The sequence below is a fragment of the Carettochelys insculpta genome, chromosome 1, assembly GCF_033958435.1.
Source record: "Carettochelys insculpta isolate YL-2023 chromosome 1, ASM3395843v1, whole genome shotgun sequence".
Lineage (NCBI taxonomy): Eukaryota > Metazoa > Chordata > Testudines > Carettochelyidae > Carettochelys > Carettochelys insculpta.
In genome coordinates this window covers 111,227,392-111,371,570 of record NC_134137.1, presented here as the reverse complement: position 1 = coordinate 111,371,570, position 144,179 = coordinate 111,227,392, and the positions used below count along the sequence as shown (strand labels likewise).

Below are 144,179 nucleotides of genomic sequence, written 5' to 3'. Positions count from 1 at the left end.
AGTTTTAGAAAATGTGAGCTATGAGGAAAGGTTAAAAAAACTGGCTCGGTTAATCTTGAAAAAATTAGATCAAAGAAGGAGGAATTGAACACTGTCCTCAAATATGCTAAAATCTGTTATACAGAAAGCTGTGATCAGTTGTTCTCCATGTCCACTGAAGATAAGAAATAATAAGCTTAATATGGAGCAAGAGAGTTAAGGTTAGGCAGTAGGAAAACTTTCTTACTCTATGGGCTTGTCTACACTACCACCTTCCTTCGAAGGAAGGATGGTAATTAGGGTGTTAGGAGTTTACTAATGAAGTGCTGCCATGCAAACACAGCACTTCTTTAAGTAAATTCTGCCACCGCCCCCACCGCCCCCGCAGCAACTTCGAAGTTTTAAACTTTGAAGTACAGACTCATGTCTAGCTGCGGCTCACCCACCAGTACTTCGAAGTCCCCGGGCAACTTCAAAGTCCCCTTACTCCTCAAAATTTTGAGGAGTAAGGGAGGAGTAAAGGGACTTTGAAGTTGCCCCAGCACTTCGAAGTACTTGCGGGTGAGCTGTGGCTAGACAAGTGCCGGTACTTTGAAGTTTAAAACTTCAAAATTGCCTCGGGGAGGAATTTGCTTAATGAAGTGCTGCGTATGCATGACAGCACCGCATTAGTAAACTTCCAACACCAATTACCATCCTTCCTTTGAAGGAAGGTGGTAGTGTAGACAAGCCCTAAGGGTAGTAAAGATCAGGAATAAGCTTCCAAAGGAGGCTGTGGAATCCACATCACTGGAGAGCAAGTTAGTCAGACACCTCCCAGAGATGTTTTAGATTTATTTGGGCTTCAGCATAGGGGGCAGGACTTCATAACTTCTGAATCTCTCTTCCAATCCTACATTTCTGTGATTACTCCACACAGACAGTCGGGCCAGGTTCATTCAGTCCTGGTGCTATGTCACTGACTTTATTAAAGTAACACCGTGGAGGGTTTGGGCCTCTTTTTTGCCATCTGTACCTGATTACATTACACATCTCTTATTTTACTCTTAAGTCACCATTGCCCAAGACCAGTTGAAAATCTGGGTGACACAGGATTACATACAGATGAGTGGAACTTTATTTTGTCTGTTGTTAAATTGAATTTGCTTTCTCTCACTGTTTCCTAGAGATATTGCCAGCTTTGATGTCAAGCTGTACTTCACTTAATAATATACATAATCATAATTTTAAATTAATTCCAGCCACATCATGCAATTATTTTCCTTTAAAAAATTAGAGCCTAGCTATACTGCAAGTTAAGAATTGCAAACAAGTAACTAAATGAAGGAAGAAATGTATATTGAGAAATTATTTTTAAAAAATTTCTTTATTTTAAGAAATTATTTTAAAAAATATAGGCATCTATATTAAGACAGAGAAAAAATATGCATTCCCATTTCATCATTACTACCATCAACGTTATAAGACTATTGTGAAAAATATGTAATAGATAAGTTTTAAATTACTTATATACTCAGAAATCTAAAAAATACTTAATGAGGCATTTTGTTTATGACATGAACACTAAATAGATATTTTACAAATCTTTTTTAATTCATTTTTAGGTTATAGCATTGCAGCTTTTAAATGCGGCTGGCATAATCCATGAAGGAAACACAAAATTAGTTTTACAATAAAAATCCATATGCTTCTTCTTGGCAGAAAGGCTATTGAGAAACTGGATTTTAAACCCCAGTATACAAACTATTTTAAGTGTTAAAATGGAGAAATTTGAAGTTGTGCTCTGTTTTGGCTCAGCTGAATCAATGCTGAAAGTTTGAAAACGAGAAGAACGTGTTTTTGGATACCAAATTGACTATAACAGCTTTTTGTCAAAACACATTGAATGATAAGAGTTTATAGGGATGAAGAAAAATACACTTGATGGAATGCCCTTTTTAAAAAGTAAACAGAAAAATATTCACAATCCCTTTTTAAGACATACAAAATAGAAATAAATATCATAAAAATAACACTGTATTTTTGAAAAATACAACCATTTAAGGGAACCATACACATTTTACTTTTATTTCCCAAAACAAACCCCTTAATTGAGTTAAGGGCCTGAGCAATGCTAAGTACATCTGCTACAGCATAAATTACACTCACATGCAGAGCTGCAACCAGACTCTGCATCCTTTAACTTGAAAATCACAGGCTTCTATTGCTGGTAAATGCTCCCTGATCTTTTTAAACCAGTCACATCCCTCAAACACTGATAGATTCAAATACATTACAGTAGGACTGCATCTGAATGAAGATTGAACGAACTTCTGTACCCAGAGGACATGAACTTTCAAAGTGCTCAGCTAGGCATTAAATTTACTTAAAAATATAAACTGATAGAAGCAAAAACTGTGGCCATGTTGTTTGATAAATTTCATACTGGAGTAAATTGTACATGCATATGGCTAAGTAACAAACCCTTGAAAAACCTGTAATACAATGAATAGTGATGCTATAATAAACAGTATAATTCTAATTTAGAAAGGAGAAAAGTATATCGCCACTGGCTTGGTATCTATTGAGTCTATATTCCTACTTGAATCCATTTTGGGTTATATGGTATGCTATTATGACCCTGCATGTTTCACAGAAGAAGAGGTCTTAGAAAGTAATGCACATTTAATTGTACCCAATGATAGCTTCTTTTCTTCATCCTGGTGTTTAACCACGATCAGGACAATGAACGGTAATACCATACAGCCAGATCACACCTGGCCTAGAACCACATGAAGAAGGTCATCTCTGGAAGCTCATCTCCCCCTTCAGAAATGGTGGCTGCCCCAACAACACCACCCTGCTGCCCTGAGGTTCTCAATCAGGGATTCATGCCTGAGGACAAAATAGGACAAAAAAGACTGGGCTGGGGTGAGGTGTATGAATGTCTGTCAATCAAAGCCTCATGGAAAATAAAGGAAAAATTTAATTCAACTTAAGTTCTCCCCTCTATGCTATGAATTTCTTCATTTGTTCTATGAGCAGCTGCTACAGAATGAAATCCTGGTAACACGTTTTCAGTGGCACCGTTCTCCGGGGGAACAGAATTGAGGGAAGGGTTCCAGATGATGTGTGGACAAACAGATCTCTGCTCAAATGTCCCATTTTTTATGGATCCTACATGATCCACCACTCCTGAAAGCCTAATTCCCTGCTCCTTCAGGGGTCAGGCTGGTGGAGAGAAACACTTCTGAGGCGTGATGTTACTGGGTTTTAAGATGAATGGGGAAAACGTGGTTGCAACTACCACCCTAGAATTGCACCAAATCTCATGCTCAGTGGGCCAAATGAGGTGTATATTGAAAGGTGGTGACTCGCTGAATGTGTTTATACTGCTCATATGTTTGTATCATTTTTATTTGAGTGGTTATAAGTACTGGATCTGTACTTGTATTCGAAATTTTAGTTTCTGGGAGACCACAATAGGAGGTGTGGCAACCTGTTATGAAAGGGTTCCTACTCAAGTGAAGCCATACTTTGCAAACAAAGGGCCTTATCAGATTCCAATCAACAGCTGATGAATTTGTCTTTAACCCAGCAGAGAGACAAAGGCAGATTGCCTAGAAAGGATATGGACAGGTGACCTGCCAATGGAATAGGTTCCATCTCGGAGGTGCTTCCACCCAGGGAGGAACAATGGAACTCCCTCCATATGGCCAAGGTTATAAAGAGGTCCCTGAGGTTTGGCCATCTTTGTCTTGCTTCCAGCTCATTATCTATGGAGCATGTTTGCCATGAACTGAGCCTGGAAGGACTCCTAACAGAGGGGTTACGGCAGTAACTGATGACAGACAGCATCTACACATAAAAGCAGTTTGAAAGAGTGAGCCACTCTGTCAACAGAGAGCAGCCATGCTGCCCTGCCCTCTGTCAAGGAAGGAACAGCTGATCAGAAGCTCTGCAAACATGGCTGCCTGGGAACTGGAACTGGGAACTCTGTTGACAGAACTGTCTACACAGGCACTCTGTCAACAAAACACTGTTGACAGAGGCCTTATACCAGACTGGGGAGAGGTATAACACTGCTGGCTGAACACCTGAGTTTTGTAGACAAGCTCTAAACAGATCACTTTAGCTGTGTAGATGCTTGGCAAGTTTCGTCAAGAAAAGCCCAGTGTTGTCAACAGAGGCTGCCCGTGTATATGGAGCCACAATGTATTCTAGAGACTTTTAGATAGGAGCCTGCTCCACCTCTGCAGCAAGCCTGCATGAAGAACTTTGTGACTGATACATGTAAATTAATTACTTTACAATTTTACTTTGAAACTTTTCTGTCTTTTTATTAATAAACCTTTCCATTTTACACTCCAAAGGACTGGCACAGCATACTCTTTTGGGTCAGATCTGAGGTATACACTGACCTGGAATTTGGCTGGTCCTTTAAGACGACAAGAATCTGTTTTGATTTGGTGAGATTGGTTTTAACAGCCTCCCATCTGTGTAAGGAGGGATACTGGTTGTGGCACAAGGGAACCTGAATTGCCCGAGGAAATTGCTTGTGTGACTTCTTGCTGCACAGTGTGGCAAGAGAAGTGCTGTGTATGACTAGTTTGGTGCCTTGTAGTGAAAGACACACAGTCTTGGGCTGTACATAACCCTGTTTTAAGTAATTTGCCCTGATTTGGCCCTCTCAGCTGTGATCAGAAAATCCTAGAACAATTACAGTCCTGAAAGACTGAATTTCCCTCCCACCAGGCACTTCCAATGAGATTTTATTATGGAGTTTTGGCAATCAGCATCTTAAATATACCAGGGTGTAGCAAATATATTATTATAATGTTATTATGAATAAAACAATTAAATATGAATAAAACAACTGACATAAAGAATCCTGTCACGAGATTTACCCAGCCCAACTTTTTGGCACAGAACATCCACAGAGGATCTTCAGAAGAACCATAAAAACATTCACTGAGGACATTGATGACTGTGAATACATAGATTAATAACACAGAGAGTATACACAGCTAATTTTGCTACCTATGGCCTTAGTCCAACACCCATGAATAAAAATTAGTAGTGTCAGTCCCAATACTATGCAGATAATGAGTTGGGTCCCTGAAAAGTAATGGGATTGCTTTAAAATCCTGTTTGAATAAAAAAAATAGGGGAAGTTGTTATTTGCCCACTGGGCTTTGAGTACTTAGGGTTCATATTTTCACATTTTTTTCTGCAATCATGAAGACTAGAAATTTGCTTTAAAAAAATCTGAGCACTTCATTTAATCACAGGATTCCGGGAGCTGAGGGTTTAATGAAAACAGCAAATATTGCAAGCCTTGCAATAAAATTGCAAGAGTTGGCCGCATTCACTTAGACTTCAGTGAAGATTTGCTAGACCCTATGTATAGTGTGTCCTCTGTTTATTAGTTATTTTAGTATAAATTCTCATCTTGCTGTTGAACATTATGGGCTAAATACTGTTCTTAAACATGGAGATTCAAATCTAGGTGAAAGCAGAGCCCCAAAGGCTTTTTCTGAGAGCATGCAATTCAAGGATACACTCCCTTATTTCTCCAAGGACTCTCTGCCTTATATAGATTTATATGTGTTAGATATACTTGATCATGAGAAACATAATTAATTTTACACTAGTATTACCACCCCAAATAAGCCTGGTTATCTCACAGTTTATAGCTGTAATTTAATTGTATCAGATATGCTGAATCGTTAGGTTGTAGAATACCTAACGTGCGTGTTTAAAATGAGCTCTCACACCACCCTCTCTTCCCCCACAATGGGTCACAGGTATCATTTTTATTGCACATTTTAATAAAAATCCTTTAAAGAATCTTTTGCTTATCATTGTAAATATCATTATACAAAAAGATGATAAACATTGCAAGTTTATATTTTCCATCTGTAATATCCAGCATCGTGACAACATACAGCTGCAAAAATCAGTTTCAGAATCTTAATATTAAATTATACAATCAACTCAATGCTTTATGACGAGTGGAGGAACAGCACTAGCAAGCTAGGAAGGGGAAGTATGGAGGCGGAGCAAAAAGGGGTGTGGGGAAGAGACAAGAGCGCAAAGGAAAAGAAGGAGAGCTGGAGCATCAAGCCCTGGAAAGTTTTCTAATCAAACGTTTCTAACAATAGAGTCCAGATTTGTATTTTGATCCCTGCATCAGAAATCAACCCTTTCTTCCAGCTGCTAAGTCAGAGAGGGCAGAATACAACTGTTCTATTCTGACCCCTGTTTGACTTTTCAGGATATTTTCAGTAGGAGCTACCAGAAAAGTATAGGCCATTTTGGCCAATAGGTTTCATTTCTCATGCCCAACACAAAAGCCACTCTCTGTGGTAATTCTGACTTGTAGCCTGGCAACCAAACAATCAAACTGAAAGGATGTCTAGAGAGGTGCTTTGCATACCTCTCTCACTTGGTTGATGGTGGGCTCCATTCCAAGTCCTAAAATGTGACTATAACTTCCGATAAGGTGTTTTATGGGTCAGTCCTAAGGGCAGCAATCATCAACAGGAGCCTTTCCATGGCGGGTTCCAACAGCCTCAATTCTTACCTGTCACTGGTGGTGCCCCCTTGTACTATTTACAGTAACCAGAAACCCTACTTTAGCTTGCTATATGGTTTCAACTACCCCACACCCAGAACTTACCCATATGATTAGCCTGATGCCTCATACATATTCTTTTCTAATGTTTCCCTCATAGATAAATTAATAACCAAAGAATACTTTATTTACAAAGAGAAATTTAGAGGAAAGTATATGGAAAGGGGAAGACTGAGTTAGAGTTACTACATCAGTAACACCATAGAAACCCAAAAGTAACACAACCTTCAGAGTGGATGTACCTGTATTCATGAGTTCTGTTTATTCCACGCTAGCGGGCCTTCAAATGCAGAGGATCTGGGGACAGGTGGGGACAGGTGCTGAAGGTACTTGCGTGTGGCGAGGTGATGAAGGCACAGGAGACCAAGCACCCTGTGGCAGCCACAGCTATTACTCTTAGAGGAAAATGGCCCTGAGACTCTCACCCAGAGTATTTCAGAAAACTCCCTTTGGGCAAAATAGGTAATGTCAAAACAGGGGCAGAGTGTAAGGGGATCCCCACACACCCTCAGTCACGGCTTTGCTAAAACAGTTTGATAATCCTACAAATGGAATTTAATACATGAGCATAATGATAGTATAGTCCTAGATAAGCTTGTTCTAGTGATAGTGTTGTCAGAGGAGAAGCTAAAGAGTGTGAGGGACCAGGAAGCCGCATTTGTGGCTCCCAGCCCAGTTCCTGATGATAGTTGTTTTCTCTACCTGAGAGGGAAGGGAATATTTTAGTGCACATAACCAGGTCACCATCTCTAAAACAGCAACGAAGGGTCCTGTGGCACCTTATAGACTAACAGAAAAGGTGCCACAGGACCCTTCATTGCTGTTACAAATCTAGACTAACACGGCTACCCCTTCGATACTTGACATCTCTAAAACAGTCTCTCATAGCATAAGGTGGCCTGCAGTACCACGCTACCTGTTCCCTCCTGGATCTTCCAGTACCTTTCCCCTGACCAAAACAGCTTGAGCAAGATTCCTCTTCTCACTTAAACTTACTTTTAATTTAAACACAGTTGCCAGTGGCTCTCCAGGCCCAAAACAAAACCTCCAGAACAAGTTCTTCTTCCAAGGCATATCTGCAGCAGTGGAGTTCCCAACCTCCCTCTAGAGCTTGGAAGCCTGCCATACCACCTCTCATTGCTGAAGTTTCCACTGGTCTCACACAGTATGTCTACACTGCAAGAATAGACAGCCTGATGGCTCTCAGGCTGTGGGACTATAAAATTGTTGTGTAGTAATTTGGGTTCATGCTAGGACTCAGGCTCTAGATCCAGCCCAAGCACAATTGTGTCCCTTCATTTTTATAGCCCTGTAGCCTGAGCCAGCAAGGCCAAGTCGGCTGACATGTGTCAGTGATGAGTTATATTACTGTGTAGAGATACCCTCAGGAGCTCCAGCAAGAGCCTTCTTTGTCCTTGCCACTCTCATGCAGCTCCTCTCTTTATGAGGGAATTGGCAGCTAATATAATCCCTTCTTCCTCCTAAGCATGTCGTGGTTGGGACCCCAAGGTTCCTTGCTGCAGGAGTTGAAGTTTTTCCCAGAATCTTATCCAGGGACTACTTCCTCTTCCCCAGCATCTGTTCCAGAACTCCTGGGGTTTGGCTAGCCCCAGTCCTCATTGCCTTTTAAAGGGGATAGACCACCCTGTTACAGTGCACAGTGCAGCACGCCTTATACATTGAAAACTCTCACTGGCTTTAGTGTGGGCAAAGAATGCAGGACCAAGCCTTTTTTTCTTTCTTTCTTTTTTTAACTTTGTCTCATAGACCTAAGACTGACCTGACTCATAAACGAAGCTGCATAGCCATCATAAATGAAATGTCTTCAAGGCCGTGTCTACACTAACCAAAAACTTCGACATGGCCATGCAAATGGCCATGTCGAAGTTTACTAATGAAGTGCTGAAATACATATTCAGTGCCTCATTAGAATGCTAGCAACCGCAGCACTTCGAAATTGACACAGCTCGCAGCCGCGCAGCTTGTCCAAATGGGGCTCCTTTTCGAAAGGACCCCGGCTACTTTGAGCCGCGTCTACACATGCACGCTACTTCGAAGTAGCGGCACTAACTTCGAAATAGCGCCCATCATGGCTACACGTGTTGGGCGCTATTTCGATGTTAACATCGCCATTAGGCAGCAAGATGTCGAAGCCACTAACCCCATGAGGGGATGGGAATAGCGCCCTACTTCGAAGTTGAACGTCGAAGTAGGGCACGTGTAGACGATCCGCGTCCCGCAACATCGAAATAGCGGGGTCCGCCATGGTGGCCATCAGCTGAGGGGTTGAGAGACGCTCTCTCTTCAGCCCCTCCGGGGCTCTATGGTCACCATGTGCAGCAGCCCTTAGCCCAGGGCTTCTGGCTGCTGCTGCTGCAGCTGGGGATCCATGCTGCATGCACAGGGTCTGCAACAAGTTGTCGGCTCTGTGGATCTTGTGTTGTTTAGTGCAACTGTGTCTGGGAGGGGCCCTTTAAGGGAGCAGCTTGCTGTTGAGTCCACCCTGTGATCCTGTCTGCAGCTGTGCCTGGCACCCTTATTTCGATGTGTGCTACTTTGGCGTGTAGACGTTCCCTTGCAGCGCCTATTTCGATGTGGTGCTGCGCAACGTCGATGTTGAATGTCGACGTTGCCAGCCCTGGAGGACGTGTAGACGTTATTAATCGAAATAGCCTATTTCGATGTCGCTACATCAAAATAAGCTACTTCGATGTAGGCTTCACGTGTAGATGTAGCTTTGAAGTCCCCTTATTCCCATCTGCTCATAGGAATAAGGAGACTTTGAAGTAGCCAGGGTCCTTTCGGAAAGGAGCCGCGTGGTGGCGAGCTGCATCAATTTCAAAGTGCCGCGGCCACCCGCATGCTAATGAGGCATTGAATATGTATTTCAGCGCTTCATTAGTAAACTTCGAAATGGCCATTTGCATGAACATTTCAAAGTTTTTGGCTAGTGTAGACGTAGCCCAAATGTTTTCTGTCTCACTGGAATGTATCCTCAATTTGCACAGCCAATAAAATATAGACTTTACAGAGTGTTACTATCTTTGAGAGATAGATCGATAGATAGATGGATAGATAGAGTTTTTGATAAACAAGCTAATGGCTGTTAGCAGAAAATGAAAGGGTGTGCTGTGCTGGCAATCAGGACTCTTCTCCCAAAGGCAGAGGAGGAGAACCCATGCACCTCCCAAGGCTGTGAGGACTGCAGCCTCCACTCCTGGGATGAAATGAAAAGTTGTGGTGGTTGGTGACTCCTTTCTTAGGGGGGTTGCAGAAATTCATCTGCAGGCCTGAGGTGGCATCTGGAGAGGTGCTACCTGCCAGTAGTCCAGATTTGAGACATTACAGAAGTATTGTTGAGACCTCCATTCAGACCTCTGACTTCTATCCATGTGGATATTAGTGATTCAGTGAAGCATGACCCTGAGCAGATCAGACTACATGGGGCTGTGGAAATAAGGGTGAAGGAGTTTGGGGCAGGGTAGGTGTTGTCTTGACTGAGCCTTCTAATCAAGGGTAAATGTCTAAGCAGAGACATACATATCTTGGATGTGAACTCACTACTGCAATGATGGGGGCACCAGCTGGTCTTCAGCATCTTTGGTCCAGGGATCCAATTTGGAGAAGGAGGACTGCAGAGATGAGATGGGGTTCTCCTGTCCAGGCAGGATACAGATTGGCTACCCTAGTTAAGCAGACTTTAAAGTAGGTTCAAGCCCCAAACGCTCACCCCTCTGCCAGACGAACACTGGACTGACCCAGCTTTGTCCCCCAGCTGCTCAGAGGAGCACCATGGCAGTCACACAGTGCCATCCATTCCCTAGGCCCAACCTGCCTGCTTTGGGGAAAGCTGCAGCAGCATCTCTTGATTGGAAGACACTTTTTATATGCCCTGTGCAACTTCTGGGGCCCAGTAACCCCATCCCATAACCTTCATGGTGCAAATCAAAAGTGCCTTTGAATCAAGTGACACTCTTCAGCACAGATAGTATGGCAGAGACCACGGCCCCCAGCCCTTCCATCCCCTGTCCCCATCATCCCGTCGCCTCCCATCAGTGGGCCTGGGGGGAATCTCTGTCTCAGAAGGTTTTTTGCGAATAAATTACACAAACATCTGCCGGGGGTGATCTAGATAACACTTAGTCCTGACTCAGAACATGGGACTGGACTAGGTATCATGCTGAGGTCCTTTTCAGTCTTGCATTTCTGTAATGGTATTAAACGCACCATCAATTGTACCAATCCTTAAAATATAAGCAGGAAAAACTCATTTTTGATTCCCTTTAGATTTTAGGCCCTAAATTTTGAGGAAGAGGAAGGATGGCTCAGTGGTTAGCACACTGACCTGGAACTGGGGAAACAAAGTTCAGTTCTCTTTTCCCTTGAAAAGAAAATCCCACAGAGATGTTGTGTACGTAACCACTCTAAGGCTTCCCATCAGGGACTCAAAATTGATATTACCTTTTATGACTTTAATGAAAAATAGAACACTGAGATGAAACTCAGATAGGGCGTTTGTGCCATATCGTTTTATTAAAGAAACCTATCATTGCAACTCAACAGTTGAAAACAGATTTTTCTTATCAGATAAACTATGCTGATAAAAGGACTAAGTTCAGAGAAAGGTACACACTTTGAATGATCAAAGGGGCAGACAGCCTTCAGTAAACTGTAAAGAAGTGCAAGGAAATGGCTTAGTGTTCCCTGTTCGAGCTATACCCTGCCGTACCTGGAAAGATGTTCTAATTTTCATTCCGATGAACAATTATTTCAGTCAAGTTTTCTGTTTTGAAGCAGAATGGGGATTATCTTAGCAGCAGACCAGGACAGAGGGCCCATGTTTTCAGTCCATCATTAGCCTGATACTGCTAGATCACTGCTACAATTAATTAGCATGTGGGTTGGTGGGCAGGGCAACCATCTGTTTAATTTTTCCTGGGACAGTCCCTTATTTAAGTTGTCTCACAGCCTTCCCGACTTTTTGAAGAAAATAGGCAAATTGTTCCATATTTTGCAGGGCTCCTGTTGCCTGGCAACCAGTGTCTCGAGGTGGCAGCCCCTGCTACCAGGAAGATACTCTGCCAGGTGGCTGCCCCCTTCCCTGGCACCCCACGGAAGCAGTCCCCACTGCTGGTGAGCTCTGCCATGGAGTGGCCTCTTAATTCCCTGGGGCCCCCCTGCTGGGAGGTTGTGGAGCCCCCATCCTCCACTCTTCCTCATCAGGAGTCTGCAGATGTGGCCAAGTTTCCCATAAGGTTTGTTTACAGCCACCAGTCCTGGCTGTCAGTGTTCTTCAGGTACCTGCTCTGAAAGCACTGCAGAAGCAAAGGTAGAAATCTCATGACCCTCAAATACACACACACACACACACACTCTCTCTCTATCTCACTTGACTCCCTTTTGGGTCAGATCCCCATGGTTATAACACCATGAAATTTCATATGTAAACAGTTTTTAAACCTTCTGGCCATTACAGTCATCAAAATGGACCCTGCATTTGGTCAGGCACTGGTTATGCAGGATATCACCCTAGACAATCACAATAGTTCCTTCTGGCCTTAAATACTTGGAAATCTATGCATTTAAACCCACTTACTATCCCATCACTTACAAATCTTTTGTCTAATATTGTTAGTACAGCTACTATTATACCACATTTACCATCATAGTAAAATATAGTAGTTTGTCTCAGACACGCTATTAACAACATACACCAAGCCATAATTCTAAAATTAGTAGGATTGTGTGAAATATTTACAGTCAAATGTGAAAACCCCAGCATTTGCCCTGAGATGCCATTGAGGCAGGACTACTAACGTCAGCGACAGATCTTTGCCCAGCTGGCTTCTAAATCCAGAAGACCCCATTGCACTCCAACACACATGATTTGAGAGGCGGGCAAAAGACACATTACACGCCATAGCCCAACAGGTGAAAGCTATTACTGCTTAATGATTGTTCTTTGGAGACAGGGAAAATTGCATCAGAAAGATGTGAACCAATGGTTTGGTTTAAAGCTAGACTTTCCTTAGTTTAATATTTAGCTGTAAACAACATAGACACAGACCACACCTGTTATTCTTCTTAGTGCTCTTGTCACACTGTTTTGAATTCCACTAAATGTTCTATATTTACTGCTGCAATAAAAACCCCACCTCACTGAAAGTCTTATATTCAGTAATGATTTACTGGGCAAGCACACTCCAAGCAGGGCGAGTCTTGGCCTTCACTGCAATAAGTGGAGATGCCACAGAGCATTTGTTTATGGGAGCACTGGGAGAAAAGTCATTTCGCTGCTTTGTAGCACATTCTCCTCCAAACCCCTGTCGCACTAAGGCTTCCAGAGCTTTTATTCACCTGGCATCCATAGAGTGACTAGCATTTTAGCAACAGCAGATAAACCAAAAGATGAGACTTCCACTGCCTTCAGTAGAAGCAGGGACCAGGATCTTGTGCAGACCGTGTTAAAAAAAAAAGTCCAGTGCTTTCAGAAACACCTCCCTACATTTCAGACCAAAGACATACCATTTAAAATTTCAATTATTCTCTTCCAGCTGATGAACCCCCAACTTACAGCAAAAAAATGTTCATTAGTAGGGTCTAACTGTCTGATCTTGCACTTTGTACTATTGAATTTCATCCCATTTCTGTCACTGCAGTTTTCCTATTCTCCTCTCTATTGGCAATGCCTACCACCTTTGTAACATCAGCACATTTCATTAACACACTTTTACTTCTGTGCCAAGGTTTTTTATGAAAGTATTGACTAGATCCCAAGACAGGTCCCAAGCCTGATCCTTGAGGATCCACTAGGAACTTCCTTCCAATCCCATAATTCACCGTTCAACACCATCTGTTCCCCTGTTCCTTATCCACCTTACAGTATTTGTACTGATCCCCTTCTCTAATTTAGCTAATAGCTTCCCATGTGGTATCATATAAAATGCATTACAGAAGTCTGAATATATTAGATCTGTTGCACTTCTACTGCCTAAAATATCAGCTCTCTCTCTAAGAAGGAAATCCAATTAATCTGACTTTGCTTTATTAAACCCGTGTTGCATTACATCCTGTTTATTTCCACGAATTTAATTATTTTTCCTTCGCAATTCATTCTAAAACCTTGCACATAAATAGATTATACATCATGTTGACTGATGTCTCACTACCTGCCTTGATTGCATCCATGGGGATGTTGTCTAGACCAGGTGCTTTTCCATTTTTCAGATGAGCAACGTCTTTTCTGATTTCTTCTTTTGTAGGTCTTGTGGTTAAATTGCAGAGGTGTATTTGCAGGTGGTAACTCAGGAGGTTCCATGTGGTCAGGGCAGTTCAGTAGCTCTTCAAAGTGTCCCTTCTGTCTACTGAGCTGCTCACTTGGGTTTGTTAGCACAAGCCCCTCCTTATTCCGTACAGGTTGATCCACCGCATGCTGTGACCCAGCTAGCTTCCACGTGATGTCATAGAACTCTTTCAAGTTTCTCTGTTCTGCAGCATGTTCCACTTGTTGTGCAAGGTTTTTCACGAAGTTCTTCTTGTCCCGTTTTACAGCCTTTTTAACTTTTTTGTTGGCTTCTGAATACAGTCTCTCAGCTTCCATATTGGTTGCTCTTGTTTTGCTGTTGTTGATGGTTACTTTTCTGTCCTTTCCTTCCTTCACTTTCTCAGAGTTTCTGCTGTGATCCATTCTTTGTGACACCTTGTCCTTTTTCCCAATGTTTTACCACAAGTCTCTTTCCAGGCTGTTTTGGTGTGTTCACAAATTTGTTTCATGGCAACGTCTTTTGGGATGAGGTTTGTCAGAAGTGCATGTCTGTTGGACAGCTCCACTTGGAAACCGGTTCTTGTCTCTATATCTTTGAGCTGCTCCATGTTGTGTTCTGTGTACAACAAGCTAACCAAGGATCAAATGCATTAATGTTTCAAATCCACCACAGAATACTTCTTAGACAGTGACCATAGACACATTTTCAAAATCTGCTCAACACCATGTGAAGGATGTTGCAAAAACGAGTAACCACTGAAAATTTCAGTAGCTACTCAATTACTTGTCGATGGGGGAGGTGGCTCCAGAAAACAGATTCCCCTCTCTGCCAGCTTGTTGGAGCCATGGACCAGCACTCAAAACACATCCCAGCTCCAATAGGCTCCCTCCCCTTACCACAGTAGGGAGTGGCGGGCGGGCTCCTTGCCAGCTTGTTCAGGCCAGGTAGCAGCATTTCAGCTACCTCTCATCACGAACAGGGTCCTGTGGGGTTGACATTTCCCCTCACAGTGGCTCTGCAAAGAGCCACCACCAGGGAAGGGGGAATTGATGAAGCCCACATCAGCCAAGGCTCAGGCAGCCTTGCTACTTGAACCCAGCTGTGTGGAGTCATCAATTCCTCCCCTCCCACCCCCATGGTGGCTCCACAGAGCCATAGTGAGAGGAAATAGATGAAATTTCATGACATACTTGGACGGTTTTCATGTAATACCAGTGTCCTGGCACACTGGTTGAAAATCATTGGCCAAGTGACACTACTCTCCTGCCCACTCACTCCCAAATAGGAGGCAAAATCAGGAGCATAAAGATTAAGGACCAAAGATTGGAAGCCTGTGGGACACTCCAGGAGACCAACTGTTGCTGACATTCTAAATAGCTTATTATTCTGTAAGTATCCATTTGCAAGAAATGGGCAGAAATGATTAGCAACTGAGCTCTTGTCCTCTTATCAATACAGTGGCTACTGTATTTTAACACATAACACTGTAGACATTCCTTGGAACTCCAGAATGAGTCACATACTGTGTTTCCCAAAGGTCAGCCTCTAGCTTATTAAATACATTCAACCTTGTCTTATTAGCAACATCACACATAGCACCAACATTTCATTCATTTCCATTTCTGTAAAATTGAACTCTTCACTTCTAAGTTGCTCTCATTACCTGTCAACAGCCGTCTTATCTGTTATCGTTAGCATTTTTACAGAGGTATAGCGCTCATACTTCATACATGTTTGATGATTTGTGCATATCCCATTAGCAAGGCAAAATCTCCCAAAATAAATATTTTGGATCTTTAGATGAAATAAGGTCGACGACCATACTTGCTCAGTTTGATTACCTCTTCCCAGAATCCATTTATAATTCCAGCTTCTTCTCTCAGTAGAGCTGGGCCCAACATTGCTAGTGATTTTTTTCTGTTTATGGCCAATGATTTTCCTCCTTTTTGTTCATTCTTTATAATTATTCACTGAGCTGTTTGTACTCGCAAATTACTGATTATCCATGAATGTAGGTATATAGATCTGTTTGGGGTAGATTATCTAAATTGCATGGTACTGCTCCTGACTGGAAATCTGAAGTATTTTGAAAAGGTGAGTATCAGAGAGGCAGCTAAGTTAGTCTGCCTCTTCAAAAACAACAAGAAGTCCTGTGGCACCTTATAAACTAACAGATATTTTGGAGCATAAGCCTTCCGGGGCAAAGACCCACTTCGTCAGATGCACATCTGACAAAGCAGGTCTTTTCCCATGAAAGTTTATGCTCCAAAATATCTGTTAGTCTATAAGGTGTCAAAGGAGTTTTTGAAAAGATACTTGTTTCTTAGCTCTAAGTTTGTAGCAGACACCCTAACCACCCCGCACAGACCAGGCACTAAAAGGTGGCAGAAAGCCACAGCGTATAATGAGTTATAACACGATCTGGCTGTAGTTCCAGATTTCACTCAACCAAGTATGTGCTATTGTAACCAAGGGCAGATGTTGGTCCATTTTCATCACCATCATTCCAACATCTTTCGTTTGTTCTGATGTCCAATGGATTCCAATATGCTTTTGTACTTTGGTGACCTAAGTGCTAACTTCTCTAGGTCAAGTCAGAAAATAGTCTGACCTGAAATGATCTGTATTCATTGTCTCTAGAATTAGGCCAAAAACAAAACCAGTAAACTGTAATCTGATCCAACCTGTTTGGGTCTACCAGGACGTCTCACAAATTTGGGTGAATAATTTTGATCAAAAAATTGAAAAAAAATTAAAAATGCAAGCTGGTTCATTACTGTATTCTTGAAATTAAATGTGTCAACTTTTCATTTTGAAACTTTGTTTCTTTAGAAATTTAGCTTTTATTTACAAAAGGGGGAACACACTCAAAAAATGACGTGAAACAAAATGCCCCCCAAATGTTGTTTGGGGAGGTGAACAAAATGTTCCATTTGACCCAAAATGATTTCTCCTTGTTTTTTCCCATTTCACTGTGCAAAACTAGAAACAAAAATGTAGTTTGGATTTGAACATATTTTAGATTTTTCCCTTATTACAGCAAGAGCTCAGAAGGTAATTTCTATAAAACCTTTATTAGGCTATAATTTTAATACGTAATAATAAAATCATTTTACCGATCCCTGTTTCCACTCGCATTTTTCGTTAACCTCTCTCATTGCACAAGTGTTTGAACTCCTATATAGTTAAAAAAATTACAGTCCACATTTACAAAAAAGCACACACCCAGAGAGAACTTCCTGTGTACAGGCCTGTCTTTGCATGTGTTTTGCAGTATCTGGTACAATAAGGTTATGAACTTGAATGGAGCCTGAGGGTGATATGAATATTTAATTATATTAACAGAGAGAGTATGTAGGGATTTTTCTTCTTTTCAGTTATGGCCAGTAGTTTATTGTGAGTGGACAAGCAAAATATATTATTATATGTAATGATTGCTGTAGAACCGATCCTATCTTAAGTCTGGAGTTTCCATAACAGTGGTCAGATTTTTTTTCTGTAACTGATGCATAATTGTACTAATTTAACTTAATGAGCTGTTCAGAAGTAACGTCTTCCGAAGAATTCCTAAATAGTTTCCAGATGTGAAAGCAGCATTCCAGCATATGCTATCGGGGCAATACAGAGTGATACCCTGGTATTTGTTGAATTCAAACACTGAAGATATTTTACATCAAACAGTGACAATCAATCGGTATGTAGAGAGCCATATGGTTTATATCGCTTGAATGAGGTGTTGAAATGGAGCGGGGTTTTCCTTTTAATTGGCTATGAGCAGGATTCACATGAGGGCCGGGCAAGTAATTTAGGCACATAAAACTCTGAGTACCATTCTTAATATGAGCCTCACTTGATATTTACTGTCTATTAAAATCAGGCCATGGCCAAAACAGTGGGCGTAAGCATAATTCAGATCTCAGGGTGCCACATTTTTACACTGCTGCCTAAAAACTACATGTGAGCCCCTTAGGTGATCCATACATTATCCAGCAATCCTTGTTTTCAGATGTTATAGCTGTGGGGGAGGGGGGAAATGTGCAACTCAGAGGACAGTCTTTTTTTGTTGATTTCTTATTTTTCACCAAGCTGTTTCTAGGGTTTCTGTGTAAGGGTGAAAGTGACTGAAGTGTTGACATGAGGCCTGGGAGAAGTGCTAGAAATAACACCCCTGTCTCTTCAGACTCAGAGATAACCCTGCCAGTAAACTGCAACACCAAGGCTATGATACATCCAAAGCCTGGGACTGGCGGGTAAGAATTGATTTCTTGGGAAGGAGACAAAAAAGGCTCAGCAGGCTCTAAGAACTTATGGAAACTGATATCTTCCACAGAAGAGTATGGTGGGAGATCAAAGCCCCTCATCTCTGGAAATTCCTGTGTATAGATAGTGTAGCTCAATGGTTTCAGCCTTCTAACATTATTAAAATATTTTAACCTAAGTTAGTTGTTCCCATCTTACGGTAAGGCCCACGTGGGAAGTGCTTGCTGACTTCTGCTGAATAAACAGTTGTCAGCTGCCCTTTGATTACCTAGCAGAAAGGACTTTAGTTGACGTTCATCCATTTTATTGATAAACAGTTAAAACAAAAGCATGCTAGAAGATTTGCCTTCAGAAGCTATTCCTTCCATGTAGCATCTCAACTTTACTGCCTCTCCTGGTAACTTGATGGGGAGCAGGGCTGGGAAAATGACTCTGGTTACTTATGTATTTCAGTTTTTAGCCATGCTTGCCAAGTGCTTGATGGAGATATGTGTGTGTGTGTGTGTGTGTGTGTGTGTGTGTGTGTTGCTACATAGAACTTCAGTGAACTAAGCAGTACTTTCATGGCACACCATTTTGTGTGTGAAGGCTATGCTGGCCTAGCTTATTTATACTGGACATTCACAGTATACTAATAAGTACATGAAAGAGCTTCTACACACTACAAAAGAGGTTCTCAAACTGTGGTCTACAGACCACCTGTGGGCCACAAGCTCCATTCAGGTGGTCTGCAAATAGTTGCCTCCATGGGGCATGCCTGGCTGGCTGCACATGATAGAATGAAGGAATGGGGCAGAGGCATGGCTCTACTAATTAGGTGCCTGCATCCTAGAGCAGGTGCACATGTGACATATGGTAGTGCCCTTGGGGGGGCAGTGAGGTGAGCTGGGGAAATAGGAGGTAGATGGGGGAAGTAGCATGACAACAGGGAAATGGGAGGAATTTGGGATATACAGAGCTGCAACAGCCAGAAAAAGAAGGGGCTTTCCCCAGCTCCAGGGCTGCAAGCACCAGGGAGTGATGGCCCTCCATCCAAGCCTCAGCTCTGGGGCTGTTGAGGTGGGGGAGAGAGGGAGAGTCCCCCCACCCTTCCCAGCCCGGCTTGTGGGTGCTCCAGCTAGCGGAGAGAGTACACATCCACCTAATTAGAAAGGTCAGACTACTGCTAGTAAAATATGTGTTGCGTGTGTAATCCCCAAAGATACTGAGACCACATGCTAGGGAGCGTGAAGGCTCTGCTCTGCAGACTGTATGTTAAATATTAATTGTTGGAAGCTAATTGAAAACCATGTGCCACAGTAAATGCTGAAAAAAAGGAATACATAAAATCTGAAACAATGAAATGGGATGTTAAGAGCTCAGTATTTGCATATAGAAAGTTCAAGGATTCTGAAACCACTATTTATCAGTGTAGTTTGATTTCAAAAAGAATTTGTTCTTAACAATAAAGGGGAACCTTTCCACACACTTTTCTACAAATTTTAGTCCTGATGATCTACTGCCTTGCACCACGCATAGTTATTTGTCAAAAAGCACAATCAGGCATAGGATATGGTGATAAAGCTTTAAATATTCCGTCGCGGAGAAGCTTTACATCAGTATGAGCAGGAGGCAGGGCATGGGTGATCGTAGAAAGTCACAGACCCTCGCTAAATCTGACAGTGGTGCAAAGAACAAGCTGACAGCTGAGAACAGAGAAGATTAGGCAGAAGAACTGATAAGGCCTCCACCACAAAAATCACATGTAACTGCTATTAAACAGTTCATAGAACTTTAGTTTCTCATTGTACAAATATTGTAGTTGATGTATTATTGTGCAGTCATTTTTCTTAAAGTCCAAACTTCTCTCATGGTTTATTATTATTTTTGCGGGCCTCACTGGGGGTTGCTGCTACCCATAGTCTTCTACGTTCTTTTTCTGAGCTTGCAAACAAATGTGCAGTCTTTGAGAAGACAAGCTGCACTTCAGTTAGCTTTGGATTATGCAAAGTTCAGCGTAACGCCAGCTTCTGAGAAGCTGCATGAGCAGCCGGAGAGCTTTACTCTGGGAACCAGATGCTGGTGTTGGGCTGAGAGTCTCAGTAGAAGAGATGGACCCATATGCTATTTGTGACCACTTCTTGAACTGGCAGATGTATTTAAATAAAGCAAGTAAATAAAAGACTCATAATATACTCAGACTCATGTCGCTGATTCTTCCTGAATAGTGTAGCTAACATGCAAGCTCCCTGACATTTACTGACACTAAGGAAATGGGTAAATATCTCAGAACGAGATACTAGTAGGGCTTGTTTGCACTACTACCCTCCTTTGAAGGCAGGAAGGTGATTAGGGTGCTGGAAGTTTACTAATGAAGTGCTGTGGTGCATATGCAGTACTTCATTAAGCAAATTTCCCCCTCTGGCAACTTTGAAGTTTTAAACTTAGAAGAACCGGCTCGCGTCTAGCCGCAGCTCACCGGACAGTACTTCAAAGTGCCGAGACAACTTCAAAGTCCCTTTACTCCTCAAAATTTTCAAGGCTAAGAGAAAGAAAAAAAATGAAATCCAAAGAATCTAATTAATGGATGAAAGATTTACTTTACAAAATAAAAATTCCCTTCATGATGGCAAAATTTCTGCAGCACACTTAAAACCCCTCTCTGGCACGCCAGCATGCTGTGGCACACAGTTTGGGAAGCACTAGTTATGCCCCGTATTTCCTCTTTCTACCAGATCTGCGGGCCTCTGTTTCTCCGTCTCTCTGAACCCCTAGTTAGCCAGTTCCTGCCATAGGAGCATGTTGCCAGAAACTGTTGCCAGGTGAACACTTTGTTTTGTTGCTGGCTAACCTATATAACATGAGTGGTCTGGTGAGCCAATGCGGAGAAACTCATGTGTCTTTCAAAACAAAAAGCAGTCAAGTAGCACTTTAAAGACTAGCAAAATAATTAATTAGGTGAGCTTTCATGGGACAGACCCACTTCTTCAGACCATAGCCAGACCAGAACAGACGCAATATTTAAGGCACAGAGAACCAAAAACAGTAATCAAGGAGGAATTTGTTACCTGAAAGACACACATACAAGAGTGTTTTGGGATCCAGAAGTTCTCACTTGCATTTATCCATTAAAAATTAGTCGCACTTGGAAAATGTTATCTCCGTGTAAAACCTATTTGCAGCTGCAGCATCATGGTACAAAGCCTTTGAAATAGAATCTATTGGCCTACTTTTTCAAAAGTGACTCGCTCTTTGGAATATCGCATTGCTTAAGGGCTCAACAGGAGGTACCTGAGAAGCTGAGCACTTCTGAAAATCAGGCCTCTGTGAAATGCCTCAGGTTTGGCATCAAAAACAGAAAACCCTCCGATCTCTGACCACTTAAAAAAAATGTAGGCCCTGGAGTCTAGCGGTTGCTCTTCAGATGCACAAACTGTGGCAAATATTTTTGTGTAACTTGGGAAAATCATGTATGAACGTGGCATGAAGTGTTCACGACCAAACCCCTCTCAGTATAAACACCATTACTCGGGGCAAGGCAGGGTGGGGGGAGACAGGAGGGGCTTAAGATTTACATGCTTAATTTACCTTATAGGGGAGTGCCTGATGGTTTCATGCTCCCTTTGAAGCGTGTGATAAGCTCCTACAGGCTACCCATCCCTTGTCCCAAATGAGGGAATTTGCAGGACAAAGAAAGGTCTCCCTTCTCTCCCAGCCCCTTCCTGCTGGTGCTCCCTGCAGGTGGCTCCATGCCTTCACTTGTCCCCCGGCCTCTGCCCCCTCCAGCTCAAGCCCCCACCTCCTCTTTACCTCTAGCCCGGCCTGTGCTGGCCCCAATCCTAGACACAGCTGGGCTGCTGTCTGCAGCCGAGCTCACGGTCCCAGCCCTGGCCGGGCTGCCAGTGCTCCCTGGCCAATGGGTGCTGAACCATTTTGTTGCCAGACCAGAGAATGCCGGTTTTGGGAGGTGGAACCCAGAGCTGCATCCTGCAACATAGCCGAGCCTTATAAGATTGGCCACATGCCAGGGTATTGGAACATTTGCTATAGTGCGGAGTGCTGAGAGCCATTGAATGCATCTGATGAAGTGAGTCTGTGCTCACGAAAGCTCATGCTCAAAACCTTTCTGTTAGTCTATAAGGTGTCACAGGACCCTTCGTTGCTGTTATTGAATGAAACAGTAAACCCCTGTCTAAAATGGACCCCGCTTCGAATCAGGGGATACTATAGCACTCCACACACACCCAGCTCCAGCACCTATGCCATCTGCAACACAAAGCAGGTCTTTGCCCACAGAAGCTTGTGCTCCAAAATATCTGTTAGTCTATAAGGTGCCACGGGACTGCTCGTAATCAAAACAAAACTGCTCAAGCAGATCACAGCAGCATGTGTTTATACTAAGAGTGTAGCAGTTAACATCATGGAAGACACATTAACGCATGTTCTAAAATGAATGAGAAAGTGTTTACCGAATGAAAAGACAGCTGGCTTGCCTTTCCTAAGCAATGATCACAACCAGAACCATGAGCAGCACAGCAATAGGTTTATATTTAAGTCAAAATTTTCAGGCTTGGGTGCTTGAAAAGAAAGAGCATATTAAGCATATAAAGAAATAACCGATTTTCATTGAAGTTAAGCATACACTGTTCCCACAGTCTTTATTGAGGAACGGGGGTTGCTGGGCATATGTCAGAGGATGAAGTTCAGACAATCAATACTTCTAAAATCAGGCCACTTCTGTTTTGAAGCTTAAATATGCATTTAGGAGCCTAACATTAGACATTGTGGTTTGACAATGAAACTGTAGAACTATAATTCATAAATGCTGAACTTTCTTATTTCATGCTGCCAGCATTGTCCTTACAGCCTCACCTGTAAGTCATGGTCCTCACAATAGGCAGACTTCAAATCATTTGAGACAGGGCTTCATTCTTCCTCTCAGCATATACTGTGACACTGTATATAAGGGCTGCTGCTGGTAATAGACTAGACCAGAGTTATTCAAGGCGAGGGGTGCACCCCCTTGGGGCAGGTGTGAAATTTTGTAAGGGAAGCGCAGCACAATCACTTCACCAATCATGGAGACAGAATAGATCTTGTGCCTTTTGCACACGTCACCTGCTTGCTTAAAGGGGTGGCTGGAAGCATTACTGGCAGCAGCAGCAGTGGCTTCTCTAACCCCTCCCCTGGTGTTAAGCCGGGGGCATGTCAGTGCTGCTGCCTCTTCCTCCCTACTTCCCCCACGGCTTTCAGCTGTTGTGGCCGAGCTGGCAAGGGATGTTTCATCTGCACTTTACTGCCCAGCCCCTGCCCATAATCTGTGCCCCTGACTGTGCAGCTCACAACCAGGAAAACTCCACTCCCTGGCCAGCCCGTCTGCTCCAGGCTCCCCCTCACTTAGTGCCAGGGTCCCGCTGGCTGCGAGAGCAGCCTGGTTCTCCCATGCTGAGCTGGGCACTGACTGGGCTGTAGGAGGGGCTGGCATGTATCTTGCCATAGAGCTTCTGTCCTGCCACCAGCTGCCTGCAGCCTGTGAACTGTGGGCTTGACTGGGTCTGTCAGCTTCAGGCCCCTTGTGTCCCAAGCAGTGTAGCCAGGACTCCTCAGCAGGAGCTGTAACAAAAGCAGCAGGCGGCCTCATCATCCAATGGTCATTTTCTCAGGCAAAATTTTCTCTGCAACCTGCAAGAGTGAAACTGACTTTCATTAGCAAAAGGGCATTGACCCACCAATGATTCGGCACTGGGGCTCGAAGAGGAAGCCCTGGCAAACTGCTGGTCTTCTCCTCTCTGCCTGGAACAGGGGTGTGCAAAGTGGGGTGGTGTGCCCCATTGGGGGCATGAAATTTCATAGGGGGCAGTGCAATTGCCCTTCCCCACAGCCTCCGCTGGCTCCACCCTCCCAGGCCCTCCACAACCTCCAAGTGAGACCGGGGAGGCTCTAAATGCAGGGACAAAAAAGGGGCCCTGATGTAAAAAGTTTGCTCACCCCTGGACTAGACTAACCCTTCTTCCCATCGTCCCATGATGTGACAGTGTTAGAAGAACACTATCTTCCATCTCATGGCAGGGATCACTAGCCTTTTGCTACTGTTACAACTTCCATTTTATTTTCATTCATTTATTCTTGGAAAATAAAATGCAAATTAAGCCTAATATCAAGTGAAGACGACAGCTGGAAAGTAATACAGCCATTGCACCAATTATTAAAATATAGCAATAGAGAACTGAGGTCCAAGAAGGCAAGCTGAATACCCTGGTCTCAGGATATTAGAGTAACAAGACATGAGCTCTGCATAGCTCAAAAGCTTGTTTCTTTCCACCAACAGAAGCTGGCTCAATAAAAGGCATTACCTCACCTGCCTCATTCAGTTTTCTTGTCAGAGTATTTATTCTGGTCTAGTTTCTTGCTCTCCTGCTCTTTTGTAACATCTTCTGGGTTAATTGTCTTTGGCCCAAGAAGCTTTTAAGATGTCAGCACTGGGATTTTTATCTTTCTCCCCTTGAGTCTCCAAACTAGTCATCCTAATGAATCATTGTGAAGTGTGCAACGACATTCTAACAATGCTAAATATAGGTCCTTTGAAACTGCCAGAACTTTTTTTCTTTTTTAACCAAGTTCTTTGCTCTTTGTACTGATTTTTCTGCTAGTCCACTTAGCTGTTCATATTATAGCCTTGATGTGCTGGAAATGATATATCAGAAAGAATTGCCAATGAGTCGCTGGTGAATTGTTAGCCCTTATCCATTATTAACTCACTGGGAAGCCAAAGTCATAGCAAATTGCAATTTACAATGTATGATTACACTGGTGCTTAATATGTTGTATAATGGCTCATTTGAAAAGAAATTGGAGTTGTGCTCTGCAGATGAGGGCTTATCTACCTAGTGGGTATTACTGCACACTAAGGCTATGTCTACACTAGCACAAATCTTCAAAATGGCCATGCAAATGTAATATGAATGAGGAGTATGGGCACTGGTCCACACTAACTCCATATGGAATGAATGCAGCAAATTTCCCAGTGAATTACATATTAACTGGCCAGTTAGAATGCTTTAATACTTATGCCATTTGTAAGCTGGTTGTTTAATGCACATAAACAGAAGTTGGGTCGTGTCTACACTAGCACAAATCTTTGCAATGGCCATGCAAATGCCCATTTCGAAGATTACTAATGAGGTGCTGAAATGCATATTCAGAGCCTCATTAGCATGCCGCCGGCCACTGCTCTTTGAAACTGCCACGTTTCATTGCCGCAGATAGGAATAAGGGGATTTCGAAGTTCCCGGGGTCCTTTCAAAAAGGACCACACAGCAGCAAAATGCATCAATTTCAAAGAGCCGCAGTCAGTAGCATGCTAATGAAGCGCTAAGTATGCATTTCAGTGCCTCATTAGTAATCTTCAGAATGGGCATTTGCATGGCCATTGTGAAGATTTGTGCTAGTGTAGACATGGCCCAACTTCTGTTTATGTGCATTAAACAACCAGCTTACAAATGACATACGTATTGAAGCATTCTAACTGGCCAGGTCATATGTAATCCACTAGGAAATCTGCTACTTTTATTCCATATGGAGTTAGTGTGGACAAGTGCCCATACTCCTCATTCATATTAGATTGGAAGCTATCCAATTTCTATCCTATGTTCCTTGAATGATGTTAGGAGTGATGTGCATGAGACACCCAACCAGAATTCTACATACTTCATATATACTATGTCCTGGTAATGTAGACACAGTGTTTTGTACTCAGGCAAGAAATAGTTGACCAGGCACACACATCTGTTAGTCTATAAGGTGCCACAAGACTTCTTGTTCTCGAAGCTACAGACTGACATGGCTACCTCTCTGATACAGGCATACACTGTTATTGTGGACTAATGCATACCATATGAGACACAGTAATTCCCTGTGAATTAATTCTCCTCCATAGACAAGCCATAATTCAAAGAGATTCTCTGCAGTTCTCGACCAAAAGCAATCAGAATTTTAATGTGGTTGCACTGGGATGGCTTTTTGTTTTGTTTTGGGGTTGTTGGTATTTTTTGCATTCTGTTTCACATATTAACCAAAGATTTCTTATTTGCATGCATTGTCTTTGATTACCATATTCATACTTGCCCAGATTAGGACATTTTGGACTCTTTTTAGACCTTTAAATACTCAAATGGACTTTGTGGATTACACTTAACATTTCAGATTTTATGTTCTATGCTTTGATGACAAGATACCCTTTCTACAATTTTATCTCAATAGCCACAATATGTATGTAGTCTTGGAGGTACCTGTGCTTTTTCGTTGTTGGTGGCCATCGGTCTGGAATTATTCTCTCAGGTTTCTGTTGAGTTTCTGTCTGTCTTGTTTTATGTGTCTCATTAGATCGAGTCTTTCAATTATTTTCCAGAAATGAGTATTACTGGAATCATGTTTACATCAAACTTCACTTCTGGAAGCTCCTGATTTTCACAATGTATAGGTACTTTAGCAATAGTATCATCTCTACCAGAAGCATTTTACCTGGCTTGCATTTCACATTTAATGAACTGATCATTTGCTGAAGTCTAGACAGGCTTTTGTAATGGTTTCTATAACATGGCTTCCCACAGTTTATGGTCTCATCAACTTTTGCTATCAAAAACAGAGTGGTTTTCAACCTGAGTGTAGTTACAGACCAGGCAGTTTAACTTTGTTACTTGAAAGGGTACTGGAACAAATTATTTAATAATCAGTTTGCAAGAATCTGCAGAATGGGTTTTTAAGTAATAGCCAGCATAGATTTTTCAAGACCAATCATATCAAGCCAACTTAATTTCCTTCACTAGCAGAGTCTTGTGGGTCAAGCATACCCCGTCCCCTTTCACGGCAGGTTCAGTGTCGTTATGTCCCCATGGATGAGACTGTATGGTCATCCCTTATCTTGGGAGAGCATGACCTAGGGACAAAAGTCCTTATGGCTGCCCTCTCCTTCAGGGTTGCATACGCAATGGCCAGAGTCAATAAGGCTGCCTTTGCATCAGGCCTGTATGGCCTAAGGGCCCAGGTCAATACAGCTGTCTGGCTGTTAGAGGCCAGTTGCATTATGACTGCCTTCTTCAGCAGGGCTGTGTGGACTAGTGGGTAGACAGAGGTGTGGGTGTGTGGTGGCCAGATGGGGAGCCACGCCCTCCCTGCGGCACCAAGTCCCAGCCCTGGCAGTGGCAAGTTCACTCACATCTGGGTCACACTGTGGGAAACATTCTGACACTGGTCAGCACAATGACTAATCTCCATGAGCTACCTCCTACCTTCTCCCTGGTGCAGTGGTCCTGAGGTCAAGATCTTTGGGCTTCTTGACCTGTGCAGGTCTCAGCAGCTCCATCACTCAATGGGCATCCAGAGGAGCTTGAGCATTTACCTGGATCTCAGCATCTCCAGCTTCCACCACATGAGACGTCAGCATTTCCTGGCCTAGAGTATGTAGCGTGCATCCTCCCTTCTCAGCGGTCAGCCCTGAACAATCTTTGCTGCTCCATTTTATACTTAGTCTCCAGCTGGACCGTGCCCAGCAGGGCCAAGGGGACATGGCCTCTTGGCCCACAGGGTGGAGTTAACCCTTGCAGTATAACCCATCACACAAAGATATTGACCTACTGGATGGCAGTAAGCTGGAGACATGATATGTGTTGATTTTAGTAAGGCTTTTGATGCATGCCTACATCATATTCTCCTAAGGAGATAAAGTAATGGGTCTCAATGAAATTACTATAAGTTGAGTGAAAAATGGGTTGAAAGACCATACCCAGAGAGTCATTATCAGGAGGATGTACATAAGGGCAGACAACTGACGTGAGAATTCTAGGGAAAGCAGTGGCCATGTGCTCCTGCCCCACCTGCTCCCCACCCCTGCTGGGCCCTTTCCAGGACCTCTCCCCTGCCCCTGCTTTGCCTCAACCCACCTCTTCGATAAGGAGTTCCATTCCACTTCCTGTGTATGAGGGGCAGCCTTCCCCCTCACCCAGCCCTGGAGTGGTAGGGCTTAGGAGTAGCAGGAGCTAGGAAGCTCACACTGCTTTCAGGCTGCCCCACTCTGGGGAGACACCCACAGTCATGGGAAGCCATGCAGTGAATGTGGAGGACGTGATGCTGTGGCCTCCTACGTGATGTGGGTATGCCCCCCGTGTGCACCTCTCCCAAGTTGGCTATGCATAATGTTGTCATGCGGAGGATTGTTCTCAGACTGGTAGCAGTCACTATTCTTTTAATAACTTAGATAATGAACTGAAGAGTATGTTTATAAAATTTCTGGATGACACTAACCTGGAAGGAGTTGCAACCACTTTGAGGATAGGATTAAAATTCAAAATGACCTTGACAAATTGAAAAATTAGTCTGTAACCAACAAGATTGAATTAAATAAAGACACATGCAAGTAATATACAAAGGAAGGAAAAATCAAATGCACAACTACAGTCTGGCCTACACTGAGAAAGAAAGTCAAATTTAAGGATCTATGGCCGACTTTAAAAACTCTCTTTCTACATCCCAGCACTCACAGTAAGTCGATTCTAAGCAGCTGTAATGCCGACTTCTGTACCGCTGACTTCGCCACGAAGCTACTTGAAAAATCGAATTTGCAATGTTGAGCTAAAACAGTGTAGATTAACAAGGGTTAAAACCCATTTAATTAGCCCCAGAAACTGCTTGGACAAAAGGTTGAAGCTCTGAGACAGGCACTTGTGGATTTTCATCACGAGATTTTTGGGGAGACCTGACTTATACCTGCTTCCATGGTAAGACACCTTATCATGCTAAGCCACCAGTAAGTGATCTGGAATCATGTCCACACAGAGCATTCTTGCAAATTTTCCATTATGGTAGTGGGATAGAATGAGCAATCTTTCCTTATCCCTTTTCCTCAGTGTAATCAGGCTGATGTTTCATCTGACCACCTAGAACGCATGGGAAGTTTCATTGGTTACTAATGATTTTTTGCCTGGTATCCTACCCAAGGAGGAGCAAACTCATACATTTCCTGATGCAGCCACTTTAAAAACCCACAGCAGGCATGAGATCACACACATCAGCCCCCGCCCCTTCCTTCAGGGCAGGCAGGCAATCGGACCCTCCCCCAGTTCATGTGCGTGCCCCCAGTGACTTTTAATTAGTTTTTTTAATTTGTAGAGCAGCTGCTTTGGAATTTAAAATCCAGGCACTGCTATAAGCAGCATATACTAGCTCCCCCTTGGTACAGAATCCCTGGGACAAGCCAAGCAATCCCTACATGCCATGCCACTCCTACCCCTCTCCCTACACACCCTGCCTTGGCATTGCTTTAAGAAAGATTTTTTTCCTGTGAACTGAGGATAACTTACCATAGTGTTGACTGTAAGCCCTTTTGGGGAAGCGTTCAAAGTGTTCTGCCTGGAATCATGCATTCTTCTGTCTTAAAAGTAAAGAGCGTGACCTTGCAGTTGCAATATGTTCTTCCACAGAGACAGGCAGCCATTATTTCTGTCACAATGGTCGTTTTTCCAAGTAGAGAGAAAAATGTTGTTATTGCTAATGAATATTTCTAAATTTGTTTTACCAGCAAATGACCCTGGAGAATGACCAAGAGCGCACGTTCAGCAGATAGCCGAGTACATGTGATGTGGAGCAAGAAGCGCAGGAATGATTTGTTGGAGAACAATATACAAGCAGTTGCAAAGGAAAAAACTGAAATTTGTGATTGGAGGAAGCAAATGATGGAGGCACAAGAATGAATGCATGAGTCACTCATGTCATTTATGGGCAAGCAGACAGAATTAATGAACTTGGTGGTAGAGAAATCACAATTGGACAGATCTATTATGAGAAGGAAGACAGAATTAATTACCTTGCTGATAGAGTCAGCAGTCCATACACGACCTCCCCGCCACCCCGCAACAAATGCCCCATTACATGGCTTTCTACCCAACCACATTACCTTCCATTTTTAAAGGCACAGCATCCCCAGGCTGCTCCAGGCACCGCCAAGACACACCACCCTTACCCAGTTTGTTCTCCTCCCCTAAATGGGGCCCTGCATCCCCCAGCCACCATCAGTTTAGACCTTTTTCAAGCCAGTCAGCCCAGTCCCCTGCTCCTGGCTCAGGATCCCCTATCCAATTAATGCCCCACCTTCCATACCTCATCCCTCCACACACTAGGCACCCTCCTCTCATCGTGGATGCAGAGCAAGGGGAGGAAGGCCATAGAGAGCCCTGCTTCATAGCCCAAAAACATCAACACCCACCACAAGGCTAACCTTTGACTAACCATGACTTTATTATCCCTTTTTTTCCTATAGCCCCCACTGTTCCATTAGTGCCCCCTAAATAAAAATAATAAAAACATTATACTTTGGAAAAAGGATTTCATTTAGCAGTTAAAATGCGTTGGAATTGGGTGGGTGCTGATGGTTGTCTCATGGTTTATGGAAGGTTTCATAAAGGGCAAGGAAATGGCATGGTTGAGGGGTGCCAGTTAATGCCCTTAATGCTCATTCACAAACATGGTTTTCAAGGAATCCCTGGTTTGCAGTGCTTCTTTCTGGGCTTTTCTGCTTTCCCTTGGGACCAGCTGCTGCTAAGTTCTTGACAGGACCTCTGCCTCTCCTCCTCACTATGCAGGCGTGAAACTTTCCCCCCTCCCCTCACAAATGTTTTGAAAAATACAGCAGACCACAATGACCATGATGGTGTTCACTTCATTGAGGTCTAAATGGGTCAGAAGGCACCAAAAACTTGCTTTTAAGTGGCCAAAGGGACATTCTACCACCATTTGGCACCTGCTCAGTCTGTAGTTAAAGAGCTCCTTACTGGAGTTCAGGGTGCCTGTGTAGGGCTTCATGAGCAAAGGGAACAAGGGGTAAGCAGGATCACCCAAAATCACTATGGGCATTTCCACACACTCAATATTAATTTTCTGGTCTGCTAAGAAAGTATGACTCTGGAGCCTTCTAAACAGAAGAGAGTTCCTTAAGATTAGTGCATCGTACACCCTTCCCAACCACCCCATGTTGATATTGGTGAAAGGACCTTTGTGATCCACCACTGCCTGCAACACCACAGAGAAGTACCCCTTGTGGTTAATGTACTCCAAGGCCTGGTGGCCCGGTGCTAGGATGGTGATGTGTGTTCCATCTATCCCCCCCCACCTCCAGTTAGGAAACCCCATGGCAGCAAATCCATCCTTTATCTCCTTCGCGTTCCCCAAATCACTGTCTTCTGCAAGAGACGCATGTTGATCATCTTGGCTACCTGTATGACGATTGCCCCTACCATAGATTTGCCTAGTCCAAACTGATTGCCCACTAAATGGTAGCTGTCTGGCATTGCAAATTTCCAAAGAGCAGTTGCCACTCTCTTCTCAACTGTCAAAGCAGGTCTCAGTCTAGCACTGCTGTGCTTCAGTTCCTTGAAAGTGGCCTTATGCATGTGGAAGTTTTGCAGCTACTGTTGGTCCTCCTACGATGGCAAAACAATGTGATCCCACCAGCCCGTACTGATTTTGCAGCTCCAGAACCTCTGCTCCATGCTGTACAGTGACTATAGTGCTGTCAGAAACAGTACTGTTCTTCTCTCCAGAGATTCATGTCTCTGAATGGCCCTGGCAATAATAATCTTATTCTTCATGGGCATTACATCAAGAAGATACTGCTTTGCAGCATGCAATCTGAGCACAAAACACTGCATCAAACTTTGAAATGTATTGGAATCCACATTTGTGTCTGTAATGGTGGCTGGCAGTCAAGATGAAAAGCACACAAAATGCACTTTTCTTCCAGGCAGAAAGGGGAGGTGAGGAACATGCATTCTGAGATGGTGACAGCAGAAACCCAGAAACACCTGTGGCACCTTTTTTTCTGTAAGATGCTGGCACAAAATTCCAAAATGCAACAAGGGTGAGAACTGCGGGATAGGTACCCAGAATACATTGCTTCCACAGTCAGACTCAGGTACCTTTGTGGGGATACAATAAATTAACTTTTTTAGCTGGTCAGGACATTCAACCTTAGCTTTATAAAATCTTGTGTTAAAAATTCAGCTTTGACAAATTTGACTTTATTTCCAAGTGTACACATACCCTACAAAAGAGGGAAAAATTGGCTTGGCAGTGGTACAGTGGATCACAAATTGAATTTCAGAACAAAATGTGATGCAACTGCAAAAAAACTAATATCATACAAATACATACCTCACAGAACTGGAAGGAACTGTCCTTGAGAGGTCATTGAGTTCAGTCCCCTGTCCTCTTAGCAGGATCAAGCACCGTCCCTGACAGATTATTATTTTTTTTATTTTAAATGTTAACTGCCCCAGCCCCTATAAAGGCCCCCTCCACAACTGAATTCACAACCCTGAGTTTACAATGTCAATGCTCTAACCACTGAGCAATCCCTCCCCCAAAACTGGGATGTATTAGCAGGACAGTTGTATGTAAGAAATGGAGATAATTGTTCCATTCTACTCAGCTCAGTTAGGGCATTAGATGGAGTACTGTGTCTAATTGTGAGCACCACACTTTAGGAAAGATGTGAACGGATGGAGAGGGCTCATAGGCGAGCAGAAAACAATGACTAAAGTTTTAGGAAGCTTGACCTATGGTAAAAGGTGCAGACATTTAATCTTCAGAGAAAAAGACTGAATGGGACCCGATAATCATCTTCAAACACGTCAAGGATGTTTTAAAGAAGACTGTGATTGGTTATTCTTCAGGTCCATTAAAGAATGGGAGAAGAAGCAAATGGCTTAAGCTGCAGTAAGAAAGATTTAGTTTAGATTTACAAAAATTTTCTGACTATAAATGTAGAAAAGGAAAAGGCTTCACAGGGAGGTTGTGGAATCCCATCACTGGAAGTGTTTCAGAACAGGTTGGTCAAACACCTGTTGAGATGATCTAGGTATATTTGGTCATACATCAAAGCATGGGTAGGGTGCCCTATTTCCCTATGCTGGATACAGAACACCTGGTAAAATCATTCATATTCAAGCAAGTTTATTGTCAATCAATCGTACAAACATTCACACTTGTATCTAGTTGACTGCACCCCTGTTAGAAAAAAATACTGCGAAGCTGGATTGTTTTTTATTTACCTTCTTATCTTTAAGGCATTCAGGTTCAGAGAAGAGGGAGGTACACATACGCTTGTACACTTCTCTCTGTGCAGGGGAGCGGGTGACTGACCCAGCCCTTACTTCCTGGTGTCTCTGCCCTCCACACCTGGCTGGACTCCTTGGAAGTACCCACTTATCCCTATACCTGGCACAGCATCTTCCTGATTTCTGCCAGGGTTCTCAGGGGAACGTGGTCAGCAGCAGCGTTTCAGCACCGTGCAAGAGGGATGGGACAGAAGCTGCTTCCAGCTGCAGAGGAGGGTGTGAGACTGGGACAAGATGATCCGCTAGTGCTCATCTCATCCCCATCCCTTTCAAAAGGCAGCTAGTATCTCCTGGCTGCTACTGGTCACCAATGTCATAGAATCATCGAATCATAGAACACTAGGACTGGAAGGGACCTCAGGATGCCATCGAGTCCAGCCCCCTACCCCAATGGCAGGACCAAGTACTGTCTAAACCATCCCCGACAGACATCTATCTAACCTGTTCTTAAATATCTCCAGTGATGGAGATTCCGCAACCTCCCTTGGCAATTTATTCCACTGTTTGACCAACCTGACAGTTAGGAACTTTTTCCTAATGTCCAACCTAAACCTCCCCTGCTGCAGCTTAAGCCCATTGCCTCTCGTTCTATCCTCAGAGGCCAAAAAGAACAAGTTTTCTCCCTCCTCCGTATGACACCCTTTTAGATACCTAAAAACCGCTATCATGTCCCCACCTCAGTCTTCTCTTTTCCAAACTAAACAAGCCCAATTCTTTCAGCCTTTCTTCATAGGTCACATTCTCTAGACTTTTAATCATTCTTGTCACTCTTTTCTGGACCTTCTCTAATTTCTCCACATAACCCAGCTCCTGTCCCGTGGATACTGTGCATGCAGGAAAGGATTAAGCCCACAGGAAGCATGGTGCACGAAGGCTCAGGCAACCTGACTGCAGGGGTTTCAGTCAACACAGCCAGAGAGGTGGCTCAGCAGAAGGCCTCCTGCAGGACAGAGGAGGGCACCCTTGGGGAGGGATGGAGCAGGGCCCAAGACTGGAGGTGCGGACAGATGAAGAAAGTGCTAAACCTCTGCTCTGGAGGCTGCTGTGGAGCGTGTAGGTTCAGGGTGTGGCCAGACTGGAAATTGATCTCTCCCACTACTCGAGCAGGGAGGCCTCCCTGTGCCAGCGCTCTGCAGGGCTTTGGCACACACCAGGCTTGGATATTCCTGACCAGCGCCTCAGGCCAGATGGTCTTAGGCTTTCCCGGGGCACTGGCCCAGCCAGAGGCTGAAGAGGAAGGGAGGAGCCAGCTGGCCAGGCTGTTGGTGAGCTCACTACTCTGACCAGGGGCTGGTTCTCTGCCCCACACCTGGAACAGAATAAGCCGCCCGGGGAGAGAGAGGGTAGCAGCAGGATGGAGTTTGAAGGGACAAAGCAAGGAGAGAAGGAAGCACCTAAAGGGCTGATGGGTGTGCAGCAAAGGTGACCACTAACTGGCTGCTGCCTGGCACCTGCCTGCTCTCACCAACCACCGCAGCGCTTGTCAGCTAGAAACAAGAGGGTCCTGCTAGCCAAGACTGGCACACAGAAGGGGCCGTGCTGACAGATCAGGAGGGGCATCAGTTCAACTTAATAAATTTAGAGAGGAAAACATCAATCTCATTCTGAACGTAATATTACAAAACTACATCATTTTTGCTTCCTCTATACAACATATGGCATTAATATTGGAACGAATTTTCACTGCTCTTACCAAGGATGTCATGCAAAGGTAACTATTGCATGAGCACATCACAGCAATGTACCCTAGAATATATACAGTGAATTCATCAACCCTTATCTAAAGCCCAACAGAGTGTAAAGTTCAAGACAATCACCGATGACCATGAGCATTCACGTCATGTAATAAAACTCTCATACAGCTACTGTTTATTGGTATTTAGAAGCTTGTTATGAGAACTGCTCAAGGTTTAAGTACTTAGGTATATCGCAGGAAATGTCTTTGACTGTATTTGAACTTTTAAGAGCATATCAGCCTATACCAATAGCATGACACCGATAGGCAATTTTTTTAAATAAACCGAACTTATGTTTAGCTTCACCGATGAGTAGTGTGTTTGATTTGCAGCATTATCAAATATACAAATAACACACATGCTCAGCCCAAAAAAAATTTAAAATAGCTTAGAAACAGGAGATGTAATTAAATGCAAGTTGGCAAAGTGGAAGATTTAAAAGTTAAATTTATAAGAAGCTCAGTGAGGCTCCATGTTAAGTTCAGTGTTGTTTAAAATATTCATCAATGATCTGGGAGATGGATGAGCAGTGAGGTTGCATATTCTACCAATGACACCAAAGCTGTCCAGGTTAGTCAAGACCAACGATGGCTATGACTAACTTCACAGAGACCTAAGTGACTTACGTGAATCAGAAACACCATGGCAAATTAAGTTTGGTGTTGATGCAAATGCATATGGGAGAGAAAAAAAGCGCATCGCATTGCAGAAAAGGTTAGCTGTATCAGTGTAGGAAAGGGTTTGGGTGTCAGTGTGGTCAGTTCAATTAAGTGGTCTGCTTAATGTACAGTTGCTGTCAGAAAAGCTAACGAGATGTTAGATGCTAAAGGACTAAGATAAGAATAATTTGGTCATTATAATGCCATTATCAAAATCATCCGTTCTGCAGCTTCATCTGAAATGCCATGTGCAGTAATAACCACTCCCTGCTCTGAAAGGACATTGCAGCATTAGAGGTTGTTCAGGAAAAGGATACCAGTTATAATTACAAGCACAACTCTGATAGATGGTAAACAATACCAGTTTTTGCAATCAGAAGGAGGTGAATAAGAAGTGAAAAAATAAGAGTAGGTAAAACAATGCCTGCTGTTGAGAAGGTAGAGCAGCAACTTTGTTCTCCCTCTCTCAAAGCAGAAATGAGGGGAAATTCAGAGAAAATGGAAGGTGGCAAATTCAAAACTAATAAAAGGCAATTTTTTAACACAGCACACAAACTCATTGTTAAGGCTAACAGGGCATCATGAGTCATAGAAGAGCATGAACAGGAATATCTAGTTAATGTGAATAAAATTTTCAGAACAGACATTAAATCTCATTATTCAGCATTTAAGAGCTCTAACTATTGGGACTTGTGTACACATGAAAAAAAATCAGAATTTGTTTTTGGCATAAATTTTTCAGAATAACAAATTCAAAATAATTGCATCCACATGGCTGACTTTAACCAACTTCCCTTTAGTCAGGGCATCCATGACACTGAGGCTTTTTTTTTTTCCATATGCATAGTATTCTGGGATTCCAAGGCACATTACTCCTCTGCAAGGTTCTCTGCATTCGGGGATTTGTCTCATGGGATACCTACCAGAAGACTCTGGAATTCTGGGATTTAGCGTTAAATGAGAAAATTTCCATCCGTCTCTCTTGGCATCCCATGACTCTTCTGGGGTGTGTGAGCAAGTGTTGTTTTCAAACTGCCACTGTGAGAGTGGTTCCTGTGCAGAAGTTCATCCACTGATATTTGCTGAACCAATTTAGGTAGAGAAAAGGAAGGAAATAGAGCAGTCACCTGTGGATGAACTTTTCCAGGAGCGGCTTTTCGTTGTGGTGCCATTTCTGATCTCAGGAAACTAGTGCCAACTAGTGGGATAGGTCAGTGATGCAGACCTGAGAGGATTAGAAGGTTGGCAGAATTTCAGGCTGAAGAAGTTCACTTTCTTAGGCCATATCTTCATTACCTGGACGATTGACCCTGGTGCAGACACATGAGTTCCACCTATCGGGGGGTCAGCAGTCAACCCCCGCACTCCTCGCTAGCTCCTTCCTTAGTGAGGACAGCCAAGAAAGTCAATTGCAGATGAGTCAATTCTAGCTATACAGTGACATAGCTAGAATTGTGTATTTGCAGTCAATTTACCTGCCTAGTGTAGACCACGCCTTAACGATTTGTGTGAACCTGAGCAGAGAGCCGCAGCAGCAGAACACCAACACAACAGTTCCCTTCAGCACTGAAAAACTCATAACCATCACTGTCTGGACACTTACTACCCCAACTGGTACCAGTCACTGAAAATCATAAAATCACAGGGCTGGAAGGTACCTCAACAGGTCATCAAGAGTAGCCCCCTACTTCAAGCAGGATCAAACTCAACTAAGTTATCCCATCCATGACGATGTCAAGCCAGGACTTAAAAACCTCTAGGGATGGAGATTCCACCACCACTCTAGGAAATGCGTTCCAGTGCTTCACCACCCTCCTAGTGAAGTAGTTTTTCCTAATATCCAACCTACTCCTCTCCCGTAATTTCAGACCATTACTGCTTGTTCTGTTGCCTCTCACCAGTGAGAACAGCTTCTCTCCATCCTGTTTAGAGCTCCCCTTCAGGACCTTGAAGGCTGCTATGAAATCACCCCTCAGTCTTCTCTTCTGCAAACTAAACAAGCCCAAATCCCTGAGCCTCTCCTCACGAGTCATGTGCTCCAGCCCCTTAAAAATTTTGTTGCCCCTCCACTGAACATGCTGCAGTACATCCACAGCCTTTCTATACTGGGGACCCAAAACTGGACACAATACTCCAGATCTGCCCTCACCAGTGCCGAATACAGAGGAAAAACAACTTCTCTAGATCTGTTCAAAATGCTCCTCCTAATGCAGCCAAATATGCCATTGGCCTTTTTGGCTACAAGGGAGCACTGTTTACTCATATCCAGCCTTTCATCCACCATAACCCCCAGCTCCCTTTCTGCCGTACCGTTGCTTAGCCAGTCGGTCCCCAGCCTATAACAATGCATGGGATTCTTCCGTTCCAAGTGCAGGACTTTACAACTTCTTCTTAAACCACATCAGATTTTTTTGGCCCAATCCTCCAATCTATCCCGGTCACTCTAGATCCTATGTCTACCCTCCGACATATCTACCTCTCCCCCTAGCTTGGTGTTATCTGCAAACTTGATGAGGGTGCAATCCAGTCCCTCATCCAGATCATTAATAAAGATGTTGAACAACACCAGCCCTGGAACAGAGCCTGTGATGCTGAAGCTTGTCCTTTCTTTTCTCTGAAGCTTGTCTGAGACAAGTCACCAAATGGCAAATAAATGTCTTATTCAAAAAGGCAATGGGCAGATCAGTGAGGTGTATCGCAATACCCTCCCCCTCCAGGACTATTATGCACCTGGCCTTATCAACAGGATCCACCACCACCTGGACAGATTTCTTTTAGATCTAACCTGCCCTCCAACTTTGAAGGCTCCCCTCAAGGGCTGGGTTCATAACCACAGGTTTAGAAGGCCAATGCACTCACCACTGAGCTGAGAGACTGCTTAAAGCTGACTGAGTGCCTTTTAATCTCTCTGCCTTTTTAAAAGCCTCGCAATGGGAACTAGACATCATAAAATGCTACAGTCGATAAATGCTCAGGGTATTACTCAAACTGTGAAGAAAAGTGCTTTTATATTGAGTTTTAGTTTCTTTTCCTGTATCTGCCCTTTCGATAAATGTGCCTGCATTATGATGCCGTAATTATTGGGGTTGCTCAGGGCTGGAGTACACCAGCCTCCAAAGAGGCCAGTAGTATGTTAGATGTACTGTGACTTGGAGGCAAGCGACACAAGTGATTCAGCGCCTAGACATGGGAGGTACTAGCCCTGGTGGGTCCCAATTGTCTTTTTTTGTGTGGCTTGGATAGATAGCAACAACTACAAATTCATAGTTCAGTTTGACAGCTAGCACATTGCCGCAGCAGTGAACTGGTGAACGTCTTTCAGGCCCCCAGCAAAATAACAAAGGGGGAACTCAGATATGATGCACTCCACTGCTTCTGTCCAGTGACCACAGTCACATACAGGCATTTCCCTCCTTTCCCACTTAAAGAGGGCGTGTCCGCATCTCCCATGAGAGCTCCCAATGGGAGTCACTCTGCACCAGCCTTTCTGATGTAAATCAAAGCCTGGGGGGTGGTTCCTCAGCAGGGTCAGTGAGGAGCTGTTTGCGTTCGGGGTCAAAATGCTCCAAGCAGCACTCGCTTGCGCCTCCGCATCACAGCTGTGGTTCCAAGAACCAGTTGTGGGATCTAAATCTCATTGTTGGGGGGCTTTACAAGTCATCATGCAGCAACAGGCCTGTTGCTGGCAAAGGAGGCAATTGTACTGGGGCCCAGCGCTCCAACCACCAGCACTGCTGTTTTGGCAGCAGGAGCTCCAGGACCCTTTGGAACATTGTGGCAGCACCACTCCACATGTCTGGGGATGGAGGGGAGTTGGGGGGCAGCACCACAACCTGAGCAGCACTAAGGGCTGACTGGCCTAGGCCCCACCCCTTCCCTCTTGGCCCCCCTTTCTGTGACACAGAGCCAGGCCCTGTTCCCTCTTGGCCCCAGGGCCTGCTGTGGCTGTCAGCTCTGCGTTACAGCAGGCTCCCGGCATTTGCACAGACGTGGCTAAGAAGTTGAGATGGCTGAGCAGATCTTCTCATCTGTGGGGGCTCTGTGTGTGTGTGTGTGTGTGTGTGTGTGTGTGTGTGTGTGTGTGTGTGTGTGTGTGTGTGTGTGTGATATTACTGGAAGCCAGTTGATTTGAGCATCCCTGGCACTAGGCACATAGTGTTATTGAGCTGAGAGTCAAGGAATTTCGAGTGACTGCTGCAAGGCCATACTGCTGCATACTATTCAACTGTAAGTTATACCAAGGTAAGGTCTGAGGACCACAGCCCCATGAGGTTCTAGCCAATTTCTGATAAGAGTGAGCTGAGACCTGACCTTATCCTGGGTGATCTCCACATACTATGGAAAGGTCAGGCTGTGGTGTAGTGTTACGCCAAGATACTGTGAATTAGCCTGGTGGCTAAAAGCTTCACCGCAGAGCAGTACATGAAGTATGGTATGAACCATTTTATTGTTCAAATGAAAAGTGGTTACCATGGGGCTTTTTTCTGGGGGTGGGGGGGCAGGGGCTGGTGTAGGAAATAGCTATTATGCTAAGATTGTTAGTGTGCAACTGATGATATAAAGGCTTATCTGCTGAACAGCTATGTCATCCACGTATACGAATTTCCTTGACTCCATCGCTGGTATATCCATGGTATATAGATTTAAAAGTATGAGGCCCAGGAGCAAGACCTATGGGATGCCCAAGATAAGAGTTTTTAGCTTACTGATTTGGCTGTGAAGGTGTACCCTAAAGTCACTGTTGCCAGTCATTGCCACCAAGAGATGGATTGATTGCCAGCAGTGAATGATACAGGAGATCTTGAGAAGGAGACCCTGTGTCTAGACAGTCTCATGTGCCAAGGACAGATGAACAAGGGCAAACCCTGTCTTCAACTTGCATTGGAATGCTGCCTCTGCTGCCTCACTGTGGCCAGTAAGTAAAGCTACTTGCAGTTCTTCTCAGGGTGAACTCCTACCCTCTCACTGGAGGATGTCTTTGAGGATAGACAGATGGCAGGGCAGCACCTATTCCTTGAGCTTGCCAGGGGTGGAGAGGAGAGAGCCAGCACAGTAGCTGGCTGCATTTTCTGGGGGTTCCCCAAACTTCAGTAGGATAATCACCGTTGCCTGTCACCAGCTGTTGGCATTTCACCAATTCTATGCATGTCAATAAAAAGTGCCACCAGCCATTCCCATCCCCATCCCCCCAGGTTCTTGACAAGCTCTCGAGTAATGCCATCAGCCCCTACAGCTCTCCAGCTCTTGGTTTCCAACAGCGCAACATAGACCTCCTTGACAGAATGAGGAGAGGAGAGCAGCAATTCCTCCAAGCATTGCTGGAGCTTTCTGTGGCTTTCCTACTGGACCACCTGTGTGCATTCTTGTTTGTCTTGCTGTTAGAAAGAAGGCAAGCGTAACAGCATTTGCTGTCTTCTTTGCAAGGAATTGTGTTACTGGCTGGGATCCTCCAAGTTGCAAAGAGCCCATGCCTTATGGTTTGAGTGGGTGAAATCATGTTTTTCAGCCATCACTGCCAAATTCAAATATTCAAATAGTGCAGTGGCTTTATCTGAGTTGTTTCTCCTTTCATATTCCCTCAGGAGAGACTCAGATTCTTTTGTTCAGCAGTGCATGAAAGCCTGGCATGACCATGCAGGATGTACTTCTTAGCAGTCCCTTTTAGGATGACTGTAAAACAACTGAAGTTTCTAGGTTGGCTCCATTAACCACAGAGGAAACGTCAACGCTGGGATTAAAAACCCACAGTGTCTGTGAACACTGAGATTGAAAACCTTCAATGGAGACAGGTATCAATCAGGACCCCTATAAATTAGACAGGACCTGGCCCTGACTTTCAAAAGAGTTACTTCAACAACAAGAGTCACTATTCAGCAAACAGCTTGCCTGAGACAATCATTGAACAAAGGGTAAACCAGGGATCTCACAACAATCTCTATTCATTGGTCTTTCTATGACCCTCACTGTCACATCTTGAGTTTGCTATAGGAATAACTAGCTTAACTGTCAGTGAATCATAGAATCATAGAACAATAGAGCTGGAAGAGACCTAAAAAAGCCATCAAGTCCAACCCCCTTCCCTAAGCAGGACCAAACCCATCAGATCATCCTAGCCAGGGCTTTGTCGAGGTGAGACTTAAACACCTCCAGGGATGGAGACTCCACTACTTCCCTGGGTAGACCATTCCAGCGCTTCACCACCCTCCCAGTGAAAAAGATTTTCCTAATGTTCAACCTGGACCCTCCCAACCACAACTTGAGACCACTGTTCCGTGTTCTGCTAACCGTGACCACTGTGAACAGCCTCTCTCCAGCCTCTTTGCAACCTCCCTTCAGTAAGTTGAAGGCTGTTATCAGGTACCCCCTCAGTGTTCTCTTCTGCAGACTCAACAGTCCCAATTCCCTCAACCTTTCTTCATAAGTCATATGCTCCAGCCCCCTAATTATTCTGGTCGCCCTCCACTGGACCCTCTCCAGTATATCCACATCCTTCCTATAATTGAGGGCCCAGAACTGGACACAGTACTCCAGATGCGGCCTCACCAAAGGCGAATAAAGAGGAACAATCACTTCTTTGGATCTACTGGCAACGCTCCTCTTGATGCAACCTACTATGCCATTAGCTTTCTTGGCTACAATGGCACACTGTTGACTCATGTCCAGCTTCTCGTCCACTACAACTCCCAAGTTCTTTTCCGCAGAACTACTACTAAACCAGTTGGACCCCAGCCTGTAACAATGCTTGGAATTCTTCCAGCCCAAGTGCAGGACTCTGCACTTGTCCTTGTTGAACCTCATCAGATTTCTTGTGGCCCAGTCTTCCAATTTGTCTAAGTCACTCTGGACCCTATCCCTACCCTGCAGTGTATCTACCTCTCACCCTAGCTTAGTGTCATCCACAAACTTGCTGATGGTGCAATCCAACCCCTCATCCAGGTCATTGATAAATACGTTGCACAGACCAGGACCCAGAACCGAACCTTGAGGCACTCCACTAGAAACCGACCGCCATCCCGACATCGAGCCGTTGATCACTACCCACTGGGCCCAACCTTATAGCCAGCTTTCTATCCATCTTACTGACCATTTATCCAATCCACATTCCTTTAACTTGCTGACAAGAATATTGTGGGGGACCATACCAAAACCTTTGCTAAAGTCAAAATAAATCACATCCATTGATTTTGCCCTATCCACAGAGCCAGTGATCTCATTGTAGAAACTGGTCAGATTGGTCAGGCATGACTTGCCCTTCATGAGTCCATGCTGACTATTCCTGATCACTTTCCCCTCCTCCATGTTCCTCAAAATGACTTCCTTGAGGAGCCCATCCATGATTTTTCCAGGCACTGATGTAAAATCAGTGTTTTGCAAGATCTGCCTAAATCTGTCTAGATTAGAGAGGGAAGAGAGGAGACAGGACAAAATGAATGGTTCTAAACAAGGATTAGCTTCAAAAATAACTCAGCTGAAGAGAGTGACATTTTAATGGTGTAAAACTGGCATGCTGGGAGAGCAGAAGGAGATCAATTGTCCATACCATTGTGAATGTTTGATGCATGTTATTATATTTGATGTACTGCAAGAAAAAATAAAGGAAATAAGCAGGCCACCAATTGTTATCAGAATCAAAGTTAATCAGATGCACAAATGCTAAACTGCCTGCTGTTTTATGAAGTTAGGTACCCAGGATTACCCCTGTAAATGTGTGGAAGGCTATATCTAATTGAGACAACACAGTATCTCAGCGCAGGTGAGAAATAGTGTTATAGCAGCTATATTGAAATACAGTAACAACACAGTACTGAGTCTGCATTTTCTCTGAAGAGAAATACATGATTAGAATAAATAAGCTGCTTTGCAATAAAAGGAGGGCAACCCAGAAGTCATAGGCAGCAATTCAGATGACTTTTTATAGCAATGACAGTGAGATAATATGGTATAATCAATTTTTATCATGTACAAGTCACATCTGCCATTTCACCCATTGGGGAATAATCTCAGATCACAAAGTTTATCAGTGTCATATAACTTATTGGTCTTCAGGTTGTAATCACCAGCACTGATTACATGGTGACTTTAGAGTTCAAGTCCCCTCTATTTCTGGAAACATTAAAGCATCCTGATTGGCAGTCTCACGAACAGACCACGGATGGAACGTTTATGGTGACTGAACTGCAGGTGTTGCCCTCAGTAGAGGGTTTGGGCAGGGTCTGTCCAGCAGTTAATGTGCTTTTTGTGTTCCATGGGTAAACACAGAAGTCCATACTTTGAGCTATCCATCTGCCTCCTTTCCTAAAGAGTAAGTTCACCCATAAAATTTAAAATGAGGCGGGGAGACATTTCTACAGTCCGGTGGTAGAAAGGGAGACGTGCCTCCTTTTAAAACATGAGAGCTGAGAAAGGTGGAGGAGAGAATAAATACAAAGGAGAGAAACCAGCGACAGAAGTGAGGAAAGAAGAGAGCCGAAAGAGATGGAAGGAAAGCAAGTGCCTGCTGCGTGTGGAAGTACCCAAGGCTCATCGCAGAGGTTAAAAAGCAAGACAATCACAGGAAGGAAGTTCCTGCACAAAGATCTCAGGGAGAAGGAAAGGGGAGATACGTCTTAAGCATGGTAAAGCTATAAAAAATAGAAACATTTCACGCGAAGCTCAGTAATTGGAAGGGCACTAACGTGGGTAAAAGTGTAATTTACACCTCTCTTCAGCCCCTTTATGCTGCCAGAATGGTGCAGAGAGACCTGTGTCAGTGAGAAACTGGCCCTAGGTGTCTATTGCTGTGTAAGTTGTTATAAATGATACATTCTAAAAACCTGCTGGTCAGCTAGCAGCATTACAATTAATTTAGCTTGTTTGCTTTAATATGTCATCGCTGGTTAAGCACTGACAATATGCTTGGCACTGTCTAAAATAAAATGATCAAGGCCATTCAGGGGTTGTTTTCCCCAGTGCAATCATGCCAAGCCAACACAAAGTCCCATGCAGGCTCTGTGGTCTGCCCATTTGGAGCACTTTGGAGGATCTGTGCTCTTATAATGTTCTCTGAGGTCAGCATGGGAGCTGAAACACAGGCTGCATCTACACACGCCACGTCCCATCAGAGGGGGCGTGGTAATGAGGCAATTCAGAGCAGGCTAAGGAGGTGCTAAGGTGTATATTCAGTGCCCCATTAGCATAATGGCAGCTGCATACATTTCAAAATGCAGACTTCGAACTGCAGATTAACAGTGTAGATGGGGGTCATGTTAGCGCCTCATTAGACTGCTTCGAATTGACTCATTACCATGCCCTCTCAGACAGGAGGTGCCATGTGTAGAAGCAGCCACAGGGAAGTACAACACCTGCTCACTGAAGGCCCTAATTCTTTCCCAGCAGTTCTGGACAAATTCAAATAACAAGCTCAGTGTTGAGATTATTGTTCAGACCAACTGTTTAAACATATATTTACCCCTTTAGCCCATTCAGGTTTCCTCTAAATTCATGCTAGGTCACTTTTAATGACCATGTTGTATTTCTAGGTCTAGCGCACACTGTGCACATAAGCAAATAAGGGAATCTAAATGCTGCAGGGCTGCCACTGATATTAATCAGATATTATACAGGAATTGGTTTATTAATACACAACTCATGAAGTCTAATTTAACTCTTAATTTGTTTTGTTCTTTAATAGATAGGGGAAAGCTACTAGGGAAGCAACTTTTAATTGATACATTGCATAGAGAACCACTTATGAGCAAGAGATTTTTGCAAATTATGGACCCAGGACTAACATGAAGGATTCAAAACTCATGAGTGAGGTCCCAGAAATTATGACATCAGCTTAAAAATCATGAGATCTTCTAAAATAATTTTTTTTGTTCTTTTTATATGCCTTCTGGTATTTGAGCCTTCTAAAAGGGGTGGGGAGGGATAGCTCAGTGGTTGGCACACTGTCCTCCTACACCCAGGATTGTGAACCCAGTCCTTTGGGGGGGCCACCTGGGGCAAATATACTTTTTTTTAAAAAAAGAGGGGGTGCTTGGGGCTCCCAAGAGGGCACAGGCCTGGACTCTATGACCTCCCAAAGTCCCTTCCAGCTCTATGAGATGTGTATCTCCATACATTTAGCATGCAACTTGCTTCACCATCTCAAGGCTCTCAAAAGCTTATTTTATTATTTTAATGAACTTTAATTCTCAGGAAATCTCTTGATTCCAACAGTTGGGGTTGAATTAAAATACCAACAACCCTATTAGTTTACAACACTGTGTTCACAGTCTCAGGACACCATGGTCTGCTGGAAGGCTAATATGGAGAGGGGAGGTTCCTCCAAAGGGGCCAAATAAGTCTCAACCTTCCCATGGCAAAAAATATGGTTATCATTTGAGGCACCCAATCATAGGAGAATGGCATGGGAGGAGACACTAAACATGAGCAGTGCCTCCCTCATAGTGGAGAAGATGGACTTGACAGCAGTTTTCAAGTACCTCAAAGAGGGTTACAAGGAGGAGGGAGACAAGTTTTTCTCCTTGGCCTCTGAGGATAGGACAAGGAGCAATGGGCTTAAACTGAAGCAAGGGCGGTTTAGGTTGGACATTAGGAAAAATTTCCGAACTGTCGAGGTGGTCAAACAGTGGAATAAATTGCCTAGGGAGGCTGTGGAATCTCCATCACTGGAGATACAGAAAGGTGCAATTTTGAATTGTGCTTAACTCACATTCACGGCCACCCCCACCCCCATGGCCTGGCTTACCTCCTCCCATGCATGCGCAGCCCCAGTTCAATCTCCCCTGTCCCAATTCAAACCCCCGTGGCCCCGGCTCACCCCTGCCCCCACACACGGCTCTGGCTTCAGCTCTATCTCCAGCCAATCCCCCCACATGCCTGACTCCAGTTCATCCTCCACCATGCATGGCTCCACCTCAACTCCCTTCAGGACCATGTGGCCCCAACTCCAGTCCACCCCCCACCATCCCCTACAGCCCTAACCCACACCAGGCTTAACCCCCTTACCCCCCTTCCACGGCCCCAACTCACCACCAGGCTTAATCCTCCCCAACTGCCCCTCACAACCCCAGGACTTACCTTGCAAAAGGAGCTCCAGGTGCTCCTGCTGCTTTCCCAGATGCAGAACACATGTTCCACCAGGGGAAAAAGCCACCCCCAATGTACAAAGAATTCGAGTTACACGAGGGTGTGTGGGAATGGAACCCTCGCATAACTCGAGGCACTACTGTAATGAAAAGCAGGTTAGATAGACTCCTATGAGGGATAGTCTAGTTGGTGCTTGGTCCTGTCATGAGGGCAGGGGGTGAGACTCAACGACCTCTTGCGGTCCCTTCCAGTTCTAGTGTTCTGTGATTCTATGGACTTCTTTGGAAAGAAACTGAAATTGAGACATTCCATTTACAGGCGGGTTGGCAACTTTGAAATAGGCCTAAATCCAGGAGATGTGACTCAGGCTTGTTGAGATTAAAGTACAAGTTAAATGCACGGGCAAGGGATGGTTTGGGGAGAGAAGAGAGTCCCTGCCAGACATCCTTCCCGTCGCTGCTCACACCTCTTTTTCCACACCCCAAAGTGGGATCAGCACAGACTATGAATTTAGTTGGACTATGAACTGAGTTCATAATGCAATCCCTTTCTCACCGCCGGCTGGGATTACTGCACACCTACAGCTGGAGCAAATCTTCTTGTATTTGAGGTGCCGGCAGACAAGGGAGGGGAGAATCCAGGAGTTCGTTTACATGAGTGCACTGCTGTAAGCCATTTCATATTTCTCTTCCTGTCTTTAATGCACCAGATTGACCTTACCTAGAATAGGCTGGCCTGGCTCATATGCAACTGGTTGTTATACAGCCTACTAGTTCTCATATGTCACTTGCTCCCCTGTAAGATAGAACCGTGATTTGGATCTATACTAGTAGCAGAATCAATCACTGTATTATATTTAAAAAAAGTAGCAGCAGTTGGAGAGGTAAAGATGCTTCATTAGATGTCAGTCAGATTTAAACATTTGCAGTTCAGCAGTTAAGGGCAGGAGTCAAAAAAAGCAGATTCTCAGCTGGTATAATTTGTCATAGCTCAAATTACTTCAGAATGGAGTTGACAATTTACACCAGCTGAATCTCTGCCCTTTAAGAAAATCATTGGCTCACATGAGCAAACTGGCACCAGACAGCTCCAAGACACAGGTTTACTTTTAGTATTTAAGGCCCATATTCACCAAGCGACTAAAGTACCTGCCCAGATTTAAGCACATAAGTAAACCTATTGACTTCGAAGTTGAAGATAATGGGGATTTTAGGTGATTGGGACTATTCACATGCATAAGCTCTGGTACCTGCTTTAAGTCTGATCTTAACCGGGGCTTAAATTTGCAAAAATCAGGAAACTCTGAAGATGAAATCCTGGCCCTTTTAAGATCAATAGGAGTTTTGTCATTGATTTCAATGGGATCAAGATTTCACACTGTAAGTTGCTGGTACTAAGCCTAAAAAAGATGCAGAATAATCACTTGACTTGACAAGAAAAGCCTTCATTTGGGAAACAAAGACTATCACATGGAACTGCTGTAACCTCCCTCATCCTATCCTTCCCCATTTGCACCCCCATGCTTCCCACTCCCACTGTCTGATTATTCCCTCTCGTCAATTCACATCTAAAATTAGATTGTTACTTGTGTGCAACTTGTCTGTCTACCTGAAAGGTGCCTAGAGCATTTTAGGTACTCAATAAAATAAAATTAACGTAAAAAAGTTATGCTTCTCTTGACAGTTATGATTAAATGTTACCTTTGCACATCATCAAAATAGACATTTAAATATAACAATTAGTTATTTTCACTTTCTAACAAAAATATGTTTTATTGCCCATTAATTTATATGTAAATGTTTGTGTTATGTTTCACATTAGTTCTGTCTACTTAAAAAAGTTCATTATAAATGATTCAGAGTACCAGGCATTAATTTTATTGGTAGGATTAGGATGTCTCTTGATGATCATATATTAACTGTATCAAAATTAATAGGGATATTATTAAAATATTTTATAAACAGATGTTTACATTAGAGTTAGCAGCTGATAAACCAGAAATTATGAAATTTCTAATATTAAAATGCCAAAACTGGATCAGTCGGATGATGAGAAAGTGATTGCCTCAATTACCACAGAGGAAATGAGTGCAGCAACATAAAAATGTGCTATTGGTTGGCAAGTACTGAATAGAATATTTTATAGGGTTTTTTTCAGAAAGCATTACCAGGTTCTACATGAGGAATATATAATGGAGCACAGCCTGGACCGAATGAGATGCATACTCACAATTGTAATCCCCATAGCTCGTAGGTGGGAACCTTATTCTGGGTGATAGCTTTTGTCCTATTTAATTAAAGTTGTGTTTCCAAAATCCCATCAGGTGCTTTAGAGTGGGTCACTGACAAACTTATTCACAGAGATCCAGTTAGTTTCCTCCAGGGCCAATTTATTGCTGATAATATGCATAAAATATCTAATTGAACGCAACAAGCAAATAGATTAAACATCGTATCTATGGCAGTTTCTGTTGCTGCACAGAGAGCCTTTGACTGGCTATTTAGGTGAGGTCCCAAGAGAATGTAGCTCCCCAAGGACTTTTACTAATATGATTTTTACACTATATTCCTGCATCAGCTCTTTCCAGTTCTGCCTACTGTTCTGGGGCAAAAGGACTACTACCCTATTGTTTGTTATGTTTTGGAGATCACTCAAACCACTAAGAGGTCTGTCACTGCCTTCCCTATAACCTTGGGCACTTTAATGCTTTGCTGCAATGGCTCAGAGTCGTGACACCCTAAGCATAAGGCCTCATCCAGGTTTCCACAAATCTAGTTATTGCTGGCAGTGTGACCTGAACAACCCTTCTGCTCCTCATCTCCCCAAACCCATCTTCTCAAGGCCTTAACGAGCAGACACCGGAGCTTTGCCTTTCAGTCTATCACTCCTAAAAGCATTAAACCTTCCCCTCCCTTGTTGTTAGTTCCCTTTGGCACACATATTTCACACAGTTGGCCTAAGAGAGCCCTGCTTGGGCTAAAAATAAATAAAGAGCTTATTTAATAGAAAAATCATGGGTTCAAAGATACAATCGTAAGGAAGAGCAAACATGTACAAATTACCCAGAAAATAACCATCAAGAGACCACTTCAGGCTTTACACTTCTATATAACATAAATTCCGTTCTCTAACATGTTACCTTTTGCCCTTGAATAGCTTCCCAACATACTACCATCACAGAGGGGATTCAGCATTTCACAGACAGCTTCCCACTTAAAGGCTACCCTCAGCGTTTGGCTGTCTTTCACTTCAACCCCTTCATTTTTGTGTGTTTACAGGGTTTTTTTCTTGTTTGTTTGTTTTGTTTTCATTTCTTCCAGACTGAGGTGACTCATGTAGGGAAAAATTCCCTGTTCCCTTAGTTTTCCAAGACTGTTTCAAGTGAATTTGGGGTTTTCCCATCAACTCTGTTGGTCCATCACAGTCTTTTTCTGCCTGGAGAATGAATTAAAGAGGTTTCCTTTGCTTTTTAGAATCATAGTACCACAGGGCTGGAAGGGACCTAGGAGTTCATCAAGTCCAGTTCCCTGCCCAGAGCAGGACCAACCCTAACTAGATCATCAATTAAATAAGCTCCTTACCTCTTGTTTGCCTTGTTTCTCTGCTTTATTTTGCTCTTTGGAACAGGCACCATGTAGGCTTCCACACTTTGAAGGTACCAACAATACTCTAGGGAATGTCCATATTACAACTATGTTCCCACAGCTGTGCCATTATATTGCAGAAATGTAGATGCTTCTTACAGTGGTGCAAGAGAATATCCTGTCAATTGACTTAATCCATCTCTCCAAGAGACGGTGGGTAGGCTGGCAGAAGGATTCTTCCATTGCCTGGGCATGTCTACACTTGGATTAGGTCAGCACACCTAAGGTGCTCAGGGTGCAAAGTTTTTCACAGAGTTGAATGACCAGGGCTGAGCTATCTAATTTTTTACAAGTAAAGCAGGCTGAATAAGCAAAGCGTATCTTTTTGCACCGCTACTATGTCACAATGGAGCATAATCACAGTTTTAATCACACTGTCAAACTACAGAATAGCAGTTAATATTTATTAAATGTTTTGGATGTTTTTATACATTTTTAAATGCCGTTTGCCAAAAAAAAAATGTGTTAATTAAATCTGTGACTGAGCTCCTTGTAGAGGATTGTAAGTCTCCTGCTCTGTCTTTCACTCACATTTTGCCGCAGATGTGCCAAAAACGCAAAGAAAGTACCAATGTGAGATAGTTAAAGATAGCTACAATACTCCACCCAAGATTTAAGAATCTGAAGTGCTGTTCAAAAGTCTGAGCAGGACGTGTACAGCCTACTTTTAGAGCAACACTCAAATGCAGAAATGGCAGATCCCAAAGTACCAAAAAAGAAAATCAATCTTTTGCTTGTGATATCTGACTCAGAAGGTAAAAATGTGCTTGTCACACAGCATCACCTTGGATCTCATCAAGCAGTCTGGACATATGTTCTCCACAATGGAGGTGGAAGGATGAAGGGAGAAACCCAATCTTTGCACATCTGGAACATAAATATATAGATTTTGAATGCAGTTAATATATGGAGATATATGTCTCATAGAGCTGGAAGAGACCTTGGGACGTTATTGAGTCCAGTCCCCTGCCCCTTTGGTAGGGCCAAGCACTACCCCTAACAGATTTTTTTTTAATCAATTTGCCCCAGATCCCTGAATGAATCCCTCAAGGGCTGAACTTACAAGACTGGGTTTAGCAGGCCAATGCACAAACCACTGCGCTACCCTACTGCCCACAATAGGTTGTAATTGAAATCAATGTATTTTAAAATGTGGAAGACATTCAAAAATATCTCAGGTCACCAGCTACAACAGTGCCACATGAATACCTCTTCTCACTTTCAGGTGACATTATAAACAAGAGGTGGGGCAGCAGTTTCCTGCAAATGTACACAAGCTTAACGGGCTGAACAAAAAGTAGAACTGAGTGGAATTAAAGGCTCAAGGGTTTTACATCAGTGATGGGCAACCTGCAGCCCAAGGACCACCTGTGGCCCACTGGGGTTCTATCTGTGTCCCACAAAGGATTTTCTTTGCCATTGTCCATGCACAGGTTCCCAGATTCTGCTGGTTTTCTTTTCCAATGGATATAACAAAAGTGACACACACTTAAAGCAAAGGCACATGAAGTGAGCTACATACTGATTGCACACAACATTGTAAAAGCCAGACACGCCTTCTGCATCCAATCACAGTGCTTCTAGAATTCAATCCGCACACACCCCAAAGTCTAAGTATGCAAGTACAGTTAACAAAACCACCTTTTCCCTGGAGACCGTCTTGGTTACGACAATGTTGCCACTCACTAAGATGAAGGAGAGCCACTCACCAGCCCATGTTGCCCTACCCTGCTTTATATTGTTTTATTTTAATACAATTATTTTTGTACATAATCCTCTATTTGTAAGTTCAACTTGTGTGATAAAGAGATTGCACTACAGTACTTAAATTAAGAGAACCAAAACTCACTATTTTTACAGTGAACGTATTTTAATCAAAATAAATATAAAGTAAGCACTGAATATTGGATATTCTGTGTTGTAATTGAAATCAATATATTTTAAAATGTGGAAGACATTCAAAAATATTTAAATAGATGATATTATGTTATTCTTTAACAGCACAATTGATCACAATTATGTTTAATTGCTCCACAGACCTAAAGCGCTACAAAGTTCAACTACCAAAGAAATTTGCCTTCTCACCCCAAACATGTACACACAACTTTCACAAAGCCATCACAACAAACATAGCCGTTAGTCTTCTGTACGCAAACATACACAAATGTATGCGTTCCTCTGGCCCAATTGCTACCACTTTCTTCTCCTTCAATGTTTTCATTTAGAACAATGAGACAAACTTATGCACAATGACAGCATAAAATACAGAAGAGCCACAACATGCAAGCTGCCATTTTGCAAAACCAAAGCCCTGGGCTGCCACACAATGTAATGCTCTGCTGAAGAATTTTCCTAGATCAGGGCCCAAGGGCATCCAAAAATATCTCTGGAAACCAAGTATCGACATTCTGCTTCGATCCTCTATCACAATGGTACGGCACAGCGCCGCGACCTCATGGTATACATACCACAACGGAACAACTTTTTCACCAGAACAAGTCTTCTGGAATTCCTTCTGTGGCTCCTGTGATAACGTAGTGTGCTGCACACAGCAAAATACGAGCTGCTCTCTTCCGGCTGTCGATGGATTTATGAACCAAAGAGATTTTATAATTAACTACACCATGGGCGTTAATCAAATCTTGTCCTAACACGCTAGGCCAGGGGGTGGCAACCTGCGGCTCACTAAGAAGTCAGTTGTAGTTCGGGCAGTGCCACTGCTGACTCCTCTTGTGGTGCCCTGCCCTGCCACAGATGAAATAATGGCACTATATTGAAATGGTTTAATGGCTGGCAGAGGTGGGAGGGATCCAGCCCTTAAACCAATTCAATTTAGTTCCTTTGTTTCAGTGCAGTAGGGCAGGGCGCCGCCCGCTCTGTAGGTGGGGAAGTGAGCAGGAGAGCTGGGGGGAGGGGAGGCCGAGTCTGCCCCTGCTGGGGTGATGCAGCAGCCCTGAGAAGGAGGTGGCAACGATGGAGGAGCAGTGGCAGCGCACACTGCTGGAGGAGCTCGTCGTCTTACCCGGATTAACTCTGGGATTGGGGGTGGCCAGTTTGTGGCTGGGCGGGATTAAGGCTGAGGATGGAGAGGGCAGGTTTGCGGGAGGGGGGAAAGCTTGCTTGGGGGTAGGGGAGGCTTTGAGGACTGAGGCAGGTAAAGCCTGGAGATGGCTAGTGGGTTTGTGGACCAAGGGGGGCAGAGCCTGGGAACAGTGGAGTGGGCATGGAGGGTTGATCTGAACACTGCTCCTTCCTGCTTAAGAGCTTATCCCCAGGTGCCAACTTTTCCTTGTCCTCATTTGCTCTCCAGTCCACAGGTGAAAGTAACAAACTTTCTAACTGGAACAAATCATTGTGGCTGTGTCTACACTAGCCCAAATCTTCAAAATGGCCATGCAAATGGCCATTTCGAAGATTACTAATGAGGCGCTGAAAATGCCGCCAGCCACGGCTCTTCAAAATTGCCGCATTTCACTGCCGTGTGGCTCGTCCATATGGGGGCCCTTTTCAAAAGGACCCTGCAAACTTCGAAATCCTAAGAATAAGGGGATTTCAAAGTTCATGGGGTCCTTCCGAAAAGGGCTCCCATCTGGGCAAGCTGCACAGCAGTGAAACACATCAATTTCAAAGAGCCACAGCCCGCCGGCATGCTAATGAGGTGCTGAATATACATTTCAGTACCTCATTAGTAATCTTCGAAATGGCCATTTGCATGGCCATTTTGAAGATTTGGGCTAGTGTAGACACAGCCTGTGTGTGCTGTTCTTAAAATAGGGGTGACAAAAAGTACGGGACAATGCTATTTATTAAGGACTGTCTCCTATTCACATGCATTGAGGCTCTTGAAGTATTGATTTTGTAACCGAATTTGAAAAAATGGCTTTTCTTGCTATTTTAGCTGCAGACCCCCCATGCTAGGCCCTACACACACCACAAACAGGCAGTCCCTGCCTCAAAATGCTTAGGGTCTAAAGGGATGAGAACAGGTAAGTACAGAGGAAGGAGAGACAGAAGAAGGAGCATTACATGGCAATGGACTTGTCCACACTTAAAATGCTGCAGAGGAACCTCTGTAGAGCTTCAGTGAAAATACTACCCACGCCAACAGGAGGGCTACTTGTGTCAGCATACGCAACACCTCCTCAAGAGACAGTCTACAGATCATTGACACAATTCTTCTATTGACTTAGCACTGTCTACCCACTCAGTCAGGTTAGTTTAACCACATCATTCAGGGAAGGGGCATGGATTTTTATAACATGATTTTCTAGTATAGGCCAGACCAATAAGAAGTGGTGGAATCTCCATCCCTAGAGGCCTTTTAAGTTCTGGCTTGACAAAGCCCTGGCTGGGATAATGTAGTTGGGATTGCTCCTGCTTTTAGCAGGGATAAGACTTGACTTCTTGAGGTCTCTTCCAACCCTATGATTCTATGATTAGTGTAAGTGTTAACATCCTGTGACCATTGCTTTCCACCCTCTCAAGTGTCTTGTGAGTATCACAGCAGAGGTGACATTTGAAGGCAGACAGTGTAGTGGTCTTGGGCATATTTTGACGGAGATTTCCCATGTACAAAAGCCAGTTCAGGAGTAAACTGATTTTCTGCATAACACCATTTCATACAGCCATAGGGTTGGAGCAGACCTCAGGAAGTCTTAAAGCAGGACCAATCCCACTAAATCATCCTAGTCTGGGCTTTATCAAACTAGCACTTAAAACCTTCAGAGATAGAGACCTCCACCTCCCTAGGTAATCCATTCCAGTGATTAACCACCCTCCTAGTGAAATCATTTTTGTTTTGTTTTGTTTTTTTTGTTTTTTAATATAATATCCAACCTAGACCTCCCACACTGCAACTTGAGACCATTGCTTGCTGTTCACTGAGAACAGCCTCTCCTCATCCTCTTTAGAGCTCCCTTCAGGTAGCTATCAAACCCTCCCCCTGCCCCCCCCGCCCCACACACACACTCTTCTGTAGACTAAATAAGCCCACAACCCTCAGCCTCTCCTCATAGGTCATGTGCTCCAGCCCCCTAATCATTTTTGTTGCCCTCTGCTGGACCCCTTCCAATGCACCCACGTCTTTTCTATACTGTGAGGGGAGTAGGGGAGCAGAACTGTGGCCTCACCAGTACTGAATAAAGTGGAATAATCACTTCTCTAGATCTACTGGCAATGCTTCTACCAAAGCAGCCCAATATGCCTTTAGCCTTCTTGGCTATGAAGGCACACTGTTGACTCATATCCTATTTCTCATCCTCGGTAATCCCTAAGTCCTTCTCTGCAGAACTGCTGTTCAGCCAGTCAGTCCCCAGCCTGTAGTGGTGCTTGGGATTCTTCCATCCTAAGTGCAAGACTCTGCAATTGTCCTTGTTGAGCCTCCTGAGATTTCTTTTGGCCCAATCCTCCAATTAATCTAGGTCACTCTAGACCCTGTCCCTACCAGCCCTTAGGGCACTCCACTTGGTACCGACTGCCAACCAGACATCAAGCTGTTGATTACTACTTGTTGAGCCTGATGATCTAGCCAGCTTTCTTCCATCTTTCAGTCCATTTATCCAATCCAAACTTCTTTAACTTTCTGACAAGAATACAGTGGGAGACCATACCGAAAGCTTTGCTAAAGTCAAGGTATATTACATCCACCACTTTCCCCATATTCAAAGAGCCAGTTATCTCATCACAGAAGGCAATCAGGTTGTTCAGGCATGACTTGCCTTTGGGGAATCCATGTGAACTACTCCTGATCACTTTTCTCTCTTCCAAGTGTTTCAGAATAGATTCCTTGTGGATCCCTTCCATGATCTGAGGGACTGAGGTGAAGCCGACCAGTTTGTAGTTCCCTGGATTCTCCTTCTTCTCTTTTTAAAGATGGGCACTCTATTTGTCTTTTTCTAATTATTTCATCAAGAAAAAAAGTAATTTTTTTCAGTTAGATTAGAAAAATCCTGGCAATCACACCAAACAAGCATATTATACAATTTTGGGATCCTGATCCACCAGAGGGGTTTACGGAAATAAAGATAGCACAAAGTTTAATAGATCATAATTTAGTTTTATTAGGAACATGCAGTTTCAAGAGCAGCCCCTAACAAGCATTTTTCACTCCAGTCCCCCGTATAGGAATACCCATGGCAAAACAGACTTGGTAAACACCATATACGCGTGTGTATTTTTATATAGACATTCACAGCCCTTGTCTAGATAGAGTAGTGCAGGAGACTCTGAAGTATGAACCTACAGCGTATGCTGTGGATTAATTGTCCACATGGAGCCTGCAGCCTCGTGTGCTTTGATATGCTCTTGTTGGAAACGGGATTAGGTTTAAGTGCACAAAGAAATTTTTAGTGTACAACCTCCGGATATATACAGACAGTCAGTTTGCTTCATGCTAGTTGTGCTGTAGATTTACACTCCCACTTGCCCTTCACTAACTCCATCTGCCCAAGCCAGTAAAACAAATAACACATACAACAATAAATCAATCAATCAATCCGAACTAAATACAGTCAGTCCTCATACGTTGCTCTGATATACATGGTTTTGCACTTACACCATGGAAACTTTGAGGAACACGTTGTAAAAATACCTCGCACTTAAGCCATTACATCGTTCAGAAAATAGAAAATTAGAGTACCCTACAAGCATCTTCTGCAACTCTCTGCTGTCTCATTTATTGATCTGGCATTGTGCATAGCTGGGGCTTAGCACCTACGTTGATGACTTTATCGTTTTATACCAGATTACTGAATACCCTTTGCGTACGTGCAAGGAGTACAAAATAAAGTTCCACTGATAGTACACATGGTGAACATAAGGCGTAGTCCTCGTTACTAAATTTGAAGTGATAACGCATGGTGGTGGATGGGCTGTTGCTGTTGGACATCACATGGGACTTCCTCCAACAACAGTGTATATGATTGTGAAGAATTCTGGAGACTTTGAAATAAGAGCAAACCTGTGTTTAAAGCACTCTGAGGACAAAAGTGGTTTAAAAAGGTACTTTGGTTAGTATCATTTATTTGAATGTTGCTTAAAATGCTTTAAATGTATGGTAGGGTAAGTGCATTGGGGTTTAAATGGTCACACCGACAAAGTTTACGCTTTTACTGTCCCTATCCCTTTCTATTTACATTATTTCTCATGCCAGGGAAATTCCTCATTATACATCATTTCAGTTTAAATTTTAACTTTATGGTGCCTATCCCCGACGTGAGGGGTCTGGAAGGAGAACTTTGTGACACTTTGACACTAGACGTTGATCCAGGTTGCAGAGTTAGATGCAGTGATGCTTAAAGTGCTAAATAATACTTTCTTACTACTCTTTAAAAGTGAAGGTTATATTGAGATTTGCAAGAAATTGCTGGAAAAGCAGAGAATGGCAACCCTGACAAATGAAATGAACCGCCAAGTAAATTTTCAAATGTGTAATAACTTTTCCTGAAATCTCACAGCTTGCTTTTTTCCTAGTAAAAAGCAATTCTCTTTACTAGCTTTCATGACAGCTTAGGGACCAGCAACCTTCAAACTGATTTTCCCTTGACGTGATGATGTTAATTATAGAAATGAGATACCTGAGAATCCAAGCCATTTGAAACTGATGTAGTACCTTGTTGTCTATCAAACTAGAACACAATTAACATAAGAACTTACCATTTTAAACGTGATGTGGAAAATGTTCTCATATATATTGTCTGTTGAAAATTTCATGCATAGTTAGGTTTAAAGCTTCCCTGATATTTGCAAGGCACAGCTGAGACATGAATTAGTGTCCCAGAAATAGTGAGGTAGGAATCCTGATTCCGACAGACTAAAAGGCTTTAAGACCAGAAAGGACCATCACAGTCATCTAATGCTGTGGGCCCATATGTCAAACCAAGCTATTGATGAGAGACAGGATGTGATCTTAAGTTCTTTAAGCAAGAATATGTAATGGTTATTTTTCATTGGATTTTTTAATCAAATATGATTTTGTTTCAAATTAAGTAAGTCCTCTTACACTAACAGAAATAAATTTGGATTTTTCCCCCACCCATTCTTGTTATCCTCTTGTTCTGAAACAAGACATGAATATGTGCCAGCTTAAGACATAATACAGTAAACTCTTTCATATCCGGCAGCCCTGGGATTGGGAGGTTGCTGGATATTCAAATATTCTGGATAACAGAGCTGTATACCTAGCAATGCGTAACACTGAAGAAAAACAAGTTTAGATATTAAGACACAAACAAAATGTACGCAGAGAACTCAATTTACCTACAACAATAGTATTGCACACTGTAAACTTTTAGTGTATTTGCTGTATTTATCTGTATTTACTTTCACTATACTGTACTTATGGAAAACGTAACTAACATTTGCATATGGTTAAAATGCCATTTATTTGAGAGTGCTGAATGATAGAATGACATTTAACAGAGAGTTCTCTGCAGCACTTCAGCCAAGTTTCCAGTGAGCACATGGCCTTCTCATAAAAATCATCGCCCCATTTGGTTACTGCTGGCAATCACAGCATCAGAGAAGCCAACAACTGAAGGGACAAAACTATAATACTCTTTCACCCCTTAGATGTAATTCCTCCAAGTTGCAGCGGGATCATGGGAAACTTGCACTGACACTTCCCAGGCTACCGCTCTCCTATGAATAAACAAAGCACATAATGGTCAAGAGGTAATAGAATCTGACCCTTTCCTCAGCTGTGAAAGATCACACAATTTTTACAAAGGCTGGGGTGGCGGGTAATTCATGTGTATGCTTCATAATAACTTCTCACATAACACTGATATCACCTTCTCTTGAACTCTAAGTGCACTCCATAAAACTTTGGCTCCTCTTTGTCACAGCAGAAGTTCCTTTATATCAAGTATCATCACCAAGAGATTAAACGGGAAGCAGGTCATGGGATCCCCACATCATATTCCTTGCACTCCATGGAAATTCCCGTACCAGGAAATCCTGGGGGTGGCACTAGCAATTTGGATGCTATAAGGGCTGTGCCTGCACCACTGAAGTCAATGGAAGATTTGTCATCGAAATCAAGAGGTTCAAGACCTGAATCCTTCCATCGAGCCTGCCAAGAAGCAGCATCCATCAGATGCTGACAGTTTCGTGGTCTCAGTTCCTGATGGTCTCATGGCATATTGAATGACAGATCATCTTAAACAAGGTTTCAAATCCCCCATCCCTTCTGGCATTCAAACAATACCCCAGCCACACAAAGGCTCGTCTTCAGAAACAAGCTCCCCACAGACCACCAGCCACCACCTCAAAGTAGCCACAGACTCTGACAGAACAACACATACAGACAATTCTCTGCTTCTGCAATGACAAATACCCCCATGACACACCTCTTGAGATCCCTGGGGCCCACACATGCAGCATACCTCATCCTGTGCACTAAATGCCCCCACAATAATTATGGGGTGAAACCAGTCGCTAAGGTCACAAATGAATTCACACAGAAAAATGATTAGAACCTTGCATGGATACCAATTTCTACTCACAGGTGTGGATATCTGCAGATAGAAACTGGTATCCACTGAACTGCAGGGCTTCTACTCGCAGGAACTACAGCAGAAAAAGACGACCCTGATGCCACTGCTCCAGGGAGCCAGTGGCCTGCACCTGCATCTCCTCCCAGACATGTCGCTGTACAGCCTCCAGCCCTACTCCCAGCTTTTCCACACTACTGGGTCTCGTGTCATACAGCCATGTCTCTTTAATCTCCAGTTCTTACGTTGTGTGACGGTGTAAATAATACTTCTTTACTCACTTTCTGCACGCCATTCTTGATTCTACAGATCTTTTTCATGTTCCCCCTCCCCTTAGCCATCTCTTTCCTAAGAATAATGCTCCCAATCTTGCAAATTTCTCCTCAGAAAAATTCCATATTCCTAATTATTTCTTCATAATCCTTCTCTGCACATTTGCCATCTCAAATGTATCTCTTTTTCCAGACAGGCATGAACAGAACTGCACACAGTATTCAACGTGTGAGTGTGCCATAGATTTACAAAGTGGCATTACTTACTGTTTTATTATATATCCTCTTCCAACTAGTTCCTAACACTTTTAGCCTTTTTGACTGCCACTGTACATTGAGCAGATGTTCTCAGAGAACTATCCACAATGACTTCGTGGGAGGCAACAGCTAATTTAAACCCCATCATTTGGTTGATATGTGGATATTTTGCAATGTATATTATTTGCGTTTGTCCGTGCCAAATTTCATCTGCCATTTTCTTGTCCAGTCACCCAATTTTGGGGGATCCTTTTGTAACTCTTTGCAGACTGTTTTGTACATTACTATCTCGAATAATGTTGCATTGTCTCCAAAGTACTGCTTTACTTTCGACCTCTTTTTCCAGATCATTTATGAACATGTTGAACAGCATGGATCTCGTGGCTCCCAACACAAATGTTTCTACATTGTGAATACTCACCATTTTTTCGATTCCTTTTTATCATTTTCTCATCCAAGTGCAGTCCAGTGACTGCTTACTTGGCTTAAGAGAACTTGGTGAAGGATCTCTTCTTCTATATCACACATCTGCATAGCTAAATAAGATGCATGACTGCCTGCAGCATGGCTATCTGCAAAGCTGCGCTGTTATGGTTTTCTAAGCAGCAACTATGTTAAATAGCATTACATCTTCTATTGATTTGAACAATTAGTGTAAACTATTGTGGGAGTATTGAGACTGCCCTTTTGTTTTGCTTTTTGTTTTTGTTTTTTTTAATTCGGAAAGTTATTCATTAATCTTTATTGATCCTGCTCTGAAGAGAAGGTCTTCAGAGAAAAGGCTGTGGCTCTTAGTCAGTAGAGCAGGACGATTTCAGGTAGAAAATACTGTAGTTAGAACCTATATGTTCTAACCCCCTTGTGCAGCACCCTTGGACCTGAGAAGTCCCAAATGAAGGGATTTGCTGGAGGAGGGGAGGCCAAGATGGCTGCCTGGAGGTGGGTCCCCACTGCTGCAGGACTCCTGCGCAGGGCTGCCAGGTTCCGCCCCTTCCTTCAGGGATACCCATTGTCATGGGGCTGCTGATGCGGCTTAGTGCCCAGCCGGCTTGCTGCCAAGGGGCTGTAGGTCTTCCATGGCCCAATGGTCCCACAGCTGTGGGGGCTTCCCCAGCCCCAGCAGAAGTCCCTGTGCCCTAGCTCGATTCCTGATATGGGGCTGCTGGGGTTTCCCCAGGCAGCATCCCCACAATTGCAGGGCTGCCTACCCCAGCTGGCTCCGAGCAGTGCAGCTGCAGGGGTTTCCCTGCTGTGAGGCCACAGGCCTCCCGCTGTGCAGCTGGGGTCCCTGCAGCTGCAAATCTGGGTGCTATAGCCCGGTTCCCCCTTCCCACCAGTGGGGATCCTGGTAGGGTTCCCGACTGGGGCAGTCTCCCAACCCCTAGGTGGGCTCCCAGGATAGGGGCTCCCCAAACTGGCTTCTGGGTAGCCCCTGAAGCTCCTTAGAGCAGGCTGCCAGTGGGGCTCCCTGCTACCAGCAGGGCACAGCTGCATCCTGCACACCTGGAGCTCTCTGGTCCAGGTGCTCTCTCCTCCAGCAACATCCATGCCCCTGCCAGCCGAGGGATGCTGCCAGACAAGAGCGTTTCAACCGTTCCAAGTAAAGAGATGAGCTGAAACATGTCGGTACTTTTTTAGATTTCAAAGCAGCCATGTCAAGCTCACAGCCAGAGGGCTGCATGTGGCCTGACCCATTTTTTTGGTGGCCCTCAACTAGATGTTAATAAAACATCTAAGTGCAGCCCACGCAGCCACACACCCTTCTCTGGCACGCACAAGTGTCGGGGGCAGGACAAACACCAATCCCAGCTCCTCGGGCTGCCCGTGTCCGGTGCATGTGTATTAAAACCTCCAGGGAGACAAGAGTTTTCATATGCATGCACCAGACACACACACAGCCTGAGGAGCCAGAACTGGTATTTGTCCAGGCACCCTGCCACTTGCCGCGTGTGCCAGAGAAGGGCGTGTGACTGCTCCAGGGAGAAGGACGGTGAAACTTATGTAGGCTGAGGCAGAGAAGGGTGCCTGCCTGGGGCAGCTGCAGGTAGGGAGCCATGGAGCAGGGTGGATCAATGGGCAAAGAAGTGCAAGGCAGAGTTATATAGGGAGGGTGTGCAGGGGGGTGAAGTGAAACCCCTGTGGGCTGAGGCGGGGAGCAGCTAAGACATCCTGACCTGGTTTCTCTCCCCATCACCCCTTCCCCAATGATTGACAAAGCAAACCCTGTACAATGGAAATGTTCTAACTTAAGTACGCCCTTAGCAACATAACATCACGGGCGTTCCACCTCCAGCTGGTGGTGATAGTTTCTCTCAGCCCTAATCTCCACTCTCTGAGTCTGCACAGCTCCATCCTGCTCAGATACCGCTCCTTTAAATTAACTCTTCCTGTTGTTCCTCCAGCCACAAAGCTCAAAGCCCACTCATTCATTCACGCTGGTAACTCATAACTTTCCTGTGTCGTAGGTTATCCTCATGGCAGCACAGAGAGTGTAGCCATAGAACCCAGGCGTCCTGACACCTGGCTTTGCACGTTCACTGCAAAACCATCTGTCCCTTCTTTCTTCAAGATGTTTTGGCACTTCTGATTTGGCTTTTCTCCATGGTCTGCTTCTATCATCAGTGTTTTCTCTCTCTCTCTTCAGCCATTGCTAGGTGTGTCTTTTTTCAAATTTTATGAACAATTAATAAAATCCTAAAACACTAGAATTCATATTAAGTGACCAGAAAAATATTATAAAATATATGTAAAACATAATCTACAATGATAAATAGATATGTCTTTCCAATAGAAGTACACTTCCTTTGGTGGCCCTGAAAGCTTTCAGCTTTCATTTGTGCGGCCCTCAGTAAGCATTGAGTTTGACATGCCTGTAAAGCATGGGCTGTTTGGGATCCATCTTTCTGACTTAATACTGGCATTATAAAAAGACTAAAGGAACAGTACAATAAAGTGTTGTGTCTCCATTACAAATTTCTATTTACGGTTCTAATATTAAAAATAGTTTCAACACAACCTGATACTATGGTTTTTTTCAGTGCTGCCAATGCCAAGTGGTCAAAAAGAATGAGTCAGGCCCCTAAAATCATGAGATTGTTTTTAATTAAACATTAAATTACGCATTTTGGATACTTTTTATTTGCCTTCTAGTTGCACTGGATTGTATGTCAAGCCTTTGACTGCAACATTTACTTTAGACATTTTCTTTTCTTAAAAAAAACAACAAAAGTTGAGATCAGCTTGATTCCAAGAGCTGGAATCTTAATATTAAACACCACAAGGGATACAAGCTATTTGCAAGAGCTGACAACATTCTTTTTGTTCGACATAATGTTATGCCATCGGGGTAGTTAGGTTCAAGTTCTCTCCTTTTCTGAGGCTTGGTCACACTAGACCTTACCGTTAACTGTACATATGCAATTCTATCTATGGCAATTTTGTAGCTAGAATCGACATATCTGCAGTCGACTGAAAGGTCTGTCCTCACTGAGGGAGGTTGATGGGAGCATTTCTCCCATCAACCTCCGTTACTCCTTGCAAGAGCAAGAGCACAGGGGTTGACTGCTGACCCCGGAGAAATCAATTTCTTGCATCTTTAGCAGACATGTGAAATCAAACTCTGGAAAATCAACTCTGAACAAGTCGATCTCCTGATAAGTAGAGACAAGACCTCAGAGTGACCAGCCTCCCTGATGGCATAGCTCTCAAAAACACTCTCTCATTTTGAGGGCTGTGACTCATTTTTTCCAGAAGCTTCCCACAAGCCCCATGCAGCAGCTGTGTGAGTGGTGTACAGCCGTGGGATGTGTTTGCAGAGACCAAAGGTCACTCTCTGTTTAGGAAAGTGGGGCTCCAGACTGCAGAAGGCAGAACAGACAGTGCTGGCTGAAGCTTACAGCTGCCCCTTAGCTGCACTGTGTGATATTTCGGTAGTTGTTTCCTTGTTAAATGCAACCTGCCTGGGCACACACCCCACGTAGATATATGTGCAAACCACCCCTTCTATTGTTAAAAAGGGATCCTACAGGAGAGGTTATTTATATGAAATGAATCGCACAGCATCCATCGTAAGATTCTTATGTGAGTCTTGCCAGCTCTGGGATGAAGTTGGGGCAGGGGACTGGAGTGCTGGAGGGGTGCAGGCTCTGGGAGGGAGTTTGGGGACAGGACGTGGTACAGGCACAGGAGTTTGCAGTAGGGGTGCAGAAATTAACTTGGGGCAGCTTTTCTAGGCTGGAAATGGGATGCAGGGTGGAAATGGGTGTTCCTGATGAAGAGCTGACATGCAGCAGGGCTGCACTGACAGACTAGCATGAGGAATAATAGCTGGTCCCCAGCCACAGCCTTGCATCCCCACCTCCATCGTCAGGCACTGTGCCCACCTCCCTCACCACGAGTGGGCAGGGGGCTGGCGAGCAGGGATCCAGCCAGCTGTAGAACCGGCCTACGCTGAGCCGGGGGAGGCTGAAAATATGGGAAATTTGCCTGTTCATAAGAAAAAGTCAGAGCACCTGAAGGAGGATTTCAATACGGGATTGTCCCTCTAAAAGCAGGCAGGCAGGTGACCCCAGCAAAGCTCAACCCAAAGGCTCTCACCAGGCTTTTCACACTGGAGTGCTGAGTACTCATTCTGCTCGCTTGCCTGCAAGGCAACTCCTCCATTTTTTGGCCACCCCCAACTCTTTCCTGAACAGTTTATGCACAGCCAATCAGTCCCACCGACAGTGAGGGAAAGGAGGTAACTGCCTGGGACCCAGCAAATCAAAGAGGCCCTGAGGCTCCCGGACACAGCTGCTGTGAATATCGTAACTGCCAGAGTCTGGGGTCTTTCAAATCACCACCAGAGCCCCAGGCAGGGCAGTCTGGACAACACTCAGGGCTGCCTGGGGGCAGCGGGGTGGGGGAGTGGTAGGCTGGGCAGTCCTGAAGGCTGGACGTCCCTTCCAGGAATGCAAAGCAGACACCCCCACGCACACCTTGCCCAGGGACCTGGCAATTCTGCCCACCACCTGCCCTCCAGGACAGCATTGCAGTCATGTGAGTTAACCACTTCCTCATTCCCTGCACCACACATGATGGAACAGGAAACCTGCACGCCACTTACCACAGGGGAATTCTCCATTGTCCACCTCCCACCAAAATACCAGCCCTTAGTCCTTGTGAGTGGCACAAAGTAGCTGTGGCAGACCAGAGACTTTGGTCCTGCGTGTTGCCTCTCTCACTCCCTTGTGTTGCTTGCCTAGGTTGTAAGCTTGTTGGGGAAGGGACTGTCTCTTCATGGGTGACTGCAGAACGTCCATTACTGGTGCTATGAGAACACAGATAAAAATAATAGCTTAAGCAGCTTCATAAGCGTGCGTGGTTGCTGCGTCTCACTCAACGTGTTCAGCATCTTCTGACCCCCTTCCAGTTTGAATAATTGAAGTCAATCACTCTGCTTGTGTGCTTAAGTGCTTCATTGGATCAAGGCCAGCTTGCATTGTACCACCCAGGATCAGAGCTCCTGGTGGGCAAACAGTCCTTTCCTATGAGCCCTGGGGGGCTGTATTGCTCATTCTGTATGTGATGCATGAAAAAGAGAGGTACAACTCACACAGCAGAGAAGAGAATTTTGGGGTTATTACCACTCATGAAAAAGGAAATTTTTAGACACTCAAATTGTGTGTTTACAGGCTAGGAGGGGCATTTAGCCAGGAAGGCAAAAATAGTCCCACACTTGTCATAGGATTGCTGAAGGGTCACACATTTGCCTATTGAATTTCACATTTAGCTTATTTTTTAACTGTGGATATTTTGTATGCTTCTATCAGGGCAGCTACCAACTGGCTAATTCGTGCACACAAGTGTGCTTTAAATATATCCACCGCTGCATTCAGTTCTTGGCCAATGAATCTTACTGATGCAGAGTTTTCCCGCAGGGAAGGGAAAGATGATACCCTTGTGGGATAACCAGTGCCATCTTTATGAGGTGATAAGCTGCAGGAGACAGACACTCATAGATCCTCAGCATAGGCTCTTGCAGATCATGTTCCCTAAATCAGTGGTCAACAGAATTTTTTTCTGCTTTGGGAGAGGAGGGAGAGTCACAAGATCTCAAGGGGAAAGGCGGCACCTCAATGCAAAATGGAGAAGCCAGAGGCTAACTTTTTCTCTCTTCAGCCACTCGCGGCATGGTTGATGCTCACTTTATACAGAAGGGGGCTGTGGGAAGCAGACTCCTACACTTTTATCTTAAAATAATTCCTGTGAAAGTCATATATCTGTAATCATAGTTTATTGGGTTTGTTTGTACCCTACAGTTTTCACACCAGTTACTAACAAAGTCCTGGAGCAAGGATGCTGTTTTTAAGAGTTGCCTGTTTTTGTAGAGCCATGGTGACCTCCAGTGGCCAGTGAGAGTGATCACATCACTTTGGTTCATAAGAGGCAATCGAATCTCAGGTTATCATTGGAAGTGTGACATGCTGGTTTGGAATGGGAAACAGAAGAGTCATCCATGAGCCCTTGGAGCAACATCAAAGCTACATTCACTCCAAACTAAGTACGGACACCTAAGGTTATGAAATCCAGTATTCAGCTATTTCTTTAGCAGGTACACATAAATAGACCTGGTAACACAACTTCCTGTAAATCTCCCTCTCAGCCTCTTCATTTAGGGCTTATAATTCTCATTTCCCTCCATCACAGAAAAATGTCTAGCCCAATAAAAGGAAAAAAGAAAGTTTAAAAATGTGAAGCAAGAACTTGAATGGAAACCAGTGTTTCCATGTTTCTATTTCAAGAAAAAAAGGTATGGTGGAAAGAACTAATACATAAATTGTTTACCGAGAAAAAATAAAAATAAACAAACACACAGTTTTCTGGACTTCAAGACATCCATGATATAACAACCACAATATATCTTTGGGGCTGATAGATCAGATTTGGTGTTAGGAATAAGAGGCTTCAAAGACTGGGGAGTCCTTTCAAAAGGCTCCCATCTACACGGGTGGTGCACAATTAGAAAGCCGCACATTCGAATTGCCGTGGTTGCCATTAGGCTAATGAGGCTCTGCGTATTCATGGCAGCACCTCATTAGCATCTTCCGACCTTGCTTATTACCATGCCCTTCCGAAAGGAAGGGGCTAGTGTAGACCCAGCTACAGGCTGGGTCTACACTTGCATTCCTCTTTCAAAAGAGGCATAGAAATGAGGGAAATTGAAAACGCAGGTGAGGTGCAGATTTACATGTCGGGTGCCTCATTTGTGTGTTCTTTTGAAAGAGCTTCTTTCAAAAGAAAAAAAGCAGTGTAGACGCGGCTCTTTTGAAAGTACACCCTGTCTTCGAAAGAACCCTTCTTCCACAAAAAAAAAAAAAAGGAAAAAGAAAAAGTAGGAAAGAGAAGTTACTCACCGTAGTAACGATGGTTCTTCAAGATGTGTCCCCGTGGGTGTTCCACGATAGGTGTTGGGCTCGCCCCGGCACCGCAGGTCGGATCTTTCCAGCAGTTTCTGCCGGACCGCGCATGCGCTGGCGCGCACGGCTCCATTGCGCGCTCCCGGCTGCGTGCACGATCCGGTCCCCACCAGTTCCTTGACCAACCGCCTCGGATGCTCCTGAAAAACACTAAACAGAGATCCAAAGCGGGGAGGATGGGCGGGTGGTGGAGCACCCACGGGGACACATCTTGAAGAACTATCGTTACTATAGTGAGTAACTTCTCTTTCTTCCTCGAGTGTCCCCGTGGGTGCTCCATGATAGGTGACTACCCAGCAGTAACCCAAGAAAGGAGGTGGGTAATTGGGTTATGTGCAGCTTGCCCCCGAAAGGACCGCTGTCGAGAGACGGGTATCTTCTTGGAATACCCTGTGTAGGGCATAATGCTTGGCGAAGGTGTCATAGGATGACCATGTTGCCGCTCTGCAGATGTCTTTTAGTGCAATGCCCTTGAAAAAGGCTGTTGATGCCGCCACCACCCTGGTGGAGTGAGCTCTAGGCAGGGCCAGTAAAGGAGTCTTTCTAAGTTCGTAGCACATTTTTATACAGGATACGATGTGCTTCAAGATTCTCTGCGAAGAGAGACCTTCTCCTTTTGATTTGGGAGCGAGAGAGACTAGGAGTTTATCCATTTTTCGGAAGGACTTAGTCCTGTCTATATAAAAGGCCAGCGCCCTCCTCACGTCCAGGAGGTGTAGGCGCGCCTTTTTGTTGGAGTTATGAGGCTTTGGATAAAACGAGGGTAAGACTATAGGTTTGTTAATATGAAACTCTGAAGAAACTTTCGGAACAAAGGCTGGATGCAGCCGTAAGGTTACCGCCTCCTTCGAAAATACTGTGCAGGGTGGCGTTGCCATAACTGCCGCGAGCTCGCTCACCCTGCGAGCTGATGTGATTGCAAGAAGGAAGGTCATCTTTATCGTAAGGAGATGGAGGGAAACTGTGGCTAAGGGTTCAAACGGTGGTCCCGTTAGTGCGTTAAGCACCAGGTCCAAGCTCCACGAAGGTGGAAGTGGTTTCCGAGGGGGGTACAGGTTTACCAGCCCCTTCAGGATCCTGGTAACCATGGGAAGGGCGAACACCGTGGGCCCTTCCTCTTCGTGTCGGAAAGCCGATATAGCAGCAAGGTGGACCTTCAACGAGGATAGGGAGAGTCCGCCTCTCTTGAGGTCCAGTAAGTATTCTAATATTACAGGTATAGGCACAGCAAGGGGAGCTAATTGCTTGGTAGAACACCATGCAGTGAATCGAGTCCATTTCTGCTTGTAGGTCTTCCTGGTGGAAGTCCTTCTGCTACTTTCTAGGACTTGTTGCACTCCCTCCGTACATGTGCTCTCTAGGGAGCTGAGCCATGGATTAACCATGCTTGCAGTCGCAGGCCTTGGGGGTGTGGGTGCACTATAGACCCCTGGGCTTGCGTGAGCAGGTCCGGCGCCACTGGAAGGGGCATCGGTGGGCGGTCCGACATGCGCAGGAGTAAGGGGAACCATTGCTGTCAATCCCAAGTTGGGACTACTAGGATCATGAGGGCTCTCTCTCTCCTGGCTTTCTGCAAGACCTTGTGGATGAATGCTGTGGGAGGAAATGCGTAGAGCAGGGGGCCCTTCCACGAGATTGCGAATGCGTCCCCCAGGGACCCCCGTCCCAGTCCTGCCCTGGAGCAGTATTGTGGGCACTTCTTGTTGCGATGAGTGGCAAACAGGTCTATCTGGGGAAACCCCCATGCATGAAAAATTGGTTGTAGCAGATCAGAACGGATCTGCCACTCATGTGTGAGTGCGAAGTGCCTGCTCAACTGGTCTGCCTGCACGTTGTGAGCGCCTGGTAAATACGAGGCTTTCAAAGTTATATTGTTGGCGATGCACCAGTTCCACAGGCGGACTGCTTCCGCACATAAGGCACGGGACCAAGCTCCTCCTTGTCGATTTATATAAAACATGGTGGAGGTATTGTCTGTATTGATCCTGACCACTTTGCCTTGTATATGGTCTCGAAAGTGTTTGCAGGCATTGAACACTGCTCTGAGCTCCAGTATATTTATGTACAGCGACTGTTCCGTAGGGGACAACAGTCCCTGCGTCACCTTTTCGCCCATGTGTGCTCCCCACCCTATGTGGGAGGCGTCAGTGGTGAGAAAGATAGATACTTGTGGTTGATGAAAGGGTACCCCTGTTAGCATGTTCTTGGGGTTCACCCACCATTGCAGGGATCTGCGCTCCTCTGTCGTGGGCGACACCACCCTGCGGATGGTGTGTGCTGCCGGTTTGTAGACGCTCGCCAGCCAGTGCTGCATGCTGCACGTATGCAATCTGGCGTTCTGTACTACGAACGTTGCTGCTGCCATATGGCCTAGCAGCTGTAAGCACGTTAGAACCGGCACCGTAGGGCTGAAGGTGATGACTTGTACGAGGGAACCAATGGCGCGAAAGCGTGTCTCTGGTAGATAAACCCTTGCTGTGATGGAGTTTATGCGTGCCCCTATGAACTCTATGTCCTGTGTGGGGTCGATCTTTGACTTCGCCAGGTTGATGACCAGGCCCAGCGAAGAGAACGTGCCTGCTGTAACACGTATCATGTGTAGTACCTCTTCCTTTGAGGCCCCTTTCAGTAGGCAGTCGTCCAGATATGGGAATATAAACACCCCGTCTGTACAGGTAGGCTGACACCACTGCCAGGGTCTCGGTAAATACTCTGGGGGCCAAGGAGAGGCTGAACGGCAGAACCTTGTATTGGAAATGTTCTTTGCCAACCATAAACTGGAGAAAACGTCTGTGAGCCGGGTGGATTGTTATATGGAAATATGCGTCTTGTAAATCGAGGGCTGCGAACCAATCTCCATCGTCCAGTGCCGTAAGTATAGAGGCGACTGTGATCATCTGAAAGCGTTGTTTGCGCAAGTACCAATTGAGGCCTCGAAGATCTAGGATGGGCCTCCAGCCTCCTGTTTTTTAGTCTGTAAGGAAGTATCTTGAATAGAACTCTTTCCCTTGGAGTTGCTCCGGCACTCTTTCCACTGCCCCTATAAGCATAAGATGGTCCACCTCCTGCTTGAGTCTCGCTTCATGGGAGGCGTCCTTTAGATGGGGCCTGGGTGGAGGTTGTGGTGGTGGGAGCGACTGGAAGGGGATCGCGTAACCCATGGCTATAATCTCCAGTACCCATTTGTCTGTGGTGATCTTTTGCCACTGGTCGTAGAATGGTCGGAGGCGATGATGGAACATTAGCTTTGGATGACATTGCGCGATGGTAGTGATAGTGCAGCCCTCGATCTGTCCGTCAAACTTGTTGCCTTTGGCCCTGCCCCGAGGAGGCACGGCTCTGTTGGGAACGTCGCCTAGGAGTTCTGTACTGTTGGTGCTGTTGATGCCGCCCTTGCTCGTAGCCCCTTTGGTAGTGAGCACGCTGGGGTTGATACAGGTATCGTCTTTGCTGAGGGTAATACTTTTCTTCCTGTATGGAGGGGTATAAATCCCCAAGGTTCTGAGAGTAGCCCTTGAGTCCTTACTGGAATGAAGGACCGAATCAGTTGATTCAGCAAACAACTTCTGTGTGTCAAAGGGGAGATCAATGATCTTCGCCTGCAGATCCCTCGGGATACCCGATGTCTGAAGCCAGGATTCCCTGCGCATGATCACTGCCGTAGCCGTTGAGCATGCCGCTGTATCTGCTACGTCCAGGGCGATCTGAACTCCTGTCCTCAAGGCTGCGTAGCCTTCCTGCGCGATGGCCTTCAGCACCAGCTTCTTATCCTCTGGAAGCGAGTCCATGAGGGAAGTCAGCCTGGAGTAATTGTCAAAGTTATGGTTCGCTAGATGTGCTGCATAATTTGCCATTCTCAACAGTAGGGTAGAGGAGGAGTAGACCTTTCTGCCGAATAACTCTAGCTTCTTGGCATCTTTGTCCGTTCCCCCTGTCTTGTACTGAGAAGTTTTCGACCTCTGTTGAGACGATTCCACCACCAGAGAATTTGGTTGTGGGTGACTGAACAGGAACTCCATGCCCTTCGCCGGGACGAAGTATTTCTTATCCGCTCTCTTGTTTATAGGTGGAGCGGACGCAGGGGTCTGCCATATCGTGGTAGCGGACTCCATAATTGCTTCGTCGAGCGGAATAGCTATTTTGGAAGAGGCCGGAGGTCTCAGGTTTTTGAGGAGCTTATGGTGCTTCTCCTGCACCTCTGCTGTTTGGATGCCTTGCGTAAAGGCCACCCTTTTAAACAGCTCTTGGAACTGTTTGAGATCGTCTGGGGGGTGGACGTCCCCTGGTGCCGTAGCCTCGTCGGGGGAGGATAGAGAGGAACCACTCGGGTAAGCCTCTCTGGATCCCTCTGGGTCCTGTTGACAGTGATACATCTTCTAACTGGAGGCTTGTGAGGGGAAATCTCGGGGTTCCAGAATCAACTCCCCCTGAGATATTTGCGTTTCCGTCCCCGTCCGCGATTGCCCTCGGGGATAGTGAACCATCTGAGGGGACCTGTCCCTGGGGGTATGCCTATGGTGTCTATGCCCCGCATGATAGGGGCGACCATGGCAACACAGGCACGGTTCGTGGGATGGAGACCTGGACCACTCTCGAGGTACATACCCTCAGCATCTGGGGGAGTGAGATTGCCTGGGTGATTGAGACAATGGTGAGACTGATTTGTGATAGTACTCGAGGGGGTCAAATCCCAGAAAAGGCGAGGGTGGCCCGAGCCATGGTGAGGCTGGCTGGAGGAATGGGGAGGGAGGCTCAGGGTAGACTGGGGGAGACCCCTGCCTCCTTGTTGGAGTTCGCAGCATAAGGGGAGGGCTTAGAGACAGCAGCCCTGCAGCCCTGTCTGGAGAAGGGCTGTGGTGCCAGGTTTTCTCTGCTGCCTTTCCCCTCCCCTGTGGGGCTGACTCCGCCCCTTTCTGCGCCAGGGATCTCGGCCCCACTGTCGGCACCGCGCTCGGCACGCTTCACTGCAATGCCGCACGGGTGGTCTCCCCCGGCGCCTGCAGGCCATCTCCCCCGGAACCTGCAGGCCGCGAGCCTGCGAGCTCTGCACCGTCGGCGCCCCGGGAGTCTGTGCCGCTAGCTGCGGTGCCGCCGGTTCTGGCGCTTGCCTGGCCACCGCTCTGCCCGCGGTGCGGGCCGGCTGTTTGATTATCGGAGGCTCAGCCTCTGCCACGTGCGCTTCCGTGCCGCCGCCGCTCGTCTGTGATTGTGGCTGGGGGCTATGTGCTGCACCCATCCCACTCGCTGTGGCTGCCGGCAGGGATCGGGTTGGCTAGAGTTTCCTCCGTTTTTGCACTGATAGGGTGAAGGAAGCCGCCCTCCTTTTATGGGCCCCTGCGGGTGCCTCTTGTTGGGGCCGCTCCGGCACGTCTGGCTGGAGGGCCTTGTCAAAGAGCAGCATTTTTAGCCGCATTTCTCTGTCCTTCCTTGCTCTAGCCGTGAGCTTTGCACAGAAGGAGCATTTTTGGGTGACGTGAGATTCCCCCAGGCACCTAATACACTGACTGTGCCCATCGGAGGCCGGCATAGCTTCGCGGCATGACTCACACTTCTTGAATCCTGAAGAGGACATTGCAGTGAGTCTTTGAGTTGTTAATAGGGTACTTAGCACCTTCTCTGTGCTTGTTCCCCTCTCGGACCCAGCCTGCCGCGGCAGGAGGCCTAATGGCCTTACGTCCCCGGGCCTCCCCTGCTCCTCTTGTTACTAAGGCTTTTATATACTTTTTTTTTTTTTTTTTGCAATAAGAAAAACAACAAGCTAACAAAGATTGAAAGACTGAAAAGAAACTCTAAAAACACTTAAAACATTAAATACACTGACTCTGGCTGCAGCCTGAGTGGATTCCGTCTGCAGCCGATGGCGGTTAAGAAGGAACTGGCGGGGACCGGATCGTGCACATGGCCGGGAGCGCGCAAGGGAGTGGCGCGCGCCGGCGCATGCGCGGTCCAGCAGAAACTGCTGGAAAGATCCGATCTGCGGCACTGGGGTGAGCCCGACACCTATCGTGGAGCACCCATGGGGACACTCGAGGAAGAAGAAGGGTTCTTTCAAAGATGGGATGTACTTTCAAAAGAGCCGCGTCTACACTGCTTTTTTTCTCTTGAAAGATGCTCTTTCAAAAGAGCATGCTAATGAGGCACCCGACGTGTAAATCTGACCCTCACCTGCGTTTTCAATTTCCCTCATTTGCATGCCACTTTCGAAAGCGGAATGCAAGTGTGGACACAGCCCAACAGCACACTGATCACCACACCTTTACCAGTACAAAGCAGTGTACAGTCTGTAGCCATCAACCTGTTCTCACTGCTGGGACAAGCTGGTCTTTTCCCAGTCAGACCAGGGCTCTTCTCAGTCAGATTAGATTGTCCCAGCAGTGAGAACAGGTTGATGGCTACAGACTATACACCGCTTTGTACTGATAAAGGTATGGCGATCAGTGCGCAGTGTATGTTTTTCTCATCTAACTGACGTGCGGTGTTACGCTCAGTCAAGATGGAAAGAACTCACCACACATTAAGGCTACATCTGCACTAGCCCCAGCCTTTTGAAAGGGGGATGCTAATGAGACACTTTAGCAGATGCTAATGAGACACTGCTATGAATATGCAGTGCTTCATTAGCATAATGGCAGACACAGCTATTCAAAAGTGCCACTTTCGAATCACTTGCCACCCCTGTGGGGGGGTCCTTTAGAAACAACCCCTCAGACTTTGAAAGCCCCTTCTTCTCATTTGGTTTTAAGAAGAAGGAGCTTTCAAAGACTGGGGGGTCCTATCGAAGGGCCTCCGTCTACATGGGCGGCATGCAATTAGAAAGCAGCACTTTTGAATCTCTGCAGCCGTCATTATGCTAATGAGGTGCTGCATATTCATGGCATCACCTCATTAGCATCTGCCAAAGTGTCTCATTAGCATCCCCCTTTCAAAAGGCTGGGGCTAGTGTAGACATAGCCTAAGTCGCATAAGAGATTCCTGTTTAAGTTCTTTACTCAGGTGCCCTTCTGTACATTTGGGATAACTGAGATATAGAGAGGTTAAGTGCCTGGCCTAAGGCCATACAGTGAATCAGCGGCACAGGGAGGAGAAAATCCAAGCTCTTCTGCCGCCCAGTTTCATGGTCTGCCCAAAAACTAAGGTGCCCCAGAATTAATAAAACACAAGGGGAATGGTGCCTACCTGAAAAATGCTATAATCCAAATTGGGCTTCTCTCTCTCTCCTTCCAGTCTCTGAAACGGGGCAAAGATTCAGCAGTGAGGCTGCTGAATTTGGAAGGGGTGGTGGAAATGAGGCATGGGGATCTGAAATGAATGTCGGAATGTTGTTGTAATGCCGAAGATTTGGACCCCCAGGAGCTGAGTTTGCAGGCTGACAGGTTACATGGTTAGGTGGGTCGATATTCTTGGCAGCAAAGTGGTGTCCACCTGTTCTTGTGCTTGGCGCAGGCGAAAGAGGAAGTTCTTTAGTCTGGACTAGCTGAGTACATTGCAACTGCCCCTCATGAATTAGTAGCAGTTCACAAGGGGCAGAGCTGGATTGCAGTTGCTCTCTCTTCTATAGACTCACCAGGAGCAGAATGCTCAGATGTCTCCTCACAACCATGAAAGGCCACTGAGCTTGCGCACAGCAACTTCCTTCAAAAAGTACAATAACAAGGCCTTGATGCTGGTATCTAAACAAGGAAGGGAAAGAGTCATTGAACTGAGTTTTAGTTTTCCCTATTTAAATTTTTCCTACCCCTGTTATTCAGTAGCGTGTGACCTACCTGGATTTAGCAAATGTCATTATTCAACACCACTCTACTAAATAAAATGGTGTAGTTTTAAGCCATTCTGCTCTAATGTCATTATTATTGCTACTGAAACACTCCGCACAGCGAAGATTTTCTGTTGTGTTTTTCTAACGAGTTTTGGACAGATTCATGCTTTTAAAAATTACAGACAGTGTACAATTAACCTAGCTGCAATTATGTCGCTGTTTTTTTCTTGGTCTGTTCTCTTTATTTTTTGATAAAACATGAAAACCTTACTGGAAAATGCAATAGTTGGTGTAATATTTACCGCAGAGGTTTCCAAACATCAGCCTCTCTCTGCCCTACCTCACAGAGGTAAACTAGAAAATGGCTTTCCAAATTACAATCATGATGATCCTTTACATTCATCTACATCCAACTCCTTGGGCATATTCTCACTGTATCTCAAGACAACATTGTACAGCACACAACGGAAACAAGAGTGAGAGCTGCTCTCCAGCCTTAGCTAAGTGTCTGTTGGGTTTTAGCTCATGCAGTAGACACTAACGGCTTTAGCTCCTGAGATCCCAGGTTCAACCCCACCTTCCAAAATCATTGGCTTTACAAACATATAAACTTGTTCTACCTTACTTAGAGAATGGTAACAGAGAGGAAGCCGTGCTAGTCTATACACTATCAAAACAAAAAGCAGCCAAGTAGCACTTAAAAGACTAGCAAAATAGTTTATTAGGTGAGCTTTCACAGGACAGACCAACTCCCTACAACCTATCCTTAATCAGGATGCCACACTCCAGAAGGCCCTGGGTGACACGCCTGTTCTCTCCTACAGACAACCTCCCAACCTTATGAGGATCCTCACAAACAGCCACAGTCTATACCCCAGAAACACCAGTCCTGGAACCTTTCCTTGCAACAAAGCCCACTGCCAGCTTTGTCCACATATCTTCTCTGGAAATACCATCACTGGACCCAACTAGGTTACTCACAGAATCACGGGCACTTTCTCCTGCTCCTCAACTAACATCATATATGCCATCATGTGCCAACAATGCCCAGATGCTTTGTATATTGGACAGACTTCTAACTCCCTTAGACAAAGGGTTAATGGGCACAAAAAGACATCAAAACACTCCAGATCCACAAACCAGTTAGTCAACATTTTAATGGAATGGGGCATTCTATTAATGGCCTAAAGGTATGTGTATTACTGAAAAAAAAACTTTCGCACCGTTCTTCAAAGAGAAGCAGCCGAGCTGGCTTTTATATTCAAATTCGGCACATTAACATGTGGTTTAAACCAGGATGGGAACTTTCTGAGTCACTATAGGGGCTCGTCTGCATACTTGGCTTAATCTAATTATTGACCTTCCACCTCCCACCCCTCCACTCTCTGATTTGCTCACCTTGATAATTTTTTTCTGATTTGTCAACCTTGATTACTGTTTTGGTTCTGTGTGCCTTAAATATTGAGTCTGTTCTGGTATGGCTACGGTCTGAAGAAGTGGGTCTGTCCCACGAAACCTCACCTAATAAACTATATTGCTTGTCTTTTAAGTGCTACTTGACTGCTTTTTGTTTTGATACCTAACAGAGTATGACAGGTCCTCTCAATCTCACTGTCCGGATTTTGAAAGCTCTGTCAATAACAGAGCTGGTGGCTTGGGGAAGAGAATCACGCTTTGCCACTGAGGTATTTCAGAGATCAGTAAAGGAAGTCATGAGTCATGTTTTCAAAGCCTACAGAGTCTTCCCTGTTAGCATGAAATCTGTTCATCAGCTCAGAATGCGTAACCATAACAAAAGCATGAATGCTCCCTTGCGCTGATTTGCTGTCTTTCCAGGAAGCCAGCCTCCAGCAATCTCTCTCATCTCTTCTTCCACTCTCATGCCTTCACAGCATCTGAGAATGGGACACTCATAGCATGCTTCTGAGTGACATCCATAGCTATTCAATTTACTTCACAGGTGAGCTCCACCTCGAGTGAATGGAACCCCTAACTTTTTTCCCCGTCAAAGGCCCAGAAGGAACATGAATGCTGTCAGGAACACAAAGGACAGATCAGAAGTGTGTAATATCAGCTACGCTACTGATCTGGCTGCCTCTGGGAAAATCTGTGTAATTGTTAACCTGTCTGAGAATAACACAAAATTCCTCAAAGCAACTGGAGTGGAGAAGACTCCCCTGTGTCTCTGAAACGTTCTCATTGCCAGTGACCCCATACTCATGCTGACTTTGACCATCAACAGCATGGTTCCCATAGGTGCTTCTCCCTATCTACTTTTAACCCCACCCCAGGGTGCAGCATGGAAGTAGTCAAACCTGTGAGCTTCAGAAGACTTCTGAGATAAAGCCATAAAACTTCAGTTAGGCTTATAGATCCTATTTTGAGGCTGTAGTCTGCACACATGTATGTAAAAGCGGAAGTTGAAATACATGAGAGTCTTTCATCCTGATCCCCCTGGGTCTTCACACATCTATCTGGTTTCTCTTCCATTTATCAAAAATAGAAACAGATTTGAAAAATACATTTAATCTATACCAAGAACATCTGCATTAATGCACATGAATGCTGACAATAGTTAGCAGCGAGAACCAAAGAGATTTTATTTTTGTGGTTTATGTCACTGTCCTCTCACTCAGAAGATCTGGGTTAAGTTCCTAGCTGTGCCACACATTTCCCATGTGACCTTGGGCAAGTCACTTAATTAGTGTATCACAAACTCTTCATTTGTAAAATGGGAATAACATCTCTTCCCTATCTTACAGGGCTATTGTAAAGCTAAATCCATTATGACTTTGAAATGCTAACATCCAACAGTGATGTCTTGCCCGGACACATCTCTCTTTTTTCTAAACTATGTCATGTCACTCCATGGTTGCTACCAGTGTGAACACTGATGGCCATGACCAGATCTAGATTCCCACAATGTTAGAGGCATTCCCAGGGGCTGAGATATTGCCCAAAAGCCTGCATCTCACGGTACAGATATTTGAGGATGGAAAAATGTCTACATCTGACTCTTGTCCATAGCACCTGTAAAGAGCCACCTCCTTCTCCTCACTTTTCTCTGCCTCAGGTTAACCCAACAGTTTATAAAATATCATGATCCCTCCAATGTACTCCCTGATATTTCAATCACTCAGTTTATCTCCAACCACTCTGTGAGACAAAGACAGGTTGATGAAGCCGTGCAGTGCAATATGAACGAGGGCTGTTAGCCTTAGACTGATTAATAGTAGTGTGAAATGTGGCGCAAACTGCTGACTACCCAACTACCATGTGCACCAAAGTGCAATTAGCTGAAAATTTCTTGGCAATTTAATTCTTTTGGACACATCTCTCCACTACGTTGGTGCTGCCAACACAATGCAACCTGTTGTGATGCAAGTGCAGCCAAAAGAATTATACCACAGTTGCACTGTTTGAACGGTTCAGGAGCAGCATTTCCTCTTGCACCTGTTAGACACAAAAGCCTGATCTAGTCACGTAAACACAGATAATGTAGGGTAATGATTCAGAAAACAACCTCACAGTATGACGGTAAGAGAGAAATATTCAATCTGAGCATACAGAAACCATATAAAGGATGAGGTAATTTGTTACCTTAATGTTTAATAGTGAAAAGCAAAAAGATATAAATAGAATTCACCAGATGCTATAATACTCTATGAACAGAAGAACATTAATGTTTGTATAACTACTAAATAAAAAACTGTACTGATGAAAGACATGAAAGTTTAAGATTCAAATGCAAAACATTTGAAGCAAGAACAAGGAGTCCTGTGACACCTTCAACACTTCAACTTGCATGGGTAAAAATCACCCAAGAAAGCTTAGGCCCAAACAAATCTGTTAGCCTTTAAGGTGCCACAGGATTCCTTTTTTCAGATATGGACGAAGGCAGCTGCTACCTCTCTGAGATTTGAGGCAAGGAAATGTTTACAAATATCGTCACTTACAGATATTGCTGTTCATGAAATAGTTGTTAGATTGACACACAAAGAACAAAGAAAAGTTAAGCAGAAAACCAGCTGACTATTCTATAGAGTAAACTTAATTTTCTCCGCACAGCCATCATAATCTCATCACAGCAATTTCTGACTAGTAGAGCTCTTTCACTTGAAAAATTTGCTGGAATTCATTGTTTTCACATCCTTCAAAATAACTACCAGGGATGGTTAACAATGATCTTTAGACTAGTTGCACGCAGTGCAAATACACCAGTAGTTTAACAATCCAATTGCTAACGGGGCATTAGATTAGCTTGTTAAAACCAAAACCAAGTATTGTAGAAGAAATCTTTAAAAAACAGCTGGTGGGAAACTTGATTTGGGAGCTATGACCATACTTGATATTACTGTGGTAGGAGTATTACTGGAGAAAAGACACAACTTCTCCATGCAAATGAAGTACATGAGCTCCAACCTCTCATTGGTCATGGCTAAAACACTTCTAGCCATAAGAGGACAAAAGGTCACAAGCACAATAGAAAGTACAGTACAGTCACTAAAGTATTGCTAGGAAGTTTCATTCTGTTTTTCTAGCCAGAGGTGTGAGGAAAAAGAGTAACGTTATAGTACAGTAAATACAAATAAATAGTTTGTGCCTAGTCCCGAAGCCACTATGCACACAGGCCCACTGTTGACTTTAAAGGGAATTCAGTAATTAGACATCTTAAACTAGGCCTTATCTGAAGTGTAACAGTCACTGAAGAGCAGCAACATGTTATTCCATCTTTGTAACACAAGCTTTCTGAATTCTTTCTGACAATTGGCCCTATTTCCCTGAAATACTGTGGAGTCCATTTCTCTTTTTTAAAGAGCTTTCCAGTCGTAGGCGCAGGCTTGTGAAGGGCCTTACTATTAAATGTTAATTGGTAGGCATCCGTCAGTCTGCATAGACTGTGGATTGAGCCCTTTATAGTTTCAATTGAGGACTTTATTTACAGTGTCTACTGTGACTATGAAGACCCACATGAGAGTGACAGTCCTTGCTGCATCTCTGGCAGATGTGGTGGGTGTCTGGCAAGTCCTTAGTGTGCTTTCTGTGCGCTCCTGTCTCCTCTGCTAGCTGTCTGATCCTCATCTCGCCCTTCTGAACGCCCTTGTGTAACCCCTGCCTCCATCTGCTGCAGTCTAAAACCCAGCACTATTCAAATAGCTCCTGGATAGAAATGACCTGTGGGAGTGCTAGACTCTCAGCCACAAGCCCAGGACTCAGGAAATCTAGAAATGGCAGAGGATCTTGGCTTTCTTTACATATATATCACAGAGGTAGCCGTGTTAGTCTGTATCTTCAAGAACAACAGGAAGTCCTGTGGCACCTTACGGACTAAGAGAGATTTGCAAATAAATTTATCCCCAGGCATGGAAAGGTTGCTGTTGATTTTTTTTTCCTTAAGAATTTTCTATTACTTTCATCCCCACCACATAACCCCATGGGGTCTTTTGCCAACAGGAAATAAAAAAGGTGCAGGGGAAGAGATCATAGTCCATTCCCACTGCACCTGTATCTCACTTGATCTTTGCTTGAAGCTACTGGTAACTAAGTCCCTCCTGGCTAGCTTCCTGCAGTGGAGCTGAATCCTCTGCTAAGAGCCACCGTGCTGCTCCCTAACTGCTGGGAGAATGAAAGCTCAGTAGTCCGAGATAGCCTAGTGGATCGAGTGCAGGACTGAACAAGGGATCTTTATATTATAATACAGGCTTTGTCACTCATTGGTCTCAGACAAGTTGCTTAATTTTTGGGCTATATTTTTTCCAGTTTGACCCAGGCATTATGATAATTATGTAGAGCAGTGTAAACAAGCGCTACAATTCACACAAATGTTGTGGCAGGTGAGGGGGTGGGGGCTACCAGCCCTCAAGGACCCAGATTATTAGCTTTCACAAAACTTTTAAAAATGAAGGTAACTCTACACATGGACCCCAGCACAAACAGCTGGGTTTGCCTTTCTCCCCCATCAGACTGGAATTGACCTGAAACATCTCTGTGTGACTAAGTGAATCAGGAAGTCTTTTTTGCTATCCAAAGAATCATCCATACAAAGTGCCCTAAAACAAAATCCTTTGGTCAGTTTCAAGCAAAGCTGAAATACTGAAACCTATTACTGTTAAAGAACAGGACTAAAAAAAGTATTTTGTGGGGAGTGAGATTGCCCAGGGTATAATCATGGTGGATAGACAGCTGTGCCCCTCAATTTGCCAACCTAGGTGCCTTTTACATTGATATGCTGTAAGAGTAAAACCCCTGGTCTGCTCACCTACAGCTGCCTGCATATAAATCACTCCCTGCTATATTGTGTGAATGCCATAGCCAGGAACCCACGAATTAAACTGCTGGTCAATACCAGCAAACCCCCTGTCCCAAACTTCCCCCCAAAATGTGTCTTGTACTGCTTGGCACTCTTCTGGACAGCACAAGCTCATACAAAGTCCATAATTTCATTAACAGAAAGTGATATGCACAAATCTTGTCTCAAATACTCCAAGCACACTGGTTTTGATAAAACAATAGAACACTTTTATTAGCTACAAAGATAGATTTTAAGTGATTACAAACATTGAGGCACAAAAGTCAGAATAATTACAAGAAATCAAGGGGAAAAATGCAACTAACATCTAACTTTAGAATAGAATATATAGAGAGATATGCATCTCATAGGACTGGAAGGGACTTGGGAGATCATTGAGTCTAATCCCACACCTCTTGGTGGGACCAAGCACCACCCTGACAGATTTTTTTGGTTTTTTTATTTGCTCCAGATCCCTAAATGGCCCCCTCAAGGGCTTAGCTCACAACCATAGGTTCAGCAGGTCAATGCACAATCCACTGAGCTAGCCCTCCCCCAACACAAATTAACAAGGTAAAAGAATTCAAAGCAAAGGCCTCTTTCACTGCATACTTGAGCAGTCTTACTCCCTGGATTTAATTTGCCACTCCCCCTTCCCTCACTCCCCAGACACACAGCTCAATGTTATCTTTCCTTGGCTGTGACTACACTACAAAAATAACTTCAAAGCAAGCAACTTTGAAGCTGAGCGTCTATACACACCGTACTTGGAAGTTAAACTTGGAAGTAGGGAACTACTCCATTCCCGGGAATGGAGTAAGGACTTCAAAGTTGGACTCCATGCTCGAAAGTTAACTTCAAAAGTAAGGGAAAAGGTGGGGAGACTCCCTGCTGGCTACTTTGAAGTAGTGCCTAACTTCAAAGTTAACTTGGATGTTAGTTCCTAGTGTAGATGCACCCCTTGTGTTTTCGGTGTTGTTGATGTAATGGTCAGAAAAAAAGGGAGTGTTCTGGGTGTGTATTTTCCCCTTTCTGACAATCAACTCCAGATGAGGTTAAGAACATAAGAATGGCCATACTGGGTCAGACCAAAGGTCCATCCAGCCCAGTATCCCGTCTGCCGACAGTGGCCAATGCCAGGTGCCCCAGAGAAGGAGAATAGAAGACAATGATCAAGTGATTTATCTCCTGCCATCCATCTCCTGCCCTTGTACTGAAGGCTAGGGCACCATACTTTATCCCTGGCTAATAGCCATTTATGGACCTAACCTGCAAACATTTATCGAGCTCTTTTTTAAACCCTAATAGAGTCCTGGCCTTCACAGCCTCCTCCGGCAAGGAGTTCCACAGGTTGACTGTGCGCTGTGTGAAGAAAAATTTCCTTTTATTAGTTTTGAACCTACTACCCATCAATTTCATCTGGGCTACGTCTACACGTGCACCCAACTTCGAAATAGCTTATTTCGATGTTGCGACATCGAAATAGTCTATTTCGATGAATAACGTCTACACGTCCTCCAGGGCTGGCAACGTCGATGTTCAACTTCGACGTTGCTCAGCCCAACATCGAAATAGGCACAGCGAGGGAACGTCTACACGCCAAAGTAGCACACATCGAAATAAGGGAGCCAGGCACAGCTGCAGACAGGGTCACGGGGCGGACTCAACAGCAAGTCGCTCCCTTAAAGGGCCCCTCTCAGACACACTTTCATTAAACAGTGCAAGATACACAGAGCCAACAACTAGTTGCAGACCCTGTATATGCAGCACGGACCCCCAGCTGCAGCAGCAGCAGCCAGAAGCCCTGGGCTAAGGGCTGCTGCCCACGGTGACCACAGAGCCCCGCAAGGGCTGGAGAGAGAGTATCTCTCAACCCCCCAGCTGATGGCCGCCATGGAGGACCCCGCTATTTCGATGTTGCGGGACGCGGATCGTCTACACTGTCCCTACTTCGACGTTGAACGTCGAAGTAGGGCGCTATTCCCATCCGCTCATGGGGTTAGCGACTTCGACGTCTCGCCGCCTAACGTCGATTTCAACTTCGAAATAGCGCCCAACACGTGTAGACGTGACGGGCGCTATTTCGAAGTTACTGCCGCTACTTCGAAGTAGCGTGCACGTGTAGACGCAGCCCTGGTGTCCCCTAGTTCTTGTATTATGGGAAAAGGTAAATAATTTTTCTATATTCACTTTCTCCACACCATTCATGATTTTATATACCTCTATCATATGGCCCCGGTTCCGAAGACTGAAGATCTGCAAAGTCAGGAACTTTCAGCTGTTGGTTGGTTGTTTTGCCAAGATGCAAATCGCACTCATACCCTTTTTCATATCAAAGAATGGCAAATGAATGGATGATAGTCTGTGTGATTTGGCTGACAGCTAGCTGAAGCATCAGTTTGACTTTGAGGAACTGGTTGCAGGCTCAGAATACGTCTCAGTAATGTCATATACTAGTTAAAACTCACAAATCCAGCTCTCTCTTGTCCAGCAGTATCCGTCCCTCAGAAGAAATATGATCTTGCAGGACCAGAGTGTCACAGGGCTGGGAGGAGGTGGAGCCAGCCAGACAAGTGCCAGGACCCTAAGGCAGGGCAGCCACAGCTGGTTTGTGGCCAGGGGAGGCCACTTGCAGGCAGGAAGCCTGGGCTGGGAGCAGCAGCAGGGAGCAACAGCCCAGGCAGGAAAGCAGCAGCTCATTGCAGGAGCTAAACAGGAAGCTGCGGTCCCAGGAAGCCTTGTCTGAGGGCTGTGCTGAAAGCCCCGAGCCAGGAAGTGGCAGCTCATTCTGGGGGCTGTGCAGAAAGACACACACCCCAGGAAGGCATGACTGGAGCCAGGTAGGAAGTTGTGGCCCAAGGAAGCTGCAGCTGGCTGGGGCTGGAATAGAGGGGGCTGGGAAGCCCAGGAGCAGGAAGGCAAAATTGACCACCCCAGGTCCAGCAAAATTCCAAGTCTGGGACCACTCAAGTCTTGAGGGTGCCAGACGAGGGGGGTTGAACCTGTACTATGGTCTGACAAATTTGCATACAATGTTGCCGTGCACATTTTATCAAGACCAAAACTATCAGTAAATTGTAAACTTCCAAACAGTACTTCAGAGGCATACTTTTCACAAAATGCATTACAGTTCTGAAAAAAGGAGAGCACAGGAATAAAGACGCTCACCTTGGACCTAGCCCAAAATGTTGGACATTTCTTCTATTATCTCTCCATACTTACGCATGCAAAATAAGTCTTTTTGATCTCAAGATACCAAAGCAAACTACAAAACATCTTCCTGAGGGCATCTGCTAGTACTCTTATGCTTCCAGAGTTACAGGTCCATAGGGGTTTATTTTGAAAGGGGCAAAGCTCCAAGGATTTAAGAATTTATTTAAAGGGAATTGGTAGTCTGCGGCACTATTCTCATGCAATGCCATTTGTTCAAGTGTACAACATGGAGAAAAAGAGCCACTTGCCCGAATGCTGTAAGGCTCACTGCTAGCATGCAGAAGAGGAAGCAAAAGGTGGTAAAGGAGAGCAACTTTCTTCTGAAATGGACTCAGGCATCCAGCTGTTGATTTGACATCCCAAGAGGCGTGCTGCCACATGGAGCTCACATCTCAGATGTCAGAGCAATGTTGTAAAGGAACTATTCACTACACTATGCATTCCCATACTCTGTCCAGTCTGGGTTACCGTCCTGTGTGAATTATGAAAAGACTGTTACTTTTAAACAGCATGGCCGCATCTACACTAGCAAGTTCTTTCATAATATTTTTTTGACAGAAGGGCTGCTCTTGAAATGTCCAGTGGAGCATCTGCACACAAAAACAGTTTTCAAAATTAAATGGAAAGAACATAGCCCTCCTTTCGAAAGTGCCCTTCCACTGCCACTTCAGGAAGAGCCCCTTCCTTCGAAATCTTCTTTCAAAACAAAATGTGTGTAGACGCTCTGCAGGCTCCCCCTCCCCTGCTTTTTATTTCCCTGTCCCCAAAAGAGCAGTCCTCATGGCATCTGATTTTTCGATCCCTGGCCCGTACTTCTGAAAGAGCGAGGGCTGTGTGGATGCTGTCTTTTGAAAGAGCAGATCACTCGTTTGATCCACTTGGTGTGTGGACACACTCTTGCGAAAGATCTCTGGAGTGCAGACATAGCCCATGAGTGGCAGTGAGGAAACACTTGAATGCAATTTGATGCCACAACTTTTAATTTGAAATAGAATATACTCTTATGTTTTGTGTAGTCAGATGATCTTATCAGGCACTATTATAAACTACATTAGAAAGCTGTTGGCAGCAATACTACAGCACAGTGGATGTATGATCCCCATAACTGGTGAAAATCTTCCATTTTGCACAGTTTAACACCTACAAGGTGTCTACACTGGCACAGAACTTCAAAATGGCCATTTCAAAGATTACTAATGTGGCACCAAAATGCATATTCAGCACCTCATTAGCATGCTGCCTGTTGCAGCTCTTCGAAATTCCCATGTTTCGCTGCTGCACGGCTCGTCTAGATGGAGGTCCTTTTTGAAAGGACCCTGGGAAATCCTCTTATGCCTATCAGCAAAACATGGCAATTTCGAAGAGCTGCGGCCAACAGCATGCTAATGAGGTGCTGAATATGCATTTACATGGCTATTTCAAAGATTTCTCTTAGTGTAGATGTAGTGCTAAAGTTTAGAAAATGTGAAATATGCGTTCCCTTCAAATGTACCACCAGATGAAAATTTAATTCAGGCTATCCTTTCAACCATGTAAGAGATTTTATATTTTGTTTATATGACATGACATTGGTTCAACCACAAAAGCACCATAAACTAGAGGTGTCATCAAGCATTAACGTGGAACATGTGGAGGGGGAACACCCTCCCGAAACAAACACACACACACACACACACACACACACACTTTTTAACGCTCAAGTTGCAGCATCATATCATCTTCTTGCCTCCTCTAGTTGCCTTATACAATGTTATGTTTAAACTGGGAAAATTGGAAATTACCTCCATGTCAAACAATTCCTGAAATCTACTCATAAATTGATTGTCTTTTTGCAGTCTGAATCTCATGGCCCAGAGAATAACAGTGTTGTCCTGACACAAGTGATAGAAGGTAAGGAGGAGCTCCTCCAGGAAAGGATGGTAGTACACAACATCAGCAGCCATAATGTAGTCAAACTGACACGAAGACCTGGGAAAGTTCTTCTCTAAATCAACTCCCCATGATAGTTCCTTAACCTGCGGGTGATGCTTACATTTCATTTTAGTATTTCTGAGAACATTGTACTGAAGGTTTCCTAGCACTTCAGGCAGGTCGGTGGCAGTCACACGTGCACCTGGGACAAAAAACAACCACCACAGATTTATCCCTTGAATACACTTCATGTATTAAGAAGAAATCTGTACACAAAATATACTGCACAAATAATTGCCCTTCCAGGTACTTCCATACATGGATACAATAAACATGTAAAAAGACTCCTGGACTTTGCATTACACTTGAAACATATAATAGGTTTCTGCAAAAAAATAAATCATTTAAATGTGAACCTGCTCTGCAAGGTCAAAAATGGTACACAGTGTTCATATCAAATCTGTTTGGTAAGTCAAGAGATGGAGGAAGGGTTTCTGACACTACATGGCTCTATTTTGAAATAGGCTCTCTCTCTCTCTCTCTCTCTCTCTCTCTCTCTCTCTCTGTGTATATATATATATATATATATATATATATATATATATATATATATATATATATATATATATATATATATATAGGCTGTATTTCAAAAGATTCAAGTTTTCCTTCAAAATGCATTTTTGTATGTAGCAGCTTTATTTCAAAATAAGCCATTTTGGAATAGCTCTTCCGGAATAGCTTATTTCAAAATAGGCAGGTGTGCATACATATCCCCAGTTACCTTGCAGTGGTTAGTGATTCCAGTTACTGTTGGCAAAGAATGGACCGTCAGGGAAGACAGAATGGACAATGCTTGAGACAGTTAACTCAAGGATTAATTTCTGAAAGAACAGGTTAGACATTTGAAACACAAAAGTAACTTGGGAAACCAGGAAGCAGTTATAATAATAATCAGGAGATAAAACTGCTCTTGTGAGAGGCTGTCTTAAGCCAGCCTGTATGTGCACCAGACCTCCTGATCGATAGCACCCCTCATTCTCACATCCAATTTCGGTCCTCTGTTTAATATTGGATGGCAGCCATAAATACTGTAACCTCACAGAAGGCATTTTAAAGGGAGGGTACATCATTTTATGGGGGTAAAAAGAATGGTCTTCCAAGTTGGCTGGAAACCCCAAAGAATTCAGTGTTTTCTTTGTCAGTTTTCTACCTTTTAGAGGAACTGAGCAATTTACTATACAATTGAAAGGTTGACAATATTCATCTTGTATCAGAGAAGTAGCCGTGTTAGTCTGTAGCTTCAAGAACAACAAAAAGTCTTGCGGCACCTTACAGACTAACAGATATTTTGGAGCATAAGCTTCGTGGGCAAAGACCCGCTTCATCAGATGCATGAGTGGGGGGGGGGGGTTTCAGGGGGGTATTTAAAGAGTGGGGTCCCAGTAAAGGGAAGGGCCAGAGCTGACAAGGTCTATTCAGCAAGGTGGAAATGGCCCAGCATCAATAGTACTCATCAAGAGAGGAAAAAACAAGTCAGATCAGACAGGGGGATGTGAGCCGTTGTCAGCGTCTAATGGGGAGTTATCAACACCCCCCCACTCATGCATCTGATGAAGCAGGTCTTTGCCCACAAAAGCTTATGCTCCAAAATATCTGTTAGTCTATAAGGTGCCAAGAGACTTTTTGTTGTTCTCGAATATTCATCTTAGTGTATTTCCAAAACCAGCAAAGCAACAGCAAGTACTTACCCAGTAAGCTGGCTACTACGGAGACCAACCCTGTTCCAGCTCCAATTTCAATCACACTTTTATCAACTAAGCTGTATTGTTCAGCATTTGTTTCCAAAAAGTGACACAGAACAAGAGCCTGCAGGTGAAAACACAAGAACATAATGAACAACCAAAAAGAAATACCACTCCCTTCACACATAGAAGCTATTGATGTCTGAGCACTGACCTTTCTGAATATGAATTACAAGAAAAATAGCTTTTTCAAAAGTCAAGATTTTATGCAATTTATTTCACCTCTAACTAAACTGAGCAAGTGTCAACAACACACTAATAAGGCACATTTCTATGTCAGGTCTCTGTCTCTCTCAATAAAAGATCTTCCTTTATCCATTACTGGATGCAAAGATTATGCACTTTGCCCCAATAGTGCCTTCTGCTGTCTAATTTATGGAATCACATTATCTTTCCAATCACAGCCATCCGATTAACACTCCCTACCACTTATACAGGCCGTGTCTACACGTGCCCCAAACTTCGAAATGGCCATGCAAATGGCCATTTTGAAGTTTACTAATGAAGCGCTGAAATGCATATTCAGCGCTTTATTAGCATGCGGGGGGCAGCAGCGCTTCGAAATTGACGCGCCTTGCCGCCACGCGGCGCGTCCAGATGGGGCTCCTTTTCAGAAGGACGCCACCTACTTCGAAGTCCCCTTATTCCCATGAGCTCATGGGAATAAGGGGACTTCGAAGTAGGCGGGGCCCTTTCGAAAAGGAGCCCCGTCTGGATGCGCCACACAGCTGCAAGGCGCATCAATTTCGAAGCGCCGCTGCTGCCCTTATGCTAATGAAACGCTGAATATGCATTTCAGCGCTTCATTAGTAAACTTCGAAATGGCCACTTGCATGGCCATTTCGAAGTTTGGGGCACGTGTAGACGTAGCCACAGTTCCTTCCATTCTAGATTCTCAAAACTCTTCACTACCAGCCTGCATTTTTGTCCAACACCTTTCCATTTTCCTGTGTGAGATCCCGTCGTCGTCCTCATCCCGTCTGATGGGGCACGTTGAACCTGAAGCACAGCATGTTCAGTTCACAGCACAAGCTTGTGGTTGAGCTAGGAACACAACTCACGTCTCCTGACTCTTACGCCTATGCCTCAAAACACAAGGCTGTAACATTCTCACCGAAACAATGAGCATAATGGGAGCAGAGTGGTTTAATAGAACACAGGCAATGCTGTGCCCTGCAGAGGAGGCGAAGCAGCAAGAGGGCATGGGGGGCAGAGTGAGCGCACCTGGCTTCAACAATTAAAATCTAGTCAGCATGTGACTCCTCAGGCACCCCTATATATCACTTATGTGCCAGAATGAAGGGGAGACATGCTGTGAGGACCAGGCGAACCAACCCAGATATGACTGCCAACCTACAGATATATTTCACCACCAGCAGAGATGGAAAGCTGTGATTTTCAGTCTCCCTGGTTCTGTGAGTTTTCAATTGAACCCAAAAATATCCTTTAATGGAACAGCTTTGGGGTAGGAGCCCCCATGTGTGTTGCTGGGACTTTTCCACAGTTGTTCTGCCATCCTTATTGAAAAGTTTCTCTCACAAGAGCGACATCAGTTGCTGTTTATTATGTTGATTTTCCTCCTACGGTGGGATGGGGTGGGAGGGGGAGGAATCACATTTGTAGACCAAATCATCTTTGAGCTATATGAGATGAAGAAAGATGACATGGCATGTGAAACAGCAACCCCCGATATCGATTTGTAGGTTTTAAAGACAAAAGCAACTGCTGTGATCATCTGGAGTGGTTTCCAGCAGAACACAAACCATAGAATTTCACCAACAACTATTGACTGAAATCCAGTAACTTCAGGATGACTTAGATCAGGGATGGGGGCCACTGACCCACAGAAAAAAAGTCACACAAGTGAGAAGCAAAAAATTACATCCCCCCGCCCCAGCCAAACAACCAGCCTCATTGATGTGGCCCCTGAGACACCACACTCCCCTTCTGCTCCAGGGGAGCAGGACTGAGGTTCAGGACTTCTCCCTTGTCAGATTAACTCTTCTGAGCCCCCTAAGCTCTGAGATAGGGCCAAAATGAGGGGTTCCATGTGTAGCAGGGGGCTGCTGGGGAGCAGAAGGAGGCAGGGGTGCAGGTAGGGTTACTATATAAAAAAAGAGGATATCCCTGAGAGTGAGTATCTATACCAATATCCACCAATCCACATTGTATTAAGTCGTTTAGTAGATACAGGACATTGGTACAAGGCGAGTTGGTAGCTATTGATACAGATACACTCCTCCTCAGGTGTCCTCTTTCCTGAACGGTCAAATATGGTAACCCCTGGATGTAGGGTTTGGGTGGGAGGTAGGATGCTTGGGGGCAATGGGGAGGGGGCTCTTACCTGCACATTCCCTGGGGGCACACATGACTCCACGCTCCCATTGGCCATGATTCTGGCCAACAGAAGCAGCAGGGCAAAGCCTCCAGGGCAGTGCTTCCCTGCATTGCTGTTCCCCCAGCTGTGTGGAAGGGGAGCAGCAGCACACAGAACCACTTCTGCTTTGATTCAGGCCATGAGACTCTGGGCTCCACATTGTAGTGGGAAGCTGGTGTTCGTGCTCCAGCCATGTGGGAAGGAGGCGGGGCTGAAGCACCAGCACAGACTCCCAGCTGTGAGGGGGAGGGGGCAACCCCTGAGCCTAGCAGGCCAGATGCAGGCAAGCCATAGGCCGCATCCAGTCGTCAGGGCACAGGTTCCCCTCCCCTGACTTGGGGCACACATTTTAGAAAGGCACCCCATTTTGATTTACAGACTTCAAATTACAGAGAATCCAATAGATCCCTTGGTAAGCAGTTATAATAGTTAATTACTGTTAAAAATCTCCCCCTCACTTCTACTTCAAGTTGTCTAGCTGCAGCTTCCAGATATTAGCTCTCGTTGTGGCTTTGCCTGCAGGAGAAGGAACTCTCTGGAGTCTTCTCTCCATGGGGGCACTTACAGACTGATCAAGTAGTCACTTAACTTTCTATATCCCTGATTACCTCCCTAACTTATCCCCACCAAATGGATGCCAATAAACCACAGAGATTTGGTGCATTTGAAGGGATATTTCTGCTCAAAAAATGGAAGGCAGAAAACATTACTTCCTCCTCCCCTTCAGACAGTTCTTGATTCCTGCAGTAACCTATTTCCATGGTGAGCTAAAAGTCAGATAACTTTGGGTAGGAAATTCCTGGATATCCATGAAAAAACAGATTTAAATTTTTGCTAGCTCTTCTGGTCTCCTCGCAATGCAATGACTTTTTAGAAAGGCCACCTTTTAGCGGTCAGGGATAGATCAAAATAATTCTTTCCTTTGCTTCACGTGTAGCTGATTCAGAAAGAAATGGGGGTGTTGACCTCAAAGTTGGTGAAAATACAAAAAACTAAAAAAAATTATACATACAAAACTTTACTTATATATTTTTCTTTATCTAGTCCTTCTAGGGAACCCTGTGCACTCGGCAAGTGCATGATTAATTGTGTGAAATTGTGCCCAGCTCCAACACAGATTTGTGGGTTGCAAAGCAGAGGCAGAGAATACACAGAACATTTTCCTTGGCTTTATAAGGCTGAACAACAAATATGCAAAATAATTTAAAGGACTAGAGTTGAGGACTAAAATCCAATAATATTGCATAAATATTATACCGACGGCCAGACTAATGCCCCGTAACAGTCAGTGCCTTCTACAATTTTTATCTCATGGCCAGCAAAGTGAAAGCCTTCCCAGCATCTGTTAGTTACAATAGCAGGAATAAAACGCCTTCGTATGATTTCTGCAACTGTCTGTTCATCTTCATTTTTATCTGGAAGTAAAATGACAAAAGATCCCACCGTTATAAATGTTGTAACAAAACTAAGGTACAGAAACAGAATTGACTGAGCACAAAGCTACGGGTTTCCATAGACAGGCAGCTCTCTAGTTAACAATATGCCCAAGAGTAGAAATGCATCTTACAATAAATTGTCTGGTTTGATATTGTCCTACTCTCTATGGTAATTCTTCTCCTACCACTATGCACCATAGGAGTCTCCTGAGATATAATTCAAAACTGTTTATATAGATCACATAATGCATTTCTTCTCCTCATTGCTGAAGCAGCAGGGCACAGAAAATACAAAGAAAACAGTAACAGAGAGGAAGCCGTGCCAGTCTATACACTATCAAAACAAAAAGCAGTCAAGTAGCACTTTAAAGACTAGCAAAATGGTTTATTAGCTGAGCTTTCGTGGGACAGACCCACTTCTTCAGACCACAGCCAGACCAGAACAGACTCAATATTTATGCTTTTTATAAAGAAAACAGAAAAGTGGAAATATCTTATGTAAATATAGCCTTGGTATTAAGTTAAACACCACAATAGAAAATATTTTCAATTGCTGCTGCTGTTTACTCACATACATTTTTGTTTACATATTTTTCATTGTTTATTTCTTAGGCCCTTTATGGGTCCTAAGAGTGTTATTCTCTTTGACAACAAACAAAAGGAATTAAAATACCAACTTGAATCTGTCACTGAATACATGAAACAAAAATCTTAGCAACACACATTACGACAGCTAGGAGAAGTGAGCACGGATGTTGGCAGGGAAGAATACCCATGCAAACCAGCATACCCTTGTACACAGATTCACTCCAGTTGGCTAGAACAGCCAAATATCTTTCTTGTTGCTGTGTGAAGAATATTAGAGACTACACTGACACTTTCTTAGTAATTAACTTTGGTGATATCATCATCATCATCACACTGCTGCAGCAGAATGTTGTGAAGCAATAGAGTGCACAAACACACACGCACTTTAATAGGTACATTTATATAGATGCTGTCACATGACCTCTCAATATAATGCAAAACTGAGGTAACTATAACTACCATAAAAGGAACAGGAGTTAACATTTTCTATACTAAACTATGGACAGGCATCAAATGGGCCCTTAGGATAAATCATTTGGAAAACTGGAGCTTTCAGGTTAATTAGTGAAGGATTAATTATATAACAGTGTAATCTAATTAGTGTATTAAACCTTGCATAGGAAGGCAGAGGTCTTTTCAATAATTTAATATTAAATTCAGTGACTTTTATTATCTCAAAATTTGGAGTAAAAAGGGGTTGAGTGGCCTTCTGAAGAACAACAAAAAACCAGGGGCTGCGACATAGGAGTTCTGCAGGAAGGAAAAAAAACATTCAAGTTCAGAAGGAAACTTGTGCTGAAGTTTTTTATTTAAAGTCAACAATAAAGGATATCCCTGGAATGGGGCAAATTAGACCTATGTTGAGTCTGAATACTTTGTTTGGAAGTGGTAGGAATACAACCATTTAAAAGTAGATATACTCTGGTAACTGTCCAATTTGAACTAAATCCCATCACTTTAAACAATAACAATTCATTGTTCAAATCATCGAGTAGCAGCCTGAAATTTGAAATCAAATGCCTTCAACTTAATTACTAGCACACATCAGATATGCTGTAAGAAATTAGAAGAATTCATGCAATTTGTTTCCCTGGAAATTCTTAGCTAAGTAAGTGTCCCTTCGTTACCAAATAATTTGTCGCAAGGCCTGATCAAGCTGTCTCTGTTGTACTAGAACAGCAGAGTTGGTGTAGTAATAGAGTGCCCACTCCAGTTTTGCATGCAGTCAGTGAATTCTCCCCAATAAATAGTTAATAATACTTTGCTCACATAGAATGCCCTTATCTAGAAGATTGTAAAGTGCTTTATAAACATTAATTAAAATTTCTATCCTTCAGTGAGGTAGGAGGAGGACACTTCACGTGGTACCAAAAAGCAGCAATTTTGGGGACGGAATGTGGCATCATTCAACAGCATAGAAAGTGGAGGAAAAGAAGTGAAGACAATTAAATTAAAACAGCAGGAAGAATGTTAATAAGCAGAAGTTAAGTATGCAAGATTGAATGTGACCAAGACAATGGAGGCAAATGCTCCTCCCATACAGAATCTATGATTATCATCAACAATCAGATAGCAGTTGTATGTCTCATCAACAAGTTGATACTCAGGCTCTAATCTGGCAGCCACTCACAGACATACAGGTGGCTAGATCATGTATTTGGCCAGCTGCAGCCTCCTTTTGCTGTCCTTGGTGTGTTGTGTGCCATCTCTTGGCCGCCTGGGAGGAGGGTACCTCTCAGTGCTCCTCATATTCTCCCTGGTTAGAAGGTTCCTGCATATAGCACTAGCTGTCACAGGTGAAGCTGTCTACAGCAGCTGAACATGCTCTGGACACTTTACTGGTGGATGGCTGCAGCACAAATGTGCCACCAACTGAGTCGCCAGCAATCACTTCCTCAGGAAAAAGCCCATACCTCTTTCAAGTATTGACCTGATTTAATCTTACTTAACTTTCAAAGTCTCATGTGGAACACAGCAATCTTATTTACCCTGAAGACAAATCTTCTTGTGCCATGAGCTTAACTCTCTCCGATAGACCTCTTCCAGCTGACATGATCACAGAAACCCAAGCCTTTCCATTTTCAGCATAGAACATGGCCTGACAAGGTACAGTTCAGCATATTCCACCTGCTACAGAAGCTAAATACTCTCTCACCCACCGAGAGAATTCAAGCCCTGTACTTGCAAATATCTGAATGCCATGTATCACTCAGTGCAGCTCTGAAACTGTACGTAATTCCTCCAGAACCATGATCTTTGGTCTTTTTGGGTTTGAAGAGCGTGGTATGAATGCTTAGACAAACTGTCTTGTACGGCATCCTGCTTATGTAGCACTTGCCCTGGAGACAATGTATATTTTCATATGAAATGGCCCAGTGTGTACAACTTGTGGCTCTCAATAGAACCACGATTTCTGATAGTTATATTCAGAGAGGAGTCAGTTCAATACTCTGATTCAACTTTGAATGTCTGAGCTCATGCTGAGCCCTAAACAATACCACAAAAGCACTTAACAGATGAGACTGAATTTTAAAAAAGCAACTCGCAAATGCGGGTGCCCAACCTGAGCGATCTTAAACAGCCCTGATGTGCAGAAAGTGCTGAGAAGCCACTCTTCAAAAATCAAGCCCCTTCCCTTTTGAGTGTAAGCAGACTCTGAAGGAGTGCTTCCCTCACAACTAGCTGGGGCCTGGGGGAGGGCAGGATCCTGGGTGTGTTTATTCAAAAACAGTTTGCTCCTGCTTTGCTTAGATTTGTTATTCAGCAGATGGAGTGGTCTTTTGCTCACTGTCATCAACTTAATGTGTAACCCAACACCAGCTGTTGTATTAAATGCAGGGACAGCTAAAATATGGTTACCAATGTTTGTAATTTTATGGGAATACAGAAAAGTAGGACTGTGCACAACTGTCCCCCAGAAAAGGACTCACAGCAGAGAGAAACTTGATAAGCAGGGGCTCAATTTTCAGAGATCTGAGACAGAAGGGAGGGGGGAGTTATTCTGGTCTGGAGGCTGTGTACCTGGACTGGTCTGACCTGTTCTGCCCACCCCATCCCACTGCCACTCCTGCTCAAAGAACAGAGCTAAGGAGGCATCACGAAGAGCCTCTTTCTTGTGTTGACTGTGTTGGAGTTTGTGTTTCTTCCATCCTGTTGAAGTGACTGGGAGCTGAAATCATTTGAGACTGATGGGCAGAAGTCCGAGCCAAGAGGTGGATGGCAGCCAATGTTGACTAACAGCCAGAGTGATGTGATGAGCAGCCAGGAGGGGGCTGCTGGCAAGTGACAAGATGAACTTTACATCCAGCACCCAGGATGGGAGGTAAATTCTGTGCTTGCAACTCTGGGCCTGCTCAGACCAAGGACAGCAACTGTGAGTAGGGCACTGTCAAATTCAAGCCACCAGGCCCCTCCTCCCACTTTTGTCCTGCTTTCAGGGCAAAAGGTATCACCTACCCGCACTCCCCACAACCCTACACTCGGGTTACAAAGGCATGGCCACTAGGTATGCGAAGACACTAGCAAACCCAAAATTCCCATTGCCAACTAGGTATTGATGCAGTGCCTACAGAAACTGGAGGCACTCAACCAGGGTTACCACAAGACATTAGGAAACATGCAACATAAGGAAAATTAGAATCCCCACAATCCCCATTTCATCACAGGCTGCAGAGAAAGGTTGGGAATGTGAAGGGACATTTAGATTGCTGGAGTTAAGAACCTGAGAGGAAAGGATACTGCCCAACCTACTTGGGGTCATTGTTCAAAGTCTTTTCACAAGTTAATGCCATGTTACTTCCCTCCCGTTTATTAAAGGTTTCTTTTTTTACACACAGATTTTGTGCTTGTGAGTGGGGAGGCATTGCCTCTCAGAGGTGCCCGGGGGACTGTGTGAATTTGCCATATTACGGAGTGGGAGCTCAAGCCAGTTCCATTTTGGATGGAGAAGAACCCCTAGATATTGAACACAGACCTCGCTGCTGGTGGCTCCACCTGATAGAAGGGTTGCATTTCTGGGGCACATCTGGGATGCCAAGCCAGTAACCCTTGTACGCACATGTTGAGTGATTCACTAAAATGGGAAACACTTGTGTTCGTATTTTGAGGAAACAGCTGATTGTATATGGCTAATTTGTCATTAGAAGCCACTAACTCGGGGCTGCCACTTCAGTGAAAGATTGGGCAAAAGCACTAGGTCAAACACTGTAAAGTTTGTGCTGGGCCATGCTATGGTAAGCTCCCATTGCAATTTCAGGGTAGAGTCTACGCTGGCCATGGAAGATCCAACATCTAGGTTCGATCTTCTAGGCTGCTGTTTCATGCAGGCGCAAAATGGCGTGTTCTGGGATCAATGTCCAACCCGGAATGCCTTGTAAGCTGTGAGGATTAAGGAATGATAGGAGGAGGAGTGTTCCCATCCACATTCTGCAGTGAGGTCAGGAAAGAGAAGTTACTCACCGTAGTAACGGTGGTTCTTCGAGATGTGTCCCCGTGAGTGCTCCATGTTACGTGTCGGGCTCGCCCCGGCGCCGCAGGTCGGATCTTCCAATCAGTTTCTGCCGGACCGCACATGCGCCGGTGCGCGCCGCTCCCTTGTGCGCTCCTGGCCACGTGCGCGATCCGGTCCCCACCAGTTCCTTGACCAACCGCCTCGGATGCTCCTGCAAAACACTCAACAGAGATCCGAAGCAGGGAGGATGGGCGGGTGGTGGAGCACCCACGGGGACACATCTCGAAGAACCACCGTTACTACGGTGAGTAACTTCTCTTTCTTCTTCGAGTGTCCCCATGAGTGCTCCATGTTAGGTGACTACCCAGCAGTAACCCAAAATAGGAGGTGGGTAATCTGATCATGTGCAGCTTGTCCCCGAGAGGACCGCTGTCGAGAGCTGGGTATCCTCTTGGAATACCCTGTGAAGGGCGTAGTGCTTGGCGAAGGTGTCATAGGATGACCAGGTCACCGCTCTGCAAATGTCTTTTAGCGCAACGCCCTTGAAAAAGGCTGTTGATGCCGCCACTGCCCTAGTGGAGTGAGCCCTCGGCGGGGCCAGTAAAGGAGTCTTTTTGAGCTCGTAACACATTTTTATGCAGGATACGATGTGCTTCGAGATTCTCTGCGAAGAGAGACCTTCTCCTTTCGATTTGGGAGTGAGAGAGACTAGGAGTCTATCCGTTTTCCGGAAGGACTTGGTCCTGTCTATATAGAAGGCTAGCGCCCTCCTCACGTCCAGGAGGTGTAGGCGCGCCTCTTTGTTAGAGTTATGAGGCTTTGGATAAAACGAGGGTAAAACAATAGGTTCGTTAACATGAAACTCAGAAGAAACTTTCGGAACAAAGGCTGGATGCAGCTGTATGGTTACCGCCTCCTTGGAAAATACTGTGCAGGGTGGCATTGCCATAACTGCCGCAAGCTCGCTCACCCTGCGAGCTGACGTGATTGCGAGAAGGAAGGTCATCTTTATCGTAAGCAGGCGGAGGGAAACTGTGGCTAAAGGCTCGAACGGTGGTCCCGTTAGAGCACTAAGCACCAGGTCCAAGTTCCACGAAGGTGGAAGTGGTTTCCGAGGGGGGTATAGGTTTACCAACCCTTTGAGGAACCTGGTAACCATGGGATGGGCGAACACCGTGTGCCCTTCCTCTTCGTGTCTGAACGCCAAAATGGCGGCAAGGTGGACCTTTAACGAGGATACTGAGAGTCCTCCTCCTCTCTTGAGGTCCAGTAAATACTCTAATATTACAGGTATAGGCACCGAAAGGGGGGCTAACTGTTTGGTAGAACACCATGCTGTGAAGTGAGTCCACTTCTGCTTGTAGGTCTTCCTGGTGGAAGCCCTCCTGCTACTTCCTAGGACTTGTTGCACTTCCTCCATACATGTGCTCTCTAGGGAGCTGAGCCCTGGATTAACCACGCTTGTAGTCACAGGCCTTGGGGGTGTGGATGCACTATGGACCCCTGGGCTTGCGTGAGCAGATCCAGCGCCACCGGGAGGGGCATCAGTGGATGGTCCAACATGCGCAGGAGTAGGGGGAACCATTGCTGTCGATCCCATGTTGGGACTATCAGGATCATTCGGGCTCCTTCTCTCCTGGCTTTCTACAAGACTTTGTGGATCAGCACTGTGGAGGAAAAACGTAAAGCAGGGGGCCCCTCCAGGAGATCGCGAATGCATCCCCCAGGGACCCCCGTCCCAGTCCTGCCCTGGAGCAGAATCGTGGGCACTTCTTGTTGTGTTGAGTGGCAAACAGGTCTATCTGAGGAAAGCCCCATGCGTGAAAAATTGGTCATAGCAGATCGGGATGGATCTGCCACTCATGCGTGAGTGCGAAACGCCTGCTCAGCTGGTCTGCCTTCACATTGTGAGCGCCTGGTAAGTACGAGGCTTTCAAGGTTATATTGTTGGCGATGCACCAGTTCCACAATCGGACTGCTTCCGCACATAAGGCACGGGACCGAGCTCCTCCTTGCCAATTTATATAAAACATGGTGGAGGTATTGTCTGGACTGATCCCGACTACTTTGCCTTGTATATGGTCTCGAAAGTGTCTGCAGGCGTTGAACACCGCTCTGAGCTCCAGTATATTTATGTGCAGTGACTGTTACGTGGAGGACCACAGTCCTTGAGTAACCTCTTCGCCCATGTGTGCTCCCCACCCTATGTGGGAGGCATCTGTAGTAAGAAAAACAGATACTTGTGGTTGGTGGAAGGGTACCCCTGTTAGCATGTTCTTGGGGTTTACCCACCATTGCAGGGATTTGCACACCTCTGTCGTGGGTGACAACGCCCTGTAAACGGTGTGTGCTGCCGGTTTGTATATGCTCGCCAGCCAGTGCTGCATGCTGCGCATGTGTAACCTGGTGTTCTGTACTACGAACGTCGTTGCTGCCATGTGGCCCAGCAGCTGTAAGCACGTCAGAACGGGCACCGTAGGGCTGAAGGTGATGACTTGCACGAGGGAGCCGACAGCCCGAAAGCGTGTCTCTGGTAGATACACTCTCGCTGTAATAGAATTTATGCGTGCCCCTATGAACTCTATGTCCTGTGTGGGGTCTATCTTTGATTTTGCCAGATTGATAACCAGGCCGAGTGAAAAGAACGTGCCTGCTGTGACGCGTATCATGTGTAGTACGTCCTCCTCTGAGGCCCCTTTGAGTAGGCAGTCGTCCAGATACGGGAATATAAATACCCCCTGTCTGTGCAGGTAGGCTGACACCACTGCCAAGGTCTTGGTGAAGACTCTGGGGGCCGAGGAGAGGCCGAACGGTAGGACCTTGTATTGAAAATGTTCTTTGCCTACCATGAACCGGAGGAATCGTCGGTGAGCCGGATGGATAGTTATGTGAAAATATGCATCTTGTAAGTCGAGGGCTGCGAAGCAATCTCCATTGTCCAGTGCCGTAAGGATGGAGGCGATTGTGAGCATCCGAAAGCGTTGCTTGCGCAGGTACCGGTTGAGGCCTCAAAGATCTAAGATGGGCCTCCAGCCTCCTGTCTTTTTCTCCGTGAGGAAGTATCTGAAGTAGAACCCTTTCCCTTGCAGTTGCTCTGGCACTCTTTCCACTGCCCCTATGAGCATAAGATGGTCTACCTCCTGCTTGAGTCTCGCTTCGTGGGAGGCATCCTGCAGGTGGGGCCTGGGTGGAGGTCGTGGCAGTGGGAGCGACTGGAAGGGGATCGCGTACCCCGTGGCTATGATCTCCAGCACCCATTTGTCTGTGGTGATCCTTTGCCACTGGTCGTAGAATGGTCGGAGGCGATGGTGGAATAACAGCTTCAGATGACATTGTGCGATGGTAGTGATGGCGCAGCCCTGGATCTGTGTGTCAAACTTGTGGCCTTTGGCCCTGCCCCGAGGACGCACGGCTCTGTTTGGAACGTCACCTGGGAGTTCTATATTGTTGATGCTGTTGATGTCGCCCTTGCTCGTAACCCCTGTGGTACTGGGGACGCTGTGGCTGATACTGGTACCGTCTTTGCTGAGGGTAGTACTTTTTCTTTCTGTATGGAGGGGTGTAGATCCCTAAGGTCCTAAGAGTGGCTCTTGAGTCTTTACTGGAATGAAGGACCAAGTCAGTTGATTCAGCAAACAGCTTCTGCGTGTCGAAGGGGAGATTGACGATCTTCGCCTGCAGATCCCTCGGTATACCCGAGGTTTGGAGCCAGGACTCCCTTCGCATTACCACTGCCGTAGCTGTTGAGCGTGCTGCTGTGTCCGCAACATCCAGGGTGATCTGAACTCCCGTCCTCGAGGCCGCATAGCCTTCTTGCACGATAGCCTTGAGCACCGGCTTCTTGTCCTCTGGAAGCGAGTCCATGAGGGAGGTTAACCTAGAGTAGTTGTCGAAATTGTGGTTCGCTAGATGCGCTGCGTAATTCGCCATTCTCAACAGTAGGGTGGAGGAGGAGTAGACCTTTCTGCCAAACAGCTCCAGTTTCTTGGCATCTTTGTCCGTTCCCCCTGTTTTGAACTGAGACGTTTTTGATCTCTGTTGAGACGATTCTACCACCAGAGAATTTGGTTGCGGGTGGCTGAATAGGAACTCCATGCCCTTCGCCGGCATGAAGTATTTCTTGTCCGCTCTCTTGTGGACAGGCGGAATAGTCGCAGGCGTCTGCCATATCGTGGTGGCGGACTCCAAGATTGCTTCGTCAAGTGGTATGGCTATTTTCGAGGAGGCCGGAGGTCTCAGATTTTTAAGGAGCTTATGGTGCTTCTCTTGCACCTCTGCTGTCTGGATGCCTTGCATGAAGGCCACCCTTTTAAACAGCTCTTGGAACCGTTTGAGATCGTCCAGAGGATGGACGTCCCCTGGGGCTGTAGCCTCATCCGGGGAGGACAATGAGGAACCGCTAGGGTATGCCTCTCTGGACCCTTCCGGGTCCTGTTGACGGTGGAACATCCGCTCGCTAGAAGCTTGCGAGGGAAAATCCCGGGGTTCCAGAACCAACTACTCCTGAGATATCTGAGTCTCTGTCCCCGTTCGCGATTGCCCTCGGGGATACGGAACCGTCTGTGGGGATCTGTCCCTGGTAGTATGCCTATGGTGTCTATGCCCCGCATGATAGGGGCGACCATGGCAACATGGGCACTGCTCCTGGGATGGTGACCTTGACCACTCCCTTGGTGCATACCCCCTACGTCTGGGGGAGCGAGATCTTCTGGAGACCTGGGACGCTGGAGAGACCGATTTGTGACAGTACTCAAGTGGCTCGAAGCCCAAGAAGGGCGAAGGTGGTCCAAGCCATGGGGAGGCTGGCTGTAGAAATGGAGATGGGGGCTCCGGATAGGCTAGGGGTGACCCCGCCTTCTCATTGGGGTCCGCAGCACGAGCGGAGGGCTCAGAGAAAGCAGCTCTGCAGCCCTGTATGGAGAGGGACTGCGGTGCCGTGTTTTCTGTGCTGCCCTTCCCCTCCCCTGTGGGGGTGGCTCCGCCCCCTGACGCGTCGAGGATCTCGGCCCCGTAGTCTGAACCGCGCTCGGCATGCTCCTCAGCAGTGCCGCGCGGGCGGTCTCCCCCGGTGCCTGTAGGCCACATGCCTGTGCGCTCTGTGCCACCGGTTCCCCAGGGGTCGGTGCCGCTGTTTGCGGTGCTGCCGGTTCCAGCGCTTGCTTGGCCGCCGCCCTGCCCGCGGTGTGGGGCGGCTGTTTGATCATCGGAGGCTGAACCTCCGCCATGTGCGTCTCCGTGCCGCCGCCGATCAGCTGTAGCTGCGGCTGGGGGCTGTGCACTCCACCCATCCCGCTCACTGTTGCTGCTGGCAGGGATCGGGTTGGGGAGATTTTCCTCCGTTTTTGCGCTGATGGGGTTAGGGACGCGGCTTTCCTTTTATGGGCCCCAGAAGGTCCCTCCTGCTGCGGCCGCTCCGGCACGTCTGGCTGGAGGGCCTTGTCGAACAGCAGCATTTTCAGCCGCATTTCCCTGTCCTTCCTTGCTCTGGCTGTTAACTTGGCGCAGAAGGAACATTTCTGAGTGACATGGGATTCCCCCAAGCACCTTATACACTGACTGTGCCCATCAGACGCTGGCATCGCCTCGCGGCACGACTCACACTTCTTGAATGCTGAAGAGGACATTGTGGTGAGTCTTTGAGTTGTTAATAGGGTACTTAGCACCTTCTCTGTGCTTGTTCCCCTCTCGGATAAAGCCTGCCGCGGCAGGAGGGCTAATGGCCCTAGGCTCCTGGCCTCCGGTGCTCCGCTTGTTACTAGGATTGGAAGCTTTGAATTCCTCTCCTTTCTTTGTTTTTTTTTTTTTTTTTTTTTTTTTTTGAAAACAACAGCCGACTAACTTAATCTAAGACTGAAGAAACTTTAAAACAATTAAAAACATTAAATACGCTAACTCTAGCCGTAGCCTGAGTGGATTCCATCTGCAGCCGATGGCGGTTAAAGAGGAACTGGCGGGGACCGGATCGCGCACGTGGCCAGGAGCGCACAAGGGAGTGGCGCGCGCCGGCGCACGCGCGGTCCGGCAGAAACTGCTTGGAAGATCTGACCTGCGGCGCCGGGGCGAGCCTGACACCTAACGTGGAGCACCCACGGGGACACTCGAAGAAGAAGCAATGTTGACAGCTGCAAAATTGACTTTAGGTACACAGCTGGCATACCTAAAATTGTGTAGCAGCTGTCAACATTCCTAGTAAGTGTAGATGGAACCTTAGGTTATTTCTTGGAGGAGCTTGAACCCTGGTTAGAACATACCACTGAAATGCTGCAGCAATGGGCTGTACCGGGTGCAGAAAAGCAAAGATATCTAGCACAGAGCCTCAGAAGCCCAGCTTTAAACACAATTCGCACTCTCATGCTCTCTAACCCTAAAGTCAATGTGCAGGACTGCCTCGGGGAAGAGTGGCTCAGTGGTTTGAGCACTGGCCTATTAAACCAAGGGTTGTGAGCTCAATCCTTAAGGTAGCCATTTAGGGATGGGGGCAAATAGATGCCAGGGATGGTGCTTGGTCCTGCCAAGAGGGCAGGTGAGGACTGGACTAGATGAGGTCCCTTCCAGTTCTAGGAGATGTGTATCTCCAATTATATATTTATACACACACACACACCCCTACCCCTTCAGGAACAGAGGGCCCCAAAGACTGTTACTGTAAGATCCTTAACTCTCAACAGCACCAGGGTGAGAAGAGGCTGCAGAGACTGCTTCGGAGAGCTGTGACTGCTGAGCAGATGGATTAGACCAGTCTGGCTCAAAGTGTAAGAAGAATTCAGTACAGTAAAACCCCTATTTACACAAATTTCAAATTGCGCATTACTTGGATTAATGCAAGTCGAAATCATGAGTGGTGACTCCCAGCTCCCCTCCACTTTCAGGAGTTAGAAAAGTGACCAGTGTTGGACAGCCTCCTAGTTTCCACAAGGAGGAGAGCCAAGCTGCTGCCTGGTTCCTGGCTCCCTCCCAGTCCCAAGAGCCAGGAAACTGACGAGAGCAGCAGTGCTAGTCAATTTCCCTGCTCCCCCAACTTGTGCGAAATTTGATATATACATGGCTACCTGGAAATGCAACTTACGCATGTGTTGTGGGGGTTAGTGTATCAGAACCTGATTCTACTTTGTCTCTGGACAGAACAGATAGCTGAGCTGCAAAGCACCACTGACCAAGCTAACATTTCCAAGAATAAGTAGCCTCATGCTGCAGCAAAGGAGAAGTCAGCATTCAGAGTCACTGTGCCACCCAGGTGAAGGGGGAAAGGACAATTTTTCTGCTACCAGTGTGTTGAGCTAGCTGCCAGTTGCTGTAATGAGGAAAATCCCTTCTTAGTGTAGAGAAAGCAGAGCACCAGTCGGGAGGGGTTGGGGAACTGCTGAAAAGCCCAGCAACAGGGGCAACCCAGGCCCACAGGATTTAAAGATTTCCCCCAGAAAAGACTGTCATTGGGAACCCTCAAGACTGATAGAGCCTTGAGCAGAGATCACGGTGGGGAAGGGGCAGAGCATAAAGCAATGCTCGACACTGGATCTCTACTGACTCTTAACATTTCCATCATTCTACTAACAGATGTTTAGGCAACGGCCTATACAGAGATTGGCTGGCATGGGTCGGTATGGCCTCAGCATGGATGAACACCCCCACCAAGGGTATATCACAGTGCAGCTGGAATTTCCAGAGGAGGTGGCTGGAGTAAGAGAAGAGGTAGACAACAGCAGGAGTAATATGACCTGACCCTAAAAGAATCTCTGATGCATCTGTACTTATAGGGACCAATGCCATCTCTTCAAGGTACTCACAGAATACTGCAGATGATGGGCTAGGGACCAGTCCCTGACTGATGGTCCATATAGTTTGTGCTATAGCCTAGTGCTAAAAAGAAGACATCTGAGCTAGCAATGGGGCACAGAAGTACATGGGCACAACCCCTGTTGCAGAGTCTGCAAGGATGGAGCAAGAAGTGCTTGCCATAAGGCTAAAAGGCAGTACCGGAGCATTAACCATGCCTTTTTTTTCCCGCTTCAGCCTGCTGAAGGAAAGCTCCCGGAGGGAGTGCCTGTCCCTAGTGGAGTCAATACCCTACCTGCTGAAGCTCAAGAAAAAGTGATTATGCTGATTGCTAATGACACAATCATGACATTTGTCATGATGAATGCCTGTAAAGGGTTAAACCCAGAGTGGGTGAGTTCTCTGTTGGCAAGCAGCCAGGTGAGCCAATGGGGAGAGGGTTACCTGCTGAACTGAACTGAAGTGATTACCTGCTGAAGGTCTTTTCTTTTGTGTGACCAGAGGACAGACAGAGATGTTTAAGCCTGAACAGGCTTAAGGAATTCAATCAGACCATAGATGTTGATAGACCAGAGAGCACCAGTGGCAGAGGGGCCAGGCAGCTGTAGCCCGGGCAGGAAGCCGGTAGGGGCCAGGAAGCCAGTGGCTATGGGGGAGCCCTGGATATGGAGCCCCGCATGCTCAGGGTTGGACCACCGGAGCCCAGGAGCTGGTGGCAACCAGGGCCAGGAGGCTGGTGGTGGCCTTGAAGCCACAGCATGGAAGCTGCGGCCAGGATGCAGGGTTGGGAAGCTGCTGGCAGCTGGGGAGCAGGAGCCACGGCTGAGACCGGGAAGCAGGACATACTGGGGCCAGCAACTGGGAGTGGCTGATGCCCTGGAGGGGAGCCTGGTAGTGGAGCTCGCAGCAAGCAGGGGAGAATTGATCTCCCATGGTCCAGCAAAATCCCTGTTTCAGGACCACTCAGGTCCCAAGGGGGCCAACCTGTGTCTGAAAATGCCTAACGCTCCAGTATGTGTGCCATAGTCTACAACTTCACTCCTCGGTTACAACAGAACTCTCGGCCACGAATGGAAGCCTGTAGAACATATTTCCCTCCACCCACCCCCAAGAGTTAGGGACCATCACAGAGATCATCACCGTCTGCTCTAAGTGCAAGGCACATCGCTTTGAACTGCCTTCTCCAACACACACACAGCAACGTGTGCATGTTGTATACATGATGCACAAAAACCTACATTAAAAGAATAATGCTGTGGACTGAATGAGGCAGAGGGCCTGTGGAAAAAACAGTAAGTGCTCCTGTAACTAAAGACTATCATAAGGTACATATACCAGGAGCCCAAGCTGCACACGTAATCTTAACTGTGGTGTGTCCTTTTTGCATATTTGACTTGAAAACCCTCACTTTTAACATAGTTGTGTGTGCGACTGCATGGGTTTTTTAAAAAGCAAACAAAAAAAGGTCACACCGTATCATACTGACACCCACAAAGATAATCAGCAATGTATTAACCTTTAGATCCAACCTCAGAGAGCTTTGGCACTTGAGCTAACACAAATACATGATACCAGGTTATTATCCCCCATTTGGACTAGCACTAGAGGAGGGGAGGAATCGCCCAGATTTACAAATATGGGCTAACAGCAGAGGAATGCTAAAATGCTGGGATTTGGATTCTATGCCAAGTTCCTGAGGTGAGTGGAATTAGCGAACAGAGTCCGTTGCCCATTTCCCTCAGGCTAGACCCCGTCTTTCTCTGAGTATGTCTACACTTACTGCGGATTCAACTCACCACAATCAAGCCACCAGGAGTTGGACTTTGCCACATCAGTGAAGATGCAGCAAAAATTGATCTCCCTGAGCTCGGCCATCAACCCTGGTACCCCACACTGCAACTGGAGTAAGGGATCTTGGCGTGAGCGCGAAGAACCCCGATCTACACCAAGGTACAAAGTCGATCCGGATATCTTGATTCTAGCTACACGCTAACAGCGTGGCTAGAATTGCATATCTACAATTGACTTTGATCGCTAGTGTAGACCAGGCCTCTGCCTCTGTCCAGCAGTTGTCTACCTCAGCACTGGCTCCTTCACCCATCCCATTCTCTTCATCTAGTCAGCCTCAGACTCCACTCCTCAGGTTTCTGATCCTAGTCCCAGTCATTCCTAGTCTCTTCATTCCAGACACCCCATCCACCAGCCCCACATGTACTTAAAAAAAAAAAAAAAAATCCAAAACACACCACTGCACTTACCCTTTTCCTCCTAGGAAGGACAGGATTTTCTCTCAGCCTTTGCCACAGAGTTCCAATGTCATGCTGGGAAAGCCATTTATATCAAGCTTTTCATGTATGGTAACTAGGACTGTGTCTACATTACGAGATAAATTTGAGTTTATTAAAATTGATTTCGTAAGGCTGGGTTTTATAAATTCAAATTTGACTATCCTCACCTCCCCACAAAGTCGATTTTTTGCTGCCACACAATCACCAAACATCAACTCTTGCAGCAGTGCATTGTGGAAACCTATCCACAGTTCCCTCAGCCCCATAGCATTCTGGGTATTTTCTCTAGTGCAGCATGTGAAAAGTTTGCTCCGCAAGTGCTTGCGGGTATGTGATGTCATCTTCTCACATTGTGTTGCCCTCATTCCCCTTCCATGGTAAGCAAACAACCATTTTTCCAGAAGGAAAGGAGGAGAAGTAGGGAACCACAACGTGCACGTTCTCTGGGATCACCCAGATAACTATGCCATGTTGACTGGTCCCTCAGCTACTTCCACCCAACACAAACACTTGAAACCACAAGATTGCATGAAAGAACCAAAGATTGGAAAGAAAGCATCAAAAGGATCACCAAATTAACTGACATCGCAGCCTTTTATAACAAAATTATCAAAAGATTTTACAAAAAGCAGCAGGTGTCCAAGTATTCTCAATTGGCCCTCCAGCCAATGTCTCCCTCCCTTGATTACAGATACTTGACCCCTGAAAGTATTACAGGAACAGTGCAAAGCTTGAATAAGAGCAAAACAGTACAGGTTTGGAAAAAAGACATTTCTGATGCAGAATTTTAGGCTTCCCACTTCACTACACAGAAGCGACCAATATGGGGAATGGAGCTCCCTCATCACTTTAGGAGGCTGTGGGGTCTTAGGTTGAAGAGCCAGTTGATATGGTGTCAGTGTTTCAGGGGGGGAGGGTACCACAGCCCTGATTAACTATGCAGGGGCCGGCCCCCCTCACTGCTTTAGGGGCGTGTCATGGGGTATGGGGTTGTTGGTTGAAGGGCCAGTTGAAATGGTCCATTCAGTGGTGCTCAGGCACAGGTGGCAAGTCCCCAAAATCTTTGCTGCCGGCAGGGTAGAATTCCCCCCAGCAACAGCAAGCCCCTGAAATCTTTGCCGCCAAGGGTAGACTTCCCACAGTGATAGCAAGTTCCCAAAAATGTTTCCCATCTCTGGAGCCCCCATCACACTCAAGCCAGGACATGGTGCTGCCTGGCAGCATGGTCTGCACAGAACAGAAGGCACATCCTTTTGTTGGGTTGGGGGTTAGCCATGTGATGTGGTTGGGCATGGGAAAGACCTCAACTGCATGGCACCTGTGTGCAAGGGGAGCTGCCCCTGTACAAATGTAAACCACAGAAAAGTTTCTCTGCATGTCATACAAGCACGACCGCCACAGCCTCGCCACCACATGGTGCAGTGCGGTGGGGCTGGCGCCAATGCTGGAAAAAAAAAAAATCCAAGTGCTCAGCTTACAGAACCATGAACTCCACATTGGGGCTATCTTTAATGGGTAGATGTGCTCACCATGCTGATAGCAAAGAAAGAAAGAAGCTTCTCAGGCTCTCTTACAAGCATGACCCCACAGGCTAGCCACCATGGGCTTCCTGGTGCCAAATTCAACTTCATGGGCTTCCTCTTACCTAACTCCTGTGCACCTGGAGAGCAGCGGAGATGGAGATGGCCAGAGTGGACAACTGTGAAGCATTGTGGGACACCTCTGGAGACTAATATAGTCTATTAAAGGACATGGCATCTCCATATTAGCCTTAATTTGAACTTTTAAATTTTAACTTGATGCTACATTGAGTAGCTTTCCACAGTGTTATAATATAGACCTCAGTGCTGCCTAAAATCGACCTAATGGTATTTCCAGTGAAGACAGTGACAACGTAAGATTGAGCTAACTGCCTTAAATCCAACTTTATTATGTAATGTAGACATAGCCTAGATGTTGTTAGTACATAAACTTGTTTGTTAGCCTCGGATAGGATTTTGTGTTTTATTTTTGATGCTCTTATGTCCTTATTAAGGTGAGAATAAAAACCCTGTGTATGTTACAACTGACCACAAGCAGATGGGGTGATAAGGCTAGGGTTAAAAGTCTTAAAGGCTTTGGCATGAATGTAACAGATGGAGCACAAAATGGAAAGCTGCCTCGTTCCTCTCTCAAGTCAGGACCAAACAATAAGGAGCGGTCAGGGAGATGGAGAGAGGGAGGCATAAGACAGACTAAATCCAAGTATCAGAAGGGTAGCCCAGTTAGTCCGTATTTGCAAAAAAACAAGTAGTCCTGTGGCACCTTATAGCCTAACATTTATTGGAGCATGAGCTTTCATGGGCAAAGACCCACCTTGTCAGATACATGCATGCATCCGATGAAGTGGGTCTTTGCCCACAAAAGCTTATACTAAATCAAAGACAGACTTGGCCATGGCCAGAGCACAGTCTCACTCCTTACCCCTCCTATGGGAAACAAGAGGTGGGACAAAGACCTCAGATTCAGGACCCTCCAAGCAGAACATAATCATAAGCTGTAAGGAGTGAGAGCAGGGGTGCACACTGCAGGTATATTAGGGCTTATTAAGGAGAAAATGAGAATGGGGAACAGGGACGCAAGCAAAGGCTCTGCAGCATTAGAGCTGGGATAGTACCACTTCCTGTTCTCACACAGGGGAAGTAAGCAATTGAATATAAATGTTAGTGCTTGTGAAGCATGCAGACACTGTAGCGATTAATACAACTGAAAAAGCACATGTGGCCATTAATAACTGTCTTTAAAGCAAGGTCTGAGTACTGAGCAATAAAAAGCCATGATGTCACACACTGAGTAACTGCTCGTGAAGTATACACTGCCCATTCACCATAACATTTTTGGTTCCAGCTATAAACTAACATTTTGAAAACTCCCTTCACAGCCAGTACCTCAGAGTTTTGTATCATTTAAACCCATCGTCTATATTGGTACAGTAGTTAAATATCAGAGGGCTTGCAGCCACAAACTATGCTGGAGCAAAGCCTGACTCTGCTACCAGTTTTATGTGAGATCTTTCAGGAGTAAGCTGGAGGCAGTCCAGACCGAACTTGAGCTTGTAAGTAATTCATTTTGTCTAACTGACACCCCCAATAGACATTCTACATCAATATCCTATTTTATGGCAATAGGTTTATTCACTGGGACCAGAAACAAGCAAGCTGCCATACATACTCCTCTAAAATCTGGTAAAACGCTGCCAGGGTTGGGGTGAGTTGGCATGGCATAACATTATGAATTTTGGCTATAACACAGCAACAACACTACTGAATTTTAAATACAGTAAACTCTTGCATATCTGGCAGCCCTGGGACCAGAGGGCTGCTGGACATTCAAATATTGTGGATAATAGAGAGGTATACCTAGCAATGCTGAATACCAAAGAAAAATAAGATTAGATATTAAGGAAAAAGCAAAAGTGTATGCAGAGTACTTTATTTACCAACAACAGGAGTTGTACATAGTAAACTAATACTGTATTTGCTATGTTTATTTGTATTTACTTTCACTAGACTGTACTACTTGTGGAAGACATAACTGAAATTTACTTCTGGTTAAAATGCCAGTTATCTGAGAGTTCCGGATGATAGAATGCTGGATATGGAAGAGTTTACTGTAAATGTTTAATACAGTTTTGTAAGTGAAATGAATATGAAATTCCTCACAGAACACTTTTTCCTCCCCTTAATTATCTTTTCAAGCATAACAAGAAAATAAGGCAAATGATATAAATAAATTACCTTCTTTGCATTCTGGTTTCCTTCTTAACTCATCAGATATCCAATGATTACACTGCGACAGTGGCATGTCCATTTCACATAATATAATACTGGACAGAAAATATACAAATTAAAATCTCAAAATACATACATTGTGCGAGACAGACAAAGAATGAATGTAAACACAAATAGGTAGAGGCAAAATTGGGAAGACAAAAGACACAAAAGCTCAAACTAGCTAGAGACAAAGGAGAACAAGAACACATTCTACAAATATATTAGAAGCAAGAGGAACCTTGGAACCTGTGGAACTCCTTGCCAGAGGAGACTGTGAAGGCTAGGACTATAACAGAATTTAAGTAAGAGCTAGATAAATTCATGGAGGTTAGGTCCATAAAAGGCTATTAAGCCAAGGTCAGGAATGGTGTCCCTGACCTCTGATTGTCAGAGGCTGGAGATGGATGGCAGGAAACAAATTGCTTGGTCGTTGTCTTTAGTCCACCCCCTCTGGGGCACCTGGCACTGGCCACTGTCGGAAGACAGGCTACTGGGCTGGCTGGACCTTTCGTCTGACCCAGTATGGTCATTCTTATGTTCTTAAGAGCAAGGACAAGGTAGGAACATTACTTAATGAAGAGGGAAAGACAATAAACAGAAAACAAGTTAAGTAAGAGGATCTGTAAACAGCAGTAAAGCAATAAAATTATGTAAGTGAAAATGTAGACTGAATATCAGAGATAACATCCTTACAGTAAAGTCTACTGGTGTGCAGAAGAACTTCTTTAGGGCAGAGGTGTGTACCTTTTTTCTTGGGATATTTAAAATTTGACCAGAAAATGTAAAAACTATTCTCCAGCTTGCCTCGTGAAAAGAGCTACAAAAAAAAATAGAGATTTATCTACCACCATGTTGCCCAACCACTTAATTGGTACGGGGATGAATATGTAGTTTAGAAGGCATCCAGACACTAGCAGTATACAAATGTTATGTGAGATATATATATATATGTATATGTATAAAATAAAATAATCAATTTGTAGCAATTGGACAGGTTAATATATGTTACATTTCTTCCACAGGTTAGAATGCATTGGTTTTCTTCATATTAGTGGAGAAATTAATTTAGTACTCCACATGGCAGACAATATCGTTTCCTTACACAACCATTATAACATGGGAGCACATTTCCTTTCACAGCACACATGCATATTTTCTTCACAAGGTCACCTCCTCAATACACTTGTGTACTAAACAAGACAACACCCTGCTAAACTTTGACTGCTAATTTGTAGCCTGTTTACTGGATTTTATATTCCATTGCTGTGATTTACTAAAAGCATTTCAGTGCTAAATAAGTCAATTACAAACTTGCATTGTTTAATATGAGGATAAAGTAATTCAGATGAATTAGAACGGATTCCGATAATTCAGGCATGAAGAATTTCTAAGGCGTCCAGTCTCTAAAAGCTGTATTATATTGTATCCATTCACATACCTGGATCTTTTCTCCGGGACTTCCAACAAAGGTGGAGATATGAACAGTGTTGTCTGGACTTTCCCCACAATTAGCTCAAACAGCTTCAGACAGAAAATACTGAAGCCTGTGTTACATACTGCTAAGAATCCCCCACCAACGCATTAATAAATCTCAACAGCTGCAGCCTGAAAACAAAGTGGTCACATAGTCCTGCAATTCCCAGATAAGTTGGTACTCTTATGTAAGAGGAGAGTAGGTTTCATAACAGCAAGAGGTCTATACGCACTCACACTGCAACAAATATAATCTGGACAAATACACCAATATAGAACAGCACCTACGAAGGCTGTCACTATCCAGCCCATTTTAAAAAAAATTGAAGATGCAGAAAAAACATTCAAAAGTGAACTTTTCTTCCAAACATTCAGTGTCACACTTAAAGCAGCAGAGACCTGGTTGTGAAATGCATGGACAACTGCACATCTAAATTTAAGTACACAGTTACAACTGGTTACAAAATCTGAATACCTCAGGAGCACATTTGTACACTCGTACGTTCCGTTTGAAAGGGGCAAATGTAGGCACACAACTGTACATCTTTGCATACAAACTTCAAATATGGAAAACAGGGTATTAAGTGCATCCGTAAGACCCTTTATATCAGCATGTTTTCCATCGTCAGTTTCCCCTCCAAAAAGCACAATTAAATCAGTGAAGTCACACATGCATCTCTGAAAATTATCTAGATCGTAAACTCTTAAGGGCACAGACACTCTCTCTCTTTCTTAATCTTTGTAGAGTATCAGCTCAGGAGCAGACAATATTTTTTGATCAGGGAAATGGCACTCCAAAATTTAAAAAGTTGTCGAGGGCCACACTCTTCAATAATATTCATGGATGAGGTGTGGTGTCTGGACGGAGGCTGGGTGAAGGAGTCTGGGAAGAAAGTTTGGGTGAGGGAGGTGGCTGTGACTTGAGGCAGAGGACTGGGGTGCAGGGATTTGGGTTGTGACCTAGGACAGAAGGGGTTTGTGATCTGAGCAGGAGACTGGGGTGCAGGTCTGGAATGAGGCCCATGTACAAGAGGAGGGGGCAGAGGCTTTGGTTTGTGTGTGTGGGGTGGAGCTGAGGTCTGCGGGAAGGGATGGGCTGCGGTGCCAGAGGCAGGCTCTGGGTGAGACACTTACCTGAGCAGCTCCCGGTCAGCAGCCGAGCTGATTTTGCAGTAAGGCTCTCTGCCTGTGGGGCTTTAGGGGAGCCATGGGAAAGGGAAGGGGTCTTTCAAACAGGAAGCCTCCATTTGCTAGAAACCACCCATTGCAATTGTGTTTGGGGTGAGGGCAATACTTCAAGTCTCTCCCCACCCATATCCCCAAGCTCACAGCTACTGAAATAAACAGGGTGCAGCAGCTCTTCTGAGGTGCATGCAGGGGGGTGGGACAGACTGGGGACCTACCTGAGGCTCCCCGCTGTGTCCACAGGCCAAATCCAGCCCAGAGGCCATATTTTGCCCATCCCTGATCTAGCTATAATAGGACCCCCAATCTCATTTGACCGTAGGTACTACTATTAAAAATAAATCCTAAAATTAAACTTCAACAGAATAGCAGGATTCCACCATACTCAGTAACTACGCATACATGGGCAGCCTCTGTCAGAGGTCACTGTCAACAGAGAAACCTCAGCAGCACCTCTGCCAACAGATCACATCTACGCATAAAAGTGGCTTGAAAGAGCAAGCCGGTCTGTCGACAGAGAGCAGCCGAACTGTCTGGCCCTGTCGACAGAATGTCTGACCAGAAGCTCTGCAAAACAGGGCTGCCCTGGGAACTGGAAACCCTGTCTGTTGACAGGGCTGTCTATACAGGGACTCTGTCGACAAAACAGTTGACAGAGGGGCTATACCTGATCGGAGAGAGGTACAACTCTGCCAGCTGAACAGCTGAGTTTTGTCACGCTCTCGACAGAGCGCTTTAACCATGTAGACGCCGAGCAAGTTTTGTCGACAGAGGCTGCCTGTGTAGACATAGCCAGTAACAGTAAATACTGGAGAGCACATTTTACATTTGGGAACTGTCAGGAAGTCTGTATTGCCCTGTCTTGACCAAAGTACGGGCATGCGACAAGGCGAGCTTAAGCCTGGGTAAAACCTGGTGCAATATGTGCATGCAGACAAGGCCTAAAAAAGGAGTGCAGAAATGTGGCTTCCTGTGCTTAAGGCCATTGGGCATAGTGTGACCACAAAGTGCAAAACATGCTGTGCTGGACATTTCCAGTCAGACAAGTTCAGAGAAGTGCAAAATTTCACCAGTCCTAAAATTGTTAGCCACAAAAAGGGTAAGCTATTTATAAAAGAGTAGCAGCAAAGGTAGAGTAATTTAGTTCAGGGAATACAAAACTAGAGTAGCCATAATCATAGTCAGAGGCAACCAAGTCAAGCTTAGTATAAATATAGGCAGAAGTGAGGTGGTCATTGGAAGGGAATGAGCAAGGTACCCGCACATACCTTGTTCATGGGAACAGGAAAGGAGTGAAAATTAGCATTCTTCTGTATTCACTGTACAGTCGCCAAACATAGAAATATCAATTTCACTTAGCTGCTAACTGGCAGACAGTCTGCCAGTTTATGGAGTCCCTGTTGGAGGCTCCCACTGCATCTCCAGAGGCTAGTAGGCTTATGGTCATGGAGCTGTTGTGGTTTAAACAGGGACTCCTTAGGCTGCTAACACAGCATGGGAAGCCTGCCATTCCTTAAAACTCCTACCAGGGTCAGGGCTCTGGTGTCTGACAGGCTCCCTGTATTACAACAGGAAGCCAGCCAGAGTTTCACATCATCTCCAAATCTGGACAATTTTTGCCCTTGGCCATTCTCAGGTGACTCCTGTGACATCAACGGGAGTCACAGACATCTGAAGGCAAGAAGTATAATTTAAGATAAATACGATAAAGAGACCATTCCTTTTTTGGATTATGTAAATTCTCAGTGTTGTCTTTTTCCCTTCCAGTACCACCAAAGTCTATAGGGTTTTTCTGTGCCATGAATGACGCAGTAAACAAGAAACTTGGAACATGAAGCTTTTGAAGACAGGCAGACTGAAGAGAATAAGAGATCCAAAATTGGCTAAGCTGATTTTCTCTCTCTCAGTATTCAGAAATTTTGTACATCACTTTGTCTTCAGTAAAGTGTGATGTTGATAGAGTGTAATACAACTATCTCACTTCAGTTATTAGGAAATACAACTGACAAATCATCTTCAAGCCCGATTACATAAATTAATTCAGAAAAATCTCCTATTTAATGTAATGGAAATTTTCACTGAGGCCCAACACTGGACCTTTTAAATAACTGGCTTGAGAACAGTACAGTTCAAGACCACTGAAGCTGTCTCTCTCTTACAGTCTAGTCACAATATAAATTCATTACACAGAGAAAAAACAAAAGATAATTTGTTTATTTTTTCCTATCAGAGAATTCATTACAGCATTTATGTATTAAAATGTGATCATAAAACACAGTTAGCACTTTTTCTTTTTCCTTCCTCTCGCATTCCTTGATTTCCATTTTTTGCCCTCAAATACAGATCTGGCAGTCACCATGACTGGATTTTCTTCATTTTCATCCTCACTACTTGAGCTACTGTTTACCTCCTCCTTTTTACTGTACTCCTGTCTCACTATGTTCCTCTGAATTGCAGACTCCTTGACAGTTTTTCCTCTTTTGCTCTTATGTAAAAGTTTGTTTTCAGAATCCTCCCCTGAAGAGCCACTGGACGCCTCCGACAGCTGCATGTCACCTATGAAACCTCCTCCATGGAAACTCCCCTCTTGAGACTTTGAATGCTTTTTCCTCTTTGCCCTTTGGCTTTGTGAAGCGGTAGTTTGATCCTTTGTGCCTTGGACAGCTATTTTTTCTTTCTCACCATGTTTAAATTCTCTTTCTGCAACAGCACTAACCACCTGTATCTCTTCAGCTGCTGCTTCTTTTTCTTTCCTCTGCATACAAGTCACAGCTCTTCGAAGTCTCTGGCTCTTAATGGCTTGCTTTTCATGTTGTGCTAGTCTGAAGAACGAATCAATTCGAAGTTGACTCTAAGTGTACACAAAAATTAAAGAGGTGAAGTTTACATTCCACAATGACAGGCCTTCTATAAATAAAGTAAGTGACACAATAGTCTAAATTGGTGACGACTAATCAAGTAAATGAAATATGCATCACAAGTACATACATGCTACAAGATGAGTTACTAGAAGAGATTATTCATATAATACTATATAATCCTACAGTATAGCTTGAACCTCTCTTATCCCGCACCCTCAGAATCTGACTGTTGCCAAATGAGAGAATTTGCTGGACCACAGGAAGTCAATATTGTCTAGCACATTACCAACACTTTCACTACTTACTGGGCTCTTAGAAGACATTTAGGGCTAAGTTACAGCACAGAACACTGAAAGCCAGGACTGGTGGCTGTAAACAAATTTTATGGGACCACAGGACACATGACCATGCCCATGATAAGTGGTCATCTGGCTAATAAAAAAAAAAAGCATGCCAGATTACAGATGTTGCCAGTGAGAATTCTGGATTAAAGAGAGAAACACTGTATAATTTAATCCTTTGGGCTCCCAGTGGAGCACAGGGGGTCCACAGTTATTCTCCATCTCTTGTGATCCTTAGCGATGGTCTTCATTAATTATACATTAAGTATGAAAAGCTTCTTTAGAGCAAGAAAACACTATGGCCCTATTTAAAGAAAAATTCAAAATTAAGGAAATTAATTCCCTTCACATTTTACAAGTACTACATTCCTACTTATAACACATTATTTGCAATTCCAGCACAAATGGATACCCGCAGACCTACATACCGACACTTATTAGCATTTTCTCAAATGCAAAGCTATTAATATAATAAACTGATTGCACTAAACAACTCTCACAACCATGCTTGTCCTTTGGACAAAACAGCAAAATAAAATATTATTCTGTTTGAACAAACTGAATGCTTACTGAAACATTTTGGCTGTGGCCACACTTGGCCACAAATGGCCGTTTCGAAGATTACTTGGCCACAAATGGCCATTTTGAAGATTACTAATGAGGCGCTGAATATTCAATTCAGCGCCTCATTAGTGGCAGGACGCTTCCAGCCATGGTGCTTCAAAAAGAGTTGCTTTGGAATGCTCGTGGCTTGGCACAGCTATATGGGGGTTCTTTTTGAAAGGACCCCGCACCTTTCGAAACCCCCTTATTCCCCTCCGCTGAAAGTGCCATGGACGGAAGCGTCCTAATGCTAATGAGGCACCAAATATTCAATTCAGCGCCTCATTAGTAATCTTCGAGGCCATTTGCATGGCCATTTCAAAGTTTTGGCCAAGTGTGGCCACAGCCTTTAAGTCTTAACTTCAACTCTTTTAAGTCACTTAAGATTCAACACTAACAGACTGTGTGTAGATTTAAACATAAGTATTTTAAAACATCCATTTATTTGTCTACTCCTATATTCAGGGATCTGCATCACCCTCCAAGAGCTGATCTTACCAACATATAAGGCTTTTTGGGGAATGTAGTTCAACCTCAATTAACCAAACTGAGAGAATACTTACAAACATTCAGACAGATGAAGCTTTACATAAACAGGAGACTTGCCAGCCTGCTTTGAAAATCCTATAGGAGCCAAGCTCCCATGTCCCAAAAGCACAGATTAAATGTAGTTTACCTATGCTGCTGTATGAATCTGTAACATCAGCTACCACAGAACAAGCAGAAAGCTGAACTGAGGAGCTAACAGGAAGCAGCAGATTTAGATTTTACTAATGTATATATACCATTAAAATTATATTACATGCTTCACTACACAAAGTGTACAACCTTCACTCCCAAAAGAATTTACAACTTAATGACATTTTAAAAATATATTTACTTATAATTTTAATACCTTCATACATAAGGCCTAATTCCATGCTGAATTACAATTTGTGGCAACCTGCAAATTCAAAAGATTTGTGGGGGTTGCACTTCAGCACAAAATTTGTCCAAGAGTCTGTTAAATTATTTGGGTTTGTAATACTCATTTGGTTGAAGCTTTGTTTGTTATTTTAAAAATACTAGCTTTTAAATTTTTGAACCAACATCAAACTACCTAAAATCCTCCAACAACATGATTACCTGTTGAGAGTTCAGCTGTTTAAGTACAGGTAAAAGGACTTCATCTGTCTTTGTTCTAGTCCAGCCGAAGCAATTCTGACAGAACGTGTAGGTAGTTAAGGGTCACCAAATATTAAAAAAAGCTTCTTACTAACTTACTAAGTGTGACATGAAACATAGAAGTTTCTTTCCTAACCAAGAATCTCTACAAGATACTGTAACTAAAAGTATTTGTACTGTAAGAAAAAAAGGAAATTTCAAGATGTAGTAACAAATACTGCCAACATTATCGCAAATGTCTTCAGAAAAGCGTCCCTCGCCCCACCAAACCACCTCTATTATTAATAAACTGTGTTTAACACCAAAAAAAAGATCCCTCAGCCTACATCCACAATTGCTGCAAAAATACACTGAACGTGAGAAAAGAAAAAACTCAATGTTTGTATATATGGCACAGACTTCATTTAGTTACCTAACCAGAGAACAATTGCCATAAATGTTTAGACAGCACTCTATCTCAGATTGCAGTGAGTGCAAGAAACAGAAATGTACTATGACAAGAGATGCTAGCTAAATTGACAATGGAACCACTGATTTTGTTACAGTTAGAGTGAAACTCTCCTGAAGAAATTCTCAAGAGAAGAATTTAGTTCTCTGTACCGATTTGGCTAAATGACTCATACACTCATTTCAATCCAAGCAACTTTGGTTCACAACTCCAACAAGACACATTGTAAAAAGATATTCTCTGATCTGTTCTATATCAGGCCTTCCCCAAATGAATGATTCCTTTGACTCATCGACCACAGGTTTCAGGTAAGCTTCTATTACCGCCAGATTTGGGAAGCCAGGACTCAGTTGCAGTCGTCGCAGTTTTTTCTTTGCTTTAGTATCATGTGGATTGGGTCTTATTTTCTTATTCTTCTGAGCTTCAGTCCACCATTCACTGAATAATATAGGAGGAGAGAGAGACTGTTATTTTACTGAAACACATTAAAATATCAAGGGCCATCAAACAAACTTAAACAACCTTTATTGTTGTTATTGCTTATTTGTTTCCAGTAGTGCCAAGACACGATAAGCAATTTCCAAGCAACAAGGTGGTACCAGCTCTGCCTCCAGCACCATACAATCAAAAGGCACACAGACACGACAGGAAGTTATGCAATCTGTAATTATTACTGGTCAAGTTGATCTCTGGCCACATTTTGGTCTGGATAGCAAAAGTTAACTACATTTCTCAAACACAGCACAACAGAAGTGGATCTTTAACAAGTATGTAAATGCAAAGAGGGTGAAGGCCTTACTGATTCACTGTGGAAGAGCATTCTGTATCTGGTCACAACTCTTCAGTGATTTTTGTAACAAACTTGACTTTCATATTTTTAAATAAAAAGCCAGAGCCCCAGGTAAACTCACTGACAAGTGAAACTTCTCCATGAAGTTTTAAAAATTGGCTCCAGTGTATTGAGCTATTGATTCATAAATGGTTTAAAACAAAAATTGGAAAATGATGAAATCTTCCTACTTACTATATTCTTACTTTCAAATTACTTTGAAATATTTACTTTCAAATAATTACTTTCAAAGAGTAACACGTGAAAATACAGTCCTAACCAGACACAGGTACTTACAAACAGATATAAAGGAAACACATCTGAAAAATGTTCAAGTTAGAAAGTGCCTGAATTTAGGTTGCTCAGGCAGCCTTGAGTCTGCCTCTCATGCTCACTCCAGGCTTGTTCATAATGATAGTCTTGATTACATACTTCTTAAAGGAACCCTGGATTCATTCAGTGCACAAAGATTCTAAGAAATATTGAACAATTCACTTTTCACATTTCCCCTCACTTAAAGTACTAACTTACAAAATCAGACATACAAGTGTCACTCATTTACTCTCATTTTTACAGTTAACTATAAAATAAATGGCAACCTTCAAGTTGGTAAGCGCTGATATAGTATATAAAGCTGTATAAACAAGCTATATTTATATGAAATTTTAGTTCGTAACGACTTCACTAGCACTTTTCATATAGCCTCTTGTAAAACTAGGCAAATATCTAGGATGAACTGATGCAACCCCAGAAGACATTTGTATATACCTGGCTAAGAACCACTTGCTTAGATATCAGAGTGAAGAATACATGTGGATGACATCACTTATGGAGGGCAGGATTAGAATTGAAAATGACTGACAAGTTGAGAATAGGTCTGAAATCAACAAGATTAAATTCAAAGTACCACACTTCAGAAGGAAAATAATCCAATGTGTAACTGCAAAATGGGGAATAAGTAAGCAGGTGGCAGCTTCTAGGGTTTACAGTGGATCACAAATTGAACACAGCTCAATGGTGTGATGCTATTGTGGAAAAGCCTAGTATTGTTCTGGAGTATATAAATAATAGGGTTGGATATATGAGACACAGGAGGGCATTGTCCCACTTTACTTGGCACTGACAGGGCTCAGATGAAGTCCTGTGTCCAGTTTAGGAAATATGTAGATAAACTGGAGCATTTAGAGCAGGGGTGAGCAAAAATTTTGCATCAGGCCCCACGTTTTGTCCCTGTAAGTAGTTGCACCCCCACCCCAACAGCTCCGGAGGAGAGCCGAGGCCTCCTGGAAGTGATGTGTCATGCTGTACTCCTCTGGAGGCCACAAGGGTGGAGGTGAGGGAGGTAGCAGAGGCTGGAGGAGCCAGCAGAAGCTGTGGGGGAGGCAGACCAATAGCATTTATGAAATGTCATGCCTCCCCGCAGCGTGCACCCCTGCATAGGCTGTTGCAGGCATCACATTAAGCAGGGCTTGTGTTGCAGGCAAATCTCCTAGGAGAGGCAGCACCCTCCCTAACCGAAGCATAGGGCAAACACCTGATCCTGCCTTTCGTAGGGAAAGGGAAGTCCAGGTTCCCTCTCATACTCCCCCAGGCACAATCGGGGTTCACCCCCTGGCCCTGCTGACTGCTGCCTTAGCAACTACACACCCCTTTCACGCTCCCCCACCCCTCACCCCCCGCGCTTGTACCTCAACCCTCTGGCATCTCCTCACAGGACATCCAGAGAAGCCCAGGCCAAGCTGATTGCAAAGTTCAAGGCTCCCTCCTGGGGCTTGGGGGACCAGCAGCAGAGGGAGATGGTGGGGGGAACAAGGCAGGAGCAGAGCAGCTCACTTACCCATGGCTCACTCTCCTCCCTCACTGCTCAGCAGCAGCCTTCTGGTGCCCCCTGCCTGGCAGGCAGCAAGGCTGCAGGAAGCAAGGTCAAAGTGCATGCGGAGCAACAGCTGCAGCTGCTCACCACGCTGCTGGCTGACTCTGTTAGCTTGGAGCTGTGCCAGGGAGGAGAGGTCTGGGCTGGGCAAGCAGGAGGAGCAGGTGAAAGGGACGTTCCAGGCAGCCAGTGGAGGCCATGGCTGGGAGGGAGACTGATCACTCTGTGCCCGTTCTTTTGAAATTTCATACCCACCCCCAACAGGCTGCACCCCCCCAAATTTAGGGAAAGCAAAAACGTTATAAAGCCTGATCTATAAGGAAAGGTTAAATACTCTGGGCATGTTTAGTCTTGAGAAAAGGCGGCCATGGGGGGAATCGGACAATAGTATTCAAATATGTTTAGGGCTGTTATAAAGAACACTTAATTGCTTTCCATTTTCACTGAACTTAGTATATGTCAGAACGGGTTTAATCTGCAGCAAGGGAGATTCAGGTTAAATACTAGGAAAATCTAACAATAAGGGTGGCTAGCTCTGGAACAGGCTCCCCATGGAGGCTGTAGAATTCCCATCATTAGAAGATTTTAAGGAAATATTGGAGACACCTCATGGAGAGAGTCTATGTTTACTGGGTCCACACTCAGTGGAGGAGGGGGCTGTACTTCATGACTTTTTGTGATCCCTTTCAGCCCTATCATATCTCTACTGTTTTCAACAGTAATCTGTACTCTTCCCCAATGCTAAAGCAACAGAAAAATATGTGAAATCAACATACGTATTATGGAAAGAAAAATCAAATAAACCATACGTGAATTTTAAGAGAGGTTCTATTCCATGCCCAGGGAATTCATTTAAAATCTCCATTGCTGTTACATAGCCAACAGATGGGATCCCTTCAGTGTAGTCACTTCCAAGCAAATAGGCCAAATTAATTAACTTGCTTCTGTCTAACCCTGCAAGACAGAAAATGTTAACTAGATATTACTCTATGAATTAAAGTTCAGTTCTCCCAAAGAACTTCATATTATCTAACAACTAAAACAGCAACAGGAAAAAAGACAGGCATACATAGAGAGCAAAGCTACTCTGAGTCTAGGTCAGCACTTGTTTATTACTTTCTGGACCTACCTCAAAACACTATTGCTGGTCCAGCTGCTACTACTTGGTGTAAGGTACCGTGTATGATATTCCTTAGAGTCAAAGTTAAAATGCTATTTGGGACCCGGAGAAGCTGCATTCATTTCTGGCCCTTACGTGATTTCACATCTTTAAAAACCTACATCACACCCCATCTTCAATTCTGACCTAACTTTAGTGGAATCTGCAACAGGAATTCGGAGACAAAACCCAATGCTACACACAATCTCCCAAAGTCTATAATCGGAGTATTCAAATGGCTTAAACCAGTGGTTGTCAAACTGTGTGGTCTCCACTTCCTGGCTAGAGGCTGATCATACTGTGCTTGCAGGACATAGGGTGATAATGTTCACTGCTTTAAGTTGCATGACTAGGCCTTCAGGTTCTTTCTGAAACAGCTGAAAAGAAAATAGCCAGCCTAGCCATCTTTACCAGTAACTAGTAACAGAGAGGTAGCCATTTCTACCAGGAACTGTTATGAGAGAAAACCAGAACCACTCCTCAGGGACTGGATCCACCAGCTTACTATGGAAATTGTTTCCATAGAGAGGGAGATGGGAAGGAGAATGCATGCAGGGAAGGTCCTTCAGGCAGCTAATGAGAATGTCTATGTGGCCATGGCAACAGCAGAGGAAGACAACTGGGTTTAGAGAATCATTTGCCAAGGAAGGGCAGAGCAGGAAAAATGGTAGACAGAAAAAGTAAAACTGATTTTTCCCCCTGAAACAGACCAAATGAAAATACTTTACTATATCACCAATAGTTAAAAATACAAATACTTTCACAGTAATTCACAGAAGCAATTGGAACTCCTGCCACAAAGGCACAAATAAGGTAAAGAGAAAAGAGACTCACTTTTATACACTGACAAGTTTGATATTTTCTCCACTATCTTCTTGAACTACTGTAACTACTCTTGTATACAGAAATAAGAAATGCCTATCACATCAGCCACAGCACTAGACAAAAACAATGTCTCAGAATTTGCAGGGAGAACAAACCACAGCAGAACAAATAACTTTTTCTTTACTTATAACTAAGAAATTTTGCATGATCAGTAATAAACAAACACATCAAAATATTTCAAATTTCTAACCAGGGAGTTTTGTGGCAGTTTTGCATAAGTAGTGGCTTAGAAAGAGCCAGAATGGGGGAAAAATTGTCCCTAGTAAATTAGGTAATGGACACACAAGCTTAAAAGTTCCATGGTTTACTATGTGCCATGGCTAAAATCTTTTTGTTCAGTACAGCATACTTTTTTATAGTCTTTGCTCTTGCACCAACAATCAGAAAGAAAAGCACTACCATGGATTACTTAGTAGCTGAACATCTTTCTACAAAAGTCACAATCCATTGGATCTCTGCAATGTATTGTTTGCTGGCAACAAGTTTACAGAGGTTTAGTTATAATTTGCCTATATAAATTTGCTCTGTCTAGAACTACATAAAAATCTTCTCTCTTCTTCATACAAAACGTGAGTGTTTACCAAAAAGCAGACTTCCATTTCATATATATTACTAACCTAATTGGGTGCAACAATTGTCTGTAAATTCAGCAAGATGACTTACTGCGCAAACCAACATACAAAAATGTTGTCTGATGTGACTTTGATCTATCAAAAGTCATCTTCACAACAGTTAAATAGGATTCTGAATGAGTTCCAGTATTAAAAGAGTATAGAACAAAACTACTGATCAAAAACAAACAACATCTCCAGCATAAAAGCACTTGAGCCTTACCTAGTTGGTTTTGAATGTCCACATACTGGTAATATTCCACATACTTATTTTGACTGAAGAAATTTTTGTAAACATGCCGTGCTCCAAATAGCCAAATATCACTATCATCAGTGATTGTCCCAGAGGTCTGATCAGTAAGGTCCAAGACAGCACACTGAGCCTCTGCCTCCATAGGTGCTTCAATGTAAGGAACGCCAAACAGCCGGAGAAGTTCCTACAGGAAGTGGGTGGTTGAAGTTAGTATGTCATCAAAAAGGATAGCTCATCACATACCCCGCTTGACTCAAAAAAGTGCTAGTTCACATCCAGACAGTATTTATCCATTCATTGCAAACTGAAGCAATTTACATTAAAGTCAAGGGGTCAAACCTATTCCCTTACATATGCAAGTAGTATCACTCATGTCAATCATTACATAGTCAACTTTGGTGATATTTGAGAATTTTGGTTTCTGACCCATTCAAGCCTATTAGAGGCCTCGTGTTTGGTTTGGTTTTTTTTTTTGTTTTGTTTTGTTTTGTTTTGTAGGGGAGGTAGTACTGGGATGTGCTGGTGGGGCTGAATTGCAGAAAAGTTGGCAGAAGAGCCACCATCTGCTCACCCCCATCTCTCCAACCAAGATGCCATACTGACTTCATAAACAAGGTAGCCTTCAACAGCTGAATATGTCACTAGTTTGTCATATGTGCTCTTTTTGTATCCAATTCCGCAACCCTAACACAAGACAAGTAGCTCCTTATTCTGTAAGGAAACCCATTACTACTCAAAGTAAGCTGAGATAGAAGACAGTTCAACAACATAAGGTTCAAGGCAAGCTGTATTTAATGCAGCCATATACAGGAAGAGAACTTCATTATATTTCAAAAGCATGTGTATTTTAACAAAATGTTTAAATGAAAAGAATTATCTAGGAACAATGTCTCAGTGCAGAGATAAAAAAAAAAGAGCAAATCAGATCTCTTACAGATTTTGAGGCCTAATCTGATCCTTGCAAAATACATCACATCAAATTTCCCAAAGTAACTTCTGTAACAAACCCACAACTTTTGGTCAAATTATTAGAGCAATCTTTCAAAAAACATCTAATTGTGATTTAAAGATTGCAAGTGATAAAGAAACCACGAAAAATTGTTCCAATGCTTAGTACTCCTCACTGTTAAAAATGGAGCCTTATTTCTACACTGAATTTGTCCAGCTTCAGCTTCAAGCCATTGGCTCTGGTATAGCAGTCTGCTAGTTTACAAGCCACCAGCTATGAGAACTCTTCTCCCCATGTCAGCACCTGCAGACCACAATCAAGTCACCTCTTAAATGTCTCTGATGAGCTAAATCCTCCAATTTTTCTCCCTGTACCTCTGAACTCAAAAATGACTGAAGACTGAATTGTGGAATCTATACAGCTTGCTAATTTGAGAGGAGAAAACATCCAGCCTTATTAACTGTTTAATGTATTTGTTTCAGTAGAAGTTACCCTCGTAAATGCTCCTTTAGGAAAATGAAGTATTACAAATATTAAAAAGTCCTCAAGTACATTTGACAGCAATTAGTCACCATTATGGACAGTGTTTGACATACCATTTGACTTCCCAAGACGTAGTGATTTTTATGTTTAATATCAATATGACCTGCAAACATTACCTGACTTTCCAAGAACATCTGTCCTGTTACAGTGGCAGCAGTACGTTCTTGCTGTTGTTTTTGAGACTGAAGCATGTTTTGTTCAGCAGAAAGGTCACTCTCCAAGGCTTCCAATTCCTCCTGGATGTTAAACAAAAGCGAAGTTTGGTCATACCAATAATGAAATATAGTAATAATTTATATATATGTATACCCTTGACTGTAGTTGTAACAGAGGCCTGTTCACCACTAACTCACACAGATGCTAGACAGTCATCATGATGTGATTCTTTAGGAGAGTATAAGGATATAAATAAGAACGTTTTTTGGAAGAGCTGAGTGCTCACTGCTCCCATTAACTTCAACTGGAATTGTTGTGGATGCTCAGCTCCTCTTACATAAAACAAATCAGGCTCAGTATATTCTGTACCTCAAAGCAGACAAATGAATAAGACAGGGAAGCAGTCAGTACATTAAAGGGGGGACACAACAGATCTTGCCATAAGTGTCCATTCAATAGCTTCTTTAGAAAATCAATTTAACTAGAGATCACCTTACTAGTCACTCAATACAACTGACAAAAAGCAAGCATCATTACCAAGTTAATATCTTGCCACTCATTCACTGCATCTTCCCTGTCGTTTGTGGATTCAGCATTCTGATGAACAGCCAACTGCATTTCTCCAGCGGTGCCTTTAAGGGGGTTCGCTGTGGCACTGTACTCTCCTTCTCTCTCTGGTTCTACAGATGCTGCTTCAACAGCCAATGTCTCATCAGGTTCAGAGGGAATAAGTGATGTTTTAAATACTTCACCTGGAAATTCAGTATCACTACTTCCACTGCCCACTTCAATAAAGCTACCTGCACAAGGAGGGGGAGGGGGGAAACCACCAACCACAAAACAAAACATGATTTCCTCCTCATTAAGGAAATAAAACATCATACTCCAATCCTATAATACATTAATGTGTCTGCTTTGTTTCCATCAGATACAATTCCATGCTCCAGAAGTCCTCTGAACAGTCCCATTGTTAGATATTAGTAGGGAATGGCAACATCACATAAGAGCTTTTGCTGCTCTCACTGCTTCCATAGCAGCTTTTTGTTATTTTAAACTAATGATGTCCTGAGCAGACAGAATTAAATATTATTTGTCTGAACAGGCTTTACATTTCATGCTCATGCACCCTTAACTCTGTCCTTTCTGCAAAGGAGTAACATACTGGCACACAACTTCAACTCTGCATTAATATTGTGCCATTTAAATGAATCAAATTGTTAATGTACCCACAGCAAGTGATAATGAATTAAATGTGCCATTTAAATGAATCAAAATGTTAAGGTACCCACAGCAAGTGATATGATTGTTAGTTAGCTTTTTGCTCCCAGAGGATCAGACGTGTAAATTAAAATTGGAGGGAATCTGTTACTTATGAAGAGAAGATGTATTTATATACTCCCAGACTTTCCAAGCAAAAACAGTTGAATTTGAGGTTCTAATACCAAAATCAGACTTGAATAGTAAAACAGCAGTGTTCTCCCTTGCCAAATTAAGTTATTATTGAGCCTATGAGAAAAAATGCTTAGGGACACTACACTGATCTCTTTTCCCAGAAACTAAGATGATCATGTCTAGCCACTGAATGATCTCAGTCATAGAAAAAAAAATTTGCCTGAGTTCTGGCAATTCTTAGATCAACTGTTAGTAAATGGATAATACCATTTACATTTTTAAATGACTAGAACATTTGTATACCTGAATACACTTTTTTAGTCAAATAGCTACTTACCTGTTGCAGGATCACAACCAAATACAAAGGATGGTCTGGGTACTATTCTTTATACAGAACACACATTTATATAAAGAGTCCTTTCATGCCTACTGTGCTTTGGTATGTTACTGTAGCTGCATTTTCATAAAGAAAAATTTCCAAATTATTAATTTCTCTTTGACAGACCAAGAGACCAGTGTAGTATCCATAAACATCAGAAAGATTGAGTACTGCTGAAATATCAAGAAAGTATTGAGAAGTTCCGATTCACAAACCAGTATTCAAAACAAGACAAATTTGTGAATGATCTGAAATGAAGCTCCTCATAATTAGAGCAATTGTCAGCCCCTCTTCAGGAACATTTTGATTTGTGACAGGATAATACACTAACCATCTAATTTCAAATTCACAATTTTTTTCTACAATTAAAGTATAAAAATTCCCTTATTAAAAACTGATTTGTACAAAATAAGAAAGAAGCACGTCTTCCTGTCTACAAGTGATTACGTATTTAGTTACTGTCAAAGCCAGATTTTTTTTTTTACATCACAAGTAAGAGATGTTTTTAAAAAAATACAGCTGTATCTATTGAGAGGTAAGGTTCATGTCAGAAGACTAAACTCTTCAGGGTAGAGTTACTGTCATCTTGTAAATCTGTTCAGAAATTAGCATAGTAGGGCTCTAATCCTGACTAGGGCCTTGGCTAACAAAATAAAATATGGGAAAAAACAGCATGCTGCACATACCATCTGACTCGCTCTCTTCAGAATGTGATTTTCTTTCCAGTCTTGCCTCATTAGCACCCTCCATTTCTGGAGTGACTGAAAGTGGATGCTGTACGTCAGAAGTATCTGTTTTCGATAAAACACACATTATGTTTTCCAATTCCCCGTCGCTGGAAGTTTCTGTAGTTTCAGAATGAATCACAGACACTGAAGTTGTCTTTTTTGGGGAGTTTGTTGGTTTCTGCATGCAAATATTCATATTTTCTTGCACAGAACCCGAGTCCATTTTTGAGGTGTTATCTTTTTCATCTTCTGTCTCTTCTTTATCTGTTCTAATGAGTTCAACAGAGGAGTAATTTTTAACACATGGTTTGCACACACCTTTAGGTACAGGGAGCAGAAACATATCTGACTGACATTTTTGGCCTGATTCACCATCTTGCATGAGGACTGTGTTGGCTGAAAGAACTGTAGGTAAAAGTAGCAGTTCTTTTCCATCCTCAATTTTAGGAACCTCGTTCTCCTCATCTGAACTGCTAAGTTCCTTCACCCTTGATCTTTCCATTTGTGTTCTATCAGCACTAGTGGTAACAGCTGCTCTTGCATCATCATCATCATCATCATCACCACCATTTAAAGCGTGCTGAATGGCCTGCATTGTTCTTGGTGAGACATTGCCTTCAGCTATACTGGAGCAGAGTGTGGCTGGATCCAAATTCAGGTGTGTTTTGTCTTTGCCCTCCGGCTCCTCTTCTGAGCTGCTTCCTAGCATAGCTGTCTGCATAGCAAGCAAAGTTCTGGGAGAAGGTGGTGCCGCTGCAATTGAATTGCCATCCATCTCTGCGTTTAACTCTTCAGGTGAAGGTGGTTTGGTACTAGCAATAATTTCATTTTGTATTTTATCAGGTATATTATATTTAGGTCCCGTGGAAGAATGCCCAACTGAAAGAGTTTCTAAGTGTGTAGTGGTGGCTTCCTTGACTTGAATACCTGGAAAAAAAAAATTGCTAAATTTCTTCATATGTAAGTGTTTGTATATTCTTTTTCTTCTACACTGAATTAAATTTAAAATAATAAGAAGCTGGTGCTTGATAAAGGATTTTATTAGTCTATTCCACTACAATTCAATAATAAAGTTTAGTGTTATAGTTCATTATATTAGAAGTATCAACTGTTTGTTCTGCACATAAAACTCAGATCCTTCACACACAAGAACAGCAAGAGCTCCCTGAAAGAAATTGAGGATGTAAAGAGATAACTACAATACCTTTTATCAGAATGTAGTGAGAAGTATCTTCAGAGATTACCTTCTTGCTTTCCACTTCTTTCATAAAGCCCCCCTCATTTTCATACTGGGTTTGGATTTGGCCTGAGTGCTGTTGATTCATCTCTTTTTCCACATTTTCTATGTATCGATTCAGATTGTTTTTTTTAAGCAAACCTTTGAGTTGGTATTGTGAGAAGTCACTGGACTCCTTAAACAAACAAAATTAACTTCAAATTAAAAATAAAAGGAACCAAAGTCTATTTAAATTAAATGTAACTGTTGAATTTCTTGAGGCAAATGTATACATTGGGCTGTGGAGAAAAAGGTTGTGTTACAAAGAAAAGAAAAGAAAACTTAGTTTCTCATCTCAGCACTTTCAGAAACAGGACATTTTTCTATTACAGACTGCAATGTCACAGTAACCCTGACCTATTAATACAGGATAAAAATAAGTTAGTGTTACAGACTGACAATATTTTGAACCTTATGGAACTTAAAATAAAGTTTAACTTAATAAAGTATATCATATTAGTGGTAACAACTCTGGCATATATTGTATTAAAATGCAATTGTTTGTGTGTTACTATGGCATTACGAATACCTTCAAGCTTGGGGATGGAGGTGAAAGGGATGACAATGAACTTCCAGTATTATGAACCTCCCTGGAGATGTATTACTTCCAACTAGATTCTTCAGACCCCAAACAGTCAAACAAAGCATTTCTGGATACACAGCCTGGTTTTAAACCCCAGGATTCACAAAGGGCCCTGATACTCGGGGTAGGGTTCCAAGCACTGAGCCTGCCAGATTCCAAATTAGAATTGCAGATAAATCTGGTAAACTTAATCACTTGTTTATAGGCTCTTTTTCTGTTTGCTTCCATTTTGTTTTACCTTAAGAATAAAACAGCCTTGCACAGGGTGTACTGCTTGATAGTATGTAACTATTGACAATCACCCTTTCATCAATCTTTGAAGAGAAACCAAGCAGGTGTCCCTAAGTAACCCAGCCTTACAAAATCAAATTTTAATAAAACCGAATTTATCTCCTAGCCTTACAGTGGACATTACAGCGGTTTTCAAGTACCTCAAAGAGGGTTACAAGAAGGAGGGAGAAAAATTGTTCTCCTTGGCCTCTGGTCTTAAACTGCAGCAAGGGAGGTTTAGGCTGGACATCAGGAAACACTTCCTGTCAGGGTGGTTAAACACTGGAATAAATTTCCTCAGGAGATTGTGGAATCTCCATCACTGGAGATATTTAAGAGCAGGTTAGACAGGCATCTATTGGGAATGGACTAGACAGTGCTTGGTCCTGCCGTGAGGGCAGAAGACTGGACTCAATGACCTCTCAAAGTCCAGTACTGGTGTTCTACGATTCTATGAGCCACAACATAATTTGCCCACTCTTATGAGGCAAATCTGAGTGCCAAAGTTCTAACTAAAGTCAGAAACTAAGATTCTGAATACATATAGAAAGGAAGTTTGATGAGAACCATAACCCTGACATTTTTGTGCAGTCACATTTTTTTTCAACACAGCACTGCTAGTAAAGATTTCTTGATGTGAAATACTAATGCAATGTCCCTTCAGCACTAATGGCAGCAGATTCTACGCCCCTGGGCTAGTTGATTTTTTAAAATTTTACCTCTGGCATTGTCTCAAATAACGTTCTTCGTCGCTTTGTAAATTCTTTTATATCTGTCAGGATTTCATGTTTCACTTCTGGAGGCAAACTGATGAAGTCTTCTGATTCAATGTCAACAGAGTGGGGATTGTCAAAGAATTCTTCCTGTATGAAAAGAAAGGCAATTAACAAAAATTGATTTCCTACGGTCAAGGCAACACAAATATGTAAAGTCACTCATAACCAAATGGAAAGTCAAACGTACAGTATGTAGACCCTCAAAGCAAAAGTTCAAATAAAAGCTCTAGCGTTCTATCCATATTCTACCAAAATAGGAAGGTAAAAGTAACTATTCACCTAACAAAAACAAAACAGTGACACTGCTAAATTATATACACGAAGCATTAGGAGAAACTTATTTCTGATGCAAAGAACAGGGTTCCTATCACAAACAAATTACATATTTGGCATCAATCACATCATCCAGTCATACAGGTTGAACCTCTCTGATGTTGGACTTTCTGGTCCAGCATCATATGGCCCATAGCCGTTTTCAGACCAGGCAGCCTCTGGATCACAGAGCCCTGGCGGCAGGACCAGCTGTGTAGTCTGCCAGAGGCTGGTGGTGCAGGAGCAGAGAGCTCAGAGGCCCAGGCTAGCAGCAGCTGGTGGCCAGGTCTGGCAGCAGACTGTGGGTGCAAAGCCTGGATGGGAACTTAGCTTGCTCTGCGGACAGTAATTCAAACCATCATGCCTTCATCATCATGCACAATCTGCTGTTTATCATGCTTTCTCCTTTTGAAGGCAGACTACTTCAAAATAGTATGAATTTTATGAAAAAAGATTATCATATTACAATCATCATTAGATACTGCATGAATGCAAACTTTATATAAAGCCGATGTTCACATATGCACATTGCTCAGACACTTACTCGTTCGCTTTCATCCTCTCCTACAATAATCAACATACCAAAAGGGAAGTAGCATGGAACCTACTTCAAAAAACTCAGGGATTACAAGTGTTTTAAAATCAGTGTGGGTATGCATAAATGCATGCATAATAGGTGAATAACGCCCTACAGATTGGACCTCCCTCATCTGGCACCCTCAGAACATCACTGGTCCTCAACAAGGGAGTTTGTCAAAACTGGGGAGGTCAATTCTGGCCCCTCTGCCTGACTCAGCGTCCCTCCCAGCCCCAGCTGCTGCCATGGCCCCTCCTGGCTTCCAGCTCCAGCTGCCAGGCCTGGCCACCTGGCCCCCCGAGGCCGGCTCCACTTCCAGCTCCAGCCTGTCCCACCACCAACCCTGCTTGGGCTGCACACCCCAGCTGGGCTCCTGGTCACTGGCCTACTTGGGCTGCTGGACCTCTGAGACTGACCCTATCTGGATTCCTGCCCAGCTGGCACTGCTGCTGTCAGCCCTGGCAGGATGCTCTGCTGCAGGCCCTGCCGTTGCCCAACTCTTAGCCACTGGTGTGCTCTAGCCCAGGAACATTCATGATCACGAGAATCACTGTTTTTAGAGGTTCAACATGCATTAAAAGAAACCATTCATCTCTCTTCCTTCATAAGTCCAAAGCATGTTTGAAAAGTTTACTTGTCCTGCAAGTATTTTTATTACTGTGCCACAGTATTTCTAACTTTAACAGGTCACACTATAGTGACCTTTAAAATATGGTTGCAACCGAGGCTTTTCAATGTTTTCCTATATTACTGAAAGTTAAATATGTAGAATTTGAACAGTTACACAGAGTGTCAGTGAACAATATCATCACAGCATTTGGGTATCACCAACAACAGAAATGACACTTTAGCCACTTCGTTCCCAATATTGCAATTGGAACCTTGCAGGAAGACACTTGTACCCATGTGCAGCCACAATGCATGTGGATACATGAACCTGCTCACTCACACCTGACGACACGATCAGGACCATAAATAAAAACAGTATCTGTCTGACAGTCTAAAGCGGACCAGACTAGCACACCCGAATCATAGAGCAAAAGTGAGGGTTTAGAATTATTCAATGAAGAGAAAAGAGGAAAATGTTAAAAGAGAATGAGTCTGCTGAGAGAGATGCCATTGTAGAGATTGCATTTGTTGCAGGGACAAAAATTGGAATGAGACCCAAATGGAGGAACAGAGACATCAAGACCAGAACAAAGGGACAAAATTGTAAGAGAGGAGGGCCCAACTGACTTCAAGTTTTTGGAAGTTAAATGAATTGTGAATTTTGACAGGAGGGATTCCAACATCCTTTCATACTTTATTGAGAGAGCAACTGAGTGAAAAGGTACATATACAGTAAACCCTCAAAATTCATGGCTTCAAGTTGCACGTAACTCGTTTTAACGCAGGCAGCTAGGCAGGCTAAGAGCCCCTTCTCTATTTCTCTCTGCCTTCCCGCAGAGTGCTGCTGACAGTGGAGCAGTTGGGGAAAGACAGGGAGAAACAGCCAGGAAAATGACCAGTCCTGGTCAGTTTCCTGGCTCCAACCAGTGCAGGGGAGATGGGAGCCAGGCTGCCCCTGATTCTGACTCCCCTCCACTGGCTGGAGCCAGGGTACTGACCAAGGTTGCTGCCCTGGTCAGTTTCCCGGCTCTGGAAGGGGAGGAGAGCTGGGAGCCAGCCTACTGCCTGGTTCCCAGCTCCTCACCACTTGCGGGACCCAGCTCATGGCTAGTCAGTTTCCCAGGTTCTCCAAGCAGAGAGGAGCTGCGAACCAAGTGGAAGCCTGGTTCCCAGCTGCCTTGCACTAGCAGGAACCGGGAAACTGACCAGACATGAGCTGTTCAGTTTCCCAGGTCTCACAAGTGGCAGGGAGATGGGAACCAGGCAAACCCAAGAGAGCCGGGGAATCAGGCTGTAGCCTGTTTCCATCTCCCCACCCTGACCGACTTCTGCAAAAGTTTGAATTACATGGAGCATCCCCCATGTAACTCAAGGGTTTACTGTATATTTGTTTTCTTCTAAGTTGCCTACAAGGTTTTACAGAGTTCACTTACAAAAGAGTATTTGTCCCTAAACGTTTCAAAACTTACCACCTTAGAAAGGAACACTATACAACACTGGAAAAATTGAGTCTCTAGGTCTCTACCAGTAGACAGCACTAACTTCTACATTTTGAGAATAGCAAATATATCAGACATTTAAAAAGTCATTGGTCCCTTAGGCAGGCAGTCCTATTTTGACACCAGGATTTAAATGTGGTACATCTGTACCCACTGGCCAGTATATATTTTGGTCTTGTTATTAACATTACCCATGTCAAGTGAATGGCTGGAAAGGTTCACAATTACAAGGCTATTCAAGTCCAATTACCTGCAGTATTTTTTTTTGGCTCATCCTCTCTTCCCACTCTTTTTCCTCTTCATCTTCTGAGCTAAAATGACAAAAGAAAACAAACTGGACAAAAAGGAACCTGTGGGGTTTTCTTAATTTATGCAAAATTATTTTTTTTATCATAAAATAGAATTCATCTACTGCTTGCTCATGAACAGGGAAACCCTAAGACACTAAATAATCTGAAATTTATAACATAAAAGAGACAGGCTAGCAAAAAAAGATGGTGACAAACTGGATCGGATGTAAAGATCATCACTATTTCATTATGTCATAGGCATGGAATCCATGACTTCCACAGACCCCCCCCATGACATTAGGGCACTGCAGCAGCCCAGCCACTACCAGAAGGGCCACTCCAACAGCAGCCTAGTCATCACAGTCAGCAAGGGAACCACAGAGCTCCACAGCTGCCACAGGTCCTTCCTCACAACCCACCACCAGCAGCTTCCAGCCCTGTAGACTTGCCTTGATAGCTACTGACACAGCACGACAGGGAGACCAACACTCCACATCTCCCCCAGGCTCCCAGCCATTGCCTGCAGACAGGCAGAACAGTGTACCCTCTTCCCTTTCCATTTTGTCAGGGACATTTTTAGTAAGAGGCAGGAACATGTCACAACTTCTACTAAATTTTTGCTGTCCCTGACGTCTTCTAAAAACACTCAACAAAACTATGGCCTTAACAGTCACTGCAAGTAACAAGATAATTTATCAGTCAAAACTGGACCAATCACGTGACCACTATTTTGGGGATTCATTCTGATTCTTAGCACAGATGTAGCAATATTAAAAATTAAAACTACAAAGAACACCCTTGCTGGTTACTGATCAAAACAGGGGCCAACAACCGAATCATCATGGAAGCTGATCTAGCCCACTCATTGTCAAGAAATCACTTCAAATCAGCAGGAATGGACATTTACAGGCTGGTGTATGAAGGCTTATGCTACCAATCACTCCCCTATAGATACTATAGAAGGCTTTTGCCTCGGGGTGCAATCAACCCAGCCTCTTTCACAAAAGCTAAGTTAACTTAAATAAATAGCAACAAGTAAATACAGTTTGCATCCCATCACAGAATGCTCTAAAGACAAACATAAGATTTAACAGCAAACTCAAAAGCAGTATTACCAACATTCAATGCTGATTTTAACTTATCAGGCTGAGGTACTTGTCTAATCATTGCTTACCTATTTTTTTCTTCCTCTTGTACAGAAGACAATGCATACATATCATCAATTTCTTCTCTTCGAACCTGTGAAATACTGGGCAGTGCTTCATCGCTTAAAGAGAGTTGGGAAGAATTATTAATATTTAAGCAAAAACAGCCAGTGGAACAAGAGGAAAATAATATTTTTGTTCTTGCCTTTTGCCTGTTAAAGCTGTTTTGATAGCTTGTCTTTTTAGGAAAGTTTTCAAGAGTTTTTCAGTTGTTTTCTTAGAATCACTGGCTGCCAATTCTTTTCTTTGCCTTCGTTTAGCCTGAGAACATGAAATGAATATCAGATTTCACTAAAAAGTGATTTCTTGTTAACAGAAAATATGTTTCCAATTAACTACTCTTACACATGAATTTTCCATATCATACCCACATAAATATCAGAAACTGGATCATGGGTTGATAATCAGAATCCAATCCTACAACCTTTACTCATTGATTGCCAGTTTTAAAATGGGTAACTTGGAAGCTGCTAGACTTTTTCTCCTCCCTCATGGTTTCCACAAAACTGCTATGGTTATATACATACATCTGGAACCTACAGCATCCCATAAGGCTTTTTCCTGGATTTTGAAAGGTGTTTTTAAGACTTTGCTGTCTACGAAAAAGAGGAAAGGCAAATCACATAAGAGTATCACATTTCCTTCCTTAAATTAATCAGAATTAAATACAAGTATTTCTAAAAGTGGGTCTGAGAACTAATCATTTTGTAACAATAGAACAGATGATGAGCCAGTTCTCTAATAGCCAAGTCATACTTCAGAAGCAGCACTGTGGGATGTGGCAAGCAATGTTCCGTGTCAGAGATACGCTGGAATGGGTAGACTGTTTTCTTCCATGAATCCCTCGCTTATCACCAATGAATTCAAGTTTTTATAGGGCAGGTTTCTTTCATAATTGCAAAGGTGTTAAAACGAGAAAGGATCATAAAATGAAAGTTATCCATTGCCCACTATTAAAAGGCTTAGCACAGGTTCATGACAAAGGTACTTGTAAGATTATAATTGACTTCCACTGCATGGTGTACTTCTCCTAAACAATTAAGAAAAATGGTGAACTCTTGACATATGCTTGATATTTGATTATTTATTTTAAATAACCTTGTCAACTGCACACAATACATCATCTTCTCTCCTACTTCCTTTTTTAATCCAACTTGTCTGTCTTGTCTTAATTTAGGGTCTAGTTCTGCAACTGATTTTGTGCCGACAGACCCCTAGATCAGGCCCCATTAACTTCAAACTCCAGGGGTACCATTCTGGCCCCATTACATTAATGGTGACTCCATGCAGGGACAGATACATCGACATTATGTCAGTCTTCCAAACAGAGGCCACTGATTTGGCTTGCACAGTACCTAGGATACAGGAACCCTAAACATATCAAAACTCTGAACACTTCTGAATGTAAACCACAGCAGCGCTTCCCCATGTAAATTACCTTTGTAAATTTGAGATTTATCAATTTCTCAATCCAGGCACAAAAATCTATTTGTTCCTTATTTAGTTTGTCATCAAAACTTTATATATAATTGCTACAGTAATCATATTCTCTCTCTCAAACTTTGAAGGTTAATTTAAATATATCAATTCACATGCGTGGCGACAGTAGTTAAACATCACGATGTGACTATAGTTATGCATTTGTTCATGCAGAAACAATGTAGAGGTTGAACCCCTCTCATCCAGCACCCTCAGGACCTGACTGGTGCTGAATGAGAGAATTTGTTGGACCATGGGACGTCAATATCGTCTATCACATTACCAACACTTCCACCTCTTGCTGGGCTCTTGGAAGACATTTAGGGGTAAATTTCAGCTAAACAACAGCACAGAACACTGAGAGCCAGGACTACTGGCTGTAAAACTTTATGGGACCACAGGAAATTTGGTCAAACCCAAGTGACCGTCTGGCTAACAAAATCATGCCAGATTATGGATGTTGCCAAACAAGAGTGTTTTGCATTACAGAGGTTTAACCTGTAAAAGAGGAACCTTTGTTTCTGCACCTGAGCTGATTTAAAGCCCTATTCTGCTCTCACTAACATTAATGGCAGAATTGCAACTCAATACAAAAATACATGACTGGACACCTACTCATAAACTTTCTTGTTGATAACTCTCTGTCTTATTTAGCAATAGAAAGAAAATAACATAAAACTACGCAAAAAAGTATCTACCAAAGTTTGCCTCTTCAGTAGTGGTGCCTCCCCATCAAAAACAAAGACAGGCCGGATTCGAAAAAATAACAACTTGCAGAGTCGATGAAACAAAGTGAGTAGGTGAGCATTTTGTATGGTGTTGCCATGACGGTCCCTTACTCCTTTTACTGCCTGATTCAACCAAATGCTAATATCTTGAAGTACAGTTAAGAAAAAAATATAGTTTTACAAATACATTTCACAATGTTAACCATACAATAAACAAGTTATCCTAAACTTATTTAGACCTAAATCTTGTCTGCTGTTCCGAGCACAAGCAGCTAGGTTTGGTACACATGAGATGAGATGATTCTCTAAGGAAGAATGAAAAAACGGAAAGGAAGGAATTCTTAACAGCATATTCAAACCAAACAGAAACAATGGAGTCACTCTGCAAACAATGCAAAGACACTCTTGGCTCAACTCAGTGAATGCACTGTAACAGCTTCCCAGCTTTCATTCATGTTAACAAGATGATTACACTGATCTTTTCCCTGTCACACAAGCTAAGTATTAGTTTTCACTCTTTTTGTATTCCATTGCACATAACCGTCAGTGCTACACACATCACATATGCTTATAAAACACAGATTACTGCAACTGTAATTTGTATTACGGTTCTAGAGCAGTCAAATGATTAATTGTTGTTTGTTCTTATTTCTCATCCCTTGATTCCTACTTTTTACTCGTAATGCTTAAAATTAACCCATGAAGATAATTCATGAAGATTAATGGTTAGTTTCAATGCCACACAGAGGGTAGTAAAAATAAAATACATAGAATTTTGGCAAAGGTTAGTTTCTGTCCCAAAAAGTATACCTTTGTTTCCTAAAGATGAATCCTATGCATGCTCTGATAAATTTTCAGCCAGCACATGTTTTTTTAAGCAACACTGTTACAGACTATCACTCCCTTCGGCCTAATCTAGAATGCTCAAAAAATATATACTTTATGACCATGCTCTGATGCTCAAATAATTAGTGTGGTATAAAGTGCTGTATATAACACTTATTTAAAACACACACACACACCCTGTATTCAAACTAAGTTACACCAGCTTGGCCAGCTAGTTGACCATGCCATGATGCACATGACATTTTAAAAACATAGGTTATATGTCTCTTCCTGTGCTAATACAGGGTTTTTACATTCCGCTCTGTAACAACCAGCTAAACTGGAGTGCGACCCATTTCAGCCTGACTCACGTGTTATATAGAGAGGCTCTGAATGTGTCTTTAACAAGAGCAAAACCCGTTTTTATTAACACACTGCACTCTAATGCCCAGAAAAACTTCAAGAACCGAGCTGGAGCCCACCAGATGCAGCACCCCAACTTTTCGGCTTGAACGAAAGGAACATACGGAGGGATTCGGTCCCTTCCCGCTTTTCAGACGGGAACACCCTCCGCTGCAACAGTTCTACCTTGTGTGAAACGCGGGAAAACCCAGACCAGCTGGCAGCACTCCGCGCCACTTGATCTGTCCAACCCTGCGATCTCAACAGCCCCGCCCCCGGCTCCACACCCGCACACCCCGCCCAGCCCGAGCAGACGGGGGGAGGTTAATTTCTGCATCTTTTGGCGGCGGGGCAGTGGCTCCAGGCGGGTTTCAAGGATACCGACAGCGAGAATTTTCCCTTCCAAGGTTTCGGGGTTGATGGGTCTCCCGGAGCACTCCAGCAGCTTCCAAAGCCCTTGGACGCCCATCGCCCTGCCTCACGCGGGCGGAGGTGAGTCGCGGCCGGGGCGGACATTGACAGTAGGGCGGACACGAAGGCGCAAATACGCAGCCAGACAGGCCCCGGCTCGCCCGCATACGGCTGCGTTAACCCCCGGACCGGACCAGCCCAGCGCTGCGGGCTCGAGCCGAGCCGAGCTGAGCCACCCTCCCTGCTCGAACCTGGGCCAAGGCCCGGTGCGGGGAAGGCTCCGAGAGGGGCCGGCGGAAAGGGCGGGGCCTAGACCGGAAGGGGCGGTCTTTAAGGGAGTACCGGAAGCTTTTGCCCCGCCTCCCCCGGTTGCGTGGGGTGGAGTGTTCGCTCTGGTGCCAATTGCGACTGACGCGCGGCGAAGGTTGCCATGGGAGCCGGCTGGCGTCCGGCGGGCTTCCCCGGACGCACCCGAGGTTGCTCCCAGGCGCGTGCCGGCCCTCGTGCTCAGCCTCGTGCCATTGCCTGGTGGCGACCCGCCCCCTCCCCGTCGGCTGCACAGCCGCGTGCCTGTGGCTGCTTTGCACTCTCCCGCCTCGTGCCTTCAGCTGGGGATGGCGGAGTGCGCCCCCGCCAGCTCGCGCTCGGAGCTGAGAGGCTGAACCTGCCTTGCCCACAGCACGCGAGGCTGAGCTGCTCCCGCTTCACCTGCGCCGTGTTTGCTTTGAACACGGCCATGGCCGGCTCCAAAACGTCGTTTTCGCTGTGAGCGGGCTCGCAGCCAGCTGGAGATCGGCGGTCAGCCTCGGGGAGAGTCCACTTGTGCTCAGTCACAATGACACTAAACGCCCACCCCTTCTTTCCCAGCAGGGATAAAATCACGTGCTAGGTGGAAGGCCAACCCCGGACCACGTCTCAAAATAGCTGGGTAACAGCCAGGCTTAACCCACAGAGAAAAATGTGCAGGGGCTCAACAGCCACTGCAAGCTAAGCTCTGTCACCCCAGCCCCGCACCCACCCACCTCCTTCTTCTCTTCCCTCTGTGCCTCTCACTGCCACCCGCCCTGCTGACCAACTTCTCACCTTCCAGCTGGGAATACCTGGGAGCAAGGTGGAGGAGTGGGGACAGGGCATGCTCATGGGTGGGGAAGGGGGAGAGATAGGGAGGGGGCAGGCTGGATGCTTTGGGGAAGGGGCGGGATGGGAACAGAGCCTGAGGCAGATGGGGTGGAGGTTGAACACCCCCTGGCTAAAGGTAAAGTTGGCACCTACGTACTAACAGCCCCCTCCGCAACCCCATCACCTGTTTCCTCACTCCAGGCATCCTGAACCACCTTGTGGTCATGTTTATACTTTCTGAGTAAGAGAAGCAGTGCTTTTTTTCTAGGAAAAAAAATGATGCTGGAACTCATCTGATGATTCCTCATAAGGGTTAGGGTGTTCAATTTTAATGCCTCAGTCCCCGTGCTGCTGCGGGACCGGCAATGAAAATTTTTCTGGTGTTCTAATGAAAAAAAAGGGACTGGACCTTCATTCCAGTGCATTCCACCAGGAAAAAAGCCTGGAAGAGGAGTGACAAACCAAACCAAAACCATAATAAATCAAACCAAGCAGGGTGGCTGAGGCAGGCACTGCCTTGCCAAGGGCGCTGCTTTGACGTGTTCTCTGATCCACCCTGTCTTTCAGGCCCTGTTAAACATTGTCCCTTTCCCTCCTTCCCTGCTAACTCAAGGCTTGCTCTTCCACAGCCAGTGTGCTCCACAACCTGGACTCCAGCTCCTGCACAGCCCCAGTTTCCTGCCTCTCTCTCTATACGTTTATAGCTAGCTTACTATGATTGTCATGAAAATGGCCTTCCCCCAGGATCTTCAGGCTAGTTGAGCAAGGCGAATTAAATTCTTTTGATGTCTGTTTTGATGGATATTTTTACAGAAATTACAGGAAGTATAAAATGGGTGTGAAGTTAGGTGGTCAAAATATGTTGGTGCGCTTGATGTCATTGATGGGCAATCATCTGGGGACCACTGGTCTAATTTCTAAAGACATTTGTCAGGAGGCAAGCCATCAGTCTGATTCCTAGGCTATACTTCACTGGCTTTTTCCTAGCCCAGCTCTTCCAGAATCACAAACCTTTTCGTAAGAAGCAAGCATTCTATTTTCTTCTTTTCTCAATTCCTCTTTATTTTGTCTTTTGGTTTCCTTTTCCTTGTGGACCATTATTAGAAAAGATCACCGAGGTTCCCTCTGTGCAGCAGGGGACCAGGACTACCACACACAGAACTGCCATGGCTGGCGGGATGGGAAAGTGCTTTTCTCTGGCCCTAGCAGTGGGGCTGGATTAAGAAAGCTGTGTGGGAAGAAGAGAGTCCTCTTAGCTCAGGGACCTGGGCTGCACCCTGTAAACCCCCCATATTCTAAACTAGCCCTCCCTGGTGCGAAGGGTAGATGGCTTCACGTACTGCCATGCCTACACCCCCCTCCCCAGTCACTGTGAGCACTGAGAAGCTTTGTCCCCACAGCTCCCATCAGCTGGGAACTGCAGCCAACTGGAGTTTTGGGAGGGGGCAGTGCCTGCATGTAAGTGTGGGCAGCACAGAGCAACCTGTTCCTCACTACCTCCAAAAGAGAGCTGTCTCAGGTAAACACCACCTTAACTCCTACCTATACCCCCAGCCCCAGCCCCTAGCCACCTCCTGCACCCTAAATCCTGCCCAGACCCCTCCACACCAACACCTGCCCTGGCCCTGTGCCGACACTCTAAACTCCTCGTCCCTCCCTGGAGCCTCCTTCTGCACCCTAAACCACTTACCCCCAGCTCCATCCCAGAGCCCCAGCCTTCATCCTTGCAACCCTGAATCCCCTCCCACATGTTGAACCTCTCAACTCCACTCCTGACCCAGACTGTCCATGTGCAGAATGAATCCTGTTATGCACACCAATAAGGAGTTGATGTGTTACACATCATCTCCACATTGGTGCCCATAAAATGCATTCTGCACATGGACATAAAAAATTAGAGGGAACACTGGTCGCTACTGTTGTAGAACACCTCCGCTCAGTCCAGTACAATGTACATGTAAGTCCTGTAACTTTTGTTTTGCAGCAGCTGCTAGGTCTATTTCAAGTATTTTAAGGAATTGTTTATAGATAACATAAATCTATGAGGAATCCTGGCTGTCCCTTTGTAAAAAAAAAAAAACTTCTCTGAAATGAGCTTTCCTGTGTGTGAGTGAGGGAGGTGTGACTGTAGGGGTGTGTGCAATGGAACCAGTCCCTGAAGCCAGCCTGTCTGGACAGCCAACTCTGAGCAGCACCTTGATGGCAAGAAAATAATTGGAGCTGAGCCCTGCAAAAGAACCCACCCAAGAAAGAGAAAGAGGCCCCATTAAGAGAAGATCAAAGTCCCACCTGCTATTAGCTAGTGGCTCCTGGTCATGCAGAATCTGGAGCCGGTGGGACAAGACAAGAGTTGTTGGACTGAAACATAAAGGATGGGTGCAAAGCTATAGGAGTGCTTCTTGCCATCACCACTCGGTAGGAGTTAGTCTCAACTG

General features: G+C 44.4%; 2 protein-coding genes across 6 annotated transcripts; both read right to left on the bottom strand.

The window, feature by feature from the left end:
- Window positions 1-83,829: 83,829 nt before the first annotated feature.
- LOC142006164 (protein-lysine methyltransferase METTL21E-like) lies at window positions 83,830-113,157 on the bottom strand. Its single transcript, XM_074983194.1, has 5 exons — window positions 112,990-113,157; window positions 111,516-111,604; window positions 92,462-92,619; window positions 88,774-88,891; window positions 83,830-87,224 (listed from the first exon to the last, which is right to left on the bottom strand). The coding sequence occupies exons 2-5, from the start codon at window positions 111,586-111,588 to the stop codon at window positions 86,821-86,823; spliced, it is 753 nt and encodes a 250-aa protein (XP_074839295.1). The 5' UTR covers window positions 111,589-111,604; window positions 112,990-113,157; the 3' UTR covers window positions 83,830-86,820.
- A 3,251-nt stretch (window positions 113,158-116,408) lies between these two features.
- Window positions 116,409-140,907, bottom strand: ERCC5 (ERCC excision repair 5, endonuclease). Of its 5 annotated transcripts, none has more exons than XM_074989788.1 (15): window positions 140,596-140,907; window positions 138,958-139,133; window positions 136,926-137,041; window positions 136,750-136,842; window positions 135,536-135,596; window positions 132,232-132,375; window positions 130,588-130,795; window positions 129,342-130,310; window positions 127,422-127,684; window positions 126,845-126,964; window positions 125,207-125,420; window positions 123,138-123,282; window positions 119,864-120,064; window positions 119,140-119,224; window positions 116,409-117,060 (listed from the first exon to the last, which is right to left on the bottom strand). In XM_074989788.1, the coding sequence occupies exons 1-15, from the start codon at window positions 140,681-140,683 to the stop codon at window positions 116,488-116,490; spliced, it is 3,456 nt and encodes a 1,151-aa protein (XP_074845889.1). In that variant the 5' UTR covers window positions 140,684-140,907; the 3' UTR covers window positions 116,409-116,487. The 5 variants fall into 5 exon arrangements, with proteins under 5 accessions (XP_074845889.1, XP_074845915.1, XP_074845898.1 ...); XM_074989814.1 differs by lacking the exon at window positions 140,596-140,907 and adding an exon at window positions 137,308-137,376 and having other exon boundaries at window positions 138,958-139,081; XM_074989797.1 differs by lacking the exon at window positions 119,140-119,224 and having other exon boundaries at window positions 119,950-120,064.
- Between the last annotated feature and the right edge of the window lie 3,272 nt (window positions 140,908-144,179).

Coding starts and splice junctions, on each gene's coding strand:
- LOC142006164 (XM_074983194.1), bottom strand. CDS start 111,588: ATGGACATGCCACTGTCGCAGTGTAATCATTGGATATCTGATGAGTTA. Junction 92,620..111,515: donor GAAACCAGAATGCAAAGAAG/GTAATTTATTTA, acceptor TTTTACTTCCAG/ATAAAAATGAAGATGAACAG. Junction 87,225..88,773: donor CGTAGTAGCCAGCTTACTGG/GTAAGTACTTGC, acceptor TTTTTGTCCCAG/GTGCACGTGTGACTGCCACC.
- ERCC5 (XM_074989788.1), bottom strand. CDS start 140,683: ATGGGCGTCCAAGGGCTTTGGAAGCTGCTGGAGTGCTCCGGGAGACCC. Junction 130,311..130,587: donor TCACTACATTCTGATAAAAG/GTATTGTAGTTA, acceptor TTTTTTTTCCAG/GTATTCAAGTCAAGGAAGCC. Junction 126,965..127,421: donor AGTGGCAAGATATTAACTTG/GTAATGATGCTT, acceptor TTTAACATCCAG/GAGGAATTGGAAGCCTTGGA.